The sequence below is a fragment of the Dermacentor albipictus genome, chromosome 2 (genome assembly GCF_038994185.2).
Source record: "Dermacentor albipictus isolate Rhodes 1998 colony chromosome 2, USDA_Dalb.pri_finalv2, whole genome shotgun sequence".
Lineage (NCBI taxonomy): Eukaryota > Metazoa > Arthropoda > Arachnida > Ixodida > Ixodidae > Dermacentor > Dermacentor albipictus.
In genome coordinates this window covers 65,647,785-65,787,500 of record NC_091822.1, presented here as the reverse complement: position 1 = coordinate 65,787,500, position 139,716 = coordinate 65,647,785, and the positions used below count along the sequence as shown (strand labels likewise).

At 48.0% G+C, this 139,716-nt stretch overlaps 1 protein-coding gene and 1 non-coding gene across 3 annotated transcripts; one reads left to right on the top strand and one right to left on the bottom strand.

Annotated features, from left to right (window-relative positions):
* Positions 1 to 18,246: 18,246 nt before the first annotated feature.
* On the bottom strand, positions 18,247 to 68,153 carry LOC135903266 (insulinoma-associated protein 1a-like). Of its 2 annotated transcripts, none has more exons than XR_010564774.1 (2): positions 26,589 to 26,689; positions 18,247 to 20,099 (listed from the first exon to the last, which is right to left on the bottom strand). XR_010564774.1 is itself a non-coding variant. In XM_065433681.1 (2 exons), exon 1 carries the CDS (start codon positions 67,856 to 67,858, stop codon positions 66,917 to 66,919), a length of 942 nt encoding a protein of 313 aa, XP_065289753.1. In that variant the 5' UTR covers positions 67,859 to 68,153; the 3' UTR covers positions 18,247 to 20,099; positions 66,896 to 66,916. The 2 variants fall into 2 exon arrangements, 1 of the variants encoding a protein (XP_065289753.1); XM_065433681.1 differs by lacking the exon at positions 26,589 to 26,689 and adding an exon at positions 66,896 to 68,153.
* A 65,529-nt stretch (positions 68,154 to 133,682) lies between these two features.
* On the top strand, positions 133,683 to 133,754 carry TRNAA-CGC (transfer RNA alanine (anticodon CGC)). Its single transcript has one exon. It is a non-coding gene; the product is annotated as a tRNA-Ala (tRNA).
* The last annotated feature ends 5,962 nt before the right edge of the window (positions 133,755 to 139,716 follow it).

Here is a 139,716-nt window from a genome sequence, read left to right as displayed (position 1 = left end):
CCCTTCGCGGTGCTCCCACTCCTTTAATGCCTTGCACTCCGAAGACCACGGCGGAGTGGGGTCGTGCCCGCAATGCTCCGCCTACTGAACATCACCACACCGCGCACTTAAAATTTTATTTTTGTTGTTCACATAAACGTCCCTATTTCCGATTTCGGCGCCTACTACCCCCGTGCGAACGACACGCCAAACGCGGTTGTCCTCAGCCAATCCCAGTGCATCCAGCGAGCGGGCTCGTCGCGGCACCGCTAGGCAGCCGTGGTATCTGCGCTATACATAGCAGGGGTGGGGAAAGGATCCTGCCCTGGATTTGCCTGTATATTGCTTGTTCGGCTCTGGTCAAGGAGTGGTGGGGGTGCGCGAATGTCTTCCTGCCGTCCCTGTAATATTTGACTATATCACTGCAATTTGTGATGGGTTGCCATCCCCTTGCCTCCTCCTCGTTGGCCCGGGAGTTTAGCGCTCGGGCCTGTTGATGAGCATATTCATTGCCCTCAACTGAGGAGTGAGCCGGGACCCAAACTAATTCGATTGCTTGTTTAGGAGGCGTAGCTTTACCAAGAATTTTTAGTGCCACAAGGGACACCAAGCCAGATCTGTAGTTCTCGTATGCATCTTGTGAGTCCGTGACGATCTTGGTGACGTTTGGTTGCAAGAGTGCGAGAGCTATCGCTACTACTTCTGCTTCCTCCGAAGACGGAGTGTAGATTGATGCGCAGGTGAACAGCTTTTCTAGCCCGGTGACCACGACTGTTGCCCTTGTGGAGCGTTTCGATAGAGAGGCGTCTGTATATAAAACAGTGTCGTCTTCCTCCGGGGTCCTGGAGATGGCTCTTGCCCGGGCGTCGCGTCGTCCGGCATGCCTTGTGGGGTTCATGTTGCGTGGTAGTGGTTTGCATTCCAACTTCTCACTCAACTTTTCGGGTAATTGGTCGTGGCGGGTGTAGTGCGATTCTTGCCATCCTAGCTTGCGGAGGACGCTTCTGCCCGCCTTGGTCTGGCTAAGGCGTACCCTTTGATTGGATAGGTGGGCTTCTACGAGCTCGGCTACTGTGTTGTGGACTCCCATTTGAAGTAATTTTGTCGTGGATGAATTTTTGGGAATACCCAGGGCCTGCTTCGTGGCTTTCCTGATTATTGTGTCAAGTTGTAAGACGTCCTTCTTGAGAAGCTGCAGGTACGGCGCTGCGTAGACGATTCGTGAGATAACAAAGGCCTCAACGAGGCGCAAGGTGTCCGATTCCTTCAGACCCCTCCGCCTTTTGGCCACTCGTCTGATCATGTTGAAGATTTGGTCTGACGTGAGCTTCATTTTTCTAATCATGGCTGTTGCCTTGCCGTCTGCCTGGATCAGGAGGCCCAGGATCCTGAGTTGAGGTACCGGGAGAATCCGGTTCTCTTCCAAAGTGATTTCTATGTTTTCTGCTTGTGTCCTTGATGCACGTGGTCTGACAATGGTCAGCTCCGATTTTTGAGGCGAACAGCAAAGGCCACAAGTCTTCACATAGCTGTTGATCGTGTCAGCCGCTTTTTGGAGCGTGTTTTCCATCCAGCCATCCGACCCTGCCCTCGCAGTCCAGAGGGTGATGTCGTCGGCATTTAATGCGTGGCCCAGACCATCTATTGATTCGAGAAGCTTGGGCAACGGCAGGAGAGCGATGTTAAATAGGAGGGGGGAAAGGACCGAATCTTGCGGCGTTCCTCGATCCCCCAGGGAGATCGGTTGGGATGTCTCCTCTCCTATTCTGATCCTTGCCGTTCGGTTACGAAGAAAGTCTCGGATGTAGTTGTAAGTTTTCACTCCACAACCCGTGTTGCGCAGGTTGCGGAGGACACTTTCATGTGTGACGTTATCAAAGGCATCTGTGAGGTCTAGCGCTAGTATCGCTCGCGGCGCCTCCTTCGTTGCTCGCTTAATTACCAGTTCGTTGAGTTGTACGAGAACATCCTGGGTGCCCAGGTGTTGCCTAAAGCCATACATTGTCTCTGGCATCTGATCGGTGGCATCAAGATGTCGCTGCAACCTCTTAAGTACCATACGTTCCATGACCTTCCCCACGCAGGACGTGAGGGATATCGGTCGCATGTTGTCGATGTGAGGTGTCTTCCCAGGCTTGGGTATGAAGCGGACTTCTGCCTCTTTCCATTCGTGTGGAAGATTGCCAGATTCCCAGACACGGTTCATATACTCGAGAAGCTGTCTGCTGGCCTTGTGCTCGAGGTTGTTAAGTAACTTGTAGGTAATGGTAACGGGTCCCGGCGCGCTGCCCCTGTTGCTCTCGGAGATTGCCGAGATCAACTCGGTGTCAGTGAATGGCTTGTCTAACGCTTCATTGGTAGGTCCTGCGTAGTCGGGAGGTGCGATATCACCCTTCTTTGTTTTCAGGTACTTGGCCTTCAGATCGTTGATGAGTTTGTCGGCACCCCCAGTATAGTTGTTGAGGGTGCGCGTGAGGCTTCGATTAGTGGCGCTCTTGCTGCCAAGAGGATCGATCAGGTGACGAAGGAGGCACCACGTCTTCCTGGTAGAAAGGGTGCCCTGCAGTCCATCACATACGCACAGCCAGTTCTCTGTGCACAGCTTGGACGCGTATTCAGCTGCTTGCTTGTTGAGAGCATGGATGCGTTTGCGAAGTTTCTTGTTGTGTCGTTGTTTCTTCCAGCGTCTGGTGAGGCTGTGTCGTGCTTCCCAAAGGTGGGCAAGCTTTGCGTGCACACAGGGTGTCTGCAGTGTGGTCGCAATTTTCTGGGTGTATTTTTCTACCAGCTCGAGTTGTTCCTTAGCCCATTCCCCATACGATTTGGTAGTGTTCGTGTCCTCGTCTTCATCGGCTGCTTGCCTTTTTCGAAGTTTGTCCCAGTCAGTTATCTTTGTTGTTCCCATTCGGGCCTTGAACGTGGGGCCCCTGATCGTAATATTGAGGAAATCGTGGTCCGACCCCAGGTTCGCGCTTGTGTTCTGCCACGACACGTCCAAGGTTCCACTCAGCAGGGTAAGGTCTGGAGTGGTGTACGTGGTCATACTTGTGCCCATGCGGGTGGGAGTGTCTGGTTCGTTGAGTAGGGCTAATGTGTGCTGATCCATGAGGTTCGCCTCCAGAACAAAATATGCCAGAGAGATATAAGAACACATGTCCTCACTGCAATGCATTAGGCACCCTTCGGCACGTCATAGCAGAGTGCAATTCTTCCATAGACCACCCCCCACCTATACCCATAGCTAACCCCCCCTGCTATCCCCACCCTTTACGAGCGACGGGAGATCATGCTGTCCAGCCCCGCCCTGGAAGACCAGCTCCGAGTGATCCACAGGGGCCAGGCGGCCCTGGAAGCTTATGGAGCCTGCGAAGAGGGAGTCACCCCATCAGACGCTTAACGCGTTTCATTTCATAATGGACCAGTAAAGTTATTTCTCCCTCTTCTCTCTATACAGAGCAGATGGCGCGCGCTGGCAGGTTTTGCTCAGCCCGTGCCATTAGCACGGAGAGAGCGTAAGTTCAGTGGTGGGCGTGGCCGGCTCCCTCTGCATATGGCGGCGGCCGAATCCGAGGGCTTTTCATGCGTCGGGGAGGTTTTCGCGTGCTTGGGTACCGTTGGTGCACCTTCGATGGGGCGAGAGATAAGATGCCTTTGCGCTGTTATGTGATCCATCACTGATATGAAAATGATGGCTGACAGTCTACGAGGCGCAGAGTACATATTGGCTCCTATTTAATCTCAAATGCATTTATTTTAGAGCGCAGCTCTTAGGCTCCCGTTCCTGCGTTGAGCGTCGGCATGCTTCAGCGTCGTACCTCATAACCAAGAGAACGATCACAGCGAAAGATGGAAGCGAACGCGGAGCGCAGCGGGAAGGGAAAGAAGAGAGCGCGAGGAGGAAAGTGGAGGAGGGGGCTACAGCGAAAGCGTAGGTTGGAAAGCGTAAGAGGAGTGGTGGGGAGACGGCCTGCGCATGCTCTTCGTTGTCGGCGGACACGGCATCTGCACCGCAGCCGCGTGGGCGATCTCATGTGCGCTTTCGGGGGAGGGGGGGGGAGGCAGGGTGGCGTGAGGTGAGAAAGGCTAGGCTCGTCCGTAGCGTCAGCTGCTGTAGTCAGTCCGCAGTACCAGCATGTGTGACGGAGGTCACTGCTCCCGCAATGGGCGATGGCGAGCGGCTACAAGTAAATCTCGCTGTTACACTCCCTTGTGCGTTGTCGCCGCCGACACTGGTAGCACGATTTCCCCGCAATTAAGGGCCGCTCTCGTCGTTGGTGGAACGAAAGCGTGGGAAAAGGGCTTAGTGCCGCGCAAGACGGGCTGTACGTCGACGATGGTTACGCTATGGCGCCACAGTAACGTGCGTCGTCTGTGTGGAAACAAAGCGCTGTATGAACGGATGTCTGTCTGCAGCGGCTACTGTGTATTGCGCCCACACGTCACCCACGCGCTATGCATATGAAGGTTTCTCGCGGAGGGCGGAAGGTAAGAAATGTTTGAAAGGGTGTTTAAAGAAAACTTCGCACATGTGTGGTGGACAATTACGTGAGCACATTTTGCCTGCCGAAACCACACGAATAATGATCGTGGCGAAGAAAACTGTCGTGCCTGCAGCTATGCCAGTTACCGTTAACCGTGACCGTCATTCATCCCTAACCCTCATTCACAGCTGCTGCACGTTTTCGATATATGCGGTACAGACACGTATATCTAAACGCATTTCAAATATTCACATGCTCACATTTTATGCAGAGCTTACTTTTACGATTCACCGAAAACTTAACAGCTGCTTCGTAGCAACAAATTTGCGAGTAGAAAAAGGTTCAAGATGTACGAGCTTCTAGATCCAATTTATTTCGTACAATGGAATGGATGAGCAATGGCTGGTGGCAGCAGGCGATGAGCGCTAGTTCTTGGAGCCTTGGGGGCAGAATTCAAAGTCACTGGAAAAGTAAGAAGTTATTAATAGTAACAACAGGTTATTTTTGTTGCACTATAATCACATGAGATGGCAAAGTTGCAAAGTAATTATTCACACATTGCAGATTGTAGTCTGACAACAAATTTTGTTTATCTATTCATACTACTCAGGTCAATTTACTATAACACAGCACTTATTAAACGTACAAAAATAATTTCACATTCCTCACGTCGACTAAGGTTGATCGAACAAACAACATATTGCGGGCGGTAAATGCTGAAGCTATCACAGCTGTCTCATCAGCGGGAACGCACGATGTTTTCGCATACTACAAAACAATGAACGTGAGTGCATTAATCGACCTTACATAAAAAATGAGAACGCCGACAAAAAATAAACAGTAAGAAAAAGCCAGGATACAGCGGGCAAGTCGTATCTGCTAGTATTGAACATACTGTGTTTCTACTCTGTTTTGAACATACTGTTATAGAGCTGCATAGTCAGAACAATCGTACAAGCTACACAGCAAATTGGGCTAGTTGGTAAGTTAACATTGTTGACGTATATGTGCAGCACGACACAGACGTGTCGTCCATTCGTTGTTCCGCGTCTTTGTCTTGCTGCACATATACTCCAAAAATTGCACAAGTGAACAACCTCTCATGCCAGACGTACGCATTTCAGCGTGTACAGGAGTGTTACTTAAGATAAATGCTGCTTTAGTGTAAACAAGCAGAACTCACCTCGCAGATCCTGGTCCCTTTCGGAGCTGGCCGGTCTCGTCCGTCCGCACGGCACCACGCAAAAAGCTTTGCCACTTTCCGTGCGATTTGTGCAGTTTGGTGCGCTGCGCCCCGTCATAGTGCAATAGAAGTTTCAAAATGATGTGTTTCTTACCACTTCACCAAAGTTATTAATTTAATACCGTCGCACACCGTACCTGCAACCCGGAGCCAATCGGTGCAACGCACACTGATTGCAATTTCGGTGGCACTGACATTAAAGAACCGGCGCCGTGCCCATGAAGTTGGCTTCGCAGCGGCACAGTTGATCATTTGACGTCATTTTTATACCACAGGATAGCGCTCGGCGAATAGCGGTGCGAGCGGCGCCGGAAAAGTTATGCGCAACACGGATCCCTGCGGGAGCATATACAGGAACACTATGCATCCTAGGGTGCCTCGATGAGCGCGCCCCCTACGCATTCAGGCCGGCGCCGCAGCGTCAGCATTTCGTAATTTGCGCGTTTGCAACGCGCTGTGTTTGCTTTCCTATGCGACAAAAATGTAGGGGCTGGCCCGTGGACTTCGCGCGCTGGGCTGTGATAGTGTATCTATTTACGATCGTCCGTAGCCTGAAGAGAGCGCTTGGAGCTGGCGTCTCAACAGCGTACTGGCCACGTATGCAGAAGGAACACGTGAACACGCGCTAGCAAAATGGCTCGAAAGGGTGCTTGTCAGCGTCGAGGACACCCAGGGCCGAAAGAAGCGTCACGCGGGACAGGAGCGTCTTCGCTACGCAGTGAAACCTGGTGCGGACCGCGAATGTATGTAAAGAACGTATACATACAATTATAAAATTTACTGAATAACGTAAAACCCCATAATTCGATTAAATGTTGACACTTCTGCCACGTCAATTAAAGCAAACAGCATACAAAGCTTCGCTTACATCGATTCCCACAGTGTGTGGGATCCGCCAATGTTTTTCATGTTAAGTATTGTTACGCGAAGGACGAGTCAGTAAGACGAGCAACTATTTACAGGTTATATTTACAACAGCGGTTGCAGCGCTGACCGGTTAGATTCACCGCGCGAGCCCAGTTTGTTCATCCTTCTCTTTTCTCGAGTGATGGCGCCCACGCGCCTCGTTCAAACAGTCAAATACCACACGCGTGTAGCTGTATCAAAAACTGCTATTTCTGCGAACTTGTCGTGGGGCTCGTATTTCCAACGTCAAATTTTGCACGGTGGACTCCGCTATACATTATCTTAAGCTAGGCTTCTTAGGCGGGAAAAAATTTCGTTGCAATTGCCTTTTAATGCGAAGCATTCTTGACGAATTCAACCCAGTTTTCTGTAACGTCTATGTGGCAATTATCTCGCCATTGTCGTGGTACGATTCCGTAGATAATACAGTCCAAAAATGTTGATTGACTTGCCACTGGAACCACTGGGTGTGCATCCCTGGGTATGGGCCACTGAGTATGCCCCGCTGGACATGTGCTCCAGCTTCCTCTGATTATGCGCCGCTATTCAATGATACTCTTGTCGCCAACTTGGGTATGTGCTATGGGGCTACTGGGCAGTCGCCACTGGGGCCACTAGGCTGTGACACTGGGGAACCATGTAGGTGTCACTGCTGGTATGGTCCACTGCATGCGTGCAGCTATTCCATGAACCTCCTTGGCGGTAACTTGGATCGCTGAATATCACGCTGCCAACAGACATCTGCGGTGTGACATCTAGTAATCCTTTGCATTACGTAGACGTCAGGTGAAGTTGACTGCGCCAGTTCATCCTGATCTGGGCCACTTTTGAACTATATGGCGTCTGTTTACTCACACTTAACAAGATTCTTGTCACTCACTCAGGGTGAGACCTTCAACTGTACACACTGAACGAGATGACAACGTGGTTGTCTACTTGCAGGGTGAAAATGCGGCTCGTACCAATGAGAGCGACTGGCCACACATAGAGATGAAAACTACAGACATCTAGAGCGAACTAAATAAACAAACAAAACAAAACGATCAAAGAAGGAACAGCGTTAGCGTTGTTGCTGTTGAGCGGTTATTGACCTCGCTGTGGTTGCTGTCCTTGTCACTTCTGTGGCTATTGTACTGGGTATTAGATGTTCTTGCTATAACAGCCATTGCCACTAAGCAATAGCACTTGCCCACAGCGTGTGACTGGAAGCAAAAGCAGCCGTAAATAGATATAAAGTGATATTAAGGTTAATCCTCACGCAAATTGTCAACTTGAACGCAACGCCGGATATGAATAAAATTACGTTTAAAGAAATTCTCAGAAGGTAAAAGCAGCTTCAAGCACGTTTTCTTTAACATTAAATAATTTTGAGGAGTAGTAATATGAAAAAAGTCGTCAACACAGACTTTCTTAAATTGCGCACAGAAGTCGTTTTGTGTAGCGGTAAAAACTGCGTAAAACTAGTAGCACGCCATTTCCTGTGGCTGATACCCGGCGGATGCGCCCCAATTAATGGATCGGGTTATTGCTGCTGCCGTTTCCGCAGTTGTAGCTGCTGTTGCCTTTGCCTGGGAGGATTTACTGGCTGTCCATTCAACGCGAAGCGGTGACATTGGCCGTGTAGCCTGCATAGCTAGCTTTTTCACTTGAAGTATTCTAACGTGTTACGCAGTCGCATAACATCGATCACACACACACAAAATAAGACATGACGCAGTTGGACCGTTAGATTGGTCTTCATTTATTTTTCATTCAGAGAAAAGAAAATATGAAATCAAAATATTTGCTGTGTAAATGCACACATTTGTTGAAGGACAACAGTGAAGTGCAAAAATATTGGAGCCACTATTGCAAAAGACTAACCGAAAAGTGACTAGACCTTACCGACGCCTGCGGCTTGCACAGAAAGATACACGCCACGCACAATGCCACAAAACGAAAATGAAATGATCGAAACTTGTATCAAGCAAGTTACTTTACCAGAGGCCCACCATATGGTTTATCGATACATACGTTGGCCTTCGTGAATGATAGGGCAATATATCTGCATGACATCTACATGATAAAACACGCCATCAACGTGAAACACATCGGGAACCGGTGATGACTAGAGATAATGACATTACCAAAGCTCGCGTACAGGGTGATAACAGATACATTTTTATCAGTGTCAAGGGGTGCGGAGGTGTTCATATATTATACAACGCTCAGCAATGCCCCTATTCTCATTTTAAGGCCATGTGGTGTAGGTTTGTTCTGAACATTGATTTGGAATGGAAGAACCATGCTCTACAGAAAAGAAAATATAGTAACGGCGTGTTTTTTTTTTCTATTGCAAACTAAAAGAGGATCTCCGCCGGGTGTTTTTACACAAAGAGTCCGCTTTCTCGTCCGATATGAACAAAATATGGGCGCATGCAGATTGCGTGAAATGTGAATGAGCTTTACTAGTTCTTTTCTCTGGTAGAAGATAACGAACTGCCAAAGACGGAATATCGACTGTTCTCGCTTTTAACGAACCGTTCTCGCAAACAGTGACACAGCTACGAGCAAGGTGTGTTTTGCACGAGGTCAAAAACAGCGCTGCGCGCATGCAGTGCCTATAGACCGACTAGTTTCGTATATAAGAGCACTCGGATTTTCGCCTCGCTCAGCCGTACAGTTAAGTGAAAGACTGCAGTAGCTCTCATCGCAACTTACAATGGCGCAGTTGAAAACTTCCGACACAGACCGAGCAATCACAACGTCGAAGCGCTGTGATGGCAAGAGCTCACGCGTCGTGGAAACATCGAACACAGGCAGTGCACAGCTACACTGATGTGTGGTGTTCTCGCGAATATCCCAATACCTTTTCTCTCAACATATCACGACATATATATACATGTATAATTCAGCTGTGCAGAGGTTATCCCTCGGGCGATTTCACTTGCCCGAAATGAGAGGCAACGACGTCACGTTGTCACGTGCCTCTCTCCACAGCTCCCGGCAAATCAGAGGGCGCGGCCGTTGGAAACAGGAAACAAGACAAGAGCGCACCGACTCCAGAGAAAATAAAATGAAACAAACCAATAAACCTACCCAATATGCCACGCTTTGTCCAAAACAAGGCTCGATCGTCGCAGGGCACACCAGTAGTGCTAAAATAAGCTTGTCTGCAAAAAAATAAAATAAAATAAAATATTGCAGGGAGAGAGGGATGGAGGAAGGAAGGGAGGGAGGCAGTCTGGAGGTGCCTATACTTTTTGTTCATACATACGGGCTTGCGCAGTCCTCAATGTGCCTTTGAAGTTTGCTAAACCTCAGAAAAGCCTCACGGTAATGTAAACCGCCCTAATGACTTTATGCTTAGTGCTCAACATCGTCACAGAAGCTCGGTACACCTTGCCGTACGCCAGACTGTCGTTCGCGCAAGGTACCCTGCAACATTTGCTGGGCGACCTGTGGACGGATCGGCAATGAGGGGGTGTGGCTCCCAGCGCCGCGATCTTCCATTCGACCACACTGTCTAATGGCGCGCATCCGGAGAGCCCCGGTAAAGCACGGCATTACCGCCTACCGCCGAACATACCCGAAAACGTTCGCCACGTAGTTATACACACACGCACACACACACTCGCGGGCCAATAGGCGGACTTGCGCGTGTCTTAACTGCCGGCAGCACGAGCGCTAAAATGGGACGCGCACTGTTGGTACACACACAAGGACGATGACAGGCTGGCAGCGATGAAGACGACGATGTGGGCGTGATTTTCTCTTAACGAGCCTTCCGGACCCGGCCGCTGGAGTTTCGATCTCAAACGCCGGATGTAACTCTGCGGGGACTCAGTTGTCGTGGGGCATCGTGGACGCGATTAAGGGGAAAGGAGGTCAGACGCAGAAATAGGGTGAGTTAATGGAGGGCTGGCACTTGTGGTGTTTGACGATGGAGTCGATAGAAACACGCCCACTCGTCGAACACGCGATCAGCTTTGCCTGCGAACGACAACTGCAAGGTCTGTGTACACGTTCGGTTGGGGGAGGGTGGGGTTGGAAGTGGTTTTGGACAGCGTTCCCAGTCGCAACCTCCGCTAGCCAGAAAAAAAATAAATAAAAGAGAACGGTCACCGCTCCATCGCGGGCGCAGTTTCCTTTTGCAAAGTACGCCTGCCCCCGCTATGGAACATTGTGTGGTCGAGGTACTGCGGCCATTTCGGCGGTCATTAGTTCAGTTTGAGATAAGTAAGTCTCCGACCTCGTCACCGTCCTGCTGTAGGGGCACACGCGAGTAGTTGTGCGCGAATGTAGTTTTTCAGGAACACGTGCGCATGTTGGCACAGGCGTCGATCAATTTTCCGCGGCAGCGGGCGCCTTTATGGCCGGCCAACGTGCGCAAGAATGCCCGATAGACCACCAGGAAAGAGATCCGTTCTTTTGGTGGTGCTTTTATGCTTCTGCTTGGAAAGGGAAGCGAGTATGTCCCTCCCTCGCATGGCGTATGCGTCGCCTGCTCTCATCCTGGAAGCAGTAAGGGCGAAATTTATATGCTGTGTACCAAACGGACACTTAACGCCAGCCTCTGTAAGGAAAATGCTACAAACTGCCGAAATCGGTCGGTTGCGGCCTACTCCCGCGCAGAGCTCGATACATGCAGCTTCGCCATAAGAACTATGGTCCGATATTTTGCTAGTTTTCGGGCATTTTTCTTCTCGGGACATACTCTACGAAAAAATGCCCACTTTACTAGCACATTATTCAATTAATCGAACTCGTAGTACACTATGGAACTCTCTAGAACTTACATTTAGAATAACACAAAAAATAAGTAATCTGTGACGGCGTCATCCGAATGCCCGTCAAGTGTGCATTTACTGTGGCAATTCCCGACAGCCGTCGCCCCGCGGCTGTGTGTAAGCTCCTCTCAAGAAGGCACGCTGTGAACAACGATCGAAACAGGGACATCAGCTAAATTTGACTGGCGAGCAATAAATACACTTTCGCGTCGCAGAAGAACGAATTATGAGGACGAGAACACCTGTCAGCGAGTGGCGCAACGTGCAGTTAAAGCTTCTTGCTGCGCGATAGTCGTGTCACCCGTGCTTTTAAATGCCATTATTTGTTCGCGAATCGTCGAATAAATGCAACGTCTGGTGCTCGCGCCCGCGTGTGAACGAAGAACCAGTTAGGAGCACAAAACGCCCCTTGGGTCAGAAATATCTGAAGACCCGGAAAGCGTCGAGAACGACGATGAAAGGCGAGAACTATGAGACGGCCCCTAGCGATCGTAATGTAATCTATAAGTTCACGTTCTTTTGTTGGTCATGCAAGCGCGGCCACGATAAGGTACGTCACACTGACTCCACGGGACAGTTGGGTTTAAGTTAGGAAATGGCTTTAAGCATATCCCGAGGAGCACTGGAAGATGGGTCCAATGTTGATCCAACGTAGGTATAATGCAGGCACTATGGAGGTGCAAGAACGCCTTGTTGTGAGTACAATGTAGTCATATGTAGTCTATCGTTCGGCCATTGTATGTGTGTAATGGTGTCATGTAAGCTTGAAGTTGTTTCATTGTAGTTGTAATGTCAAGGATAGCCAATTTTTATGCCCGCTTTAGTTCCAATGTGTGGTCAACGTGCCCAATGGGGGGGGGGGGGGGGGGGGGGAATATGATCGCACGTTGTTCCTCCATTAACACTGCTCTAGTGCTACTAGGCGCACCATGTCAAGGTTGCGATTGCTACTTGTAAGTAGTATTGTGGTATGTCGTCTAATAAGAATTCTATAGGACAAACGGAACGGCACAAAAAGAGCATGTGAACAAACAATACAAACGGCGCTAAAAAATTTTGAGGACGCTTAAGCTTCACCTTTAAGAGTGGAACGCGATAACATTCATAGAGATCCCTGACTGCTTCTAACGCTTGCCGGCAACTGCGGCGTACGCAACCTTAATGTTTACCAGGAAACGCTCGCGGCGAACGCTGTGCACTAAGGCAGGCTTTCAGGTAGAAACGCGGCCTCTTGCATGGGCCGCGATGCGCAGGAGGCGAGCGCCATCTGGAAGTGTTTCAAGGAAGCAGGCATGCGTGGTTCGAGAATCGTTTTACCGTAACGACGTCCGAAGCCGGACGCCGACAGCGAAGCCGACGCCGGATTTTCCGCGACACAGGTTCCTCAACGCTATCGCGCTAAAATAGTTAGACTTGGTGACTGCGTTTAGTGGTTAAGAATACTTCATCTTTTCACGGTTTATATCCCATCTATTATTTACTTGTTCACGGTTGTGCACTTCCGTTTTATGTGTTACTGATCCCAATTTTTGAGATGGCGTTAGTTACCTATGTGTTCATTCTCTAATGCATACATCTGCTGTTATATACATATATCACTGCTCAAATTTTACACGCCTTTTTATACATTCTTAAAAAGAACATCCTTGTAACAGTCGCACTATGGGACCGCTTGCTGAGCTTACAAAATGGGTGCTTATATGACCTTTCTTGCAATATTGCTTAACAAACCAAACCGAAACAACACCAAATAGATCGCCATGCGTTTCTGTCAATGTGCACGCGCATGTTCTTTGCTCTACGCTAGTATTCGGGACGGCATGCGACGGTCTTCGAGTTGCCCAGAGGCCTTGTGACACTACCAGGATGCCCGTTGGGGAACGAATGTTGCCACATTTTTCACGGACCACGCTTCTTTGTACATGTGTAGACTTCTTTTACGCGCACGCAAGATCATTTAAGTGATATTGCAGACCTATGAAAGGTGTCTTAAAAAACGTGCAGAAATGCACGCGAGTATTATTGGTGAGGGAGAAACAGGGAAGTTGCTTGGGGCAGACTGAAGCCTTGATACAGCTGGTGCGGCGAAGCGTTCTCGATATATGCATTATAAAAATGTATATCAATGTGCAGGCTTGCACCTGTACGCTGGTACTCGTAATCTCAGCCTAAAGTCATACGTGACGACCTGACAAAACTGGTCAATAGTTAAAATTGTAAAAAAAATAGATGTGTGGTAAGACATGCGTCATTACTTGTTTATATGCTTAAGCGTACTGAAGCTTAAAACGTTTTTTTCTGTTTCCTTGGGTATGTGTTACCTCCCCTCTCCCCTTCCTTAATATACTAATCGTCCGCTGCATCTTTATATTATGTGCGTATCGTGCAGCGGCCTCATTTCTGCTTCCATAGCCTTTAAAAACTCCATAAAACTGCATTTGTCTTATCCTAAATCCACTAGACTTTAAAAATCCGTTCTTGGCTTCGACCGGAGAAGTAGGGCGTCCTTTAAGATATTGCGTGATAGACAAAAATGTTGATGTATCTCGATGTGTAATCTCCTTCTTGGACAAAAAAAAAAAAAGCCTGTGAACTTGGTGCCTTGACGTAACGCGCAATGGCAGTGCCAACATGTTTCGATTGGTAGACATGGTGAACGCCTTGGCGCCATCGTGTAAAAAAATTGCTTTCAATGGACTCTCGCACTTGTCACGTTAAGTCACGGTTACTTACCGGACAAGCCCTGGTAATAACGAGAGTTAGACCGTGCTCTGTGGCGGTCTCTTTGGAGAGAGTGACTATGTTGGGAGCTTTTTCTGTGAAAGTGCATGCGCGCAGTTTGACTTGCCTGCAGTGACAAGTCCGGATCAGCTGCAGACAGTTGTTAGTCTTCAGCTATGCATTCCTGAACCTTTATTTTGCCTCCCGGCTGGCCTGCAGTCACTATATGAAAGCTTTTTCAGCGTGGCACCGGAGACCGCGCTACTTAGCGGCTCCTTCAGTGTATTCCACACATCTAAATATCACTCTGAGATTACTGCGCAATCAATGCCTTTTCTAAGTAGCTTTCTCGCACGTCTCGAAGTTCGTAATGCCTCACTACGATGGTCCTAGTAACGAGAGAATCGTTTTAGCCTGAAGCACTCGCTTAGGCGCGATGTTCCTCGGCCCGAGCATAACTGCGCTTTTGCTCGGTACGCTTTGTACTTCCGTCCTTAGTATGACCGCAGCTGCAAAGGCGTAAAAGCAAATAAATTTCGGTCCTTGCAAGTACTGCAGCCAGACGTTCATGGTGGCACAAAGAGCGAGAGCTGGTCGAGTGTGATGACTCAGCCATGCCAACGAGCTTCTGCCACTTTCGCTTATCAGTGAGTTAGTTGCGTCTGTTCACGCAGCAAATCCAATCAGCTTCTGTAACTTTCGTTAGTCCCGTAGTCGGTTAGATTCTCAGCAGGCCAGTTAGTCGGTTAGCCGTTTAATTATCTGGTTAGTTTAATTGCATCTGATTGTTCAGCCAAGCCAACCACCTCTTGCAGCCTTCGCTAGTCGGCTATCTGGCTCGTTTCCTAGCCAGTCGATTAGTTGGTGAACTCTTGGCTGTCGTTTAGTTAGTTGCATTTGATTATGCTGCCAAGCCGACCAGCTTTTGTAAATTCTTTAGTCGGGTGCTTACTTAATTTTTTAGCTGGTCAGTAAGTTGGATAGTCATTTAGTTGAGTATGATTATACAGCCAGGCCAACCAGTCTGTAACCTTCTTTAGTCAGGTATCTGGCTGGCTTCCTAACTTTTCAGTTAGTTGGTTAGTACACTAATTAGTTCGTTAGCCGTTTGTTAGTTGTACCTGATTAAACAGCCAAGTCAGTGGCCTTCTGTAACTTTCTTTGGTCAGGTAGTTGGTTCGTTTCTCGGCTGCTCACTCAGTTGGTTAGTCATTCAGTTGCATTTGATAGTAAAGTCAATCCAAGTAGTGTCTCTAAAGATGGTTACCTAAACCACTGAATTGTTAACCTTTTTGTTACATGTAGCTCGATCGCGTCGAGTAGAACATGAGCATTTGCGCAATATCTGAAGCACATGTGAAGGAGCTGCAGCACTTATGCGTGCGTGCTATTCCGTAAGCTCGGGTTACTTCTATTAAACTTGCTACTTGATTGGCGAGCCAGTGACGGCTATCTACTTATCGCATTAGTCAGGTCATTGATTAGTTAATATTTAGCCTGCGAGTTATTTGCTTATAGTTATGGTCTGTCGGGTCATTGTTCAATGAATTCGTTCGTTAACCAGCCGGTATCTCGTTTGGTCAGCTGCTAGGTTAGTTCATCAGGTAATGTCATCACGACATCTGCCTGACTAAGCAGTTTTATTACCTGGTAAGTTGCTTATCCTTTTAGTTAGTTGCTTAGCTGGTTAGGTCATCACTTAATTTTGATTGATTGATTGATTGATTGATTGATTGATTGATTGATTGATTGATTGATTGATTGATTGATTGATTGATTGATTGATTGATTGATTGATTGATTGATCGATCGATCGATCGATTGAGTTCAGGTGGGAAAAGAATGCCTGAGCTATCTGTGATCCCGCACTGGGGAGCTTCACACCATGCGGATATTCTAACGTCACAGAAAGCGGGTAAGAGAGGGTTCTGTATTCCGCCGTTACCGGGAATTGAAGCTGCGACCTCTCACCAGCAGCACAGCACCATAGACACTAAGTCCACTACGGCAACTAGTTGATCATTCAGTTAGTCAGTTCGTTAGTTAAATAGTTAGTAATACCTGCACCACACAGGCGAGATTATTGTAGTTAGGTATCAGGATCTTAAGTTTGTTAATGCATTATATATAAGATTGTTGCTATACTCGCACATTTTAGTTACATTAAACGTCACGATGGTGGCAGCGGCATTTATTGCAATAAGATTATCTGCCTATTGCAATATAAAAATTATTTGACATGGAAAACGGCAAGAGATGGCATCACAAGTCCTAATGGGCATACTTTATGCAGAATAATTTCATTTATGTCAGCAGGATACTGGGGCGAAGCCGCCACTGTGAACATTGGGCCCAAAAGCACACATTCGAAGGCTGAATCAGCTTAAGACTGCATTACGCCTGAAATGGCATTAAGTTTTATTTCCTTCAAATAAGTATGTCAGTGGGCCACCGCGCGATGGCATCAGACTATAATGTATCAAGCAGTGAACGTTGTTCTTTTTTTTCATTTGGCACGAGCTTCGGGTATAAGTTAGTTAGTTAATTAGTTGATAAGTAAATTGCTTTGTCACTGTGTTGGTTGGTTAGCTAATAAATTTGTTGGTTATTCAGTAAGTTAGTTTAGTTGGATGGTTGATTTGTTGGTGGGTTGGTTAGTTGTGAGTGAGTTTTGTAGTTAGTTAGTCAGTTAGTTAGTCAGTCAGTTAGTTGGTCACTTCGTTAGTTAGTTAGTTGGTTAGGTAGTTAGGTAGTTAGTAAGTGAGTTAGTGAGTGAGTTAGTTAGTGAGTTAGTTAGTCAGTCAATTAGTTAGTTAGTTAGTGAGTTAATCAGCGAGTGAGTTAGTGAATTAGTTAGTTAGCTGGTTAGTTAGTTAGTTAGTTAGTGAGTGAGTCAGTCAATGAGTTAGTCAGTTAGTTAGTCAATGAGTTAGTTAGTTAGTTAATTAGTCAGTCAGTTAGTCAGTTAGTTAGTCAATGAGTTAGTTAATTAGTCAGTGAGTTAGTCAGTGAGTGAGTGAATTAGTTAGTTAGTTCGTTAATTAGTTTGTTAGTCAGTGAGTTAGTCAGTGAGTGAGTTAGTCAGTTAGTTAGTCAATTAGTTAGTTAATTAGCCAGTGAGTGAGTGAATCAGTTGGTTAGTTAGTTATTGGTTAGTTAGTCAGTGAGTTAGTCAGTGAGTTAGTCAGTGAGTGAGTGAGTTAGTCAGTTAGTTAGTCAATGAGTTAGTTAGTTAGTTAATCAGTCAGTGAGTTAGTCAGTCAGTGAGTGAATTAGTTATTTAGTTAGTTAGTTACTTAGTTAGTTAGCTAGTTACTTAGCTAGTTAGTTAGTTAGTTAGTTAGTTAGTTAGTTAGTTAGTTAGTTAGTTAGTTAGTTAGTTAGTTAGTTAGTTAGTTAGTTAGTTAGTTAGTTAGTTAGTTAGTTTTGCGACGAGATGCATAAGAGAGAGCTGCTGCTTCGCGTCTAAGATGCAACTTTCTGGGGAAAAAATTGAGTTATCTTGAGCTGTGACGCTGCCTGGCAGAAGAGGAAGCAATGAGTGAGAAGACACAGACTTAGCGGCGTTTGGTCCAACCTGACTGAAGCTGGAGTTCGGTTGCAAAACGAGGGAAGTTCGTTAATTTATTCAAGAAGGATGCGCTTTTGCGTAAATGCATGCCAGCACAGAAATAGTCTTGTTTCAGTTGGCGACTGTAGAACCTTTAGGAACACAACTCGTCGCGTCAGTCACTAAGTTTATTTCTCACATCTAATAACGAGTTTATTATTGGCCATGGACTTTAGTATATTGTTGCAAAGATAACATAAACAGATTTACGAAGAGACCGTATAAGCGCTCACTATTGCAAACAAAGACATGAATAACCGAACAAGCAGTTAATTTTGAAGCACTTATACAGTGCGGTTAAAATGGTCGTAGAGATGATGTTTCGGGAATTGCTATACTTGTCATATTTACGACGCTGCTGCGTTGCAAACAAGCCTATACTTGAAAGTTTCGTGACCTGATGGACACGAGCTTTCGACCGGAAACTGAAAAAGAAAAAAGAGTTACTTTGTGACTTCCTTATTACTCAGCTGATTCTGGTAAATTGATGCAGTCGGTGCTCAAGAGGTGCGTTTTGGGGTTCCTGTGTGAGTCGGTTGCGAGGTCAAACTTTCACTTACGTTTCGTGGGATTTTAGACAGACGTGAGTCCCTCTGCTTGCTTTTGTTGTCGTAATTTTTTGCAATTAAGATCTTCTTTCTTTCTTTCTTTCTTTCTTTCTTTCTTTCTTTCTTTCTTTCTTTCTTTCTTTCTTTCTTTCTTTCTTTCTTTCTTTCTTTCTTTCTTTCCTTCTTTCTTTCTTTCTTTCTTTCTTATCAGGAAGAGAGATGGGGAAGGAGTGTTGGGGTTGAAATGCAATCATCGAAACACAGCGTCTGCTGTGATTCGCGGTGTTAATTTGCCTTACTACAACATGCGAGCAACAACGTCAGCAAGTGCAGTCCCGATACTTGCCTGCTGGAAATGCGAGAGAGTGGGAAGGAAAAAAGAACCGAGAGAGAGATACAATTTATACTAGCTTTTTCTCTCTGGTAACATTTCACTAGCGGGAAGGAACCTCCTCCGGAACGCGATACAATCGGTGACAGTGCAAGGTGTCGGGAGAGCCCAAAGAGAAGAATTGAGTGATTCGGAGAACACACGTGTGACAGCAACAACGGACGACGCATAATCAGCGACAACGAAATTAAAATAGCAGCATATTACGTTAAATGCCTTTTAAGGAATGTTGCACTCTGTTTATATAGCACATTTGGATCGACTAGCCATCACTCTGTATGTAGACAAAGAATGCCACCTCACTATCCCTCTATCTATCTATATCTCTGAGCGCGCCGCTCAGCAATGCACACTATAGATGCAGTGCGAGTGTATATAAATATGTGAAAATGCAACCAACGCCGCTCTGCGGTATAGCTGAGGTGCCAGGACGGTGCCGAGGATGGCCGGTGCCCCGCGAAACAGCCCGGCTCTCTTGGCGAAGCTCCAAGTCCAGCCTCGCTATTCCGCTTAAACATCAACGCTTTCAGCAAGGAAGTCATAAAACGAATATCTGGAGTGATGAAAGCGCCAGTGTGAAGCCGGATCGATATACTATCCAACTCCGGCTGTCCCCCGCAAAAGTCGCAAAGTTTTAGCTTGAAAGCTTGCATCGCGTCACGCCTCGAAACTCGCACGGTATGAACAATGCTCGCATTTTTTTTTACCGTGGCCTTCCGAGCAATAGTTAATTATACACGAGGACGCAAGGGAGATATAATGCAGGAGACACGAGGTGTGAATGAGCTTCCGATTCCAGTACTAACGTGCGCACCGAACGAGTTCCCACGGTTTCCTCCAGGTACTGCCAGGTTCCAAAACGTGGCAACCACCGGAGAGCAGGCCGTCTTTTAAACGCATCACACCTCATATTGGATGCCACGCCGTACAATCTCTATCCCGCTTAACAAGGCAAAATCAACGTGAGACCAAGAGGGGCGTTTTCGTTAACACTGGCCAGTCCATGATGTTATAGTTTAATTAAGATTATTTCGGAAGAACTAGAGGATTCGCGCTCTGCGTAATGTGCAGCATGGCGCTGCGTGCTTTTTTTCCTGCTTGTTTTTTTCACCTTTGCTGTCTTTAACTTGTAAGGATAAGCTTCTCCCTATAACACGTGTGCTAGTTCGAGGCTTCGGGAACAGCCGTTCTAAAATTACGTTTTAGAACGCCTTGCGAACAAGACCCTCGGCTCACAGATGCAGGAACGTTCTCAACAACGCAGAGCCGTACACGGTTCCGACAGCACAAGTCTGGGCTTTTGAATGACTCCGCCGAAGCACAAGTGCAGCACCAGGGTAGCACCGGTGTCGTCTCGGGACCACACCGCAACGATTGCGACGGAGCCGCACTACACCGGCTTGCTCCCGGCTTGCCTTGGACGGTGACTGATGAGGCAGGGTGACGAGGCACTGGAAAGAAAATTAACAATAAAGCACTTTTCATAAATGACGCGCGCAGAGTGTCAACCACTGACGTTACGGTTTGAACGACTGCACAGTCTGTTTCCATACGTACTTCGTGAATATCGTTTCATGAACTCGGAAATAGCGCACCATTTTTATACCCTGTGCAAACTAACGTTCGCGAACCACAAGCTCAACCAATGTAACGAGAGGAAGGACTAGAATGAACGGTGGAAGTATTGTAGCGACGTTTATGTGTTTATTTACGTACTTATCTAATTTCTTTCATTTCGCTATCACATTTCACAACAATGCAGACAGATGCACTTCTGAGGCTAATATCTCAAACATAGCACTGCAAAGTACAGAACTAAATGCAAAAGATATGCATGTGTGGGGTCTGATTAATTCCACGTAACGCTTCGACAATTGCAACTATATTTCCGATGTTTTCGACGCACCTTTCACTTCTGTCTCTATGGTATGCTCTAACGCTATGCTAAATCGGTCCGATACCACGAATTTGACAAACATGACGACCATGGTGTTGCATCCTGGATGCCGGAGTAAAACGAATGTCGCGTCGTCGCTCGTCCGACCACCACTGCCACAGAAAACGAGGGAAAAGAAAAGGAAAACGATGAGCAAAAGAAAGAAAACGAACAGAATCGTGGGCTTTTCGCGGAAGACGCCAAAGGCGTGAGTCAGCTCGGCGACTCGGAGAGCGTTTTGCGCACACGTGCACAGGGTAGAGAAGCGCCAAGTGAGCGTACGTTCCTAAGCGAGCTCGCTGGAACACGCGACAACGAATCCGTCCAATCGGCCGCGTCGATGCAGTAAGTAGGCACAGGCGACGTTCCTACTCCGACCGACGCCAGCCGTTTGGCGTGTTGTACGCTCTTTCGTGACACAATAAAAACCAACAAAAATAAGAGAGAAAGAAAACAAGGGCTTGGAAGTGAAAGAAGTGTAGAAGAGAGAAGCAGAAGAGAAGAGAGAGAGAAAGCGAACACGCGGTCACGCGACCGGAGAGCAGACGAACAGTGGGTGCAGACGACAGCCATCGCGCGATCGCACGCAATCGTGGCCCGTAGCGCAAAAACAGCTCGGCGTGTAGCGCGCGTGCGCCCAGCCAGGGTCTCTCTCCCTCTCTCTCTCTACCCGTTAATTGCTCCTCGCTACACGCCAGAAGAAAGAATGATTCACTCGCCACCACACCGGCTCTCCCTTTTTTCTCTTTCGCGTGATTGCGTGATCGCGTCGCAAAACGGTGCAGAAGGCTCGCACACCTATAGACCAGCTCCGCCGTATGTGCAGGTGTGTGCACTGTATCCGCGCCTTCATGAACGCTTAAGTATAGCGCGTCGCGTGATCCTTCAAGATCGCAGTTACGCTAAAAACTGAGATACGGCCTTATGCGCGGTACGCAGTTGCACCCGGTAGCGAGAAACCCTGAAGAGCGTATAGACAGCTTCGAAGTTGCATACATACATACATACATACATACATACATACATACATACATACATACATACATACATACATACATACATACATACATACATACATACATACATACATACATACATACATACATACATACATACATACATACATACATACATACATACATACATACATACATACATACATACGTACGTACGACAGCCTGAGAATTACAGGAGGAATTTGAGCCCTGAAGCACACCTAACCCTTACACCGCACTGATACCCCACTCTCGTCGCAGGTGGGAAGGTGTTGCGGCGAAATAATGACACAGGCACCACCCATCTCATGCATCACTCATGACTTTCACCGAAAGTCATCTAGGCAGCCGTAAGTTAAGTACTTCCGAGTCGCCTGTTATGACGTCAGGTTGCGCTAACGCGTCATATGGAGGCCGGTCAATCAGGAAAACGTGCTGAGAACAGCAAGCTGGGCAAGCTAATAGATTACCACCTTTGAGATGAAACAGCGCGAAACGGACGATGCTCACCAAGTCTTTGTCCGTCGTCAATTTCGCAATGTTTCATTTCGAAGACGGGATAAGTTATTTCAAATTTTGAATAGCCATTTCATAGGAAGCCTACAAATAATGGCACCAAGGAGAGCATAGGGGAAATTATCCTATTTTAATATTTGAATTACAGAAATGATAAATAATTGGAAATGAAAGCCAATGAAGAAACCAGCAGATCCCACGCTCTGTGGGAATAGATGTTATGCGAAGCAGTGTGCGGGGAGCCTACCAAGTTAACGAAGCGACCATGAGTGTACCAAGACGTAGGCGTCTGTTTTATGACCTACGGGACAGGCATTGCATGACATTCATGTCATGAACGATCATTTATGTTCGCCACAAACTCTTGTCATACTATGTCAATTTTAGTACATACCAAAACGTAGGCGGCTGTTTCACGACCTACATGTCAAGCATATCATGATATTAATGTCATGACCTATAATTTGTGTACCCGCCGTGGTTGCTCAGTGGCTATGGTGTTAGGCTGCTGAGCACGAAGTCACGGGATCGAATCCCGGCCACGGCGGCCGCATTCGATGGGGGCTAAATGCGAAAACACCCTTGTACTTAGATTTAGGTGCACGTTAAAGAACCCCAGGTGGTCGAAATTTCCGGAGCCCTCCACTACGGCGTGCCTCATAATCAGAAAGTGGTTTTGGCACGTAAAACCCCATAATTTAATTTAATTTTTAACAATTTGTGTACGTCATACACTCTTGTCATACTAAGCCAATTTTGGTACATAGCAAGTTAAGGAAACCACAATGAGAGCACCAAGACGTAGGCGGCTGGCTAGATAGATAGATAGATAAATAGATAGATAGATAGATAGATAGATAGATAGATAGATAGATAGATAGATAGATAGATAGATAGATAGATAGATAGATAGATAGATAGATAGATAGATAGATAGATAGATAGATAGATAGATAGATAGATAGATAGATAGATAGATAGATAGATAGATAGATAGATAGATAGATAGATAGATCGGTCTATAACTCATATCCCTTACACCCCCAGATGGTGTAGGAATGTGTACGTTATAGATAGAAACCCTCTTCAATGATGCAAATTTGTTTCCAGTGTAGGCAGAATAAGGTAAAGGGAATTGACAGTGGACGAAAAGATAACTTGCCGCAGGTCGAAACCGAAGCGACTCTTCCCCATTACGCCGTCGCTGGTTTGCCAATTAGGCTACCATGGCGGCTTTCTTCCCGGCCGCTTTCTAGGGTATTTGTGTGTATGTACGATAGTAGCAATGATGATGATGATGATGATTTAATGGCATCCCCTTTGAAACGGAACGGTGACAAATAGTCACCTAGCCTGCTTGATTTGATCAGGTATACTATACATGTTTTTTTTATCTAGGATTTTTGTACCTTCAAAATCTACCTTGTACCGCTAGCTACGACTGTAAGAGATCCGGTCGTGTCAATATCTTCCCTGCTTTTTTCCACCAATGCTCTACAGGTTACATACTTATCTCGACTGCTGACCGGTTATCGCTTCCGTCCACTTTAAGCCCAAGCGCTACTGGATGGGGTACGTTACCTACGGTTCTCACCGGGTGAATCCCTTCGCATTCCATTAGGATGCGCTGAGTGGTCTTCAGATTTTTTCTGCCGCATACACATGCCTCATCTAGTTCCCAATATTTGCTCCGGTACGTTTTTGTCATTGGGCAACCAGCTCGAGCCTAAAATAGCAAAGCACTGCTCTTTGTGTTATCGCAGAGATTTTCCCTTCCAATTTCTTCTCATTCTTGTAAAACACCATGGTCCTTTTTCTTTACATTCTTTGCATCCAATTAACTGTCTCTGCTTCTGTCCCTCTCTTTCTGATGACTCCTGGTTGTCTATTTACACTTTCGATTACCCTGTGCTTGGTCGCCAACTTTCTTGAGCACTTCCTCGATAGGTACTTGTGCACTTTAGCTGCCCATTTATTTTCATCAATGTTCTTCAGTCTTTCTTCAAAACTAATTTTGCTCTGCGATTCTCTGACTCCGAAAGAGGCCCAACCCACGTCATGCTGCACAACCTCATTTGTGGTTTTACCCTGGGCTGCCAAAGCCAACCGGCCAACCGATCTTGGTTAAATTCCGACCCCGACACGATATCTCATTTCAAGCATAAAAAGGCATTTGCGAACGTTGTTAGCGCTGACACCATTGCTCCTTTCCAGATTCCACGCGCCACCTCATACTTGTTGTGGCCCCACGGTGGTCTGTGTTTCATTATTGCGGCACTCTGCTTCTCCCTTTATTTGCAGATTCTCTGGATGGGTGCTTGAGTCTTTCCTTCGCTTACGTATACACCGAGGCATTGACATGGGTTGACTGTGGGTGTGACTTGCTGTTAAATTGACACCACGTAATTACTCGTCTCTCCATTAAGGATCATTATTCGCGATTTCTCTCTGCTAAACTTGAGACCTAGATTTGTCGCTACGTTGCCACAGATATTCGCAAGTGTCTGTAACTTTCTTTTATCGTCTGATAGCAGCACGATGTCGTCCGCATACGTAAGTTCAAAGCTTCTGTTGCACGATTTGTCCATTACGCCTGTAGGATAAACCAAAAGCCTAATTCGCTCTTTTCCAGTCGTCTTTCTATGCCCTTAACATGAAGCGTGAACAACAATGGAGACAGAGGGCATACTTGCTTCAGTCCTTTGTGAATTCCCATCACTTCATTACCTTTCCGACCTTCCCATTCTACTTGTGCTCGGTTGTCTCGATATATCTCCCTCCGCAGCTCCACTAAATCGTCCCATGTGCCTTCGTGCTTAAGAATATCCCATAACAATACCCTATCTGCGTTGTCACAGGCTACTTTAATGTGTAGAAATGCTATCGATAAAGGTCTATTCGGAGCTGCTGAAACCTTTATGTAATGAGTTACTACAAACATATCCTCTAATCGTCTGGCTTATGTGAACCCATTCTCTTCTTCCCTCGGTACATCCATTTTTCCACCCGTTCCGACAGTTCCAATTTTATGGCTTCCATTGCCATTCTGTATATCACCGACGTTATTGTAACCGACCTTTACGAGGTAGCGATGTTCTTATCACCTTTGCCTTTGTAGATGAGGTTCATCTTGCTTTAACGCCATCGAACCGGAATTGGTTTTAATCACTTGCTCTATTATGTTAGTCAGCAGTGCCTTGCTCTCTGGACCGATGTTTTTGATTAACTGTATTGCGACTTCATCGGGTCCTGCTGGCCCGGGAGTGTCAGCCAGCGCCCCTCACGGCAAAGGCGGCGAACGCGGAACGTCTGTTCTGTCTGCTTACCAGCAGGCATTCGTCTGCGGAAGGACATCGGGAGCATCAGTCTGTACCGAACTTGAGTGCACTTTACTGTGCGTGCATCTGGCATTTGTACGAAGCACCATTATGCAAATTAACGCGCTGCTGCTTGCACGATTAAGTTACAATAAAGAAATAATAACGAAATGTCACAATCGCCTAACAAGTGTGTGTTCTTCTATAAAAATAATTCCGCGCCGGACATAACCGACCGCGTATGTCCGCTCAGCATTGTCAGATTTATGACATCGTCCAGTTGCGGCAGCCTTTAAATTGCCGTAGAAGTCTTTTCCTTTTTTTTTTCTTATTTCGCTTCCTGGTAATTGAACAATGCCGATCGTTCTCTTTACGGAAGACAGCAGCTATATAATGCTGCAATTCCAGTGCGTGCGCCGGCATACACGCGTATCTTTTTAGCTCACTGGCAAAAAAAAAATGAAAGAGAAAAAACAGAAAAACGCCGCCCGACGCCGCGTAACGGCAGGCGAACACGAAAGGGGCGGAAATGAAAGCACACATACGCACACAAAAGAGGCGCCCTAGAACGCAGCCTGGCTGCATACATGATTGGAGCTCGATCACGGTCCGCCATTTTATGCTCGTCCTCCTCCTCGCTGGACCGGAGCCCCCACATCGCGGCGTCCAACAAACTTGCCGCAGGTGGAGATAGATCCAGCTGGGGGACATGCGACCGCCAGCTTTCACCCGCGCGGGTTCGTTGCGGTCCGTTGAACCCCACAAAACCCCCCTCCCGGGTTTCGAATCGTTTCAGCTAGCTCCTGACAGCCCTCTGTTTTTCGGCTCTGTCGCGCTCACTCGTTGCTCTTTTTTTTTTATAGCTGTCTTTCCTTCTTTCGCGTGGCAAGACCTTCCGACTCAGCACGCGTGCCTGTGCGTGCGCGCGCAGCTGGCACGGTGATGATGATGAAGATGAGAAGATCCAAGCTTTTTAAAACATGCCGATAGCGGCTGTATTTGTAAAGGAAGTACTCGAACTGTTGCAAGCAAAAAAATAACGACCCGCACTTGTACGCATGTCTACATAGAGCGAACCGTTGTGCATCCATTCGTGCGGGGCCAGCATGCATGTTTGCATTCAGAGCAACAGCGAGAAAGAAGAGCCACACAAAGAGTAGAGCAGAATGAACGCACGTTGCAGCTTCGGCGCAGCAGCCGCCCAAGTGACATGGCGGAAGAGAAATGCCGAGAGAGGAACGCGCTCGACGAGGTGCATCGACTCCCGGTGACCCCTGTTATTCCGTTCACCGCGTGTAGGTGCGCTCGCGAAGGTCTGCGTCGTCTGCTAGCATGTGTGTCGTCTGCCACACAGCATGCCATGCACAGTTCGTCGTCTGCACGCACGCTCGCCTTCCGTTTCGTCTGCTCGCACCGGAGGCGCGGTTGCCGTCTGCTGTCGAGCATGGTGGCACGCGAGTGGTCGGATTCTTATGCGCGGTCGCGCGGAGAAATGTTCAGCCCGTTTGCTTTCGGTTGCTCGTATATGACAGTGGATCGACCATTACGTCGACCTGAATGACTAAACTCTGCGCGTGGTTGTATGAGGGTACCTGAGAGCCAACGCTTGTCTCGCAAACGCAAACACAGGTGCACGCACACCAAGACACGATGGTTGCAAGTCCAATGAGAATCGATTGCAGTTGCTTCCTCTTCGGTCCCCTCAGTGGGGCTTTCTTCTCTCCCGCTCGCGAATCGGCTGCAAAATGTCTTCTTCATTTTCTTATTAATTTCTTTGTTTTGGGGCTATCGGGGGTGCGCTACTGCGCACGCGCCACACCATTTCGCGCGCTCGAAACGGACCAATCAAAGAGCGAGCTGCAGCGTCACGGCCCAGCGATTAAAGACGACGCGGTTCGACCCTCCCCGTAGAACAACAAACCGCACATGGGAACGCTGTATTCCCGCGAGCTGATTAATGACCGCGCGCGGTGCATCCGAGTCGATCATATCACCTGGACGCATCAGCGTCGCTTTTTCCGAGCGGCCAAGAGAGAAAACAGCCCGAGCCAGTAACGGTGCCGACCGCCGATAGAAATTGATTTTCTATTCCCCCGCTCCGTTCCCGCGTACTCATCGATTCCTTTATTATATCTCCACATTCCTGCAACCCCCCCACCCCTTTCAGTTAGCCTCCACAAGAACCCCTAGCGTTGTGACTCGTCGCTGCTCATTGCGATGCACTGCGTAACGGCTCTAAAGTCGAGGTCTACCCGACTTTTTCATCGAGTCGCTTCTTTCATTGGATAGCGTATTAAAGCGTCGTGGCTCTTGTAAATTCGAGCGCTTTGGTCTAGCATACGCCCAGTCGAATTTACTCCCGTGCAGCCTTTTTCTTGAAGCTTCAACTTGTTATTTAGTTAAATGAAGACATGACTATGGAAAGAGGCTGTCCGAAGAGGCAGTTGTCTCGATGATAAAAAAATATCCTCCGGCGAAGAAATGTAAAGGAAGAAAAATAACAAAGGGAAAAATAATGAGGTCATAAAGAAAAAAAAACATAGTCCAGGAGTAACATACCGCATAACTCAGGCCTGCCATAGTGTATGTATAGTAAAAGCACGATGTATCGGCAGCGAGCCAGAGTCCAGCTTATAAGCGCGCTATACCATAGTGAGTATCTGTATATTGCCACTACACGAAAAACTAAACAAAAGAGAACCTCAGCGAAGAATAAAGCGAAGAACTGCAAGTGCTACACGTAATGCACTGGCAGTACGTTCCACAAAAAAAAAAAACAGAAAATTATAGTTCGAGTTCGCATAACCGTGCAGGAAGTCAAGTTGTGAACGCAATCACGAAGCTAGAGCTGGTTTCGGTCAATAAGGCAGCGAATATTCGCAAGATGTTCTCGCTTATAAAAAGACCGCAGCGAGGAAGGAAAGGTGGAGAGGATCATGAGGACTGACCCATGTCCGCTACCCTGAACTAGGAAAAGGGGTAAAATTCGGGTGTATGCCGCAGTCCTGTACCCCGTGAAGGCGAAGGCCTGCTGCACACTTGGCAGTGCGCCGTTCGGAGTCGTCGCGTTGCTGCTTTCGCAGTTCGTCTTCTTCGACTCGCGCCAACGGCGACGTTCTTTTCGACTTTGCGTTGCACCCTCTCAGCAGGGGATTGAAACGTACGCTGTTCTGTGTGTCCTATACGGGTGATTTCATTGAATATCTGCACTGTTCGCTTCCCTTTTCTGAGCACTTGCAGCCTCAGGCTTACGGGGGTATGAACCATTGCATTTTTCGCTTGCTTACTGGGGTATGCGCCCCTGAAGGTTGCGTGTTTTTTTCTCTTTTTTTTTTACCACTCGACTAAACGCCGCGTTTCTGTACGCTGTAAGCGTGATTCCACTGAATGTATACACTGTGCGCTTCACTTTGATGAGCGGTTGTAGCCTCTGCATTATTAGTGGGATGAGCCATTCCGTTTTTCGCTTGCTTAGGGGGTTTGAGCCCTTACTGACGGTGGTAGTTTTTGCGCCATTGGACCGGACGACGCATTTTCTTCAAGGCCATCGGTGGTATGAGCCACTTAAGGCTTGCGCTGTAAAAGAAGATCTGTGCGTGTGCGTGTGCGTGTGCGTGCGTGTGTGTGTGTGTGTGTGTGTGTGTGTGTGTGTGTGTGTGTGTGTGTGTGTGTGTGTGTGTGTGTGTGTGTGTGTGTGTGTGTGTGTGTGTGTGTGTGTGTGTGTGTGTGTGTGTGTGTGTGTGTGTGTGTGTGTGTGTGTGTGTGTGTGTGTGTGTGTGTGTGTGATGACTGAGGGAGTGCGATGACTGAGCATGACATTACGGCATATATCTTCTGCTGTGCTGCGCTTTTTTGTGTATGTCCTGCCTATGGACAACCTACACACCTTACTTGACTGAAAGTTCAAGGCACAAATTTGTGGGGTCTTTACGGATGGCGTGACCTTATGCACCTTAACCACCGGAACGTGCTGTACAATAAAAACTGTGCCAACATTGTCGCGGAGTAGTCTGCAGTGTTTATAGAAGCATGTTTAGGAGTGCAAGCAGCTTAGGAGTGCAAGCAGCTTTAACACATTCGGCTCCGGTTGACTATAGCCGCGGCTACAGCTTCTGTACAGTGTTGTAAGTGCCTGTACAGTGCCTGAGTGCAGTATAAAAGAATAGCAGTGGGCTTCCCTATGTCTGGACTCCTTTTTCTTTTCTTTTTTTCCTTCCCGCGTCCTTATCTGTAGCGGGCACTTACGTGCTCGAAGGGGTGCTTCGGTATTCCTGTATCTCGCTAATGGAAGGAGCCTCGTTTGTCGGCGCATATCGCGCAAGGCACGCCGCTCGATTCTCGCAAGATGCAAAACGAATGTGTGCTTTAAACCACCACTCGCGGTCTTGCAGCGGGCGCCGTTTCTCCTTAGATAACTGGGCGGACTACTGCTGAAGTAGTGCTCGGAGGACGGTCTGTGCTGTGTGTGGACAAAGACAGAAAGAAATAATAAAAAAAAGTAACAGCGTCGTTAACTCCGCATGTTGAGCAGAGTTGTGGCCCAGCACACACGCATGCGATTGCCCGAAACGGCCATTTTGATCTATTGTTTTTCGTGCGCGTTCTTCGTACACGGTATAAGCGAGGAAGTGGGTCGAACGTACGCGTGCTCGTGGCTGCGGCTAATGTTTTGATTTATCTGCTACGCATGCTTATTTATGCGGCGTGCGGCTCTCCTTCCAGCTGTAGGTGGGTGTCCTAAACGCCACGTCGTATGTTCCAAACTGGATGTATATCGCATAAAGCTGTAGCTTCGCCGTAGTAAGGGCATCTATTATTTGTATACTTAAATACAATCCCTCCGTTTTACTTGAAAGCGATGACTTGGAACCCTATTGGCATTTGCGTTCTATGTCCTGAGAAATGTCTGTATTCGCCAATAATTTCAGTTTGAATTCCGAGCTCGTGAGCTGTTTGGGACGGCTTTTTCCTGCAACTCATCTGTCTGTTTTAAAACGCATGACAATAAACAGTTTCATTTTATTTTACGCGCAGTCGTAGCAGAGAGTTACGAAAGGATTGTGACAATTCTTAAACCACCCCTCACGTATTTTGGCCATTGCAAACTGAAAAGCGCGGGGGGCAGATCACTCAGCGGTAATCGCGTCTGCGATGTGTCAAACGGTACAAAAAGCTGATGATATTTCAAACAGGAGCTCAAGTTCTCTTCCCTTCGAAAGAGCCCACCCTTCCTGCCAGATAATCACGGTTGAGCACGCAAATGCCTCTTCGTAACACTCACTGCTTGCAACGTGCCGATTATGGTACGTGACCTCGGTGCAATCTCGGTTTACACTGTGCAGGGTTTACGTACGCTGTGTACAGAGTTTAAAACCGAAATTTGCGCACGAGTGTTGGACATGTGCAATTTTTCGCACGAGCGCACGCGTGTGGGGCGGCTTGCGGCGCTGGGCGCCTCAAGCGTGAATCGGCCTTTCCCTTATACCGGCGCGTTATTGCCCGGAGTTGCGTGCGGTCCCTCACCCAGTGCGGCAAGGGCATCGCCAAACCAGCACCAATTGCTGTTTTGCGGCTGTGGGAGGAAGGATGAGCAACGTTGACGAGTACTTCAAACAGGAAAGTCTGGTTGGCGGTGTTGACTTATACGCCGATAATTATGCATATTGCGCGAGGGAAGAGATCCGCAGTGCCATCGCTTTGTCCGAAATCTTCTGAAAAGTCCGCGGCGCAAGTAAAAAAAAAACAAAAAAATGGAGTTCGACTTGCGCTTACACGTCAGTAGACGGTTTAATCGCTAGGCATTCCGGTTATCATCGTGTAACAGCCGTTTTGTTGCGCTTCCACTTTAGAAAAGCTGTACGTATGATCGCCAGCTTGACGCGAACGTTTGGCTCACGCAAGGACAAGCACGCGGTTGTCGGGTTACAAAGTTGCGCACGTCGCAGTTTCGCAGCCCAGCCCCAACTTCACGCTAGCAGAAAGAAAGGCCCCTGGCCCGTCGATGATGCCAGGAAAGGGCAACCCAGGTCTGGCACGAATCCGCAAATATCCTCGTTTCTAAATGCTCTTTGCCATAGACCGGGCGACTTCGCTAATAATGCGACAAGCATCAGGATCGGTTCTAATTTTTTTTCTTAAGAACAATTTTAGCATAAGGAGATTTCGTCCGTTACGCCCAGCTTAAACATAAGCTCGTGGCGTAAGACAAGGCCGCTAGTGAAGGCTGGCCTAGATCTCCGGTCTTTGCTAGATGCACGTGCGTGTAGTGGCTCGAGTTTCCATACGCCACTCGTTCACTAACAATAATAAAAGAAAAACAAGGGACACGACTAAACCCTAAGATATATTAGATAACAACGAGCAGAATAAGCGTGCGAAGAAGCGTTTGTTTACTTTGCGCTTTATTCTATGTGCCTAAAAGGAAGCCCCCCTCGAAAAAAAAATATAAAAAGGAGCTTCGTATGATTTCCAAGGAAATCGATAAAATTCCACCTTCACCAACTTCCATGCGGTGTTAATTTAACCGTTGCGAAATCTTACGCACAAGAGTAAAGAGAAACTGATCTTCTTTCTTTTTTTTTCACCGCGTTTACAGGTTCTCGTAGCCAGTAGCCATTCTCCTCCCCCCTGCGTGACAGCAAGCAGTGAACGCAGGTTTTTCGCCGGCAGTGGCACTGCATGTCCGATTCGAAACAACAAGCACACGAGGCCTATAACAGAAATTTGCAATGACGCCTAGCGATATGTGCCCTTTACAGGACAGCGAACCCGCACAAATGATTATAGCACTGACTATAGTGTTAACTCTTTTGCTGGGATGTGATCGTGTGTGTGTGTGTGTGTGTGTGTGTGTGTGCGTGTGTGTGTGTGTGTGTGTGCGTGCGTGTGTGTGTGTGCATGCGTGCGTGCGTGTGTGTGCGTGTGTGTGTGTGTTTGCGTGTGTGTGCGTGCGTGTGTGTGTGTGCGTGCGTGTGTGTGCCGCTATTTCTATCTTAATTATCTGTCTACGTCCGCCACTTGAATTTCTTAATGTAGGGCAGCAAACTGGATTTTTTTTGTTCTGGTTAACCACCTTACTTTTTCATTTCTTTTGCATATTTCTCTCTGCATGGTTACACTACAGCGTGCAAATATGTTGTAGGACTTCGCGGGCCAGGTTCATTCAGCTTCTGGCTCACATTTCTCCCAACGAAGTTATATATATAAGTTTTTTTTAGTTAAACTTCCAGAACGAAATTTCATCGCGTCAATTGGGCGACCTTTCATAGCTGCCTTTGTCAAGATTTACACAGTCTGCGCGAAATCAAAATACATGTAATGCTAAAATAAATGAAATCACCATGGTCGAAGAAGTGTGCTTTGTAAGGCCGGCATCACGCTAAGGCTTTTTTTTTTAACCAGTTCCAGCAGGAACGATATTGAAGGGCGTAGAGCTCTATACATAAAACGGCCCGGCGCCCATCGTCAAGCCCGAAGCTCTCATTATGCAGCGGCAAGCAAACATGGGGCTCAGCAGCTTTACGCAATCTTCTCTAAACGTGCCCGCAAGCTCTTCGAACAAATGGCGCAAGCTTCTAATCGAAAAACCTCGCTCCCTTATGAAAAAGATGAGAAGGCGTTGTGTTACTAGCACTGCGTGACGCGGTTATCAAAACATACGTCGGGCCTGGTTTTCCCCGTAATTGATCCCACCGGCTCCGTTCCAGAGGCAGACGTTGCCCGCTTGGCAATTTGGGAGGCATACAAAACAGGTAGTAAGCAAATTGAAAAACAAAACACGCATTGCCAGTTGCGCGGGGCATGAGAGCAGATGACACGCCCACTTTAGGATGGGATTAGGCGGCCAAATCGGAACTGGCAACCCCTGTAATCACTCCCGATCCGGCCTTCCCCCACCCTCACCCGGGTCGTCTATCCAGCCATCTATATGCACACCCCGGTCACGGGCGCGCTTTCCCGACCTCCTTCAAACCATCCTCCTTTCTAACTGTCCTCCTCTTTGCCGCAGGCAGCTTTCCATGGTAACGCAAAAGGATCCTGGGATGAAAATGCGACAAGAAAAAAGCACGAAACTAATGCTTACTCCGTATAGTTCCCACATAAGGCCCACACGCGCTCGAAGGAAAAGAATGCGCTCTCCCTCACCGTAGAATGCGAATACCGGGAAAAAAAGGCGACCACGATGAAGCCGATGCTGATTAAGCTTGCATGGTAAGTGACAGCTCGCAATCAAAGATGAAAAAGATAAAGCGACAGTGACGCGAGTAGTCGCAAAGGAAAAAAAAACAAAGTGAAAAGAAAACATCAAACAAAACGAGAGGTGGTTCGACCCTCAAGCCCCCGCTCCCGTAGCGAGAAAACCATCGTTCTCTCCCCTCGTCCCTGTATTTCCCTTCATACAATTTCCTCACCTTCGCCTCTTCGCTATGTTGCCTTTTTTTTCTTTGCTCTGCAGAGCTTTCCGTGCGTAGGGACGCTATAGGGAAAGGGTGCGGCGAAGTGCGGGCGCCACTGGTTCGCGCGTGTCCACACGACAGGCGTCTGTCTCGCCGTGTCAGAACGCGTTAACCGACCTGCCGAGGGAAGGCCGTCCCCGAGCGATGCTGCCACTCCAGTGCAAGCATTTTATCCCCGTCGCTTCCAGCAGCTTCTGTTCATTTGCGCGCGTCGGCGTGGGCCGTGGGCGTCGATGGACTGGATGTGGTCGCGCGCGCGACAGTGCTCCCCACTCGCCTTTTATACTGAGCGGCGTGTGTGCGGCAGTGCCATATATTGCACTAAGATGCTCCCTATTTTCCTTGTACGCGCGTTCCCTTTTTAGAATACAGAACTTATAACATCGCGACATGACACAGACCACAGGAAAAAAAAAGGAATCGCGGGACAGGACACCAATCGAGAACCCGCGGTTTCTTTGAAAGCGAATCATCATCATCACCATCATCATAATCATCATCACCATCATCACCATCATCATCATCATCATCATCAGCCTGGTTACGCCCACTGCAGGGCAAAGGCCTCTCCCATATTTCTCCAACAACCCCGGTCATGTACTAATTGTGGCCATGCCATCCCTGCAAACTTCTTAATCTCATCCACCCACCTAACTTTCTGCCGCCCCCTGCTGCGCTTCCCTTCCCTTGGAATCCAGTCCGTAACCCTTAATGACCATCGCTTATCTTCCCTCCTCATTACATGTCCTGCCCATGCCCATTTCTTCTTCTTGATTTCAACTAAGATGTCATTACCTCGCGTTTGCTCCCTCACCCAATCTGCTCTTTTCTTATCCCTTAACGTTACACCTATCATTCTTCTTCCCATAGTTCGTTGCGTCGTCCTCAATTTGAGTAGAACCCTTTTCGTAAGCCTCCAGGTTTCTGCCCCGTAGGTGAGTACTGGTAAGACACACTGTTATACACTTTTCTCTTGAGGGATAGTGGAAACCTGCTGTTAATGATTTGAGAATGCCTGCCAAACGCACCCTAGCCCATTCTTATTCTTCTGGTTATTTCGGTCTCATGATCCGGATCCGTGGTCACTACCTGCCCTAAGTAGATGTATTCCCTTACCACTTCCAGTGCCTCACTACCTATCGTAAACTGCTGTTCTCTTCCGAGACTGTTAAACATTACTTTAGTTTTCTGCAGATTACTTTTCAGACCCACCCTTCTGCTTTGCCTCTCCAGGTCAGTGAGCATGCATTGCAATTGGTCTCCTGAGTTACTAAGCAAGGCAATATCATCAGCGAATCGCAAGTTGCTAAGGTATTCTCCACCAACTTTTATCCCCAATTCTCCTCAATCAAGGTCTCCGAATACCTCCTGTAAACACGCTGTGAATAGCATTGGAGAGATCGTATCTCCCTGACTGACGCCTTTCTTTATTGGGATTTTGTTGCTTTCTTTATGGAGGACTACGGTGGCTGTGGAGCCGCTAACGCATTTGTTTGCATTCCCCTCACCCGCGTTGCTAAATCTGTCTTTTATGCGAAGCATATTACGAGAGCTCAACCCAGCTCCTCAGGCGCGGCGGTGTCGCCTTCAATACCACGTGACACCGTGACGTCACGACAGAGGAGAAATGGGGCTCCAACTCGCGCCGTCGCTCGCGGCGTCGCGGCGGTATATAAGCAGCTGCGCTTGCCTCTGCTTGACGCTCAGGAGGTGAGATGCCTCCTGGAGACAGAGCTGCTCGTTGGAATGAGAAGCGAAGGTTGCAGCGTGCTACAGAGACTGATTTTCTAGGTGGCTTTGGCTCAACTCTTGCAAGATGGGCTGGGTGGGAATCGAACCAGGTCAGTGTGAGACGGAGACGCTACCACTGAGCCACGAGTACGATGCTTCAAAGCGGTACAAAAGCGCCTCTAGTGAATGCGGTGTTGCCTTAGAAACGAGCTGTTTCTAAGGCTCAGGCGTGCGTCGCTTGCTCAGGCGCACATTTCGTTGCCGCGCCGAACGCTGCGTTGCTCGACGCTCACCGCGTCCAATGCGGGGCGCGTAGTCGCTGCGCCGTAGCACACTGTCTTACACCCCTTGGCGGGTCGACGGGAACGTTGTCGCGTTCCACTCTTGAAGGCGAAGCAGAGTAACGCATGAGTTGTTTCTTCGTCTAGCCGAACCAAATATAGCCAAGCAACAGCAGTTCACCAGGCTAAACAGTGGTTCAACAACTAAAATAAAGGCTAGTATGCTTCGCATCCTGGGCTTAACCTTACCTAAGCCACAGCCATTTTTTGGCATCTGTGCGTTCCTACGGCCCCACAGATGGCGCCCCGTTTGGTGTAGAGAGATTAACCAGACGGCGTTGGGCCTTCTGGCTTTGGGGGCCCGCGGTATAAGCACAAATGAGGCAGTGCAAGGCGACACGTGTTGAGCTTCTTATCAAGGCATAGACGCATAGAAGGCATTAGTGCTGAAGAAAGATAAAGAAACATGGATGAAAAGAAATGGCCGGCTAAAATGCAGAAATATCTATATTTCAGGAGCGTGGACATGCAGTGGAGGAAGAGGTGAAGAAAGCGGGTAACCTAGTACAGGGTAATTGAAAGTGTAAAGGGACGACCAAGACTCATAAAAAAGAAAGTGAGGGAAACAGAGATGGCAACTTGGATGAAAAGGATGCGAACAAGATAGACCACGGAGATTTAAAAAAAATAGCTAGCAAGAAATCGGAAAGGAAAATACGTATGAGAACGCAAAGGGGAGTGCCTTGCTGTTTGAGTCCCGAACAGTGGCTGCCTGAAGACAAAAACACACCAGAGCAACTGTTCGCCACAGAATGAGGCAGGCGTGTGTTGCGAAAAATAAAAAGAAGTCCGAATACGGCTCTGCACATCGTAATGAAATTGCAAGATATTGACCCAGGGAGACCCGTAGGGAGTGTCCACCTTCCAGAGGCGTTGGAATTCAAAGAAGATGGAAGGATGGTCAGTGGTCGCGATAAGTAAGAGATGATTAGAGTATTAGGGGAAGAAAAACAGGCAAGATATTGATAGAACAGCAGTCGTTGCAAGTGTAGATAATGCTGCACTATAATGATAGAGGTTTTAAATACGAAATTTAAGATCCAGATCAGATAGACAGAAGGGCAGATAGCAACGGATGTAGTAAAACCTGATTAAATTGAGCAGGCTCGTGGGCTATTTCTACGCGCCCAGATTCAATGGGGATGCTAATAAACATCATCATCATCAAGGAGCATGTATAGGCTTTCTAGATGTGTAGCCTGATGTACACACATTGCCTGTCTCGGAGCCCCCAGATTGCATAGCGGCGCTCCGATATGATGAGCGAAGGATGATCATGATGCTATATGTTCATGAAAATGATCACGACGACAACGATGGTGATAACCATGATGACGATAACATGCTCTCACATTGACAAAGTGTCATCGACGGACTCCACCGAAAAAATTTTCTTGGTATTTTTAAATCAAGTTTCTAGCCGTGTTTATACAGTCTTGAAACCAGATACTCGTTTGTTGAAAGAACAAGAAAAAAAACTAGATTGAAGTTATCGTCATACGTTCAAGCGAGGAACACGAGGACCAAGAAAGAAGTCGGCCATTACAATTTATACTCAAAATTGAATAAAAGAGAGAGAGAGAGAGGAGGAAGAGAAACACGCTCTGATCACTTGCAATGATATCGTACTGATCGTCCGCAGAGGCTCTTATATTGCTAATGTGAGAAAGCTATTCGTACGTTCGATGCCTAGAGGGAGTTTTAAAACGATACGTTTAAAAAAGTTAAAAAGAAAAGAGAATTAACGATCCAGCTCGTCAACTCGGAACTATGCGCAAAATGAACTACTTGTAAATCGTGCCCAATGTTGGCCTTACTGTTCAATAGTTTCGATTCGTATGAAAAACGCATTCACGGGAACGCTGCATGCAGTTTCGAAGTGGCTTTTTCCTGTCTTTCTTTTTTGTTTGTTCGCGTTCACGGATGACCGCTACTTGAAGCCCCTAAACGATGTGGGCGATGGGTCGCCCCATGCATTGGCAGCCGTTCGATAAAAGCCATGACGGGAACGCGCCACCGTGATAGGGAAGCGCCGTTTTTCTTTTAGAGATCGCGCGCTCTGTTGGCAAAGTCAAGCCAGGAAACGAAGAAGCGACGCAGCTGGTAATGTCGCTGTAGAAGAATCCATATATCCGGAAAAGCGATAGGGTATCGAGTGCGCTGATCATGAGTTTTAAAGACGCAAACTTGAGACGTTAAAAAAATGCGGGGCCAAGAAGGAATGACGTGGCGCGAGATTCGACGCAATATAGAACAGAAATGGCTAATCGAAGGCTGCTTGCTGGGTTCCCTATAGCTTTGGAGCGTGCGGGGAACTTGAAGCTAGCGGACGCGTCACACGTGCCGCGAAAGGAGCCAACTCACAAAACAGAAACAAAGCGTCAGAAGACAAAAAAAGGAACGGTCACTAAACACCAGAACGTGGCCCCTGAGAGAGACGACGAAGCGACGTATGTGGCGTCACCAGGAATAGCGACGTGGGACACTTCATATGCAGTACGGGGGTGCCGCGAGGCCGGCTTAATCCTAGCCACGCGATTCGAGACCGTGCTAGTCCCAGCAAGCTGTCCGAGCTTTGTGTGCTTATGCGATGCGCGCGATTGACGCCGGGACGCCACCGAGGTGGTTCGCGCCGTGGTCGAAGAGGCCGGCGCCTCCGGCCGAAGGGTTTTGAGTGATGGGCGCCGGCGATAAGAGAAGTGCGGTGGGAGGCGAGAAATGCAGAGAGAGAAGGGGGGGGGGGGGGTTGTATCCATCAGGGCGCCGTGGCCAAGCGGCTCCCTCGGACACGCAGCGCGCGGCCCCGTTTCCCACAGGCTGTATCTTCCCTATCTCCCGCGCTGTTGTCGTGACGCCGTTGGGAACCGTTGGGTGCGCTCGGGCCCTCACTCCCGCATTCTGAGTGGTGGCGAGAAGGCAGCGCAGGCTGTAACAGCTGAGGCGCTGGCTGGCGGTGCAGTTATTTCCCAGGCCATGGCGCACTCTTCAAACACCTACGTTGCATCGCTCCCGCCACCTCTCTCTCGCTCCCTCTCTCTCATCACATTTTTTTAAAGCTTTTCTTTTCATAGCCAACAGGCGTCTTGGGCGCAACAAACGGCGTTGAGCCGCGGATAGCGGCCTGCAGAACAAGGCGCCCGGTTAGTGCGCTGCCGCTAACCTAATATCGTGCAGCCTGACCTACCGGTGGCGAGCGTAGCAGCGACAAAATGTACGTAGAACAAATGGCGATCTTGGACTAGTATTTCTTGTCTCACTGTTCGCGTAGTGATTGCGCGGATGCGGAGGCGCTTATCCTGCCGTCTATTGCATGTGTCCATGTAATCCGTTCTCGAGCTCTTTCTATGTAGAAATTCCTCATTTCCGATGTGGGCCTCTGATCTGATAGTCAAATATGAATCTGGGAAAAAGTCACGTCCATCCACCATTAATTGTGACGTTACAGGAGAAAGACACGAATTTTCGACAGTCTCTAGAGAACGCGCCTTGTCGCACCACTCTGTTAGTGTTTATACCTGCATGGACACGGAAACGCGTTTATCTGTAAATGGCATTTGTTGGAGGTCTGGAGCGTGCGTGAGCATGCATGTTGGCGGGGCCTTTCGGTCGGGCCAGCACGAGCGTGTGGCGCTTAAAAGGAAACTCATTCCGGGTCGCGTTAGGCGAATCTTTGGTATAGGTGATGTTACCCCCCCCCCCGCCACGAGCGCACTTAGTCGAACTACGTTCGGTTTGGGTCAGCTATTGTGCAAACAGCTCACGTGACAGGTCAAAGATAGATGCAGACGACGTAAAAGCAGTCGCGAATCACGTGTCGGTGAGCCCATGGGCGACGCGAATGATTGACAGCATCGAGCGGCTCTACCGTGCGTATTCACTAGCGAGAAACTGGGTTGGCACGTGCATGTCTGCACTCTCTAAAATATTGCAAAACCGCCTAACGCTACTTGACGACTCCGTTCGAAATAAGCGAATGTGTCCGATATTGTGTTTATTATCACGGGAGCTTCTTGAAAACCTTTCAGCCATGCTGCCCACTAAATAAAAAGAAAAAAAAAGGTGTGTCATCGGTAACTATATTGTAGAGCGCTAGACGATACACTTCTCGTCAACCTACCAATCAACCAGCCCTGTTGCGAATAAAAGCAAAACAAAAAAACCGCTCAACGGAACAATGTTTCAATTTCACCTCGCGACAAGAAGTACATTTATTTACCACGAGTAAATAATTAATGGCGGTTCGCATGCCTTTTTTTCTTTTTTTTCATCTCATATATTTTGTAACCATTAGGAACAACAAACGACAAAGTGGCCTTACGTAGACTAGGCGTGTATTTACTCCACACAGCGCTTACACAATGGATGAGATGCTGATGTATGCGTGCCCGCACGCACACGTTCAGAGAGAGAGAGAGAGAAAAGAGAGAGACAGGAAGAGATTCCTCCTTGTTAGATTATCTTCCAAGAACCGATTTTTTATCCTCGATGACGGAGGCTGTTAAAAACGGCATGGTTTTAAATGGCTGCGGATTATTATTTGCAACCTGAGATTCTCCAGTGTGCAGCCAATTCTCCATCCTAAATAAAGCGTCCTTGCATTCCGCTCCCATCGAAATGCCGCTGCCGCCATCTTGCACTGTGCTCAGCATCAGGACGGCGTGCATTGCAGTGTAGTAGTGCGAAACATGGAATTGTAAGTGCAGCAACGCCGTTGTATATAGTACCTATAACGAAGTAGTGCTCTACTCTGAACAGAGACACACGGATGCACATTTCTGCTCTAGGCGATCAGCTAACCTTAGGGTCGACATAAAAAAAATACGATGTGCGACCCATCACATGGATTACCCGCAAGATTACTGACCTTGGAGAGTGGGATATACCTCGGTACCTCTGCTACATTAATTAGCACCACGAGAATAATCGCGCACATTCGGGTCCGTAATATGCCCGTCATGATGCCCTTGCACCGACTTCGACCGAACACTGCTTAGTCGGCCGTTTTCGCTGAGAGACGCAACAGCAACACGTCTCGATCAACTGCCGCACGGAGATCTACAGAGTGTTCCGGCTCGTATGCTCAACGAGAGAATCCGCGCCACGAAATCGAATATATCTTCTTTTTCTTTCCCCCCGTAAGCCGAGCGTTCAACCGACATGGAGGCAAAAATTGGTCCTAACCACTCAACCAAGTTGGATTTGTGGGAGGAAGGAATGAAAAGACAAAATAAACGCGCAAAGGCAAACGAAAACAAGCGCTGCTCATTCGGCCCGCCTCATACTGCCACCGGTGCCCATCCTCGATCCACTTCTCCATTATCGCATCATCTGGATCGACCCTTCTGTTTCGTCCCTTTATTTTTGTGTCGCATCCACGAATCGCGTGTCGTACGCCATGGCGTGTATGCGTTTTTACATGCGCAGACTGTCAGGTAGGAGGCGCGGAGCAGGGCACCACCACGTATCATCATCCGCTGCGACCAACGCGCTCAGTCCACACCACGCAAGCAAGCGCGGCCCTACGCAGCGTAATCGCCTTCCTCCTCGCCACAGCCGAAGTAATGAGAGAGAGAGCGAGCGTTACGAAGCTTGCCACCCGCTCCCCCTGATCGCTATCCAAACCAAAAGACAAGCGCCGATGGCTGTCACGTGACGGCTGGACGCCACGCGACTCGATGCTGCTGGCAGATGGTGCAGCTGCCGACGCTTCAAGCCATTCAATGTGATCACCCCCTCCCCTCGTCCGCTCCCCCTCAAACCCCGCGGCGGCGGCGGCGCGGCGGTTGCGTGTATTAATGCGGCCGTTCCCCTGCCGCTTTTGAACTGAGAGTGGCCGGCTAACGGTTCCCTACGCGTGCACAAGCCCGTATAGCTGCGGCGGCTCGTGACACGAGTGCGATCTATGAGAACGCGAGCGTAGAAGCAAAACAAGAAAGTGTGGTAACGGGGATCCACGCGCTCTCTCTCCCTAGCTCGACGTTTTATTTCTTGTATTGTTCCCTCCTCTCTAGCTGTCCGCTAACAACGATGCCATAACCTGTACTTCTCTCTCTCTCTCTATCTCTCTCTCTCTCTCGTTTGCTGCCTACTCCTCGCGATAGGTAGCATCCTTGCGGCCATAGCGTTAGCTTTCTCCATTCTCCGGCCTCGCGTTTCCAGTTACAAAATCTAGCGTTCACGAACCTCTTTTGCTCCTTTCCTATGTACTCTTCCCCTCTCTTTCCGTCTGCCAGATCGGCTGCCTGCAACCTTCTCTCTCTCTCTCAAACTTTCACTACAGCCAGCACATACGATAGCTCTCACGACCCTTCCCTTCGGATTTTATGGGAATCCTCAGAACTATTTCACTTTCCATCTCAGCCTTCCCTTTGTCTTTCCTTCTCCTCCGTCTAGCACTTCTCGCGACTCAGCTTCGCCTTTTTTTTTTTTGCTTTCGCCTACCTCTTCATGCTTAATTCTTTCCTCTCCACAGTCCATCCGTTCGGATCTCCCTTTTATCCCGGGCCTACCTAAGCGCTCCGCTATGCCTTCCGCCCCGTTTGCTCGGCAGACAAAGAGAGACAGAGCAGGAAAGGGAAGGGAGTTGGGGGAGGGGGTCTGCTGCATCGGCGGTATGACATGTGGTTCGGTGGCGGCGTCTGCGAGCACCAAATCACCCCTCCCCCACCCCTCCCCCTCCACCTGCTGCAGCATGTAGGTATAGTACGGGACCGTTGTGCGGGGGAGACCGTATGGTTCGAGTTGGTCGCATAACGACGCACTGTTCTCTCTACGGGTCGCTATGACGCGTCCCTACTTAAACGAAAAAAAAAAAAAACGCCCGCGGGTGCAGTCAGCCGGGAGTACGCGTGCTGAGGAATAAAAACTGTCGACACGCCGCCTGCTGGCTCCGTTCGGCTGAGCCTCGTCTCGTTCTCAGGAGCACCAGATCACTGTTGTGCTTAGAGCAATAAACCGCAACATTATTACGCGCACTGTCGGTATAACGTCTAAAGACACATACTAGGCAGGCTGCGTTTAACGCTCTACGTTTTGAGCGCACATGCGGGTATTGGCAAAGGTCTCCTGCCGACTTACGTTCCGCGAAAACTCCGTCGTCGCCCGGCATGGCTCAACGCAGGACAACGCACCTAAAACGAGTCGTCGCTCACGTAAAGCAATCTCTGTAATTACCGCTAAAGACGCACCGACTGTTTTCTATACGGAATCACGCAACCAAACAACAAACGCTACGTAAATATCCTCACTGCTAGGAATGTGCGCCGTCAGACTCACCATTCTTTTAACAAACGAAATATGTTGACTTTCTATCCCGTTTTAAAACGAATAGCTTTCTTCAACTTTTTCGCCGTCCCGTTTTTGTACTGTGACTCTTTTCTGCTAAGGAACTTGCACAACCCCGTTGCGCAGTGCGTTGGTCGGCGAACGCTAACACTGTTTGAGCAGGGTCTTTCTATACTTTCCTTCAATGAAAAGTATTGAAGGGCCCCGGTTATAGCTCTTTATAGAGGCACGGAATGCTTTCGCGAGAGCTTTGTGGCTAGCGAAGGTTGATACCATCTCTTCTTTCTTTTTTTCAGATTGCCTGCGGCAGAGAGCACAGTTCCAGCCACTGAGCTTAATGACACGATGATGCGGCCGTTACTTCTACGAGAAATCAAAGCGCTTAAATGAATAACTGACATTAGCACGCCAATTAAGTTTCTAATTAATTACCTTACGGCACATATTTTCATCTGCGATTTATACAGCCGGTGAATTTACAAGGGTACACTGGGAACTAATTCTCAGGACTGCACCAGTTTGGAGATATTATTTGTCAAATTGTCCAACCGAATGTGTTCCAGTTACTTTTGGGCTTCAATGCATAAAAGAGCGTTTTCCTACAAAAGTAAGGCGAACGAAAGCGCATTTTTATCGCAAGTTTGACGGCGCATATCTCGATACCGGTGCCATCCTCAGAATTCGTTCCAAAGCCACCCCCCACCCCCGACATGCCTTTCCAACTCACCAGCTATTATTCGTAGATTGAAATGTGTGCCGTAAAGTAACAATATAATTAAAAAGTTAACTATTGCAGTTATGCTATTCATTCAATTAAGCATTTTAATGTCTCCTGCAAGCAATGGTCGTCTCATCGAGTAGCCTAGCCGAAGGGTAAGAAGTGCGCTATCCGCCACAGGCACACTTAACAAAAATAAGAAATCGGTGCATGCTAAGGTAAGAACACCCCATATATCTAAATGACGTGGTAGACGGCGGCGCCTGGTGGCGTTTCTCTGCCATCTCGGCGTACGGTTGCCGGTGCGTTTGTCGCGGAAGTCCACAGCGCGTCTCTCGTCGAGGTGTCACGAAAGGTATTCTTCTCCCATGGACAACGCACAAGTCCATTCCATATACTCGCAACTAGAGCTAGGGGAATATTAACTTGTTCGGGATATCGAATAGTCAGACGCAGACGCACGTATTTACAGCAGGAATATTTACTTCGATGTAATTTACCGACTTGTACTGAGTAGTGCAATCAAGACTGTTAACTATCAGGTGACAAATAAGGAGTTTTAAATACAAGGTAAATAATTGTCATTAAAAGTACTGCACGAGCCTCTCAAAATTGTTCGAGCCTGATTGCAAACTGCCTTTCCAGGAATGAATGGCTGCTGTATTACTAGCTTTTCATAAAACCCTGAATGAATAGTTGCTCGAAAAAGATGAGAATTTGTGGGAAAATAAAAAAAATCTACGAAAGAACTTGAATTTGGCCCGTTGAAAAGGAACATCATTGGTTGTAGCGTAAACGGTACCTTGATTAGACTGCCAAGAACACTAAACGACAGATTATAAGCAACAATCACAGGTTGTCATGTCGGCTACAACCGTAAAACCATAAACTAGCTAAACAGGAACACCATTACTTGCACCACTTATTTTGTTTCTGCATTGCTACGTACATTTCTGTCGTTGTATCCCTACTGATAATTTACGATACTTTATTTAGCAGACGGAGAACTGGAAGCCCACTTTAACAGTCGGTTATTGCTAACTATTTCTTTAATTTTTCGATATTCGAAAATACCCAATAGTTCATTCTCGAATACGAATAAAAATAGCGTGTGTGTAATAATCGATTCATATTCGAAACTTCCAATATTCGCCCACCCATACTTACAACCGTAATTATGACTACCTTCACTGTTCCACTTTGCTTGGCGCTGTTTGGCCATATCTGCCCCTTGTGCCAATGAAATCCATACATCATCATCTTTACTGTTCCCATATGACACTCAGCGCAGCCTCTGCGGTAATCGATTTGCGACTCGAACTACTCGCCCCCTATTGGTCGCGCCAAGAAACAGTCCATCCAGGTTCAATCTTGAAGCGAAAGAGGGCCTGCTGTCACGGCGTGCGCTGAGTGCCTTGTAGTTCTCAAATCGTCGTGATGGCACCGCGCACAAGCTTGAAAATGAGAAAAAAAAACGTTCACCTACGATTACAATACTCCCTAATGCGAAACTTTGAGCGCAGCTCTATACGTGTTTTCATTTCACGATATGTTGGCTGGCGCGGACAATCGCTCTCGTGCGGCACGCTGCAAACGGAGCGAAGTGTGGCGCGTCTGCCTCGTCAGTCGGGAGATCGCGAGAGGCAGCGCGTGGGTGACGCGTGGGTACGATTCACAGCAGCCACCGCAGACAGACCTTCACTCATGCAGCGCTTTGTTTCCATACAGACAACGCGCGCGCTACTCTGGCGGCGCCATATCGTAGCCATCGTCATCGCACAGCTCGTCTTGCGCGGCACTACGCTTGTCTTCTAACGCTTTCGTTCCATCAACGACGAGAGCGGCCCTTCGTCGCAGGGAAGTCAGACCACCAGTGTCAACGGCGTCCGCGCCCAAGGAAGCGTCACATCGAGCCTTACTCGTAGCCACTCGCCATCGCCCCTTGCAGAAGCAGTGATCCCGTCACACACACTGGTACCGTGGACTGGCCTCAGCAGCAGACGCCGTGGTCGATGGAATCACGGGCCCACACACATCACGGGCCCCGGACGCCACCTCGAAAACGCAGATGAGATAGCCCAGGCGGTTACGGATGCCGTGGCCGCCGGCAACTCAGCGCATGCGCGTGTCGTCTGCCCTCCGCTCCTCCTCCACTTTCCGCCTCATGGTTTCGCTGCACCCTAATCTTGCGCTTTCCTCCTCTTCTCTTCGCTATGGCCCTTTTTCATGTAGCCCTGAGCTCCGCGTTCGCTTTCATTCTTCGCGGTGCTCGTTCGCTCGGTTACGCCGACGCCGCGACGCTCGCCGTAGGAACAGGATATTAAGAGATGCGCTCCAGAAAATACGGATGTCGAAAGACTTGTCTACCATATGCGTGTCATTACGGTCAAAAGAAAGCAATGTATCATTTCATCTTTTCGCGAAAGAAGCTGACGACGTGCATCGGAGAACGACATGCAATGGATAAAAAGCTTCGCAATGGGAAACGGTGACGCCTGATACTACACCGGTTTGTTTCAAACCCTTCACTCGGGGCTTTCTTTCTTCACGGCGAGCAAAACATTGCATTCAATATCTTCCTGCCGTTTTAAATCGCGGAGAGAGAGAGAGAGAGAGCAAGGACAGGAAAGGCAGGGAGGTCAACCAGAGAAGCACACGGTTTGCTACCTTACACTGGGGATGGGGAAAGAGAATAGAAAGGGAAAAAAGGGAGAGAGTAAGCACTGAGTGCGTGAGGGAGGATACACACGGATACTACAGAAGGTCTCAAATCGCGGCAGGCACTTTAATAAACAATAGTGATGTACATTTAGGTTAATTTGATTTTGTCCGTTTATAGCTTTCTGCCGCAGCATCAGCGTTACCAATACCTTAAGCAGCAGGAGATGCTCTCGCTAATGTACTTTTGTCTGCAGGCACGGTAGCAGAAATGATAACTGCCTCGGAAGGTGTGTTGATGATGACACATGTTATGCCCACATAACGTTTTCACAGCATGCTTTAGTTTAGCGGCGCAAGCATAATGTGCTGTTTTCTCATTCAATGCGTTGAGTTGTCAGTTTATTTGCTCGCAAGAAATTTAGAAGCAAGAGCGAACAACGATCGTTCCAGCTTTGGAGCGTTCGACCTGCGCACAGCGCAGCTATAGTCGTCTTTCCGACACTGTTCGCGCACCTAAATTACAGACATAACTACAACTGGTTCAGCTAATTTTCAAGTCATGTATTTACACTAACACAAGTGACCTTGCCCAAAAGAAAACCTTCCCTAAATTTTGGAAACCCTTTGGAAGAAACTCAACTTGGTCCGATTGGTTGGTATTCACTTCTCGCGTTTCGGTAGAGTTTGAGAATGTCTACAGGCGGCAGGTGTCTGCTGTGTTCGCAAACCCGTGCCCTGCTTCGAACACTGTGTATTGCGAGCACGAACAAGCGCCAGTCATCGGACGCAGACGACGTTATCACACGTGTCAGCTAACTATTAAAAGAAAGATGCACCCCAACTCACAAATGGAACTCTCCTTTGTTTTTATACCAGGACACACTGACCAGGTAAAATTACAGTATTTAGCGTCGTTCTATCAGTGCAGAATATCCGTATTTAGCTTCTGAAAGCACGGCAGACGTTACTGCCCGTATATTGTGAGATGCTATATGGTATATACCCAAGCACGAGTAACAGTGCGTAGTTGCCTTTGAAGGTCGAAAACAGTCGAGCATCGTACCTGTACTAGTGGAACAACGTTGCCTACTAGTGCTTGCACTTTTCGAAGGCCCGCTAGTCACAAAAAAAATGTCCCTTTTTTAAGCTTCCGGCTCGCTCGAAAGGCTCTTTTTCTTTAAAAAAAACATCTTACGCGGCTCGATGGGCAGACCGGACGTTGGCGTGCACGGCGCAACAATTTCCACGGTTTCGTCGCTGAAGTCCTTGAGACCGATCAAAATAAGATAATCAGCATCAACGGCTCCTTCGACTTCGACAAGACACCTCGACTCGACGATAGACGCGTGAACGCAGCATCAAGCGAAAGAGCCGCCGTGAACCTGGATGTCATAGCCATCTTTGTTTATTGGGCAGTGTTTGCAGCACAAGTAACGGATTCTTGAGTTGCCAATAGTACGGTTCAGAAATCGAATAGTGCTAAATATTTTCACAATTATCTGACTTAGAATAAAATGTTATGTGTGATCTGCCTAAATGAAACAAAACTTGTGCCAGCCAATTAGATTCGCTTATTTACGTGGCGTCAAGAGGTTTTGCGTACCTACTGCTGCTTTTTCCGCGCAAGTATGACTTTATGTCCCTGGCTTTAAGATGAAACCTGAACGCCCTGGCAAAGTTTGTAGGTGATCTTCATATAAGTGCCCAGTTCGAGGTAATATTTTTTGCTTCAATTCGTAACCTTTTAATTGAGGATTAGCCTATTATCCATGACAAGTACGGCAAGCTGGGTGGGTGACTAAAGTAGCAATGTGAATGCAAAACAGCGGACGGGAAATACGAGGGCAAAGAAAAGGTAGACGGGACATGTTCTCTCGCGTCTACTTTTTCTTTGTCCTCGTATTTTTCGAGCTCTGTTTTATGCTGACTATAATTTATTTCAACGAAGAAAAACCCCTAAGCTGAGAGCGGGCTGCCAGCTTGCTTTGCTATCCTTCACAGATGAAGGGCACGTGCACTGAGTTTTTGCGGATGGTATACTTGTTCTGATCGCTTGGGTTGTCAACGACTATAGGGGTCAGCCACGAGACGTATACTCTGACGTTGACCACTGTGTTCATAGCTGAGTGGACGACGCTCTGTCGTAGAGGGACGCTAGGCGCAGTAGACTCGTGTAAATCTCCTTATCGGTATCCCGATCAGAGGTGCATCTCGCACCCTAGTCGCAAGTTTTATATGTGAGCAATCCCTCGTTGTTGCTGCGCTTCAACAACAACAACAACAACAAAGAATGGAGCCGCTCAAATGCCTTTACTCTTCTTCCACAATGCATAGCGAGGACATTAAGTTTGGCAGCTTTGATGTCATGAAGTAAGAGGGTACATCTGCCAGTCACCTTCTCCTAAGTTCACGCACGTACCTGCAGTTCACAGGACGTTCCATGTCTGCTGCTCTTTCCGTGAGTGGCGTTGCGAACCAGAACCTCTTCAGTTTAACATCCCTGCTTTCTCTTCCCCCCCCCCCCATTTCTCTCTCTCTCCATCAAACACCTATGAAAGTGGACGGAGGGACGACCACCGCGGAAGCCTAATTGGTAAGACACCGCAAGCGTATTGCGGAAGATACGGGTTCCGCTCCTACCGGCGGCATCGTTTGGTCCACTTTCATTCCGCCTAACCCTATTATTTCTGCATTACGAATAAACATAACAATTAACACACCCCATGCTTCCTCTTCCTTACAAAATTTGTTGACATACGGCTGTATTTCAGTCTACTTCTTTTGTTGCGTTCAATAAAAACACTCTTGAAATGGAAAAAGAATATCATGCATGCTTTTCGCAAGGGTGCGTGGCTTCATTGTCTGGTTTCTTATTCTGAAGGTGTACAAAGAGGCTCAATTCAGTGCTACAGTCGGGGAAATAACTCTGATGTCGTAGATGCGTGAAACAAGTACTTCATTTGTGTGCGTCTTTCCTCGATGAGGAACTTCACCGGGCAGACAAAATCTAATGCCGTAAATATCGGGTGTTTCAGCAAACACTTTCGATTTTTTTATTGATTTTTTTGTTAAATTTCCAGTAGCAGATAGCACAATCCTAATCCATGAGCTGGTCTCTTCGAAGATGCGAACAGTACTTGCACAACACATTAAAATGCATAATGAACTAATTACCAAAAATTACTAATTAACTTTTTAACAAATTAATTTATGCGACATATTGCAATTTACAAATCCTAACGGGTGAGACTGCAAGTCATGTCCACTTGAAAAGAACTGTGTTGATGACATCATTTACGAGATACATCTCTTCAAACTCGTGGTAAAAATGCAATGTCGTTCCACCCTTAGTTATTTAACAAAACGTTGTTTATGCACTGAAGCATAAAAGTAACTGGAACGCCAAAGCATTTATCCACAATGTTCGGGAATTAATATACCGAAACTGGTGTCATTCTGAGAACTCGTTCCAAGTGGATCCGCCTTGCGAACTCCCCGGTTAGAATTCGTAAATCGCAATATGTGCCATAAGGTAACCAGTTCAAAACTTAATTAGTGAATTTTTGTGAATTAGTAGATTATGCATTTCAACTTTTTGTGCAACTAATGTCCGCCTCTTCGAGTAGACCAGCTCATGAACTAGAATTGTGCTGTCTACCGCAGGCAACCTTTAAAAATCTTTGAAAGGGTTCGCTAAAACACCCGGTATACGGCACTTCCTGGACTCACTGCGAAGCTTCAAATGTGCGCCAAACTACGCTTTCTCGCTCTTTTCATCCCTACACCCTCTTAGCCCAGTGCAGGGTTGCAAACTAGACGTGCGTCTGGTTAACCGCCCTCTCTTTTCTCTCTCCTCGACTCTGCAATAAACTGTGAAGCGGTTTGAAGGCCATCACGATTGGCCTGGCAGAAACAGAGAAGAAAAAAAAAAAGAGATGTGGTAAAATAAACGCGCTTTGTGTTGCCCTACAAAATCAATTTTAAAATGAGGTAAGAACCTCTGCACCATCGTCATATACGACGCATCGTCGGGCACTCACAACGGGGACCGAGAGAAGAAAAGCACAGCTGTGGCTTCATCCGAACAACGCCAAATTGCCCAGCTTAACATTCTTATACGGTAAGCACTGTATGTACATGTCCCATGATCATATGCAATTTCATATGAGCTACTGTATAAAAGCTTTTATATGCTCATATAAAACCGCATCACGGCATGGTATCATGGTATCATATGGGATCACTGGCAAGCAGCAAATGAGCGTTTCTTTTTTAAAAGTAAGCTCTAATTATATAACTTCTAATTATCGTATATAGTGTTGCACCGCCATATTATTCTGTCCTGTTGAAAGGACTAATCATGCTTGTCACAAACTTAATTAACCATCTATGTACCTATAGAAAGCCATCTCATCATATCCATCATCAACAATCCTCGCATTTCTTTGAGACTTCTCAAACTTTCTTATTGAAGATTGAGATTACTGAATCTACCTTTTCCTTCCATAAGTCTGTCACTGAACCCAGTGACGAAGTGTTGCTTTATTAATTGTGGAAAACGTCACCTAATATCACTATATACCGTGCACTGTCAAAGTTTTTTTCTGACTTATACCGTGCTTCCATTCTCAATGTCCTTGTGATTACAGTAGCCTCATTATTGAGCGTGCAACTGCTTTCACTGTTAGAGTTTCCCCTGCTTCCACTGCTTTAGTACGCGGAAGGCGAGAACTCATTCAATCGTATTGCCATTTTTTCTTCGTGTCTCCTCCAACGAAATGTCTGTACCATGTGCACATTAATAATAAAGATTGTCACGGCGCTATTATTATATTATATATTAGTCCAGTTGTACATAGATAAAGCAGGATTTTGACTCTACAATGAAATCACGGAACGCTGTTCGTTTCACTGTGACAGAGTGCAAAGTCTGGTTGTACTTTAATACACCAGTTTGCACAATGAGAGCTAGTGGCGCTTAAGCGGCGTCTAAACCAAAGAGAGAGAGGGGGGGGGAAAAGGGGGGAAAGACAGGGAGGTTGGCCAGCGTAAGAGCCTGCTGGCTACCATGTCCTGGGAAAAGGTATCAAAAGGTAATAGAAGAAACAAAACAAAATAAAGTCTGAAAAATTCATACGATAACGGGATCCTACGCGCTACAGCGTTCAAAGTCAGTCACACAAGTCACAAGCCCTTAAAGGGCCCCTCACCAGGTCTGGCCATTTTGAGCTGACAAGCGCAGAGCATACATTGCGCGCCAACGACCGGGTTTGCAAAGAATTACAACGCTACGCGCCGTGGAAAGGCCTGAAATTTCAATCCGAACGCCATTTACCTCTTCACTCGCGGCGAATCCGCCCGGAGAGGGACGGTGACGTACTCGGGCTCCTGCGCCTACGTAATCGTGTCCGCAGTGTGACGTCGCTCGTGGTGACACGTGACTTCGAGAGTTATTCAAGGCAACATCTGTTATCTGTGCGATTTGTTGCTTCAATTGACGAGTTGAAGTTTAGAGAAATAATAAAACACACAAACGTAATGTCTGCGTGTTTTTTTGTTTCACTTCGCACCGAAGCAAGAGAGATGTACTTCCGCTTCGTCTGCTTGTTCCCACGGTCGTGCGGCCACGCGCGCAGTTACCGAAACTATGCCATTTTCTTCCGGGTTCCAGACCCACCGTGGTTGCCTAGTGGCTATGGTGTTGGGCTGCTAAGCACAACACCATTGCCACTATAGCCACGCCATACCATAGCCACAGCGTCCTTCGGCGCGGTTACGCCGAAGGACGCCGCCACTTAACACAGGAACGGGCACTGTAACTGCGCTCTAAAAGCGAGAACAAGGGCTAGTCGTCGTCTTTTTCGCGTCCTTCTGTCTTGTTTCGCGCTGCACTACTTATAAGAATAAAAAAAAACTAGCCCAGACCACCGCCCTTCGAATACAAAGAGGCAGTGAGTGCGCACTAAAGGCGCTCCGCTAATAAAACCACTGTAAAAAATTGCAGAAAAAAAACGGGGGCGCAGGAAGGGTGTTTCGGTAGCAAACACATCCAATAAGGTGCGGCTTCCTTAGTGCCGTACCGATGCTGCGCGTACATGAACTCTTAATCTCAATTCACATAGGTGCCGCCAAGCAAGCGGAACGTGTTTGCAAAGAATTGGGAGTGTACCTGCGCAACGGTAGTTTCGTTTTAGCAGTTTTAGCGCGAAACCCAACGGCCCCCGCAGTCCGACCGCGCGTCTGCAAACACATCTGCTCGCTGGCGTCAGCTGTCGCTTCATTCCGAGTCTATATTCATACCGCGCAGGGCAGGGCACGGTGACGGGAGGGGGGGCGCTCACCGGGGCAAACGAATATACAATGCATATTGCATACGGGTGCCACCGGGCGCCGGTCGTAATCGATGCCGGTCAGGGTGGCGGTGGAAGCGAGCGTGCGCCTCGCGCGGCGACTCGCAGATGCCATCGTCCGCGTGCATTTTTGAAAAGAACGCGAGCCGTTTACCCCGCTCGCTCGAGCCCCCCCTCCCGCATCGCTGTTCTTATTATACGAGCCCATAACGCTATATCGACGGCCAGCCCGCCGTGCCTATACGGCGAAATCCCGCGCGTTCTCCGCAATGCGTCCCGCGCAGCGCAGGCATCCGCGTTCGACTCGATTATTCATGTCCTTCGCCCTCCCGCGTGCTTCCGTCTCGTGCTTGGCGTTTGCGTGTGCCCGAAGGTCACGTGGAGCTGCGAGGCGGCAACCTGCGAGGGGAGGGCGAACTGTCGTATACACGCAGCGCCAGGGGTGCACCTATGTGTACGCGCCTGCAGGCGCAGAGAGGAGCGCGTCGTCACGACACCTTCAATTTGGTTGGGCCCGCCACGGGACGAAGGCGTTTCCCGAAGTGCGCGTTTGACGCTGTACACAAAAGGAACCGCGTGAGGACAGAGTACTGCCAACTGTGGCTGTCGGGGTTGTGTCGGCGCTTGTGGTCCTGTATATCGCGCTTGTACGAACCCAGCGCCCACTGAGCGGGTTGACGATTTTCCAAAGCACTCGAACGGTGTCTCTCACGTGCCGTGTAGCCCCTTATCGTAAAAAAGAAAAAAGAAAACTTGATCGTTCCGTCTGGTCCTCCGATGCTCCCCTCCCGCTTCCGCTTTTCCTTGCCTATTCGCTTCAGATCCGTCGCCATCTTCAATTTGAACAGCGAGGCAATGCACACTGCAAGATATGCATGCTGAGGGCATGGGCGTTAAATGCCAAGTGAAGCTTGATGAGACCCGTAATAGACACAGTGGCAGAGTCTTGCGCAGCAAGGAGAAACTGGTTTCAGTAGGTCTCCCCCAAAAAAGAAATGAAGATACGCAGAAAGTTATAACATAATCTGTCATTAGATAAACCATCGAAAAGACGTTCCTATTTGAAAAATAACCCAAGAAATAATCATGTGAACGTACATCGTACCTCAAAGCAGCAACACATACATGTAGAACATGCTTTCGACTTATTTTCGACGCTCGCAGCTGCACGCTGATTTCACAGAGCGCGATAACCACGGATCACCGGTTACAGGTTCTGTGTACTTCGGGGTCTGTCCATGGCTCCACATCTGCTACACTCTTAAGCTAAATTACACCCTTTTGCCACAACGATACTCGTCATCTGTCTTGTCCGCATTTCCTTTCTTTAACGCGGCAAGCTCTGTACTTTCAAGTCATGAACGGCATGCCCGTTGTCAGCATAACAGAGCATTCTCGACAGGAATGTATCGAGCGCAGCGTTTTCAAGGAAAGAAACAAAATCAGGACAGATGACGATTATTGTTGTGTGGCAAATACACACCCCAAAGGGTGTACATTTCCTGAAGAGTGTAGCAGCACGTTGCTACACTCTTAAAACGGTTGCACCCTTTGGGGTGTAAATTTGTCCCACAACAATAATCGTCATCTGCCTTGCTTGCGTTTCCTTTCCTGAAAACTTGGCGCTCGATACTTTCCTGCCGAGAATGCTGCGTCACACTGATAACGCGCATGCCGTTCGTGACTGGGAAATACCGGGCTCGCTGCGTTAAAGAAAGGATGCGCGGGCAACACGGATGACGATTATCGTTGTGGGACAAGATACGCCCCAAAGGGTGTAAATATTTCTAGGAGTGTAGGAACACGCCAAAAAAGAGTTTACACCCTATGCGGTTTATCTTGTCCCACAGCGATAATCGTCCTCTGCCTTGCTTGCGTTTCCTCTCTTGAAAACTCGGCACTCAACTACTTTCCTGTCGATAATGCTCTGTCATGCTGAAAACGCACAAGCCGTTCGTGAATAGGAAGTATCGGGCTGGAGCGTTAAAGGATTTGCGGGCAAGACAGATGACGATTATTCTTTGGGGACAAAATACAAACCAAAGGGTGTAAGTTTGTTTAGAGCGAACCTAGCAGCATGTGCGTGGTAGGGACGTACTGAGCTAATATTCGTACAATGCTTGGTGATTTCATATTTATTTTCGAGGGTGGTGAAGCATTCCAGAAGAGCTTTGACCACTTAGGGTTATGTAATTTGCATCGGACGTCCAGTGGAGGAAGGTTTGCGCAATCTGTCCTCATCGGGAGGATTGCGCCATCGCCAGGAATCGAACCCAACGCCTCGTGCCCAGCAGCACCATAGCCTCAGAGCCACCGACCAGGGTGCGTACTTGAACTGCCTAATAATGGTGCGGCTTCTTCAGTTGAGATACTATTTTCTTTCTTTCTTCCTTCCTTCCTTCCTTTCTTTCTTTCTTTCTTTCTTTCTTTCTTTCTTTCTTTCTTTCTTTCTTTCTTTCTTTCTTTCTTTCTTTCTTTCTTTTTTAGCATCAAAGTTAGCACTTGGTGTGTAAGAAAAAAAATTCGATGTTTCTGGCAGGGTAATCTACCATTCCATATTCCTTCGTTTCCATCCATTCCTACATTTGTAGCCCCTGAAGTTCTTGCTTTATCCTAGCGTTTCGGTTAATCGTTGCCAAACAAGTACTCGAAAAACTGCATGGGTCTCCGCTTTCGTAGCTTCTAAAAGCTAGGTCCGAAGTTCGTGCATGATCAAAAATCATCGCAAAGGCCCCTGTGTTGAAATAATTTATGCGCTTAAATCAAGGAACTACAGAGATAAGCGAATCACCACCAAATGAATTTTAATTAGATAAGAAACGTATGTAATAGAAGAAAGAAACGAGGGGCTCAAGAAGCAATATATTTAGTAGTCAGCACTTGTGTCTATAATTCTTGCATTAATTCTTTCGTTCCACATGTTGCTTTCCCACATTTCATGCTTTTGCGATGCCGTTCAATCTCGAGCCCCGACTAACTCGCCCAAATTGCTATGGTAGATCTGAGTCATAACGAACGCCGTGGTGCAGGGCAGCGGAATAATTTCGACCTCTTGGGGTAACTTTACGTGAGCCAACGCGTATTTTCGTATTCTAGCCCGTTCGTATAATACGGCCACCCCTTCCGTGGTCTCCAGGTTAGTAACAGAGCGCCTTAACTAGCGTGCAAATGCTTCTGGTACGGTACCCTTATCGACAGATTATGAGAAATAAGCCACAAGAAAGCCACCACCATAATGCGAGGAGCAGCATGGCCATATGAGTACATAAAGTAATATTGATATCAATGCGAACTGCCTAATGCGGAAGCAGAATGCGCATGGTTCTCCCAGTCTAGCTGCGTAAACCAGTTAATCGCACAAATAGCTAGCACTAATAGCCAGGACCATGCCTAGCAGGCTAACATCAATGTTATATGGCTGAAATCATGAGGACCAACCAAACAATATATAAACACCCAAAAACGCGACACAGAAAAAAAAATAAAACAAGGGCGCAGCTCTCACTGCGAACAATGAAGTTCGTTGCGCTCCCCGCGTGGAAAAGTCGAAGCAGTGGAAAAGTCGAAGGAAAAGGCAAAGAAAGCTTCGCTTTAAAATGAAAGTTCTGTTTAACTGAATACCCCTGAGAGCTGCGTTAAAAGGCGATAATTTCAGCGGTTTGCATTTTGTGCATTGTCCGTGGTGAAATGTGCGAGCGCAGCTTCGGCAGTGGTCAAAACATGCTAGGAGCTCATTTATGGTTATACCTCTCAGGTCGATCGATTATGCTCAAACAAAGGTTGTTTTCTTTTATTTTTTGTGTTCACAGCGTAGATGGCACTCAGATACATACGCTCACTAATCATTGCATCTCATTCATTCTAGACTGCTCAAGAATTACGGGTCCTGAAGTTGTAACCGTGCCTGATCACTACGACAGGCCTTATTACACGCAACACGCGTACACATGTCGCAAGCGAAATGCATTGCTAATCGCGTATCGTGCGCACACACACACACACACACACACACACACACACACACACATGCAAGTAAATAAATAAATAAATAAAACCGGGCAAACAAAACAGCAAAGTGCGCTTTGAACAGCTGATGACGATACTAGTGCCCTGAACGATAAATATCGTGCACGCGAGTAAGCTAATTTCCCTGTAACATTGTGCAAGTATCCTTGGTATAAACGGGAAATGGCTCCTTGATAGCTCTAGTTTGTTCACCCCTCTAACGGTCTCTTATATCTACCAAATATTCAAGTGCCGAAAAAAGAAAGCGAAAACAAAGAAGAAGGAGAAGAAGAGCACGGATGACACTCGCACAAGGCTCAGTGCATGGTCACGGCGCTGCCGTCATTCGCTCCCGTCGAGAATCGTTGCTGTAAGGTCCTTCCCGTGCAGCGTAAGCGCAAATGTGGGAAAGGCAGGCGTCACGTAAAACGCGTCGGTCTTTCAGGCAGAAAGTTGCGGTCGCTGTACATCTGTCGAAAAATAGTCGCGAGTGAGCTACAGCTTTTCAAGTATGATAGTAGCAGTGTGTAGAGTAATTTTTTTTCTGTTCCTCGAAACACATGTTCTGTACAGAAATACCTTGCAATATGACAATGCGCACAAACAGCAAGTCGTGTGTTTCTTTTTATATAACATAACCTCGTCGTGAAGCCTATTGTATTCTAACATCGCCACTGTAATGGGTTATGCGATTAGCGTACTGTGTATAAGCATTCTCAACGATAGCTGCCTGGACGCCCCCATAGTGCCCTCTGGTGTGTTGTGTACACGCATGAACCCACCTCCAAAGCACTGCAGCAACTGCAGCACGTAAATTTGTATCGACGCGCAACAGTCTATAGACCAGGCACTCTCTTCCACCATATGAAAAATCGATGAAGGAACAGTTTTGATTTGAATAAAGATTTGATTGAATGAATGAGTGGTCCCTTCTAATGGAGTAGGATGGTGCGCAGCAATATCTGCACGATTGAGTGAATGAACCCGATAAAGATCAGGTCACTCTCAAGTGTCCTCTTGCATGTCCTGATTCATCATCGCAGGTGTGCAGGAGGTCATATATACAAAACATAACCGCGAGTTGAACGTCGCGGGCGAGGCCAGCTTCCCGTTTTGGAAATGCCTTATCTTAGTACAACCTACGAGGGCGAATCAGAAAGCATCTGTCTCTATTTTTTATTAGCCAAGATAAGTTACATGCAGGTAATCACAAATATACGTACTATTCTACGTACCCTATACTATTTTTCCACATAATCCCCACACCGGTTCTGACATCTGTCTCATCGCAGCACTAAATTTGAGGTGCCACTGTAGTAGAATTCGTCCGGCCGACTCTGGAACCATTGTCGAACTGGTGTCCTGGCTTGATTGTTGCACGTGAATCGCTGTCCTGCCAGGAACTTCTTCAGCGGACCAAAAACGGGGAAATCACTGGGGACGAAGCCAGGACTTTATGGTGGGTGGTCCGCACTCTCCCAGTTAAATAACCAGAGCTTGTCGGCGGTTCTGATTGCTACATGTGCCCTCGCACTATCGTGAAGAATAACCGCATTGTCCCCATCAAAATTCCTCGCCGTTTTCGCCGATCCCAGAAGATCGTTAACATCACTTTTCCAACAGATGGCACTGACCGGAATTTCTTTGTCACAGGCGAACCCGAATGTTTCCACACCATGCTCTGCTGCTTCGATGCCGGCGTGAAAAGCCATACCCGCGTTTAATCTCCAGTAACGATGCGGCCCAGGAAACTTTAACCCTCCTCGGCATACCGTTGCAGATGAATCAGGGAAGCAATCACTCGCTTGCCAACTGTTTGTTATCCAACTGCTTAGGCACCCACCGGCATGAAACCTGCCGGTACTGTAAGGACCCATAAACGATGTCGTAAACACTCCCATACGAAAGGCCAAGCTCCCGGGAAATGTCCTTGAGGTGCACACGGATCCGCTTTCACCATTGCATCCATGCGGGAAATGTTGTCGTGAGTCAGCGGCGCACGCGGCCTTCCCGAACGCTCATTGTCATGCAAGTCTTCACAGTCTTTTGCGAACTCACAACACCACCGCCTCCCGCTTATCAAAGCGAGGCACCTTTCCCCATACGTAGGCTGCATTTCCCCATGAATTTCAATTGGCGTTCGTCCCTTGTTCCATAGGAAACGAATCGTACTTCGTTGCTCGTACGCGGTAGTCGTGTGAAGCTCAACCGCCATTTTCAACAACTGAAAGCAGCGCCCTGCCGCGGAGCTACCGGCAGATAAGGCGGAGCCGGTCCAAGAAAGGTCCACCGCTGAGAATGGTCGCGTGGACTTCGCATTTATAGCCGCAATTTGGCTAAAAAAAATAGGGGCAAATACTTTCTCGTTGGCCCTCATGCATATTTATTTTCACTCATTGTTTTTGTGTGCGACGACCTTGACATCGCATGATCAGACAGCGTAGAACTTCGAGCGACACGATAACTCGATGCCTCGTTGAACTTCTTTTCTGCTCTATTTTACAACGTTACAACGAAGCAAGCAAACTGGGCCGTAACAGTCCTAATTTTTTGTCCGTTGCTATCGTCTGACCCGTTTGTGTGAGTCATACAATGGACATCCTAATGCTTTCTCGCGTATTTTCCTGAGCAATTTACTTTAAGCAGAAAGGCGCGCAATGTACAGTCGGTGTCGAAACTTTTCGGACCGCGAACGCTTATTCACTCCTCATCAGAATGGCCGACAGCGCCACATGCAACTATTCCGCGTGTGATGAAAATACAGAGCACACTCTGCACAACTGTCCATCCTTCCACTCTCGACAAGATACTGCTTAGACGACAGACCGATCACGGAAGCACCGATCATGGGACCTCGGCCGAAGAAGTGCAGTTTGTAAAAGATCACCGAAGCATTAATGCGCTTCTCGAACCCAACTGCACTAGACGATCGTTTCTGACTACGCATATACGTGGGTCAACATTCATCTGCGGTTGTGACGGGGGCGGGACAATGACTGCACTTTTGTCTTCTTATGTTTCGCTTTCCCTAAGTTTGGGAATAACCAACCAGACGCGACCACGGTTAACCTTCCTGCATTTCTTATCTTTTTCTCTATTATGGTCCCCGGGGTGTGAGAAAGAACTGAACATCTTCGCAGCCTGGGCACGCCATCTGGTATTCGGATTTCGAGGCTTTGAGTATTATTACGCTGAATCAATGTAGTGTTATGTAGTGAGAGAGAGAGAGAGAGCAAATGATAAAGGGAAGGTAGGGAGGTTAACCAGGACTGAGCCCGGTTGGCTACCCTACACTGGGGAAAGGGAAAAGGGGACTGAAAGAGTAAAAGAAGAAGAGAAAGTCCACTGGGGATATCGTTCGGTCACTCAGTCCGGGTCATAGACGCTGACTCAGTCCAGTAGCCTTCAAATATCGCAGCAGAGCTTTTGTTGCCTTTCGTAGCTGCGATATGCGAGGCCATGGTCCCAAGATCTTCTTCAAGGTGAACGGTGTTCTGTCTAGCTGATTGAGAGCTGTGCAGAGGTCATGTCTTTCGTTTTGAAAAGATGGGCAGTAGCACAGTAGATGTTCTATAGTTTCCTCGGCACCGCAGGCATTACAGTCGGCGCTATCAGTCATTCCAATCAAAAACGTATACGCATTGGTGAATGCGACGCCCAAGCGTAAGCGGCACAGCATTGTTGCCTCATTGCGCTGAAGTCCTGGTAACAGCCGCAGTTGCATAGAGGGGTCGAGGGAATGCAATCGTTCTTGGGTGAATTCAGGTGTATGCCACTTCTCTAATGTCATACGGTGTGCTACCTTGCTTAGGTGTTGGGCTGCGTCGGTCCGCGATAAAGGTACAGAAACAAGGGTTGCTCCTTCGTGGGCTTTCCGAGCAGCTTCGTCAGCGAGGTCGTTGCCGGAGATACCGCAATGGCCGGGCAGCCACTGAAACACGACGTCGTGTCCTTTCGCTATCATACAATGGTGCATTTCTCGTATCTCCGACACTAGTTGTTCACATGACCCGCGACGAAGAGATGACAGAAGACATTGTAAGGCCGCCTTCGAATCGCAGAATATTGCCCACCGATTAGCGGGTTGGTTGTTAATGTAATCAACGGCACCTCGGAGGGCAACAAGCTCCGATCCGGTCGATGTTGTCATGTGAGAAATCTTGTATTGGATGCTAATTGATCGTGATGGTATAACCACTGCGCCGGTGGAGCTGGTCTGAGTGGAAGAGCCATCCGTATATATGTGGACTCGGTCAAAGTAGAAAGTATTCAAACAATCCAGAGCTGCTTGCTTCAGGGCCAAGGTAGGCAAATCGGTCTTCTTTCTTATTCCTGGTACCGTGAGACGCACTTGAGGTTGTTCTAAACACCACAAAGCTGAGGTTGAACGTGCTGAGGGTGTGAAGCCCGATGGTAGACAGGCACGATGGATGCTGACCTCGTTGGAGAAGGACGCCTGCGGTCGTCGTTCTGGCAGGCAGGCAAGAGAGCTTGATTGTATGCGTGAAGCATGACGAACAAGGGCCCTAAGCGTGTCGATGCTAATGTAAGTCGTGATCGGATGGTTTCGAGCCAATATAATGGTTCCTGCTGTTGAGGCGCTCCGCGGAAGTCCTAGGCAAACACGTAGTGCCTGGGCTTGCACGCTCTGTAGTTCTCGAAGGTTTGACTTGCATGTTTTAGAAAGCACGGGAGAACTGTAACGTAGCAATCCGATAAAAAGTGCTCGATATAACTGTAGCATGGAGCCCACTGACGATCCCCATGTTTTCCCGGCGACAAACTTGAAGACATGAACAATAGATGTGAGCTTGTTCTTCAAATGGGCAACGTGAGGGCTCCAAGAGAGGTCCCGGTCCACAATGACGCCCAAAAACCGATGATTTCTCTTGTAGGAGATAGGCTGGCCATTAATGCATACTGGATAACGAGACATTGGTTTTCGTGTAAAAGCGACTAACGCACATTTTTCTGTTGAGATGGTAAGGCCTTGTGTGTGAAGATAGTGAGATGCCTGTGTTGCTGCTTTCTGCAGCCTTGCGCGAACCTGCAGACGAGTGACCGTTGATGACCACATGCAGATGTCGTCGGCGTAGAGTGAGACACTCACTGTTTCCGGTAGGGATTCGGCCAGCCCAAGAAGCGCGAGGTTGAAAAGAATAGGGCTTAGAACCCCACCTTGGGGAACTCCTCGGCATATGTAGTGGTCGGTAGTTGGACCATCTTCTGTACGTACGAACAAGGACCTTTGTGTCAAGTAGTTTCTGATCCATCGATATACTCGCCCTCCTAGTTCAATTGTCAAAAGTGCGTCTAGAATGGGTTGATGGGAAACGTTGTCGTAAGCGCCTTTCACGTCCAGAAAGAGCGCTACTGATAATCGCTTCCATGATTTTTGCTGTTCTACAGATGACACTAAATCGATGACACTGTCAATCGATGAACGGCCTCGTCGAAATCCCGCCATAGAATCAGGGTAAATCTTGTGGTGTTCTAGGTACCATTCGAGACGCATGAGGATCATGCGTTCCATGAGTTTCCCGACGCAGCTAGCAAGTGCTATAGGCCGATACGATGCCAGTTCTAGCGGCGACTTTCCTGCTTTTAGTAGCGGTACCAGGCGGCTGCGTTTCCACTCCTGTGGGACGACACCATCTTGCCATGAACTATTAAAAAGGCTGAGGAGTTCTCTTCGTGCTTCTCGGCCTAGGTGGCGCAAAGCAGTATATGTTATGCCATCGGGCCCTGGTGAAGACGGACACCTACAGAGCGCCATAGCAGCTTCTAACTCTTCCATAGAGAAGGGAGCCTCCATACTGGTATCTCGTGGACCGGGGATGTCGCTTAAAGCCATCGCAGGGACTAAAACTGCGCCGCCGGTGATTTGCGCACAAAATTCCTCTGCGACGTCTATCTCACGGCGATTTTGATAGAGAGCAAGGGCGTTAAAAGGGTGTCGTTGCTGGGGTCTTGAGCAAAGACCCCGTAAGGTACGCCACACACGGGACAATGGCTTGCGGGGGTCTAGTGACTCGCAAAAGCATTTCCATCTTTGATCCGCTAGCGTATCCATTCGGCGTCTTATCTTCTTTTGCATTCGCCGAGCTTCTCTGAGGTCAAGAATTGACTTTGTGCGCCTGTACCTCCTTTCAGCACGGCGACGTATTGTACGAAGCCTCTCCAATTCAATGTCATTCTCTGTACGCTTTTTCGAATGTGTGAAGCAACGCGTGCAATCTTGCATTGCGTCTGCAATTATATCTTCTAATCTGCGTGCGATATGTTTCTTGCAGATGTCTTCTACTCGATCTTGAAAGATTGACCAATCGATTTGGCGAGATACATCCGGTAATGCGGCGTCTAGACCATTGATTCTCACATAGGTCGGAATGTGATCACTTCCATGGGTTTCAATATCAGTGAACCACTGCACGCTCGAAGTCAGGCAACGTGACACCAAAGTCAAGTCAAGGCAGCTACTGTACGTTGTTCCTCGCAGAAATGTCGGACTTCCGTCATTTAGAAGACACAGGTTGTGGCCTGATGCAAAGGATATTAGTGACCTGCCCCTCGAATTTATCCTGGAGCTTCCCCATATATGGTGGTGAGCGTTGAAGTCCCCAGTTATTATCCAAGGACCGGAAGTAGTAGCCATAATATCTTCTAGTCTTTTGCTGTCAAACTGACTTGTTGGGGATAGGTAGACGCCAATAATAGTAAAAGACAGTCTCTTCTTTTTCACACTAACACAGACGTATTGGTTACCGTCGTGTGGCGCTACGGGTTGCGAAAAATACGTTAGGTCCTTGCGAATGTAAACCAGAACCTTACTACTACGGACACACGTTGTTGAAACAAAAGGTTCATACCCTGATAGTCTTATGGAAGCTGATAAGTTCGGTTCACAGATCACCAGTATAGGAAAGTGGCAGTCAAACACGAACTGTCGAAAATCCAAAATACGTGACCTTAGGCCTCTCGCATTCCATTGGAATATGGAGGCACTTCTGACATCATCCCGGAACGATCGCTGTTGCTGTCGATGAGCCATGGTTCTGCTGTAGAAGTTCTCAAGCACTGGACTTCTGAAGGCTCGCTAGCACCGGATTAATGGCATCCAGCACTTGCAACGCACTTCGAGCTGTTGGTGTCTGTATCTTGTCCAGAAGAACACGAATGGCACTCACCAGAGAGCTGATCATGCCAACAATTTGTTGATCTTGGTCCGTCAGTTTATCAGGAACAGTCGAAGTGTCCCTTGCCGTAGAAGTTTGATTTCGCTCAGTAGCAGCATGTAGCCTCGGGAGTGCAGGCCACGCGTCAGCAGCAGGGCTGGTGGTTGCATCTTTGTCCTTTGATCCGACTGCGTTGGGCCTGGGCGGAAGAGTGGGTGGCAGTGCACGTGGCTGGCGCTCTGCAGAGGCTTTGGAGGTTCGTGATCGACGTCGGCGACGCGATCGTCGCCGCCTAATAGATATAGCTGCTTCTCGGTGAGACGAGTGGTCTCTAACCATTTTCTTCAATATTGCCATTTCCTTGCGAATAAAAGGGCATTCCTTCGAGGAGGCATCGTGAGGGCCGCTGCAGTTTGTGCACTTCAGCACACTGGCTTCGCACGTGTTGGTGGTGTGGGGCCCAGTGCAGCGAGAACAGACGGTAGTGTTCTTGCAGACACTACTCACATGCCCAAACTTCATGCACTTCCAGCACTGCAGTGGTTTTGGTATGAAGGGGCGAACTGCGTGTCGGAAATGACCCACTTTTACATGCGAAGGTAGGGATTCGCCTTTAAATATGATTTTGACACACCGCGACGTGCCGAGACGAAACGCGTTTGTGATGATGGTGTTTTCCGTAGCTGGCTTGATTAAGATTGACAGATCGGAATCGACGATGGTCTCATCAACATCGTAAATTACGCCACTACTGATTTGTTTGCCCAGCGGAATATGAGGGCGGACTTTCATCCCGTCAAGTTCCGTGTCATTGCGCAACGAATCCAACCCAGCCGCGTGTTCTACGTCAATCGCTAGGACGTTCTTACGGGTATTCACTCTGATGTCTTTGATTTCATTCGGAACCAGTGCCTCTAGATATGAAGACACGGCTTGCCTGTTGAGGCGTCTCAGGTTGTCTGTAGCGAGAACTGGCGTGAACAGGATGGTGAGCTCCTCGGTATTCCGCGAGGATCTCACGGTGGACTCACTCGAATTCGAGGATGCGCTGAGAAACCTTCGTTTTGCTTTACGGCTCCGCACCAGCTCGAAGGCGTCGTCACTAGAATCTTCACCGCTGACATAGTATTGCATGGTGTCGTCGCTGTCAGTGTCGCTCTCGGTGCCGTTGCGCTTCCTGGAGGCAGCCGCCGCGGGCGCTGCCGACTCCGGCAGACGCGCGTGAGACTCCATCTCCATCGCAGGTAAGGAGGAAATAGCAGTTCACTGGCAAAGTCTAAAAAATCCACAAAATAAGTAGAGCTGGAAGACTCGGCGTTCTGCCTGAAAGGCACTTCGTCTTCTGTAGTGTGTTAGTGTTCTGTAGTTAGTGTAGTGTCTTCTGTAGTGTGTGTCTTCTGTAGTAGTGTTATGTAGTTTTATTGACTATGGTCATAAGGTGCTTGGAAATTAAATGTTCTCTCGGATCGTGCGGTCGGTGACCTTCTGACGCCGACTCTACATCAACAGAGTCCCCCCCACTCTTTTGTTCACGAAAGCGACAGCGTTAAAAGCTGACATGAAAAGGCTGCAGTACTACGCTGGGGCTCTTGATTTTAATATCGGGTTTTAATACTGGATTTAGTAATAACGCGCTCTGGATTTTAATATTGCAAGTAGAACTTTTCTTCAGCGCAGCGCAGCACAAACTTCAATACGAGAAAGCCACCCATTCCAAAGTTGTCCAATCCTTGCTCAAATATCGAGGTCCAAAGTTTCGCACGCTGCAACTTCACCACGTTTAGGCTGGAGACACGCAAAGGGCCAATAATTCTATGACAACATAGTGGCATTTCTCCGCGACCAATAAAGCCATGCCGCAGGATATTCTTTTTTTCTCCCTTACTGTCCTCTATTTCACGCAGCTGATATCGAGGCATGTTATGGCTGGAGGGCCATGCCTTGCATTTTTCTCCCGCTCTCTGTTTACCGCGCAGGAGCTTGTAATACCAATCCTCTCGGATTAGGTTTTCTTTTTTTTCTTTCTTCTTTTTTACTTTCAATATGACCAACCAGACCATGAGAACGGGGTCATTGAAGCAGGTCTACGGCAAGAGAGAGGCTGTCAAAATGTTTTCCACATGCAGCACAAGCATTAACGTTCCTTTGCCTATATCTATACACAAATATATATATTCTACTGCATTCTGTGCCACCACCTACAACGTCGTTTCTTATCGCAATGTTTACCCCGTCACTTCAATGAAGGGCCATTTATTTCTGCTACACGACGCAGCATTTCCGACAGAGAACGACAGCACCTATGGGGATAAGCGCCAGTGATGGGATTGAAGCTGACATCACCAGAAAGAACGGGCCAAGTTCACAAAGGTATTTGCTCGAAAGTGCTCTTGACCATTGGCTGGTTACCTTCGCCAGTGATACGTTCAGCATTAGGAATGGCTAGAATTTGCTCTCAATGACAATTTCTGCTTAAGAACTTTTTGTGAATACGCACCGTGGAGCCAAATTTACGGAGATTTGCGTTCGCAATGGCTCTTTGCCGTTGGCCGGCCGCTTTCCCTAATGATATACCTAGCGTCAAGATTGGCTATAGAACGTTCTCTTACGAACAGTTCTGATGTACCCGCTTCTTGTGAGCACGGGCAGCGGTAGGTGCGTCAAAGATTTTAAGAAAAAAGACGGAGGACGCGTGCTCCGCAAAAGCGGTGACGCGAAAGCGAGCCAAACAAACAAAAAAAAAAACGTCGTGACTCACTCACCGTGAGAAAGTCGCCCCACTCTCACGTGGCCTCCGCCTGCGCGTGAACGTTGGCGTGCTTGCGGAGGTAGGCGAGCCTGCGGAACCTCTTGGGGCAGACGGGGCACGCGTACGGCCCTGCCGCCTCTTCGTCCGAGGTGGACGAGCCCTGCTGCTGCTTGCAGTCTGCCGAGGGCGACGCACTGCCGCCCGTCTCGTTCCTGGGCCGGTGCCAGCGGCGGTGCGACGCCAGGTTGGCCGGGCAGTTGAACAGCTTGGCGCAGTCCGGGCACCGGTACTCGAGGTGCACGATGCGCGAGCACCGGTGCTGGGCGAGCCCGAACGCGTCGCCGAACCGCTGGCGACAAAGACGGCACACGTAGGCGCCGATCTTGTTCTCGATTTTGGCGAGCTCGGCGCGCGCCTCCTCGCTCACCACCACGGGATTGAGCGCGGCCGGAATGTCGTAGTCGAGGTCTTCGTCCAGCTCCAGGTCGTCCTCGTCGCTGTAGGGCCGGATGAAGGTGCCGGAGACCGGAGACAGCGTGTCGTCGTCGAAGAGCAGACGGCGCACGGCCGACTTGGCGCCGCCGTTCGGGCTTGCCGTCCCGCCGGTGCTTCCTCCACCGGCTTTGTTGTTGTGCGGGGAAGGGGACGCATTGGAGGAGCTTTTGTGGGGAGCGCCCACGCTGGCGCTCTTCCGTGGAGGGCTTCCGTGTAAGAGGGGCGGTGGACCCGCGGGAGAGAGTTTTTTTCTCTTAGCCGCTTCCTGGGAAGACTGCGGCGGAGACGCATGGTCCGGCTGCAGTAGAGCGCTGGCCCGAAGTAGGAGCGACTCGCAACTCTTGACAACGGCTGCCGGCGGGGAGGAGGCGAACCGGACGACGTCGTCGTGGTCGTCCGAGGAAGACGACGAGTCCGAGCGGTTGTCCTCACCGTCCGAGTTGTGGCGAGTGTAGCGCTGCAGCAGGAAGCCCCTCGGCATGTTTCTTGTTCGTTTCGCTTCGCTGTCGTCTGTCTCGAATGTGCGTCGTCGGTCGTCTGCTTTTCAGTTGCTCGAAGCAACCCTCGAACTTGTTTTCTCTTCTATAAGACTAGTTGTCCGTTCGACACTCCTAACGCCTGCCACCAGGTATCACGTTCTATAAAGTACCTACACTTTGACCTCTTCTCCGTCGTATGCAAAGGAACAAACTCGACAGAAAGTTGTTCTTGTCGTCAATCTCTTTCGTCTGCAAGAACAGCGTCGTCTGTTGTTGCAGGCGCTCGCTGTCTTCCAGTGTCCGTCTTCCGTCCTCTCGACGGCGTCTTTCCGGGGAGTTCGAAAATTTCGAGCACTTCGCGCTGAAAGCGCTGGTCGCCGGTGTTTGAACCCTCGCGGTCGGCAGCACGGGCGCTGCTAGCGGCGGCCCGTCGCGGCTGACGCGCGTGAGTGAACGCAGAGACCGGCCGCCGGGCCTCTTTTTCGAAAAAGGGCGGCGCGGCGCCGCCAAGCGCCCGCCAGGCGTCGTCGCCGTCGATAGCGTCGCGCCGTCCCGCCCTCCTCTCCCAATCACGAAAGGACGGTAAAGGAGGGGGACTAACGGTGCTGAAGGCACGGGGGGAGACGGTTTGAACCCCAGCATCTCCCCGCTCCGCTGCAGCCAGCTGTTCGCCACCCGCTGGGTCTCGACCGGCGAGTATGACCCGGCGGTGCCAGTTGGACGACACGGGGCGAACATAGGAGGGGTCGTCGGGCAGTAGATGGAGCGCACTCGTGCCACCGTTTGCGTTCCATAATTTCACGGCCTGTCAAACGCGCTCTGCCCCTACTGAAGGCATTCATTAATCTACTTATTGTCTCACCATGGGCACGCATGCAAACGTGGTTGCTTACGCGTTTAGCGGTTCGGATTAACGCTCATAAGGGCGCGCATACGTGATTCCTAAGCACGCCCGCGCATACATGCGTACATGCACACGTCCACTCGCGAGCCGAAGTCTGGAGATCCCGTATTCAGCAAAGAAATTAAAATTTTCTTCTGGCACAGCATGGCAATGTGGAAATGCTTCGACGCGTTGCAATTGCCGAACACCCGCATGTTGGTTGTACCACTCAATTTCAGTATCCTATCAAGGCTGAGAAGGAAGAACAAAAAAAAAAAGAAATAGCGGCACCATTGATCTCCAAACTGCTTTTGCTCGATTGCATGTACGTACATGCACCCGAATGCATAGTCGACAGCAAAAGTTAACGGGAGCACGCATGCGCGTGTCAAACAGTCCCTCCGCGACTCTTTCGGTGCGTCAGCATCCGTGGGGAGGGTCGCATGGCCGCGCAATGCTCGAAATTTGTCCTTTGGTCTTCGCCAGTGTCAGTGTTCTTGCTTGGCGCTAGGTTTCTCCAATTTTGACTTCTTTTTCACAAGTTGCCGGCAGCCTCGTACTCCGGTATCGCTTTAGAATTGCTGAGCACTGAGCATGAATGGTCACGCGCATACATACGTACATTATTATTATTATTATTATTATTATTATTATTATTATTATTATTATTATTATTATTATTATTATTATTATGAAAGGAGGAGACAAACATAGAAATGAAAGATGGGAAGAAAGGGGAAAGGGAGGAAAGTGGGAAGAAAGCGAAAGATGGCAAAATCTGAAAGAATAAAGCAGAAAGCACACAGTATATAGGTCACGCACAGTAGGGCCGGTCATTGCAGGTAAGGCTACTAAAGAATGTTAAAATAGGAGAGATAGTGCCTGAGGTCTTCTAATTCAAAAATATCAAAAAAAGAAAGAAAGAATGCTACAAACATGAACCTAAGTTAGTTGCCTCTAGACAAGTAAGAAGAGCGCGATGTATCTGATCATGTCGAGACGCACAACCACTTGAGTACAAAGATTCGTCGAGTGTCGTACACCGCAGGCCAAGCCAATGATAATCTCTCACTATAGCGACGTGCGCTGCGCATTGAAAGCGGAACACTCCAATATCAGCTCGCGAAGCGCGTGGCACCAACCGCAAGACGTACGATGGGCTGGCCACACATCCTTGTCGGTAAACACGTTCGCACACGTTCACACAGCAAAACTTTAGCTTGAGTAGGTAGTGAACATACATACATACATACATACATACATACATACATACATACATACATACATACATACATACATACATACATACATACATACATACATACATACATACATACATACATACATACATACATACATACATACATACATACATACATACATACATACATACATACGCGCGCACACACGCGCGCACACACACACACGTATGCCCTATTTGCGGTCATAAATGTTAACAGCCTGCTTTACGCTTAAATTTAGGCAGCGCCACTCACTTTAGATAACCTGACAAGTTATACGAAGAATGAAGGAGGCATAAGAAAGCGCAGGTGTTTAAAATATTGTGGAAATTCGACTAATATCACTGATTAATGCAATTTCGTCATGAGAATGGTGATTTTTATGCTTGCATTAACGCGTAAGATTAGCTGGAATCGAGATCCAAGACTGACCAAGAAGCTCAGATCAAAATCTTGCAGAGTGAGGAACTCCTCGAACCATTTATTCCAGTGCTCTGGCCGCCGTCTACCCAGCGAACAGTGGGTTGTCTGGCATAACATTCGGCGCAACCGTACTCACAGGCACCTCCTGGTAACCTTGCGTTACTAATTACATCACTTTTGTATTTCGATACATACGTGGTTTTTCGATGAATATATAGCATCACATTCGTGAAGAAAGTCAACATCGATCTCTCTCGTTAATTCTGCTTCTTTTGCTGAGGACTTGAAAAGTTGGCTCTGTTTCACGACAGACAAAACGTACAGAAAAGACCACATCGACAGGGGCGGACGAGTCGGTGAGCAAGCGATAGAGTGAGCATTCACGGCAAAAACTTCTCTAACGTGGTAATCTACACTTCTAACGCCAATGTCAAACGGATGCGCTATTGTGACACCTTATCCGACCTTTGCATAGCCTTCTGCACGAACTAACTTTGTGATAGCCTTGTGATGATCTTGTGATTATTCTGTGCCAATGTTAGACCGGCTCCCTTCTGAAACAATCTGTGCCTTCTGTGGCTCATATAATTCACGAACGGCTAATACCACATCATTTTAAACCAGAAAATAGCTTACAAAGCTCTCGCTATTACATACTCATTGCTTTGTAAAAATTCTAGTTCACGCGCTCGGTTCACTAATGTCGAAATGGTCGTCATGAGGGGAGTAGGATATTGCCGGGAGGGCGTGACGGGCACAGTATTCTATTATTTCTAACTCCGCTCATAGAAGGAAAATCCAAAGCCGTTTGCTGAAAAACAATCCCTACCGATCGTATGCTATATAATCTATTGAAAGTGGCCAGTACATCTTTTCATCGATATGCAGAGGTGCATTTGACGTTAGGACAGACTGTTCCAGAAATACTTCGCAGCAAAAGGTACTTCAATGCTTTCAGCAGATGCGGAGTTATTGACAATCAAACATCTCCTATGATCCCCTTCGCGGTGCTCCCGCTCCTTCAATGCTTTGTACTGCGAAGGCTACGGCGGAGCAGGGCAGTGCCCACAACTATCCGCCTACTGGCGCGCTGTTCATATTTGATTTTGGATGTTGGCGTAGACGTCACTACTTCAGATTTTGGCGCCTACGACGCGCCAGACGTGGGTGCTGTCCCTCAACTTTCGGTTGAGTTCACGGTGTCTCCAGCCTTTGCTGTGCTACAGCGTGTTATACCCGTGTTCAAGATAGCTACGCGCGGCTCTGCGTTGTCGCACCGAGTGACAAGTAGATTTCCTCTCGCGCTTATCTCTATGGCAATCACACAATATCCGAGGGTCGAACGAAACATGGTCTTTACGTTCACTCATTCATGCCCATGCACCGGGTAAGCGATGGATGCCGCTCTGCGGATTCGCGTTGAAAGGCTTCCTAATGTAACAAGCTTCTGCCATGATGGCGACACACATGGGAGGCGTGCAACTCGGGAAGCAGACGACGTGTTCCATTCGTCACAGGTCGGCGCTTGGGCCGGCTCGCAACGGACCTGGAGCCACGTCACCCACAGAGAGAAAATATTTTTATTTAAAAAAAAATGGTAGTGAAAGTGTGAGAGGGACCCTTAGTCGGGAGTACCTGGCACGATCTCAACGACAGCACGGGTCCATTGAACTAGAGCCCGGCGGACCTCGGGAGGACCGTCGCAGACGGCATCTTCCCACACCTCTTTGGTGTGGAAGGGGCGCAGAATGACTGGCAGGAGAGGCAATTCACACACAAAGACCGTATTCATATTCTCTTACGTAATATATAACAAACCTATTGAATCAGTTAACTTCTTCAAATACCTAGGTGTCCCCATTTCTCACGAGTTTAACTGGTGTTTGCATGTGAATAACATGCATCTCTGCGCTATGGAACCCATAATATAACATCTAACATAGCAACATAGCATAACATCTGCTAAGAAAAACATTGCATTTTTTTTAATGTCGCTTACGAGAAGCTCGTGCCCACGTAAAACTATTAGCATACAAATCATGAATCAGACCTACACTGGAGTAAGCTTCTGCTGTGTAGTGCCCGCATGAAATTTACCTTACTTTAGGGCCTTGAAACCTACAGAATCGCACTACTAGGTCCATTCAATTACGAAGGGTTTCATAGAATAATTAATAGAGGGAACTCTGGCGCAGCCATCGTTCAGCCACCATGGGAATGATGGGAAGTACGTCGAAAAAGCACTAAGGAAGGAAGCAAGTGGACAGGAAGACGCTAAACCCCCAACTGATGGATTGAAGGTCAGTAACGTACGAAGCACAGAAAAAAAATATCTTGGAAAAACGAGGCCGTACCGATGCTTCTCTGTCATGCCGAATGATGGCACATTGACACATTTGTTTCCCTGCCTTCTCATGCAAAAGGCTCCATATAAAAGCCTACTTCTTTCTTCTTAATCTGCCCTAGAACATAAGCAGTATCGAAAAGGGGGTGGCAGTGGCATCAGCGGCCGTGATCTGCCAAATGTCCCGGACAGGCAATCAGGTCTGTGTTGCGTCTGTGCTCACTCAACCTATCGTTTATGCACCGAGCTTATGCACTTAGCCGTAGCTTTTTTTTCCACGTGAAAGTGAAATGCTATAAACCATGTAGTTGCCTACAGGAATTACTAGAGGGAACTCCGGCGCTGCAATAGTTAAGCCACCAGGGAAATGATGGGAAGTACATTGACTTGTCTGATATTCGTGCTAGTGGATTCATACGTTCTTCTGGATTCGTTTATTGCGCTTCGTGTGCCCTCATTGGCGTAAATTTAAGAGCAATCTATACTTTTCGAGGTGCGGAAGTCGCCGCGAACACACACAATCTTTGCGAATTGAAACGATTCAGCTTGTCGGTGTAGCCAAATCGGAGCGCGCCAAGCGTCTCAAGGCACTGGCTTGCCCGCGATCAATTCATCAGGGCGTTTCGTGTCCATTCTCAATGCAAGCGTCCGTGGCGTATTGGTTTCGACATTCGCCTTCTGTGCTAGGGGTCGGCAGCTCGAATCCTGCCATCCATCGGAGAATTTTAATAATGTTTACTTAACTATTCATTACACTGTACCTTGTTGAAAATGGATATACAAGGTCGCAGAGCCCTTTGGAGCCAGAAGGACCAAAGTTTTATCACAAATTCATGTGCTTCCCATAATTACCATGCTGGCTGAACCACCGAGATTGCATCTCCCGTTAGGCACTACCTCACTCCCATTCTCCCCCTGTGCGGCACGATTGAGGTGTCCTCTCTGGAGAGACAGTTACTGAGCTGCACTTCACCTCCATTTTTCTCCTTTCCTAACAAGAATCTCTTCTCCAGAGCCCCCTCTAGTAATTATTGCATGAAATGCTACGCTATAAACCGCTTAAGGTCTACAGGCGACGAAACGCGCTGCGTGCTTATTGGAGCAAGTGGTTTAGTGCGCACGTGTGCTGACACAGCACAGCAAGACCATTTGCCGAACAACAAAAAAGAGAAATAAGAGACAAAATGATGTTTATGCACAGTCGGTGTCAGAAGATTACCGATCGCGCGATCCTAGAAAACATTTAATATCCGAGCTTTTTTGTGACTGCAGCCAACAAAACTGGATAACACGACATTGTCCCAACGTACAAATACTCAAAGGCTCGAAATCCTAATACCAGATGGCGTACCCACGCTGCGGAAATATTCAGCTCTTTCTCATACCACGCGGCCCGTAAGAAAAGGAAATATAAGAAATAAAGGCAGGGAGGTTCACCGTGGTAGCACCTGGTTGGCTATCCCACATGTGGTGAGTGGGTAATATAGGAAGGAAACAGGAGAGTCGAATGAAAATGCATTTGGTGGTGATGCGCTTGTCTCTGTAGTTGTTTCACTCAACTCAACTTCTTTTTCTGCGCGTGCATTTGCGATGATTTTTGATAATGAACGAACCTGAGGTCTAGCTTTTGAGGCTACGAAAGTGGAGGTCCATGCAGTTTATCGACCACATGTTAGATGACGATTAAGCGGAACGTTAGGATAAACCAGGAATTTGTGGGGTTGTGGGAATCGATAGACACGAAGAAGGCTATGTAGAAGGCTAGATTACCCGGCCAGGAACATCGCAGCATCTTTCTTGCACGCCAAGCGATAACTTTCATGCTCAAATAAAAAAAAACTGGCTGTGGCTTAGCTAAGGTTAAGCCCAGGATGCGAAGCATACTAGCCTTTATTTTAACGCGACAGCGTTAAGGAGCTCATGTCGCAGAAAAGCCGGTGTCGTCGGCGTCGGCTCAGGCGTGCGGCGCTTGCTCAGGCGCACATTTCGTTGTCGCGCCGAACGCTGCGTTGCTCGACGCTCACCGCGTCCGATGCGGGGCGCGTAGTCGCTGCGCCGTAGCAACGCCACCTAGAAACAGTCTCTGTAGCACGCCGCAACCTTTGCTTCTCATTCCAACGAGCAGCTCTGTCTCCAGGAGGCATCTCACCTCGTGAGTGTCTAGCAGAGGCAAGCGCGGCTGCTTATATACCGCCGCGACGCCGCGAGTGACGGCGCGAGTTGGAGCCCCGTTTCTCCTCTGTCGTGACGTCACGGTGTCACGTGGTATTGAAGGCGACACCGCCGCGCCTGAGGAGCTGGGTTGAGCTCTAGTAATATGCTTCGCATAAAAAATGGCTGTGGCTTAGCTAAGGTTAAGCCCAGGATGCGAAGCATACTAGCCTTTATTTTAGTTGTTGAACCACTGTTTAGCCTGGTGAACTGCTGTTGCTTGGCTATTGGCGGCGAGGAGTTACGGAGTCGCCCTCTATCGGAAGCGCCTCGCTGGCGTAGTATGAGGGATCACGTGGCGCGCTCCTCATAGGTTTTGCTGTCAGCGCTCACTGAAAACACCGCGCGCGAGCTCTCCCGGACATTTCTGTAAGTACTTTCAAAACGAGAGAAGTTTCTTAGTGTCTAAATAATAATCTTGGGCAAACTGAAAGCACACAATCGTTTACAGCCGCTATCTCTTTACCGAATACGTACAGTGAACGCCACTGCGCGCGGTCGCCGCGATGGAGTCTCCCGAACCGGCTTCTTGCGTGAAAGGTAGGTAAACGCTGAGAGCAAACTATGTGAAATATGTTCTTATAGTGTTTGTATAACTAAATGGAGCGTAATAGAATGAAGCCTCAATGCAGCGATCGCGCAGATTCACAGCGACCGACTGCACGTCTGCATGCTTGTCCGCGCACTGTTTCGCTTACTCCAAGCGCGCATTTTCGCACCGTGCCATGAGCTTAAGGCCGCAGAATATGAGCATTTGACAGTATACAAGCAACCATTGTTGCGTGGGCGCTATCAGAGCTGTTCAAAAATAATTTCATTGTACAGACTTCGACGCCTACGGGACTGCGATGTGCCGTCGCGACGATTCAATCTTTTTTTTTCTAAATTCTTTGACCTTTCAATACTATTTCTCGAGTTGCCTCGCACTGTATGTTTATCGGCGTTCTCAGCGTGCAATTTCCCGCTGCTCCTTTTGTGTAATCCAGTGCATTAATTAATAACACAAACATGACCATATGCCATGCTTTCTTTAAATGTGCTTCTTACCGCTGCCTTTCCACTCCACTGAACTTGCCAGTATCTATAGTATCGACAAGTTCATAGACTAAACCGTCATGACATTAGTCGGGCAGCGGACTCGGGCGAGTGTCTCAGTGCGCGTTTTCAGAACATCGCAGACCGGGCGCCGTAGCAGAAATCTTCCTCGCGTCTTTGCTTGCTGCATACCCTAGTTGTAGCCGATGACTGTCTGCCGGTTTTATGTTTTGCGAGCCAAGCTTCACACAGCTTCGTGTCCTGCGGATACGTGCGAATAAGGCTGACACCGGCCTCCGTTACGTGCGTCCGGCCCTGCGGCACCGAGCAGTAGCCTACCATGTCGCGCGCCTTCAAAGGCAGCCATTACCTATTGTAGTGCTTTCAAGCGTTGTAAAGGAGACACTCGAAGCGGGAAAATTTCGCCTCTAAATGAAAACCGCAGTGTACAAGGGAATTTAAGCTCGTTTTCAGCTCGCTTCGGCGCGCCCGAAGCAGCCGACGCGGCCGCTATGTCCTCGTGATCCCTCCTAGCACGTCATGCCGACGGTGGCGCCAGCTTTTCAAGTGGTGGAGCTCGAGGCCAATATTTGGTTCGGCTAGACGAAGAAACAACTCATGCAGGCGAGCGCACGAGCTGAGACCCGGCTATGTAGCTACGCGGCCGCAAGCGAGCGCACGAGTTGAGCCTCCGCTTTTGCAGCTCTTATGACGTCATATGGTAGCTACGCGGCCGCGCGCGGCGCAGCAAGGAAGAGCGTGGTTGTGCGGCTAGTATGCTTCGCATAAAAAATTATCAGGCCTGTGCGGCCTACCCAGCACAGTCACAGCGTAAGCTGAAGGATTGGCTCTATAGGAGTTCCATTTTCGGCCCCACGCACCACAGGGTCTTCGCGGCGAAGTCTCTTCACGTCGTTTTCACGAGAACGATCTGAACTGTCCGCCCGTAGTTGACGGAGGGCTGCGACTTGTCCTGCTCTCTGCACAGCGGTCTGCTGAGCCCGCGATTGCCTGGTTGTAGCCGCTCGCGTAATTCTACGATTAGCTTCTTCGGCAGAGGTGCTCGCTTCTTCTTGCGAGGAGGCGCCATAAATTGTACCGAATAGTAAACACAGGCATCCAGAATACGTGGCGTACATCCCTACACCCGTGGCTCGGTACAATGCTGTTGTTGTTGTTGTCGTTGTTGTTGTTGTTGTTGTTGTCGTCGTCGTCGTCATCGTCGTCGTCGTTGTTGTTGTTGTTGTTAATGATTTATTGGCATCCCCTTTAATACAGGGCGGTGACAAATAGTCACCTAGCCTGCTTGAGTTAACCACGTCCTGCTACATGCAACTGCTACATGCTACATGTCGGGACACCTGGTGAAATAGAGCGTAACTGCAATGCAAAGTTTGCACCTATCGACGCTAGTTGGCGTGCATGTGACATCGCGTGACATGTGACTGGATTCGATGTTGATGACGCTGCTGACGATGGTGATTTATTGGCATCCCCTGTGAAACGGGGCGGTGACAGTCACCTAAGCGGCTTGATCTAATCAGGTATGCCATATATATTTCATTGCGATATCAAATATGTGGACACTCCAGGCGCATTTATGCCGTCGCCGTCGGCGTGATGTTCAGTATAAAGTCCAAGGGCGATAGGAATTGGGAGGACGCTTGAGGGTCGCCTTTAGAAGTAGAACGCGATAACATTCAAATACCCCTGACTGCTGCTCACGCTTCCCGGCAACTGCAGCATACGCAACCGTTATGTTTACCGAGAAACGCTCGCGGCGAACGCTATGCACGAAGGCTCTGGTAGAAACTCGGCCTCTCGCGTGGACTGCGATGCGGCAGACATGGCACGACATTCGTCATGTCATGCATGCCGTTCCTGTTACGTCATGCTATTCATGACATTACATGTCATTCATGTGATGTCTCGCGCGTTACATGATAGCGGATTGCGATGCTCATGGCACTGAAGGTAACCGCCGTGGTTGCTCAGGGGCTGTGGCGTTGGGCTGCTGAGCACGAGGTCGCGGGATCAAATCCCGGCCACGGCGGCCGCATTTCGATGGGGGCGAAATGCGAAAATACCCGTGGACTTCGATTTAGGTGCACGTTAAAGAACCGCAGGTGGTCGAAATTTCCGGAGTCCTCTACTACGGCGTGCCTCATAATAAGAAAGTGGTTTCGGCGCGTAAAACCCCATAATTTAGTTTGAACGGCACTGAAGGTAACAAAAACTCCGTGTGGCATCTGTAAAGTTGTCTTTTTAGAATAAGAATATTTGACGCAATCCGCCTCTTTCACGGCGCGACGGCGCATGCACCCTGCCCTAGCGGATTAGTCGCGAAACGTTTTGGAAGGCTCGAGCGCGTCGCCGCGCGCCGGGAAGTCCCCTGAAAAAAAAATCAAGATAAGCGTTCAGACGCACGCCATTGCAAACACTCGAGGCATGTACCGCGCTGAAGCTCCACTGGTAGCTCGACGTCGTTGCGGTGCCGAAAATGTGCGTAGCGTAAGACTGCACCTCCAGTTTAAAACATTAAAGCGGCCAGGGCTTCGTCCAAGTGGTTCAGACTGCACTGTAAGCCAGGTATTTGCCGCCTTTCATTGATGACTAGCAAATTTAACGAAAAACTCGTGCCTTACATCACGTTGCTGATGACGTCTTCATGCAGCGTCGACCCTCACTTGCTGGTGGTGGCAGCGCGTGCCTGACTTCACGTACTCGTTTAAGGCGCGGTAACACTGGGTCGATACGACACCGACATGACGCTCACGTCAACGATTGACCGACTATTCAGTAAAGTGCGTCACTGCAAGCTTTTTGTCATACCGGGCCGACAACGACTCAACCGACGGGCGCGAGTTGTTGCACTGCGACGTCCTTTCTTGTCGACGGCGCCGATACAGTCAGTGTGCCGACCATCGTTCGACCGAACCCTGCACAGTCGACCATCGAACTGACAACGCGATATAGCGACAGCGCCTTTGCTTGCATATATAATTATTCCCACTCAAAGTGAGTCCAAACATGCCTACGAAGTTGAAATACACAAGCTTCAACTCTCTAAAGCCGTGCACACGAAGTTTTAGCCAATGTTGATCCTGTTCAACGAAGGTCAAGCCTGGCGCCACCGTGTTCGTGCACCCGCTAACGAAGGACTTGAACTGAAATGTAAGCAGTTAAGACGAAGGAAACTGATTTTATAGTTCGGTTCTGTTCTTAGCGATTATAAATCAGCTGCACTTCACGTTGCGCGGCGCGTATACACAGTAAGCGGCAAGCGGCGACGCAGCGCTGCGCCAACATCTGTACGTTATCGTACCCGGCTGTCGGTCGCATTCGCGACGCAGATGGGTGGGTCTGTACGTGTTGTTATGCCGCCACATTTCTCAATTCCAGAGAGGTGCTGTTTACCTCTGCGTCAAGCAGGAAACAATAGAAGGCGCATACGGCACACAGCATCATTATACCAAGGGTGTCAGTGATGGTATCCGCGTGATCGCGGAAGAACAAGACGGCCTGTATTTGAGCACTTAATTTATGCGAGCACAGTTTCCTCTGATAATGTTTTGTGGCAAAGTTAAAGAAAAGCCAGAATCAGAAATTAGTTGACAGCCCATGATATGATATCTGGATCACAGTTGCCGTATTTAAGTGGTTCGGCCGCTCATATTGACTCGTCTCGGCGTGGAACAACACGGCACATAACCGCAAATATGTATGTTTTGCTACGTTTTGACATTATTCATATCAGCGATGCACCTTTCCCGCACTATCTGGCGGTAACAGCGTTCTGCGTCTGTAAATGTCGATGTAAACAAATGCACCGCTTTCATAAATCCGGCGTGGAAGGCTGCGCTCGAAGACTTCTTGAATACGCGAAATGTGAAAATAACGTTTAAGAAGAATACAAAACTTGAGCTCCAAGTGGAGAAATCTACGACAACAAACTCCAAGGCAGCCATGTTGGCAAAGGGAACTCAGCGTGCCTTTATCGACCGCACTGTTTGCAGAACAGCGCACTCAGGCTGGCTCATCCAGTAGTCACTGAGTACTTTATGGTTTCCAGGAATGACATTCTGCCCCGGAGAAGCCATTAATAATGATTCGCGGTCCACGAAACGCACAACTGACGCGCACTCAACGTGGGCGCCGTTACACAAATCAGCCGGCCAAAGCACCGGCATTCTTCCAAAACGATTCCAGCGGCGTGCGGCAGAGGGCAGCACAGGAAAATGAAAGAAAGGCGGATTTTAGGCCACGTGATGGCACCCGCCGAGTAGCGGCGCCCGCGCTTACGTTGGCAAATGCCGTTCTGTGTATCAAATCGGTTGCCTTGTCGGGGTTTAAAGTTAACCAACGATCTGTGGGGCGGTTGGCTTTGGGAGCCCACTGTAAAACCACAAATGAGGCAGGGCAGGGCGACATGGGTTGGGCCTCTTTTGAAGTGAAGTGCATAGCGCAATTGGTTTTGAAGAAAAACTCACAATGACGGAAATAAAAATAAAATAAAATAAATGGGTTGGCTTAAGTGCACGGAAAAGCGTGCACACGGGATGAAGCAATGGGTCAAGAAAGCTGGCCGCCAAATACAGGGTAACTGAAAGTGTGAATTGATAATGAGGAGCCATCAGAAAGAATGTGAGAATGGGAAAAAATTAACGCAGTGAAATCCGTATGTAACATATACCTTCCAGAAGCATTTGGATGGAAAGTGGACGGAAGCATCAATAACTCAGCAGTCAAGAAAAGCAAGAGACGTTTAGAGTACGCCTGAAAAATGAAGTAGTGAAGAGATGGCTACGATCTGATCTGTTAAAAGCACAGGTAGCGATGAAAGGCAGATAAAGAAGTGTTGAGAAATAAAGAAAGAAGATTATGAAGATTTATACAAAAATGCTAGAATGGAAAGATGTACATCACACTTCATTAAATCAAGCAGGCTAGGTGACTATTGTCACCGACCCGTTTCAAAGGGTGTGCCAATAAAGAGTCATAATCATCATTGCGAGTGGCTAGAGGAAAAGGTAGGCGCAACTCTGGTCCCTTTGGAAGCATATAGAGTCACACAGCTTTGCTTGTCAACAAGAAAACTAGAAAATTACCTATCAAGAAAGTGGTCAGGTAAGGAGACACAATCTCTCATTTGCTATTCACTGCAGGCTTAGAAGCATTCAAGATTCAAGATTCAAGACTGGGAAGGGTTAGAAGTGAGGATCAACGGCGAATATCTCATTTCTCAATAGCCTTCGGCTTGCAGATGACATTGCTCCGTTCGCCAACACTGGGGTTGAATTGCAACTAATTACTGAGGACCTTAACCGAAATAGCGTAAGATTAGGATTGAAGCTTATTATGCAGGAGACAAAGGTAACCTTCAATAGACTGGCAAGGTAACAAGAATTCATGATCGCCGGTCAGCATCTAGAGTCTATGCACACTTCGTTTATCCAGGTCAATTACTTACAGGGGAGCCTCAACATGGGAAGGAAATTTATAGAATATTACATATGGGGTGGAGTGTATACGGCATGCATTACCAAATCCTGACTGGGAGCCTACCGCTGCCGTTGAAAAGGAAAGTGTGCGATCATCGCATTCTAACCATGCTAACACATGGGGCAGAAACTTGAAGGTCAACAAAAACGCTCGCGAAAGCCTTAGGAGGAAGCTTTAACTCTGGACCTCCTATCTAAATACATGAGAAAGGAGAAATTGTTTTTTCGCAACCGCTGCACCAAGTTTGATGAGGTTTGTTCTATATATATGTAAAAAGTTAAAATCTAGTGACAGTCGGTTGTCAATTTTTTATTAAGGTCGTCGATTTTTATTGAATATCGATAAAAATAGTTTTCAAATCAAATTAACAACTCTGTAACTCAGCAATGAAAAATAATATCACAATTCCGTACATTGCACCGAATAGTACTTCTAAAGTGCGCACTATATATATATTATACATGACTCTCAAAGAAACGACTAACTTGTAAGTAGAAATTTTGCAATACCCTTGTAAATAATGTAACAAATTCACGTAAGATATATATCACCATATAAAATTCGTCCGCTTTAAATGCTCTAATGGATGACAGAACTGCCATATCTGTTCCCGGTGCAGAGCTACGAAGTTGTAAACTTCGGGCTTCTATCTTGTTCAAATGTACAAATTTTTGAAAGTTTCATAAAAGAAATTCAATCCTTACGTCGAAATTTAGCTTCCAATGGTCACTAGAATTTATCCTTTTCTCTTATTAAACAAATTTCATTAAAATCGGCCCAGTGGTTATCTCAGAAAAGCGTTTCTACGTTTTGCATGCATTTGAATAGGCGGCATCATAGTTGGGCTACAGCTAAAGCTTCGCAAAGAGCGATGGAACGAAAAAGTTTAGTGCGTAACGTTAAAAGACAGGAATAGAGCGGTATGGATCAGACAGCAAACTGGGATAGCCGATATTCTAATTGAGATTCAGAGTGAAAAAGTGGACCTGGGTAGGCCATGTAATTCGTAGGGTAGATAACTGGTGTACCGTTATAGTTACAGAATGGGCGCCAAGGGAAGGGAAGCCCAGTCGAGGACAGCAGAAAATTAGGTGGTGTGATGAAATGTGGAAATTTGCGTGCGCAAGTTGGAAAAATGGACAATTAGAGATCGCTGCGATATATGCCTTCGTCCTGCAATGGACATAAATATACGACGACGACGACGATGATGATGATGATGGATGAAAGAAGGGAAAATTATACATCCACCCGTTCGTAGCAATTGCTACAAAGGAAACCCATACGGATTCCTCGAAAGAAAGGCCTCATAGTTGAAGAAAAATTCGTCCTGGTCCGGGACGAATTGATGATGATGATGACACACTAACGCGAACGGGCTTGTCGCGGCACCCCGCGGCAGCCACTGTATCTACGTGACGTAGCGAGCACTGCTACATGCAACTGTAGTGTGTATGCATAGCGATTGCTCTACGCACGACAGGGCTGCAGAGCGCGCTCGCGCTCATGTTCTCCAGTCTTGCCGTGCTACAGCTGTGCAGACCGGGAATACGAAAATTCTAAAAATAGGAAAAAAACTATGGAACCGTTTGTAGAGGCTTAAAAAAATAATCATCGCCAATTTTCCTGAAAATTGTATAGAATAGCCACCCTGGTATGGTAAATCTATTATTTCAAAAACGTAATGCCCTATTTTAAAGAAAATTTAGAATATATTTTGAGAACCGTACCAACGATGTGTGTTGTTCTAGTAATAAAAGAAAGATTGATCGCACTCATATTGCATTCTGAACTCATCCTTTTTGTTGTAGTAAATATTAGCGCCTCGGATTGTTTCTCTTATTTTTGCTCCTCTTTCTAGCCATGAAATGGGGTTGTCCGATGAAAATCGTACAAAGCGGGTGAGCTCCAGGGATGCGTACCACCGGGGCCATGCTTAATTGTTCTGTTGTCTGTGACGATTGTTCAAATGAAGTTTCGCTTAGTTTCATCCTACAAGGACACAATAAAAAGAAGGGACACAAAGTCTTTGTATAACCCAAGCCCCCTCCAGAGCTTTTCGGGGGGGGGGGGGGGGGGGGTAGGCAGAGCGATGCCGAAGCGTACACCTCCCCTTCCCCTACACACACACATCTACAATGTCATTACCAGAGCTTTGTCACCTCCGTCATTTGAGGTTTCTTTTGACTTGCCTCGACCTTTTCACTTATTTTATTGTAGCTAATAACTGACTGCATCATTGTTGGCGCGGACGTGCACGGCTTTTAATTCATACTTTGCTTTATTTCTGCAAATCCTGACAATAGGAGGACAAGCGCATTAGAAGCACCTGCGGTGGCTGCCTCATTCATATTTTCTCACTTCAACATTGTTTTAAATTTCCACTGTAAACACCTTGCACATACTCAATACATTTTAAATAAACACACAGGACAAAGCCTATTATGTTTTTGAAAGAGAAGGAGGTAGCTAATGAAAAATTATTTCTAAAGGTATGGATAAGCTATACCAAAAAAATTAATATGTTCTGTATATTCATTTTGCTTCAAGTTTCTTTGCGTGCTTTTTTTACCCTGACGAAAACCTGCTGACTTCAGTAAACCCTTCGGCAGAGTCTTTTATCAACAGCGTTTGAAATGCAGGGCATTGATGAGTCTGAGTATTGCTTCTTTTTCCAGTAAGCCGTGCTAATAACGACTCATGAAGAAAAAAACGCTCTTCTAATAATTTACAACATTTATTAGGGATGGAAACATCGCCAATTCAGTGTAGAGCTCATAAATATATACTGGGTGTCCCAATTAACTATCATGTATCCAGATTAAAAAAAAAGAACAATTGCGTTTCTCGAATAAAACCTAGTGCATATTGTTTCCAGTACAGTGGAGTAGCTACCCGTAATTTTTTCAATACTGTGATTTAATTAGGTAATTATATTTAATTGTCTAACTGGAAACGTACTATCCTAATTATAGAATGCTAATGAGGCATGTGTAGCCACACCCAAAGAAATCTAAGTGCCTACTATTTTTTCCCGACTGATAAATACGCCCCGCGAAATATGAATATACCACGTGACTGCGCTCACCCGCATCATAAAGCAGCGCCCTCTGAGTTAGCCAGACCGAACTAAAGGAATTAAAGAAAACATCCTGATCGAGTTAGTTCCTTATTTGCCGCACCCTGACTGAAGTAACACGTCTCGTTTGGTAGGAGTCGGAAACAAGCTGTGATAGCTGTTGTCCTAGCGTATATATATTGCACGGATGGCATTTTTTCTTTTCTTTTTGCGACAAAACCTATCACCACAAAAGCTAATTGGCAACATCAGTGGAAAGGTCTAAAGATGGGTTTTGTTTCGTCCCAGTAGCCATGTCTTTCTCTAATGAGCAGAAGGAAAACATGATCGTTGTCTTGGGAACAAGAGCAACGGCAACAAGAGGAAGGTCGCAAATATATATATCAGTCATGGAAGTGTGGCGGTACACCAAACGCATCGACTGTCATCCGAAATTATGAAAACCTGAGACAAACCGGTAACTTCCAGAAACAGCGGTGGAGGACTCCATCTTCAAGTCCTAACCTACGCACGGATGTCCTAGCGTTTATGGCTTCAAACCCTCATGCTAGGGTGCGAGACGTGGCCGCCGAGGTACGAATTTCTAAGTGATACGCTTGGAGCATGCTTGGAAGATAGGGACCTGCAGAATCGTCTAGATTTCTCGAGTTGGGTCTGCAGAAAAGCCGATGAGTGATTGGACTTTTTCAGCAACATCGTGTGCGCAGATAAAGCCGATTTTCACAGAAACGCCCAGATAAATTTGCATAATTCACACGACTGGAGTGACTACAATCCACGCTGGGTAAAGCGCAATCCGCACAAGTACCAACGGTCGTTCAATGTGTGGTTCGGAATTTACGATGGTGCTATAATCGGTCCCAACTTCTTCGATCACGCACTGACTGGACAGCGTTACGTGAACGAAATTCTTGAAGGTGTGGTGGATGAGTTTCTCAGCGAAGTCCCGCTGTCACATCTTCCCAGTGAGTGATATCAGCAAGATGAGGCGCCAGCACACCGTAGCAGCCAAACACGAAACTCGCTAGATGCGACTTTTCATGCACAATAGATTAGAAGGCACGGGCCTGTAAATTGGCCGGCTAGGTCACCTGACCTCTCTCCACTCGATTTCGTTCTTTCGGGTTATGTGAAAGATCGCGTTTACATGATCGAGACGGACGCCAGATGAGCTCGAGGCAAGAATAACGGATGTCTGCCGTAGAATTCAAGCGTCGGTCATCATGAAAGCCACAAAATATGGGATAAAGCGGACTCAGCAATGCGTAGCTGCAAAAGGACACCTATTCCAACAGTTCCATAGACAGCAGCTGGTGTTCAACGGCTCCTACGAGCTCACAGATAATAACAGCACACTGAAATCTGATAGTTTTAAATGCGCAAGCATTTCTATCCTTACCCAACGGAAAAAGCGTCCCTCTGTCCGCCCCGTAAGACGATCTCTTTCAACATAGCGCCCGTAGCAGCCAGCGAATTAACCTAAAAAAATAAATCATGGGGTTTTACGTGCCAAAACCACTTCCTGATTATGAGGCACGCCGTAGCGGAGAACTCCGGAAACTTTGACCACCTTGGGTTCCTTAACGTGCACCTAAATCTAAGCACACGGGTGTTTTCGCCCCCATCGGAATGCGGAGGCCGTAGCCGGGATTCGATCCCGCGACTTCGTGCTCAGCAGCCCAACACCATAGCCACTGCGCAACCACGGCGGGTAATTAACCTGCGTGCTGCTTCTCGCTTCAACGCCAACGAAGAGGCGAGAACGCAGCTCTCAGCACATGCCGCACTCTGCTGCTTTTGCAAATCGCTTTCAAGATACGGGCCGCGCCAGACGTAGCTGCTGCCGGGGCACGGTTGATCAAGGTCCATAATGGTTCAGTGTGTATACCTAATAAATGTGTCATACATTTCCTTCATTTGCTACATTCCTCTGGTCATTTCATCCCACGTCCACATCCGCTGCGGGATATCTATAACACCAGTGAACATTGCTTCTACTCGCCGCTTCTACGTCGTCTAGTGCAGGTCTCACTTAACAGCTTGGTGTGGCAACCTGGCAACGCGCTTCTCCGTTTCACGATTCTCTCGCGGTCGTTCCCGCAGTTACAGGAAACACACCAGCACACTACCGCAACAAAACCACGTCATTACGACAGAATGCTTACGCATCGTTTAAATAAATCCCAGAAAAAATTCTGCGTGGATTCTATTTTGTTTTGCAGATGTCTCAATTGCCTATTCGGCTCATTTAGAAGTGGTGCACTTAATTTCTTGAACGCACCGGTGTAGCCATCTCTGTACACGTGAGTCGCTTCCCGGTCTGTTTATTTAGCTTTTATTTTTTTCCACGAACTCCTTTATGCAGCACGTATACAAACTTCCATGAAACACAATACCATCACTTCAATTTGGCTTTGGTCCGAAGCAAGTTTCTGGCATGAAATATAGCAGCGCGTGCAGTCGTTCGATGCGGTGCGAGCAGAGCTCGGAATATTTAGACATTCCATGCCTATTCCATTGGTTTTCTCGTTTAAAAAAACTACCGGGTTTTACGTGCCAAAACCACTTGCTGATTATGAGGCACGCCGTATAGTGGAGTACTCCGGAAATTTCGACCACTTGGGGTTCTTCAACGTGCACCTACATCTAAGTACACGGGTGTTTTTGCATTTCATTTTGCACCCAAACGCACTGAGCTTCTCTCGAGACCTAACTCTCCACGCCGCTGCGCATGCGCGTAGAAGCCGTGGTAGCCTGGCAGCAGTGGTGCTCCTCGGCTCTGCTGTCGCACGCATTATCCCGCGTGCCATCTCAACTGTTCGCGCAGCGCCGATGACAGGAACTCGCTTACGTTCCAGGCCCGGGTTCGATTCCTTATCGCAGGGGCTAGACCTTCTTAATTATCTTACGTGGTCATCTGCGTCGCGGGCCATTCGAACAGCTCGTATTCGATATTAGATGCCTACTCCATACATCACAGGAGAAAGGACACCACGTGACGTTTCAGTGGCTGCCAAGTCACTGCGGCGTCAGTGGAAATGAAGACGCCGATAAGGCCGCTCGGGCAGCTCTTGAAGACGCACAAGAAGAGGCCATACCGCTTTCACAATCCGACGCAGCTAGCAGACTTCGAGTGCTTGCACAGGAGATCACGCTATCTCTATGGTGCACACCAAACAGCCAGACCACCCAGAGCAACCCTCAATACCACCTGCCCTTTTTGATGCATCTCTATATGCCAAATGGACTCCGTCGAAGAGAGGCGACTCTGCTTTATCGCTTATGGCTAGGGGTGGCTTTCACTAAATCTTACTCCTTCCGCATTGGAATGGCCGACAACGCTCTCTGTAATGCCTGTCTTTGCGAGGAGACGCTGGAACATATTCTGTGCGACTGTCCTGAATATAATGTTCAGCAACAGTCCCTGGCATCTGTTCTAGCGCGCCTTGACAGTAGACCATTGTCCCTCGACACGATTTTCACATGCCGCCGACAGAAGACGTCGCAGGTGAAGGCGACAAAGGGACTACTTCGGTTTTTGAAAGAGACGGGATTGGACAAGCGGCTGTGAGAGTGATGTCGCGTACCATGCCAGATTGATGGACTCCAACGGACGATGTGTGCTGTGCTATGTGCTCTCTCTCCCTCTCCCCCTTCCCCATCTTTAATCTTCCCCATCCCTCTCCCATGTGTAGGTTAGCAAACCGGTTAAGCTAAACTGGTTAACCTCCCTACCTTTCCTTCTCCACTTTTTCCTTCCTTCCTTCCTTACGTGGTCATCGTATACAGACGAGACAGACGACCAAAGTGGGGGTCAGGGTAGCCGGGAAAAGAAATAGTTGCACATTTAAAAGGAGGAAATTGAATTTTGAGGTTTTACGTGCCAAAACCACGATACGAATATGAGGCGCCCGCCGAAGTCGGCGACTCCCGATTAAATTTGACCACCAGGGGTGGTCAAATTTAATCGTGAGCGTGACCCTAACAACGTGACCCTAACACACGGGACAGGCGCGTTTTTGCATATCGTCCCCATCCAAAAGCGGCCGCCGCTGCCGGGATTTGATCCCACGACCTCGTGCTTATTTGCAGCGCAACACCATAGCCGCTGGCGAAATGCGAAAACACCCGTGTACTTAGATTTAGGCGTACGTTAAGGAACCCCAGGTTGTCGAAATTTCCGGAGTCCTCCACTACGGCGTGCCTCATAATCAGAAAGTTGTTTCGGGACGTAAAACCCCATAATTTAATTTAATTTAACCATAGCCGCTAAGCCAACGCGGCCGGTATAAAAGAAGGGACGTGTAGCCGTTAGCCACGGATGAAGTTAGCAGAGAGAAGGGAACTAGGCGTCGGATTCCTGATTAATAAGAATATAGCTGGTAACATACAGGAATTCTATAGCATTAACGAGAGGGTGGCAGGTCTTGTTGTGAAACTTAATAAGAGGTACAAAATGAAGATTGTACAGGTCTACGCCCCTACATCCAGTCATGATGACCAGGAAGTCGAAAGCTTCTATGAAGACGTGGAATCGGCGATGGGTAGAGTGAAAACTAAATACACTATACTAATGGGTGACTTTAATGCCAAGGTAGGCAAAAAGCAGGCTGGAGACAAGGCAGTGGGGGAATATGGCATAGGCACTAGGAATATCAGGGGGGAGTTATTGGTAGAGTTTGCGGAACAGCATAATATGAGGATAATGAATACCTTCTTCCGCAAACGGGATAGCCGAAAGTGGACGTGGAGGGGCCCGAACGGCGAGACTAGAAATGAAATAGACTTCATACTCTGCGCTAACCCTGGCATCATAAAAGATGTGGACGTGCTCGGCAAGGTGCGCTGCAGTGACCACAGGATGGTAAGAACTCGAATTAGCCTAGACCTGAGAAGGGAACGGAAGAAACTGGTACATAAGAAGCCGATCAATGAGTTAGCGGTTAGGGGGAAAATAGAGCAATTCCAGATCAAGCTACAGAACAGATATTCGGCTTTAACTCAGGAAGAGGACCTTAGTGTTGAAGCAATGAACGACAATCTTGTGGACATCATTAAGGAGTGTGCAATGGAAGTCGGTGGTAACTCCGTTAGGCAGGATACCAGTAAACTATCGCAGGAGACGAAAGATCTGATCAAGAAACGCCAATGTATGAAAGCCTCTAACCCTACGGCTAGAATAGAACTGGCAGAACTTTCGAAGTTAATCAACAAGCGTAAGACAGCTGACATAAGGAAGTATAATATGGATAGAATTGAACATGCTCTCAGGAACGGAGGAAGCCTAAAAGCAGTGAAGAAGAAACTAGGAATTCGCAAGAATCAGATGTATGCGTTAAGAGACAAAGCCGGCAATATCATTACTAATATGGATGAGATAGTACAAGTGGCTGAGGAGTTCTATAGAGATTTGTACAGTACCAGTGCCACCCACGACGATAATGGAAGAGAAAATAGTCTAGAGGAATTCGAAATCCCACGGGTAACGCCGGAAGAAGTAAAGAAAGCCTTGGGAGATATGCAAAGGGGGAAGGCAGCTGGGGAGGATCAGGTAACAGCAGATTTGTTGAAGGATGGTGGGCAGATTGTTCTAGAGAAACTGGCCACCCTGTATACGCAATGCCTCATAACGTCGAGCGTACCGGAATCTTGGAAAAATGCTAACATAATCCTAATTCATAAGAAAGGGGACGCCAAAGACTTGAAAAATTATAGACCAATCAGCTTACTGTCCGTTGCCTACAAACTATTTACTAAGGTAATCGCAAATAGAATCAGGAACACCCTAGACTTCTGTCAAGCAAAGGACCAGGCAGGATTCCGTAAAGGCTACTCAACAATAGATCATATTCACACTATCAATCAGGTGATAGAGAAATGTGCGGAATATAACCAACCATTATATATAGCTTTCATTGATTACGAGAAAGCATTTGATTCTGTCGAAACCTCAGCAGTCATGGAGGCATTACGGAATCAGGGTGTAGACGAGCCATATGTAAAAATACTGAAAAATATCTATAGCGGCTCCACAGCCACCATAGTACTCCATAAAGAAAGCAACAAAATCCCAATAAAGAAAGGCGTCAGGCAGGGAGATACGATCTCTCCAATGCTATTCACAGCGTGTTTACAGGAGGTATTCAGAGACCTGGATTGGGAAGAGATGGGGATAAAAGTTAATGGAGAATATCTTAGTAACTTGCGATTCGCTGATGATATTGCCTTGCTTAGTAACTCAGGAGACCAACTGCAATGCATGCTCACTGACCTGGAGAGGCAAAGCAGAAGAGTGGGTCTAAAAATTAATCTGCAGAAAACTAAAGTAATGTTTAACAGTCTCGGAAGAGAACAGCAGCTTACAATAGGCAGCGAGGCACTGGAAGTCGTAAGGGAATACATCTACTTAGGGCAGGTAGTGACTGCGGATCCGGATCATGAGACAGAAATAATCAGAAGAATAAGAATGGGCTGGGGTGCGTTTGGCAGGCATTCTCAGATCATGAACAGCAGGTTGCCATTATCCCTCAAGAGAAAAGTGTATAATAGCTGTGTCTTACCAGTACTCACCTACGGGGCAGAAACCTGGAGGCTTAAGAAAAGGGTTCTACTCAAATTGAGGACGACGCAACGAGCTATGGAAAGAAGAATGATAGGTGTAACGTTAAGGGATAAGAAAAGAGCAGATTGGGTGAGGGAACAAACGCGAGTTAATGACATCTTAGTTGAAATCAAGAAAAAGAAATGGGCATGGGCAGGACATGTAATGAGGAGGGAAGATAACCGATGGTCATTAAGGGTTACGGACTGGATTCCAAGGGAAGGGAAGCGTAGCAGGGGACGGCAGAAAGTTAGGTGGGCGGATGAGATTAAGAAGTTTGCAGGGACGGCATGGCCACAATTAGTACATGACCGGGGTTCTTGGAGAAATATGGGAGAGGCCTTTGCCCTGCAGTGGCCGTAACCAGGCTGATGATGATGATGATGAAGTTATCTATGTCTTACCACTGTTCAAATCGATCCTGAGCTCAGTAATAAGGCATCTTAAGGAAGCGTCGTGCTCATAATCGCGCATGACGTAGAGACCATGCAGCGTTGTCTAAACCGCTCCGCTGCCCAGCGAGGTCAGCCACAGAGCACCGGCTGAGCCGCTCTTAGCTGCGTTGCCGGGCGTCCGAGCGGACGCAGGCGGCTGCAGTCCCACGGCTCGAAGCACGGAGTCCCGAACGCTGTTCACATTGCATCACGTGCCGCTTATCCTACGGTACCTATGCACACACACGCACACGCACACACACGCACACACACCGCGGTGCCTGTGAGAAAAACGGTCGCCGGCGCGTCGTCCAGTCCCCCCCCCCCCCAACGCGCTCTCCTCCCCGCCGGCCCGGACGGAAGCGACGGGACCCCGAGGCTGTTTGAGCAGGCTGATTGAGAGTGCGTTCGCTGCGCAGGCAGGGCGCCGGTCGGACGGGGCGTACAAATAGAGATTAATAAGGGCACCCCGACCGTGTGCCGTAATGTCGGGCCAAAGCTTGCGCTTCTTTTACTCTTTCCCTGGACCAACCGCTCGTTCGCTCGTTTTTTTTTTACCCTCTCGCTACGATATAACGAAGTAGGCATATCTCGCGCCTAATTACTAAACTGTAATTGCTTTTAGCTCTCACTTCCCGCGAAGACCTGCTCTTCTGCCTCCTCTCTCTCTCCCTCTCTCTCTTTATTTTATTTCGCTTCTCTTCCTCGTTCTCCTTCCCGTTCTCTACGTAGCTGTCTTTACCTTTCTCTCTCTCTCTCTCTCTTTTTTTTTTACGTATCTCTGTAATGGGGTTCGATAGCCGTTCCCTTCGGTTACCCAGCGACAGCTGCACGTGATGGCGCTGGCGCGTTCCATAGCTCGGCTGCGGGTGCCGACACCACATGCCGCCGCCGCCTCCGAACCGACAAAGTGAACATCTGCGGGGACGGCATATATTTGCAGGGCAACCCGTTGACGACCAGAGGTCGTCTACCGCTATGGCTGTGCTTATAAAAAAAAAAAGAACGAAATTAATAAATTGAAAGAAAAACTAACGGCAAATGAGCATCGTTGTTTTTTTTATTTTTTAAGGTTCCACCAGCAGAAAGATGCAATTTTCTTGGTTTTGTCGTTGAAACTCTACTTAGCTGCGTACGCAGTGGGGGGCTCCAAAATGAGCCGCGAACCGTGAAGCTCCGACGTCTCTTGCAGCGTTTGTTTCGTGCACATTCGGTCATACTTCAGGCAGGACGACGGGCCGGCATGCGACGCCTTCTCCAACTTAAAGACGTCGAGGTTTTGCCCTGAATAATCTTAAAGAGGGAGATACGCTTAGGACCGAGGCGAGGAAGTGAGCACCCGAGCGCCGTTTATTTATTAAGTGACCGTCATTCGAAGTTGAATGTTGGAACAATAAGGGCAGCGAAGGTGTGTGTAGCTGATGTGGAACACAATGTGCTAGACATAAATCGCCGCTTTCCTGGTTAGAATAACCTCGACCGCTATGACCACCACCACCATCATTATCCCCCTTCTAATGACCAAAAAAAAAACAAGAGACACAAAAATGACTGTGTTCTAATACTCGCCGTTGACGGCAAATTAGACTGCTAAGCGGATAAGGGCCATCTTAAGCCTTGTTCCAATTCTCACGAATACGTCAAAGTAGACAGCCATTCTTATTCGTAAAGATATGGCGGCAAATGTTGTCCACAGCACGGAGCAGAGTCTCACTGCACGCATCCGTCCAACTAAAATTGTCAAGAGCAACGCGCAGCCCCACTTATTCTTCACGAATGTTTATAGCCCGCCATAACAGAAAATAGACATCTTTAAGGAGGTTGCGAACCTGCGGCCAACGATCTATTTTGATCATCTAATAGCAGGCGACTTCAACGCGCCACACACTTCATGGGGATACACAAAAAACTCCTCCAAAGGATCCACACTATTACACCATATGCAACAGTCCCAGCTAACTCTCCTTAACGAGACCGATTCCCTGACACGGCACGGAAACTCCGTAGAAAGAGATACCAGGCCCAATCTGGCCTTCATTAAAGGACGACTGTCACCGCAATGGGTTAACACGCACGATACCTTAAATAGTGACCACACTGTCATACAGACATTTCTGCGAATCAAAGGATTCCCATAGCGACAGCGCAAGCATCGCCTCACGGATTGCAATGAGTTCCGCAAGACACATGTAGGAGAGTTCCAAAACATGCACCTGAAAGATTGGGTAGAGATGGTCAGGCAGCGAATACAGACACACACGAAGGAGATAATAGAGAAGTGGGAGCAACCAAGCACGGACAAGCATCTTCTTCGTCTCTGGGAGGCACGATATGCACTCATCAAGAGATGGAAAAGAAGTAAGCTCAATCGAAAACTACGCTCACGCATCAACACGCTCAACGAGCAGATCGTCCACTACACTGAACATCTCACTAGTGAGCAGTGGTACGATACGGGCAACAAGCTCAATGACACATTGAATATGAGATTCACGTGGAATCTCATCCGATTACGCATTGACTCAACAAAGACAAAGACGGAGACGTCCCATAAGCTCCGAAAGCTGCTAGAAACATTTGAGCACACCGACGATCTATTCAACGAGCCTAGAACAACACACATTGTGGATCCAGCACAACCAAAGTATACAGACTAGAAAAGCGCCGATCCAGAAAATGAGGGTCCCATCGGCCCAATCGTATTAGCGGAACTAAAGCGTGCCTTAGCAGAAGCAAAGCCGAATAAAGCGCCAGGACCAGGCCAAATTACGACAACACAGCTCCGCAACCTTACAGAAGCCGATCATGCATTCTTACTTCAGCAAATTAACAATGTGTGGGACACGGGCAGCTTGCCCGAAGAGTGGAAGACAGCCAGCATCATTTGCATTCCGAAGCCTGGCATGCCCCAAGCCATAGCGAATCTGCACCCAATATCGCTAACATCATGCGTCGGTAAGCTAATGGAGCGCTTCGTGCTTAACACACTTCTTAGTCACCTGGAAAAAATCCCAACACCTACCCATAATTTGATTGGATACAGACATCACTTATCTACTCAAGACGTTCTGCTGCAGCTACACAAAGAAATCACGAAGGAAACAAGCAGCGCGCAGCTTAAAGCTATTCTTGCCATCAACCTCAAGAAAGCTTTTGACTATGTTAACCACGATGCTATGCCGCAAGAGCTCGAATCTACTGGCTGCGGAACCAATATTTATATCTATATCAGGGACTTCTGACGGAGTCGCACGTACACGCTAAGAGTAGGCGACATCACCTCACAGCAGTGTCCGCATCCGCAGAGAGGTATTCCGCAGGGTTCCGTGATCTCGCCCACACTCTTTAATCTTACCACGTGCGTAGTGCATTGAGCGCTACGAGACATCTGTGACATGAAATATGCGATATACGCAGATTATATCACCATCTGGATCACCACGGGTTCGCCAGGGCATATCCAAGAAACTCTCCAACAGGCTATGAACAGGGTGCATGAGGCTGTTCAAACTACTGGCCTTGGATATGCTCCGGAAAAATCTGAGTTGCTACTGGTCCATCACAAAAGATGGCGACCGCCCACCATACAAATTGTAAACGAAGGCGTGCCGACTTCCCAACCAAAATGTATTAAGATACTGAGCCGCCATATCCAGAAAGATGGAGGTCCCGCTGCGGCGGTGCAGCACCTGCTCAGGCAAGAACAGGTGCTGCACGTGATGCGTCGGGTCTCCAACCGAGCCAATGGAGTGAAAGAGGCGGATATGCTCCAACTAAGAAACGCACTAATTACGTAGCGCCTGCGATATCACCTGCCCTATACCAATCTCCGTCAGCAAGATATCAAACGCCTTGACGCGCTCATCGGAAGGCGACAAAGCTGACCATCGGCATCCCGTTTAGTGCCAGCACTAAGCTCCTCCTTGACATCGGTTGCCATAACACAGTGGCGGAATTAGTATTCATCGTTGTCGCCAAGAACTGCGTTTGCAGTGCACGTGTCAAGGCACGCATATCCTGCATAGCATCGGTCATCATTAAGAACCTGTGCCCCTTGTGAACACGTGCCCACTACCCCCGAAACAACGCGAACTCCTAACCATAGCTCCACTGCCACGCCACATGAATCCAGAACGAGTCAAGGAGAGGCGACTCCATCGACTTGCCTACTTCAAGAGGTACACGGCAAAGCACCCTGACGGCATATATTTCTACGCTGATGCTAGCGTTGGTGCACGGATCTCCGCTTAGCAGTCGTGAATAACGACCTCCAAACTGTACATACGGAGTTACTCTCAGAGACAGATCCGACCTTAGCGGAACTGACAGCCATCGCAATCGCGATCAAACACATGCCCCCTTGTAAGTCAGCCTACCCAAGAATCATATTTACCGACTCCATGGTGGCTTGCAGGAAATTGTTGTACAATGATCTCCCAGCCCACATTTCGACATTTATTCAAGAGCACCTTCAGGGTCCTTTGGAAATCATCTGGATACCTGGTCATGACGGGCAGCCGGGAAATGAAAGATCTAATCAGCTCGCCTGCGAGACTTTGAACCAGGCACGCTGCGTTCCGCGACCAGCCCAGACGAAAAGTTGGGCTCCCCTGCTTCTGCGGCCATATCAAGAAGCAAGGCGCAAGTTCCCCAAGCTCAGCAAAGTGCTCACCCGTGCACAGGGTGTACTGATTCGTCAGGCCGAGACTGAAACAATCCCTACACTAGAGCGAATGCATTCCTCCACGGCCTCTTGCCTGAAGATTCCTCACCGTGCCGATACTGTGGCGGAACACCCGAACACATCCCATATCCTCTTGTCCTATGGACCATCCCCACCTACCCTGCCTGCCCCTACAAATGTTTCCCCTAAACGACATGCCGGGTGGCTGATAGAAGCAGCCAGCGCCGACGACCAACGGTATCTTGCAGCGTTTATCAGTGCTGCTCTGAAGAATGCCGCAAGCGAGGCTCTGGACTGACGGCCTTTCCACTACACCACCCAACATGAAAATAAAGTATTTTCTCTCGCTCTCTTTCAAAGTAGACAGCTTCGCGAAGACAGAATCGAAGTCAAAAACTATGCACGCAACTTTCATGTCGAAACAAGATGGCGGCTGGGCAGGACGCTCAGAAAGCCGAAAGGAAGGTGGTCTGCGTACAAGAAAACGTAGACACGCTTTCCTACGCCCTTAACGTAAGTCACATAATGTTTTTTATAGGTTCGCAGGCGCAAAGACTTCAAATAGTGAAACAATGTCTGCTTTTGTCAACTCTTTCTTTTCGCCACGAGGTGGCGTCACGTCGCAGTATCGCAGTTCCAGGACTTACTTTTGGAAATGCGGTTGTTTGCTTGAACTCGGGGGTACAATCGGGACTCGACGGGAACTTCAGGTCAGTGGGGCACCTCGCACTGGGCGCTCACGGCTAGGCTACAAATGAAGCTGTGCAGGGTGATATGGGCAGGACTAGTTTTGAAGTGAGGGAAGCTCGCAATAAAATTGAATATGAAGAACGACAGAGGAATATGGAAGAAAGTAAATGGGCTGGGAGAGTGTTGAGGTACCTCTACAGGAAAAACATTGATTCACAGTGGAGGAAAAGAACTAGGAAGCTCACCAGCAAGTATGCGGCCTGTAGGGTGGGCAACACAGCAACAAAGAACGTTAAGCGGAAAGTCAGAGGGGCTGAAGTAATCCCATGGGTGGCGGAAATGGAAAGGAAACCTGCAAAGAGTAACTACTTAAGAATAAAAACGAAATCAGGAAAGAAATAATATGATAACTCAAAGGGAAGCTCATTACTTTTCGAAACGAGATCCGGATGCCTTAGAACGCGCACCTATAAAGCGAGATATAAGAAGGAAGAAGAAGCATGTGCTTGCTGCGGTAAAGCTAGGGAAACTATGGAGCATGTTTTATTAGAATGTGAAGACGTCTACCCAGCGCTCGATTTAGGCACCACTGGCCTCCTTGAAGCCATTGGGTTCAGCGAGAGCAGTGGAAAAGTAAACATGTCCGCAATAGAGATTAGTAAGAGGCGATTGGAAGATTGGTGGAAGTAAAGTAGGGAACCGACAAAAAAACGGAGACGTACATAAGGAAAGTTCGCAATAGGGGATCAGAAAATTTGAGTGTGGGAGTTCATAGGCTTTTTTTTCTTTTTCCTTTTGTAACCTAGGTAGGAAATTAGGCAGTATAATAGCAAAAGCTTGGTGGCGCAACCCACCGTCCCATTCCTAAAGGGACGCTCATAAAATCCATCCATCCATCCATCCATCCCGTCTTCCACACGTCTTCCAAATGGTTCGAAACGCGTTCCATTACATGACCCCAAAGCTGTCTCGGCTGTATCCTTAGCTCTCTACTCAGACTGTCCCCTACGCTGGCCAGAACGGGTAAAATACCCAATAAGTGGCAGTCTCGCGTATTCGTGTGTTCCATAAAGAGAATTTCTTACACGCCAGCTGCGAGGTATTTTTTTATGTGGTACTGTTGTGGATCGTCGAAGTATTGCATTGGTGATTCGCATTTGTGTGTAATTTTGTATTTCTAGTTTGAACTTCCGTTGCTAATGCCCACCTTCCTGAACGACGTCACACTAGTCTGCGTGCTGATAAGGTGTCGTGTGAAGCGAGCTAAAAGAGTATAAGGTGGCAGTTGCCAGCCTGCCACCACCCTTGTCTCTTCTTATGCCCACTGTTTGTCGCGTTGTAATAATAATAATAATAATAATAATAATAATAATAATAATAATAATAATAATAATAATAATAATAATAATAATAATAATAATAATAAAAAATAATAGTAATTGCAGCGGCACAAATACGTGATAACCTATAGAAATACGAATGACTGCGTAACAATACATAAGTGCGCGCTAAACATATCTTTTGTCTATTGTGCATTAGTTTTTTTCGGTTCTCTCGCTGTTAAGTGTATCGAAAAAAAAAGCCATCTGGCCTGCATGTTACCTTCTTTGACCACTTCACTCGACAGTATTCAAACCTTTCACTAATAGGGTATCGGCATGGCAGGCAATATCCCTCATATGTTGTCTGTAAACCCTAACAGGCTTTCTTCTATTCAAGGATGGCGACGCCTACACGGAAAACAAAACGGCAACAAGCTAGTGCAGTCTATGTTCCGTGACTTGCGTCTCGGTTGCTTGTATGCGCAACACCTCAGCAATGCGTCACACGCGTGTATATGCCCGAGCAACGGTATACGGCCGCTACATTGTGTAGCACGTACGGCGGCAGGCGAAGGCGGGCACCCAGCCCGTATACTGCATGCGCACGTAACAACGCGAAGCCCGCGTACAATACATGAGGGGGGAGGGGGAGGGAGCAGACGGGTGTAAGTGCATGTCGATTGTTCCTGCAGTCCCCAACGCTCCCAACTCCCCCCCTACGGCCTTCCCCTCCTATCCCCAACGACGCCGTGCTATCCATAATACCTAAGCTGAAATATCGCCGCACGATGCTCGAGTCAGCGTTGGCCTCGTGTGGAGCACGGGCGGGTCTTCGGGTGCCCAGGCGAACGTCACGCTGAAGTTGCACGCAGCGAAGCAAAGGACATCGGCTCCGTACAGTTCCCAGCAGAAGTCCGTAAAGGGAACTCTGGCGCTAAGATCGCTCAACTACAGAGAGAATATTGCACGCTAAAGGGATTTCTTTAATATCTATGTTTGCGTCTAATTTGGGCGTTGTTCCGGCATCGTATATTACACTAGAGACATATTCAGGCAATAATTTCCTACGCGCGTGCATAATAGTTTCTAGTAATTGCATCTGTAACGCAATATTGCGTCGAAAATGATCAATTTGTAAAGCTGCCAAGCTGTTTGAAGTTAGAAGGATAAAAATCTAGCAAATCCTTATGCTGTACACCATTCCAGTGCCGAATGAACCACCACTTTTGACGCTGCTGCAGACGCCAGCGTAGAGTTCCGTCTAGTAACCCCTGTGATGAGGCCCTAATTAGCTGCCTAATATATACGCCGGCAGGCATGCCTCACACTCTTGCTGGTCCCAATTACACCCCGAGACATCACGTGCTGCGACGCGGTGTCTGATACGACAAGCGACCCGTCAGAGATTGGTCCAATTGTAGGAACGTGTTGGAACCTGGGACTGCATTGTGTACGTCAATGACCTTTGCGGATACACTCCTTTTTCAAGTGGTGTGACGTCTCACGCGGATTCTCATCGGAGTGACGGCTAGTCACTCGCGACCAGAAATGCTGGAATTACAGTGCCGCAAAACGGGCCATGAGAAAGAGATACTTAGGTAGCTTTTCTTCCTTGTTTTCTTTTTACCTCTAAGAGACGTGCACGTATAGGCAAACATGACGAAAAAAAAAGAAAAGAGAAGACTATGAACATACACACACTCTGCGTTCTTGCGCTTTAGTAGCCTTCAATGCTGTCTGTCGTTGAATTTTCGCCTTGAAGGAAGTATATTCTGCGCTTGTACGAAGACCACTGACGTGGCTTCTCGTTGCCTTCGGCGCGCTGTCGCGCTGAACGCAACTACCGAAGCCAGGCCGAGTTCCGACGCGTGTCCCTGAATAGACAAGGACAAGGCAGAATGCGAGCGGAAAAAGAGGTACCGTAGAGAACGGCGCTCGGCGGGCAATCACAAAAGGAGGCAGGTTTGGTGAGAGCGAAAGTTTTTGGGCCCGCGGGGCTGGAACAACAGGGGCGGCGGAGTATGCGGACGCGGCAGCAGACAGAGGGCTGCCACGCGCGCGGTCAGGGCTTAGAAAAGATTACTCCCCCCCCCCCCCTTGCCCCTCATCGCCCACCCTCCCACCTCTGGCCGTGATCGGCTGGTCCGCTGGCTGACTGGTCGGATGGGCCCCCACCGGCGGCCCGCTAACCTCCATCGTTCCCACAGATGCTGGGGATCCTTTGGCTCGTGCCGACCCAATCCATATATATGTAGCGGAGCGCCCCTATGTGAGCGTGAATGGGAACGAGAGGTAATAGGGAGTGCGCGAGGGCGCACCGATGGGATCCATTCCCTCTGGCGTGTTGACTCGGCTCGTATACACGAGATCGTGCCTTGCGGTGCAATAGAGCTTTCGCCTAGCCTAACTGGTGAACTTTGTTTCATGGACTGCTGGTTGTAGCTGTGGACTTCACCATCCTCTTCCTATATACATAAAACAGGGCGCGCTCTAGCATCATCGTGTACTTGTGGTGGCGAAGCAGATCAGGGCATATCACACACGCTGTTGTTCGTTTTACGCTCAGCGGAGAGCGAGAAGTGTTCTTCAAGCTTAGCGAAATGAAGAATCTCGTTGTTATCTTTATGGACATTTCTGGAAACGTGGCCTCCTTCAGATGCTGCAAGGAGGCCATTCTATGCTGCGCAGAACTTCTTTATTTTGTGAAATATAGGCTCGTAGATATACTGGCACTGTGCGCACTGTAAGCTTTTACTGCGACGAAAATTAGGAACTCGAAGCTGACTTCGTTTTGCGTGCGTCTCGCTGAAACGTGCATTCCGTTACGCAGACGGCTCTCACTGTCGTCTTCAACGTTGTTATTTAGGTCTTCATCAGTCGGCTTCCCCATCCTCCTCTTCCCCGTTTCCTCGGGTAAGGCGAAGCGAAAGGAAGGTTTGTCCACCACAGCCACTATATTTGCCACCCAGCAGACAACCCGAACCCCAGCAAACTGGCCTGTGTGGAGCGTAATTCCTACTCCAACAGTTGTACCTGTCAGCGCATGTTTGTACTGCGCAATGAAACACAAAAATATCGCGACGAGATACCGGCATATTTTATAACTGACTCGCACGTCTTACTAAAAGCAGGTAAGCGTACTAATGTAACAGTGCGTGATATTCAACAGTGTCGAGGCAGAACCCCTAAGTTGTTGAAGCGCATCAGGCACTGCATACCAACGAGGGCAAAACGCGTGGAGGGTAGCGAAACGAGTGCCTAGGCGAAATGCACCAATGGACATTTTTTTCATGGTGCCGCCATTTTTTTTTCTGACCCCGGACATAATCTTCACATGCTCACCGTCCTCACACAATAATTCGCGATAGTGTACAGTGACCGACGTGAAGACTATGAACGATAGATTATTGACGACACCTTCTACAAGTCACTGTAGCAGTATCTCAATGAAACGGGCATGTATGCTCATATCTTTTTGTACACTGAACTTAAACCATGTCGCAACCCAAGGCAATAAGAGAAACTCGAGAATTCTTTTATTATACAATTTCTGACAGCAAATTGCACTCATATAGACAGGTTTCTTTTGAAGCAATCTTCAATGAGAACATTATTGTTTCAGTTTAGTGAAAAGCCCTTGCTCGCTCTAATTAATATTTAACAGCATTTTCATCGGTCTAATAGCATTAGCCTTTTTCGAAATGTAAACGTCACACATATGGGTACATAAAAGCTTACATTTCGACCACTTCCAAATAGTTTTCAATAAAGTTTGGTGTGGATAATGGAGAACGTAACTGCGAAGCATGTGCGAATTGGAAACGTTTTTTTCGCTGAGAAATACATAAGAACATCTCAAGCATTTTTGTCGTACCATATGTGACTAACCCTTAGGTGCCTCCTCAACGTTAAGCCCATGGGCGAAGCCAGTCCTCAAAAGATGTCACCTCCTTGGGCCGGTAACACCTCCTTTTTTCTAAGGATGATATACATTCCATGACTCCTCAGATTGAAACATAGCTCTGACATAAGCCACAAATGAAACAGAGGGCTCTTCTTTGGGTAGCTTCCCGTTTTGTAATGTCTTTTCTTTTTAAGAAGGAGTCCAAAACAACGCTTGCACATTCAAGCTGCGGTATTACAACTGAGTTAGAGGCCAGCAGTTTCACATGAGGTGGTGTCTGCTTTAGCTTGTGGCGAAGAAACCCAAGCTAGCGGGATAGAGCGGAAGAAATTTTGGTGGTGTGGTTAGACCACTTGAGACGATTAGTAATAGTTGGATCTAAATAGTTTAATTCGTTAACGCACGCAAAAGCGGTATCGTAGTCTATAAGTGAAGCGCAACATATTTTCTTTATTAGTTATCTGCAGGAATACGGATTTATGGGGATTTCTCACACCATTCGCCGCACTACTCTGCAATACGGCAGAGATCAGCCTGTTAACATGTTTGATCATTACAATGTGCAGTATCCTTGGAAAGCAAAAGGATAGACAGTTGGGCGAGTTGGTACGGTAACATGATTTTGGCTTCTAGCGCGAAGTGAAACACGGACACAGAAATAGCGCCCGTCCTGTCTGCTCCTTTCTGTGTCCGTGTTTCACTTCGCGCTAGAAGCCAAAATCATGTCCTTGGAAAGGATGCTGTCATCAGCAAATAATCTTAAGGGAAAAGCAGAAGTATCTGCGCCCGCGATAATATCATTAATGTAGGTTATTGCATCACCGCAGCTCTGGTCCAGTGAGCACAACTCCTGGATCGACTGTACGAAGTGCGTGGTTCGATGCCCACCGCATCTCCGTGTAGACTGCAAATTCGCTCTATTTTTTTAGGGTACTCATCTGGCTCGGTCAGTCACCGACAGCGGCCAAAGTGCCTGCGCAGTCAAGAACCAATATCCTTTACTCGGATTTCTTACAGTAAATTAATGTATAAGATCCGCAATATTGGCCTTCCTGAAAACCTAATTAACTGGATCTGTTCACACCTTTCTAATCGCAAACAATTTGTGCCGGCTTATAAGTCGGACACAAGCAGCCAACCAGCCAGGCGTCCGGCTTTCAATCTTTCCAAGGGGGCGTTGTTCAAGAGGGGCTCGCATACAGAACACTATGCTTGCTGTGCAAGAACGAATACAAACAGAACACACACACACACAAAACAAGACGGGACAAGGGCGCTCCTCTGAGGCACTCTGAAAGCAACGGGAACAACTCCAGAGCGGCGATCTTTAACTTGAACAAATTGTTTGCGATTAGGAAGGTATGAACAGATCCACTTAATTCGGTTAATCCACTTAATTCGGAAGGCCAACATTGCGGATCTTATACATTAATTTACTGCAAGAAACGTTGTCCGAGTAAAGGATATTGGTTCTTGACTGCACAGGCACTTTGGCCGCTGTCGATGACTGACCGAGCCAGATGAGTACCCTAAAAAAATAGAGCAAACTTCCAGTCTACACGGAGATTTTCGTCTATGGGGAACAACCACACGTGACGTTTTTCCCCTGCTACTACAGCGTCCCTCACAGAGGCACGTATGGTGTATGTCTTGAGTGCCTCGAACGTAGTCGCTAAAGGCTGCCTTTACGACAAACATTGCCGCCGAGGTACGGATTGTGGAGGCAATTAATTTATACGCCCTTTCGTCGATCCTTTCCAATTTTCGTGCTTCTACCCATTCCGTGCCCAACACTTCCTTCCTTCTGAGCATGACGCAAGCGGCTCTTAAAAGTGGACGTCCCTGCACTTTGACGTCGATGGTATGTCGATGGTGTAACCTTTCCGAAACGCGTCGCCGCCGAGGCGTGCGATCAACAGCGCTTACACGCACGTCGTGCTGAAAGCCGCGTCACGGCGGCACGAATGGGACGGTTTCGGCGCGTGGCCGCCCCACGGGTCGGGCAAGTTTGTTCCGGTCGCTGTACGGGCACCCGCGAACCACGGCGCCGTTGCGTCTGCACGGGACCTTGCTTGCTTGCCTCTGCGTGTGTACTCATTTATTGATCCCCTAGCGATAAGGGACGTGCCGGGACCCAGATTGAACGGGCACCCGCCCTCCTCTCCCTCTTCGCACACACCGAGATTCGCCACATCGATCAGATCGGCGAACGCGACTTGCGCAAAACGCCCCGACTGGCACGTGCCTCCGGAGCGTCACTGGTTCGTGGGAACAATTTGCGAGCGTTGCAATGCCGGTTCTTCATTGGCGCGACCCTGGCGTATTGAAGACTGCAGGCAAGCACTGATGTGTTGCCGCCTTGGAACGATAAAGTGTGTGTGTGTGCGTGTGCGTGTGTGTGTGTGTGTGTCTGTGTGTGTGTGTGTGTGTGTGTGCGTGCGTGTGTGTGTGTGTGTGTGTGTGTGTGTGTGTGTGTGTGTGTGTGTGTGTTTACACGGTCGGGGAGCATCCAGAATAGAGGGGAGAGGAAGCCCCACTGCCATCAGTTTAGATATGCAAACTCTAGTCTGGCAAACCACACACCCCTACCGTAAAAGAGCCACAGATGTTCGACTCGCCGCCTCTCGCATACAATAAAGTTACGGTCAAGGCGAAAATGCCATCAGACTTTTAGTACACCGGTAAATGGTAAGTTTAAAAGGCCCCTGAAACGGTTAGCACAAATTTTGTAGACGCGTTAATAATTCGCACCACGATTTGGGTGAAACGTCTCATATTAAGAGAGCTACGGAGGATTACAGGTTACCTTGCTCCATGGTCATGCATTTTCTCCTAATCTCTTTCGCCGAGTGAGCGGGTGCGCCTTCACTGGCTCCGCGTCATGATGGCACGTGATGTCGTCGACTTCCGGTTCTCCAGGAGCGAGGGCGCGAAGCCTCTCCAAACTCTCCGCCAGCTGCTTGGCAGTCGACCCCAAGCGAGAGCTATCGAAGCAGCGTGCGTTGCGAGCATTCTGTCACAGCACCGAACGTGTCTGGTATCCCGGTAACCACAGGAGAGCTGGGCGTTTCGACGGAACGGTGGAGGCATAAACTCAAGCTGATGAAGAACTTTAGCGTAGATATACGTGGGTTGCCTGATCGGTCTCCGCGGTCCAACCAGCCGTTGGCGCAGAGCTTAACCAGCCAAACAAAGAGCTAATATTGCTCTAACCAAGTGTCAAACATTTTAAACCTTCACAAAAACAACGTGTTAACGATTACACTCCTGCGAAAAATTTACACCAGAAGTTCCCCCCCCCCCCCTACCTGCGTGTAGGATAAGAGACGGGCGCCCCAGTTCCGTGGAATAATAAAGTTTTCAATCAATCAATCAATCAATTTACGTCATATGGATAGGGGCGGCTGAAAATTTCGTCGCGTAGTGTGCTGCGATCGGCAGCCATGTACATTTTTTAAAACCTTATAATAAATTACGCGCTTTCCGCGGAGCACTTAGATGCGTCAATTATTGATCAGAAGGACCTACTCTAACGACTCAGTTCGTTTGTACAAAATCGCCAAAATCGTTTCAGGGTCCCCTTAATAGATAAAACAGAATATATCAAATTCATCAGAGCTAAGAGATTCGCGACAGTGAAATGACAGGAACATGAAAAGCCACTACTAGAAAGTAATATACCATAGAGTAATATAGTAAACGGTAAGAGTGGAATGGACCCTCCCGCAGGCCCCTGCGCACCACTTTGGCTCTCAGCGCATCTAGCAAACTCGGCGAGACAAATCAGCCTCCGAGATGGCTTCCGCGTACTGCCAACTCTCGGAAGTCATGACTTCATTTTCGGTTTTGGTTTGGGACCAGTAACGTTGCATGCGGAATAGAGTGGCATACGATGCAGGCCCTTTACATGTTGCAACAACGAGCGCACGAAAGTACTGTTTCACCTTATGTCAGTGTTTACTTAAATTCGTATTCTTTACTTTCCAAGCTGTAACTTAGCGCAGCAATTACCCTTGACTACGTTGCGCTGAGTTTTGCGCTGGTAAAAAGATGACGACGAAGAAAACAAAGACGCAAGCGGTCTTGCTTGCTTGATGGCTCCTCACTTGTGGCGTTTGCCTAATATGGGGCTGGCCAAGAAGCCGAAGGTTCCATTTTAAAGTTTAAAAGGATAAGGGAGATAAGAAAACCTTAACAGGAAATGAAATCAAGGTGAAATATAACGCTTATGTTAATTAAGAAATAGATTTACGTGGCAGATATAGAAAAAAAAAACATGCGGTTCCTCTATCCGCGTCCTTGTTTTCTTTTTCGTCGTCTTTTTTTTTTTTGCCACTGTAAAACTCAACGCAACGTCATCGTGAACGTGCGTCAACTAGCCCCTTTTATTGATCGCAGCAATCTTGCCTACTGTTAATGAGGGAGTGGAAGTCTGTCGTTTGTGCGATTATACTTCCACTGATTCACAGAAAAGAAGTATCATGAATAAATCTTGTGTCATGTTGCTTCGATGTCAATCAGCATGAGGGACAGCGAAGAACAAGAAAACAGCAGACAAGAATTTATTTAGCAACATTGTGATCAAAGTGGCCGAGAGATGATAGTAGACACACAAGTACACATGAAAACTTGGACTCAGAAAAAAAAAAGACGTTCGGAAATGAATGGCGAGCTGGCATTAAGGTTTTAAAGAAGCTGCTCTGTAAAATGTGTCCGAGGGTTGTTCTTGGGTTCTTCTGTCAGCGTCTGGCACTACTGCTTCGTCGCCGCTCCATGGTGAGGCCGCAGGCGGTTCTTTTGCACGTTCCCGCTAAGGGTGTCCCAGCTAACGTTAGCCAAGGGAGGAGGAGGAAATAACTTGATTGTGTGCCCTGCGAGCTGGTGGGGATTACCAAAGGTTCGTGGGTCCTGGCGGCATCCTTGGCCCGCTGGACGGCCCACAGTCGACCCTCGAGAGCGGGGCTGAGCAGCGCGGCCTTCCAGCGCGTGCGAAGGCTGTTGCTGGAGGCCGCGTTCTCGTTATTCTTACATATCCCTCGGCATTCCCATAATGTATGCTCCAGAGTTGCTCTGGATTCACATTTATTGCATTCGTCCGTTTGGTATACATCCGGATATATAATGTGCGAGAGCGCAGGATTCGGATACGTCCTTCTTTGTAACTGCCGCCATGCGACAGACAGCTTTTTTGTCAATTTTGCGTTGGGTCGCGGGAATACGCGCCTCTGTAACCTATAGTGTTTTGTGATGTCATTATATGTGGTCATTCTGTCCTACCACTCCCACTCATCTACCACATCATCACGTCCGGAGGGTGCCGGGGCGTCATTTGCGACAGCGGCTCGGTCCGTAAGCCGTCCAGCCGCGTCGTGTGCCGCCTCGTTGTTGCCGTCCTCAGCGAGGGAGTGAGCGGGTGTCCATGTCATGCATATCTTTCTTTTGCAATCTTGACCTCCTGCAAGAAAAGTGCGTAGTGCCTTCGGGGAGATTCGACCGTTGGCAAAGTTTCTTGAGAGTCGCTGACTATCACGGTTGCGTTAGTCTGAGCTACTGCGAGCGCTATGGCTACTTCTTCCGATGTCTCGTTACTTGTAGTGCGTGTCGTCGCACACGTCATACCCTGTTTCTCGCTATCGATTACGGCTGCCGTGAACCCCCCGTCTTTGACTGAATCGAGCCGCGTCTACGAAGACTGCGTCCTTGTCGCTGCCGTATTCTGTATGTGCTTCGCTCTGTTCTTTCGCCTGTTCTTATTCTGTTCTGGGTGCATATTATTTGGTACGGGGGGTATTACCATTGTTTCCTTCGTCTCTCTCAAGATGTCCACATTGACACTGTTCTGTGTGTGGTAATCTATGCCTCTAGCCTCTCTAGGATGTGTCTGCTTGCTCTAGTCTTGTAGAAAGGCGTTCGTATTGTGCCGTACATTGCGCTTCAAAGAGCTCGTAATGCGCGTTTGCGCGCGAACTTTTGAGCTGTTCGAGCCACGGGCGTAGTCAGGATTTTATTTCGAGGGATCGAGGGGTGTCCTATCCTCGATATGTACGTTCGTGCGTGTGTTTGTATATGTACGTACATACAAACTAAAAATTTCGGGGTGTTAGCACCCCTCCGGCTACGCCAATCGTTCGAGCGTAGCCTTCATTAAGAAGTGTCACCTTGCTCAGCGCTTGCGAACTGCCGCATATACCTGGCGATCAGCAGACAAAAAAGCAAATGGAACAACGCGAGGCATTTGCCTCCTGCGCGCGTGAGGAGTGGTTTCACTGTAGAGCTGGAACATAACGGTGGATCTATGCGCAACTCTGCTCCCTACGGGAGCATATACAGGGGCCCTATGGGGGCAGTTAGTGGAAGCCCGAGCGGCGGCGTTGGCGTCGGATTGCTTGGGACGTTGGAGCGGCGACGCAGCTGCCCGAGCTACACCCAAGCATATTAGCCGAAGTTGCTGAGCTGCGTTGGTTTGCGGCGGACGTTGTCGCGTGGGTTTTAAATGCGTAAGCATTTCTGTGCCTACCCAATGAGAAACTCGTCCGTCACGTAACACAATGAATGGCTCATACCCCCGTAAGCAAGCAAAAGATGCAATGGCTCATACCCACGTAAAGCAGAGGCTACAAGCGCTCAGCAAATTGAAGCAAACATTGCATACATTCATTGAAATGACCCATACAACACACGGAACAGCATACGTTTCAATAAGGAACAAGCTCAAAACAAGCATCCGAACCATCAATGTAGCATAGCATGCCCTCCTTAGCAAATGTAATGCTGGTTTTGCATCAGCTTCGCTAAATTAACCTTAATTCAACTTAACGCCAAAGGTCGTGGGTTCGACTCTCACGAAATGTCGAGGGTTCGAGTGCATATTAATTAACTATATCTTAATTAAATGTGGCTAAGAGTCTTCGCCTTAATTTACACCAATGGTCGTGGGTTCCAGTGCCGTATTGAACTATCTCTTAATTAAGCCTGCCTTATCACGTTCGCTATCGAACATGATCAGCGAACGAGCGATGAGGGTTGATAAGGGTTTATACTGGTCGGATCAGGTTCCATAACCTTGATAATGACACCGGGATGCGTGGAGATGAGCAAGTGGTGGAACGCTTACGCATACTTAGACAACTACCAGAGAAGTTTCACAGTTAATTTTTTTTTCCTGCAGTGCTTTTGTCGCACGCAGCATGCAAGAGATAAGTATGTTTTGCAATGACTGAGCCGTGCCGCGACATCGACAGAACCCTTGCATTGCTGTAGAAAAGTAAAACAAAAGTGTAACTGCATATGGATAGTTCATAATAAATGCAGAAGTCTACTGTCACACGTGAAACAACTAAAGTGAAAGATAGAAATATTTAAGCCGTACAATATTATTTTATCTAAGCAGATCGAGGCAGAAACCTGGCTAGCGTACCTGTATTTTTTTCCGCTCTGCTAGGAAGTACGCGCGCCCTGTTTCCTAATTCACTGGTGGACTACCGGACTTAATCTTGATACAGAATCATTTTAGGTTAGGTTACGCATGAAACCATATATTTGGTCACCGACCCTCTAATTCAGCGAGACTCTTTTTTGAATTAACAATTTTGCGATTGCCTGATAATTCGGCAAACTATAAAGCCCCTTCCGCATAAGCAAAATCCGTCGGTGATGACTTATTTGCATAAAAAGGCTAGCGGTTAGAATAGGCAGCAAATAGCCGAAGGATTGGCGCCGTCCTTTTCCACAAGGTAATGTTGTGGCAAATACCACGTGGCCTAAACAAATATAGTCTCAAGCGTGCCGAAATTAAAAAAAAAAACAAATAAGAGCGAGAACTGCTTCGAACTGAAACCATGCAGCAGCGCAAGGAAAATGAAACCTTCTACTAGGGTGAGTCTGCTTCTGCAAGCAAAGCTTTCGGTGAAGTTACGCTGGAAGTTGTCTGTGGCGCCACTTTTCGGATGCGACGCTAACTGCGTCGCATCCGAAGTGTGGAAACATCCCTTCTGCAGCAGACAGCACGTCGTACGTGAACTTGGGGGAAGGCAACTGCCCCATAAACCCTCGTCAAGGTTGCCGGAGTCGAGACCCTCGCTGAGTTTATCATTGTTTTTTTTTTCTTGCATGTGTTACAAGGATTGTGTATCACATACGTGTGCTTCAACTAGCTTTTACCTTTCTGTAATGTGCATTTGATTTTGTGTTTCCTGTACTTGTATTAGTTGCATGACACGTTTTTGTTTTACTATGTATTTTATTGCTTCTACATCCCACCCCTTGGAATCTTTGAGGTGCGTAGGTGTGCGAGCGTGAGGGTGTGAAGGCACTCACGTGTCCGTATAGTATGCATTCAAACATGGATCCGCACATTCACCTGGTGTGCCTGGTTCTGCGGTGAGCTGCCACGTGTCTCGGCCAACAATGATTAGCTCGTGTTAAGTGACCCAGTAAACGAGAAGAAAGGGGGTAGAAAGGAACCACAACCTTCGCGAAATGCGGAGGTTGTTGATTCGCTTCCCACCTGCGGCAAGTTGCTTTTTCATCCACTTTAATTTCAATTAATTTACCGTTTTTTATTTCATTTATTAAGCACAAGTCATTTCCCCTATGTTGTCCTTAGTGTCAGTGTTTGTTGGCTTCTCATGATATGACTACTTTTAGGTAGGTCACTTAGGGCAGTGTATACCTACTTAAGGTAGGTATACTATCCTACCTACTAAGTATACCCACTTTTCAATGACCGGCGACAGTCATCGCTCGAACCCCTTTCATGTTGCTAAGGATTGATTTCTATTGACCAAGAGCCGGCCTATCAAGTTTGCAAAGACGATGATCACGACGGCGTTACAACCTTGCACAGGCTGTTTTATCTGGACGATGCTATAGATACATATGCGTTTGTTAATCTAGTTGTATATAGTCGTTGTCGTGCCCCTTTATACAGGTCTTATTTACTTGTGTCACTCTCTCACTCAGGGCTATGTTTCGAGTATCTCGAGCTGGTAAGCTAAATCAAAGGAAAAAGCGCTGGATAAATGAGCACCTTATTACAGTAATCAAGATACGTAAGAGGGCCTACTCACAATATTGCCGAAGGAAGTCTGTGTGTGCTTTTAGCAAATCAGTGTGGTCTAACGCGCATTATACATGTCTAACCTGAGAGAGGCTAGGAAAAAGAAATACTGTGGAGGCTTTAATTAATACTTTCACAGGGATAAGAAGGGGCCCTGGAAGCAAATGAAACGCTGTGGTAAACAGAAGATAAGCCCACCGAATTTAATTCATGATGGTTTGACAAATACTGAAGATCGCGATAAAGCTACCACCTTTGAGAACTTCCTTCAATCAGTTCTTATGTCTGAGGTTATGTCTCCATGCACAACGAAGCTAATTGAATTCTATGACAACTTAGCTATCCGTTTAAATAACGAACTGCGTGTTTTTACATTTCCAAAACGCTTTCCACACAGTATATTCTGCAAGTTTACTACAGAAATGAAAAAAATTAAGCTTTCACGACACTGCAAATCCATGGATAAGCGACTTTTTGACTAACTGTAAGCAGATGGTCGTTCTGAATGGTTATTGTTCATGTTTGGTTCCTATTTTTACCGGTGTGACCCAGGGGTCTAAATTGGGCACGCTTATTTTTCTTGTTTTCCTAAATGATATTGAAGATGCAATTAAGAGGAAGCTTTAACTCGGGTCCAACTCCAACGCGGCTCATTCAAATACATATAAAACACAGAAACGCTTTTCTGAGACAACCGCTGGACAGATTTTATTGAAATTCGTTGCATTTGAAAGATAAATGTAAATTGTAGTGTCTGTTTCTCGCGGAGTTTCAATTTAGGGCATGAATTTTGTTAAAAGAATTTTCAAAAATTCGAAAGATCGAAAAAAGTAGTACGAATTTTACAGATTACTAATAGCTCTGCATCAATAACAGATGTCGCGGTTCTGTAAACGGCCCCCATTAGATCATTCAACGCGGACAAATTCGATGTGTCAATTTATGCCTTGCGTGAATTTGTTACGTTGTGTGCAAGGGTTCTGCAAGGGCTGTATTTCCATATTGCAATTTTCTTTAGATTCATGTGTACCATATCAATTTTGTCCGCTTTATATATACTATTAGATGCAATTCACATCGAGCACGGACTGCTACCCGAGGCCGGCGAACTGCTCCGCCCGCAGGTAGAGTCGAGCAGTCGGGTTACGGGCCCGAGTTTGCGCCTAGCTGGCTGGCCACATCGCCACCTTCATCTGCCAGGCGGCTTAGCGGCACGCCAAGGGGCCTGCGTCCGCTTTCCAAGCCAGAGCTGCTACGCTTTGGTCGTCCGTTCGTCGGTCAACCACATATACCTTTCGGTGAGACCCAGCGCCGAGGGGCGGAGACTAGGCGACGAAGGAAGCTTCGTCGCCCAGTCTCCGCCCCTAGGCGTCGAACTATTACGCGCGCACACGCACGCAATATTCCCCAAACTCGAGTACTGTTACAGTTCTGACTGTATTTTGTTTCTTAATTGTTGCCGTGATCGTTGTCCAAACGTCGCGATCAGCACGGGCAGAGAGATAGATAGTGATCTAAAGGAAGGAAGGACGCTTGCTTCTGCAACCCGTGAGGGAGCACGGCGAAGCGTCGTCAGGGGAGAGGGAGTCCGGGCCGCGACGCGCCTCGCACCGGTCCCTGCACAGCCCCAACGCGCGCGTGGCGCGCCACCTGTCGGGGCAGTGCCGTACATTCAGAGGAGGGCGTGTTCTGTGTTTGCCGCAAGATGGCTCTGCGTGTGCAAAAAGCGCAGAAGAAATGTAGCGGAAACGTACTTCGCTACGCGTTTAACTGCGACTTCTGTGATTTACATGCTCATAATTACCGATATACAAAGCAGTATATCTTTCTACGGCACGTTTGTAAGGCAACATCGCATTCACTAGAGGCGTTTTTGTCCCACTTTGAACGATCGAACGCAAGAAACCAGAAACTATAGAACACGTTTTTCTGGACTGTTCGAGTGCGGTTTTCTTTTGGGATATTATGCAAAGAACTATTAAAAAAGAATTGCCGTTAACAGCGTATCGTATCCGTTACCTATCCACAGTGCAAGACAGTATACCTTATAACATGTTCTTTCTTCTCGGCCTTCACAGTATCTGGAGAAACCGCATGGCTGTAAGGAATTGTGATATAAATGTGAGAACAGTAAACTCATATTTTGCTGAAAATATCAGTAAACTACGGGAAGTGTTTCAGAAGTTAGCGTATGACGATGACCTGTTGTTATGGATGGATGCCCTTGACAAAATGAAAGTTTTGTAATCTCATCCGCAAGCTCCAAGCGCAGCGGTGGGAAAGTGAATATTCTCAGATGGTGGTAGCAGTGTGTATTGATGTATTTGTTGATTGTCTGGAAATAAAGAAAAAAAAGAACTCATGGCTGAGTGGTAGCATCTCCGCCTCACACTCCGGAGACCCTGGTTCGATTCCCACGCAGCCCATCTTGCAAGTTGTTTTTATTTATGAATTGCCATCCATAGGATCTGCTCTTCAGAAGTGCTATGGTGAGGATCGCTAGTACGAGACTGCTCCTCCTCACTTAGAACTGTAATGGAGCTGTAAGTAATATCGTCGAATTCAGCGAGCTTCATATCACGCGGAAGAACAGCAGGGACGCAAGAACAATTGAAAGCCCACAAATTTGAGACGCCATTCACTACTCTCACGACAGAGCGTGGTACGAGTACATCTTTCTTTGCGCAGCTCGACGTAAGTGGCTGGACTTGCGCGTCAAACGATGAAAGGTCGGCAGCAGCAAAGTTGACAGGGATACGTGACAGCGACCAAGGCGGTACCAGCAAATCCTTCGAAACAACACAATAGTTTTTCACTGGTAAGGATGTGTCGGCAAGGGTGGCGAGAAGCGCGCTATGCAAAGTAATTTCGCCTGTGCCACAGTTAACGGATGCACCACAATCCTGAAGAAAGTCAATCCCGAGAATCACGTCATGAGTGCACCGCGGTAGTACGAGAAATTCTGTTTTAAGATCTTCTCCTCCGAACAAAACACTTGCAACACAAATACCAAGGGGAACTAGGCACTCTCCACTGACACCACGAAACGTCACATCACCATTCCACGGGAACGTAACTTTCCGACCCAGCCTCTCCTTGAAAGTCACACTCATGACGGAAACGGTAGCACCAGTATCCACTAATGCTGTTGCAGGTATACTATCAATTAATCACGCACTTTGTTCTTCACCATCATAATAGGCAGAGGAGTATTTCTCAGAGACGCAAGCCGCGTTTACATGGATGCGACACTGTCGCATCGCATCGCATTTCTAGCGCATCACATTCATGTAAACAGCAGTAATGCGCTAGGAAGGCGCATCGCATTAATGCGCCAGGCGAGGGTAGATTTACGGGCCCGAGTCGACTCTCGCGGAGCATGTAAACGCAGGATCGTCGCATTAGGAATGATGGGAAGGAATTCGCCATCAACATGGCGGCGTTCCCTGCTGCCCGCTTCGAATTGAATTTGGCGTTGCTTTTGTAAAATGCACTTCGTTCGCAGCAAATGATTGTGTAAACGGCTTTCGCTTAGTTTCAGGCCGCTTCGACGACAGAGTATTATGGATACCCTTGTGGTGTTTTCGAGATCGTTTCTCATTTCGAACGAGTCGAAGCCTAACGAAAGAAACATTCGAGATGTCAGCGCTACCTATCGCTAGAGTCGGAAAATAGCCACAGCATCGGCATATGGCCTCTGATATCCAAAGACCTCGCTGGCCAACTAAAGCTGCAAAAGACGTGCGCGGCTTTGCGTCCGCTACACTATAGCGTATAGCGTACGCTATAGGTTGCGTACACTTAACTAAAACTGTCTATTTCTCGGCACTGAACCACCAACGTGCACTCGGCCTACTACTGGAAACCGGTTACACCGGAAGTCGGTTGCACTTCCCTTCTACGACACCATGTGGCGCTACGTTCTCGCGAGAGTTAAGGCGCTACATGTAAACGGCGTCGCATCGCCTTGCCCAAATGCGCTTGGAAATGCGATGCGCCACTGTCGCATTCATGTAAATGGGGCTGCAGACTGTCCGGCGACCTTACCTCCATCGGTCGCGCCGGCTAGTTTCCCGACGGCGGTGGTGACGCAGCACGTCGCCGTGGTGACGGTGAACGGCGGTGGCGACTGGTTGGGGGCGTCAGCCTGCGGTCTGAAGCTGTGGGATTTGTCGCTCACGGCCAACGCTGCCGACACCGACGACGTCGGCGTCGTCGGTGTCGGCGAGGGAACTTTATTACGGCTATCGGCTTTCCTGCGACATGAGCTCCTTAACGCTGTCGCGTTAACATTAGATGGTTTGTTTGCGTTTTGCAACAAACGGCTTAGTTCTCAATTGAGTTCTTCGAGGCTCCGCCTCAGGGAACCATCTGCAACAATTAAAGAACCTGCATCACACCCTACGAGATGGCGCCAGAGTAGTGCGTCGTCGTCTGTTCACCGATGGCGTGCGGAGAGCTCGTCGACCGATACCATATTGGGGGTGAGCTCCACCACTGGAAAAGCTGGCGCCATCGTCGGCGTGACGTGGCATGAGGGATCACGTGAATGCAGCGGCCGCGTCGTCTGCTTCGGAAGCGCCGTAGCGAGCTGAAAACGAAAGCTTAAAGTCGTACCTGCGCTGCGGTTCTGGTTAAGTGGTGAGGATTTCCCGCCTTGGGTGTCTGCTTGACAACATTTGAAATCACTATAATAGGTAGTGGCTGCCTTTGTAGGCGTGCAGCATGGTAGGCTACTGCTCGGTGCCGCAGTGCCGGACGTACGCAACGGAGCCCAGTGTCAGCCATATTCACACGTAGCCGCAGGACGAGAAGCTCTGTGAAGCTTGGCTCGCAAAAATTAGAACCGGCAAACAGCCATCGGCTACAACTCGGGTATGCAGCAAGCACAGACGCGAAGAACATTTCTGCTACGGCGCCGGGACTGCGATGTTCGGTGAGTAGCAGAAAACGCGCACTGAGACGTTCGCCCGCGCTCCCTGCCCGGCTAATGTCACGACGGTTTGGTCTAGGAACTTGTTGATGCTAGACACTGGCAAGTTTACTGGAATGGAAAGGGAGTGGTAAGAAGCACATAATAAAGGCATGACATGTGGTCATGTTTGTGTTATGAATTAACACACTGGATTAAAAAAAAGAAGCAGTGAGGAGTCCCCCGCTGATTGCATACAGTGCGACGCAACTTTAGAAATAATATTGAAACGTCCAAGAACTTAGCAGAAAAAAAATATTGAATCGTCGCGACGGCTCATCACAGTCGCTGTAGGCGTCGAAGTCCCTTGTCAAAATGAAATTGTGCTCGCACGGCTCTGATAACGTACACGCAACAATGGTTGCTTGCGGACTGTTAAATGCTCATATGATGCGGCCTAAAGCTCACAGCATGGTGCGAAAACGCTCCCAGTGAAAGCGAAACATTGTGCGCGGACATGCATGCAGACGCGCAATCGGTCGCCGCAAAACCCTGTGATCGCTGCATGCATTGAGCGTTCGTTCTGTTATGCGCCATTTGGTTATGCAGACCGCCCACTGTAAGAACATATTTCTCATAGTTTGCGCTCAGCGATTGCTGACCTTTCAGGCAAGAAGCCGGTTCGGGAAACTCCATCGCGGCGACCGCACGCAGTGGCTTTCACTGTACGTATTGGTTAAAGAGACAGTGTCTGTAAACGATTCTGTGCTTTCAGTCTGCCCAGATTATTATTTCGGCAGTAATAAAGTTCCCTCGTTTTGAGAGTACTTACAGAAATGGACAGGAGGGCTGCCACGTGGTGTTATTATTAAGCACCGTAAGCCAAACCTATGAGGAGCGCGCGCGTGATCCCTCATACATGCAAGAGAGGCGATTCCGACAGACGGCGACTCCGTAAGTCCACGCCGCCGATATGGAAACAAAGCGCTGCATGAGTGGAGGTCGGACAGCGGCGACTACTGTGAATGGTGGTGGTGGTAACAACTTTATTGAGATTCTGCTCAGTTATCATCTGGCAGGGCCGAGTCCTAGGATGGCCCCTCACGAGGAGGGACCCTTTCGGCCCAGGCAACGAGTGCTTTTTGTAGTTTTTGATCCGGCGTTCTGAGCCAAAACAAGGTCTTGAGCGGTCTCTCAGAGTTTAGTGCCCTTCTTTTGACATTTTTGATAGCCCCAGGTCGAACGCTTCGTCAGGCTAATAGTGATACTAAGCTTCTTGCATATACCACCGTACTTCGTTCAAAGATTGAGTATGCCTCATTTATATGGAACCCGCACCAAACGCATCTTATTAACAAATTAGAATCTTTTCAGAACAAGGCAGCGCGATTTATTACAGGTAACTATTCACAACATTCAAGTATCACCAAAATAAAACATGACCCAGGACTCATCCCATTGCAGACTATAAGAAAGATATCTCGGCTAACTTTTATCCATCAGCTTTTTCATAACCCAAATATATTCTCTCAGGCACACATCTTACCAGCCAAAAGAAAATTATCCCGTATTGATCACGAATTTAAGGTCGAACAAGCATTTGCACGTACTAAACTATTGCAGTTTTCGTGTCTGCGCTTAGCCATTTCGGAATGGAATCATCTCCCAAGTAAAGTAGCTGAAATAACTGACCATATTATATTCAAACAAGCACTTCATGAAACATTCGTAAAGTAATAACATTAACATTTCTTCCTGCCTTTCTTCAGATGTCCTATTATTGTTTTTATTATTTAATAATTATTGGCGTATGATGTCGAATTAGAAGTGACGTAAAGGTTGCATAGCATGTACCACTTCATATAAGGATATTCGACTTACAATGTATATTGTATATCATTGTATATGGTATATCAATTGTACTCCCCCCCCCCTATGTAAGGCCCAAGCTGGGCCTTTAGGGTAAATAAATGAAAAAAAAAATTCTGCGCGTTAAGATCTCCCAGCAGTACGAGTTGTGCATGCTTTGTAGCCTTATATGCTTTGCCTATTAGGGTAGCTACTGCTAGGCGTATAAACGTTCAGAATGTAGAGCGTTTGGTCCGATCGTCATTTTGGCAGGATTTCAACGAAGGTGTATGACACCGCCGTGAATTCTAGATTTAATTGGTTGGCAGTCAGGTTTCTGTTCACCATGCTCGCCGTGGCCGGAGAGATATCTGGAGCAGTAATGTCGTTGTGAGCCGCAAAACTTGATAGTTCTTCCGCTATCCCAGTTTCCTGGAGGGCAACTATGTCACGTTTGGTTTGGTGATAATGAAGCGTGCATTCCAGAGACCGGCGTTTATGGCGGAAGCCCCTGCAATTCGACTGCCAGATTACGATTGGTGCTTTGGCCATCACGTTTGTTTGTGCGGTTCCATGCGCGGTAAAATCGTGCTACGTGTTTTTGTGAGCACTCCGGAAGCGCGTTGAGCCACAGAATTGCGCAGCATGTTTGGTTCTGGCGTTGGTGCAGGCGCAGTTACCACATGAGGCTGAAGGTGAGGCTGAGGTTGGGATTGGGGTTGTGTCGCAGTTAATTCAATGTGGGACATAATAGCAGTCATGGCGGAGCTAAGAGCGGCAACGCTCTCTACCAGCTGTTTGTTTTGGGCGGCTTGCTCAGCAACCATGCTCTCGATCACGCGTTCCAGTTTTGAAATTCGGGGGTCCGGCGCGGCGGCGCTCTCCACGGGTACTGCGGCGGGACCTTCCACCTTCCGTTTAGTTCGGCGCGCAGCATCTACTTCCATGTCGCATTCTGCATCCGCTCCACGCCTAACACAAGCCACGATATCGCTCGCGCTTTTGTGCTGGGGGAATTAGTAGGAGTATGTCCGTTTTCTAATTGTCGAATTTTGTTATTAGCCGCAGCTAATTGTTGTTGGAGTAATTTCATTTGGTCCACTAGCTCCCTTGCCTGCGGATTTTGGGGCAGCTTCTTCCGGGGCTTCGGCTGAGGCTTGGTTGTTCCCAAGGCGACTTGTGTGCTCTTGGAGCTCCAGCGGTCTCCACGTGGCCGGGACGCCGACCGGTCCCTCTCGCTCGTGCTCCGACCGCGAAGAGGTGGAAAGGACTCGGCTCGGCTCTGGTCGCTCACCTGACCCCGCTCCCGTGGTGTGGACGTTCTCGTCGACGCCTTCGTGCCGCTTTCGGCTCCACCACATGACGACAGCGTGGTGTTAGCGTTGGCTGGCTTGGCGGGCTGCTTTTTTCGGATGAACCGATATTTGCAACTCCTGCTGCCGGTCGGGTGGCCTCCACCGCTTACTACGCAGGAGGGAGAGCAGGTTGGCTTTTCTCCGTTGGGTGCCGAAGGGTGTTCTTCGCCACACCGCCGGCATGTCTGTTCTGTCGGTCGGGGTTGAGGACACACGTCTGCTCGGTGCCCCAGCTTTCAGCAGTTGAAGCAGGCCTCCGGTCGTTCTCGGAACGGGAAGACTTCAAACGTGAAAGCCAGGTAACGTGCGAATTTCGGGAGCTTAACTCCGGCGAAGGTGATCACGAAGTGGCGAGTCGTGCCCGTTCTCCGCGCGTTCACAATTGGCAGGCCGGGATTTCTGTTGCAAAGCTCGGCGTAGATGGTTGGGTCCGTTTTGTAGCTGTACGCCCTGTACACCACCCCTCGCACCGAGTTGTCGAGCGCAGTAATGTACGTTGTCACCGGCGTATCAAGCTTCTGCTGCTCGTGCTGCAGCTTTGTGATATTTCAGTAGGCCGCGGCCCGTTGCCGGTCCGGGGTACTGACCGTGATCGTGTTGTTGGTGGGGTGGATCCTCACCTGGTCAATAGGGAGGGCTTGGCGAACGTCGACGTTGGCGGCGGCGAATATTGCGTCCGCGAGTACAGCTGGCCCAACCTCGGTCAGGTTGACAGCACCTTTCGGTCGAAAGACCACCTTGTAATCATCCACTGTTAAGCGTGGCATGTGTTGACGGTGCACGATCGGAGGCGGGCGGGCCCGTTGTCGCGGCGTCGGTGTTGGCTCACCTTTCGGCGAGGCTTCTCCGTTGGCGGGCCTCGACGCGGCTCCGCTCCGGCGTCGATATCTCTGCTGCATGTCCAGGGCCGTCTTCCACGTCCCATCGGACAGCTCGGCTGGGTCAATGTCTTCGCCTTCTACGGCGTACTCCATGGCTGGGCTCGGGACAGGCTCGGCGAGGCAGGCAAACGCCGCACAACGCGGCCGCGGCGGAGTCGACAGGCCGGTTGCCCTTAGGCAAGCGCGGCGTCCCGGATTGGTCAGGATAAAAGGGGCTAACTGCCGAACAACTGTTACTTGCAGGGGTCTTCCGCTGGTAAAATCGGGTGCCGGATGAGTTGAGGAAGATCCTCAGCAACTCTCGTGGTCATAGGTGGCCCGGTTGCGGTCGCGTGGGCTCCGCAAAATATGCGGAGCCCACGTGACGTGCGTCCGCACTCCTCGAGATTTCCTCAGACCCACTGCGAATCGCGCCCACGCTTCACCCACGCGCTGCCTCTCGCGATCTCTCGATTAACGAGGCAGTCGCGCCAAACTTTGCTGCGTTTGCAAAGGGCCAATACATTGCGAAATGAAAAGGCGCATAGATTTCGCATTGGGGAGTATCGCAGTCGTCGGCGAATTTTTTTGCTCCATAAAGAAACGATACGACCTGGGCCAAACCCCTAGGCTGTACAATGCCACGCAGCATCTCGCAGCATTGAGCTTTGAGGAAAGGACTGGGGAAGAAGAGCCAACCCCGAAGGCAAGGGAGCAGTTTAACACTGCGTCCGAAAGCGTTAGCGGCCACGAGACGAGAATAAGACAAACTGACACGCTCCCGATCGTGACGCAAGGAAGAGAGTCATTAATTCCAGTCGCCGAATGGAAGCTAGAGCGCGCACAAGTGCTCGCGCTATGCGGGACGCGATGTATACGTGTTCGCCGTGTCAAAGAAGTGCAACACAGTCGAACGCCTCTTTAACGAAGTCCTTGGGGATTCTGGAATCCTTCCCTATGCCGGTCATTTCATTGTAAATGTCGCGACGCGCACAGCTCACTCAAGAACAGGTGATTCCGTTCAAGCGATGCTCGCCGGCAGTTGGCGTCAGCATGAGAGAAACGTGCGTACGGCTTCAACATCACACTGCTGTGTCTGTTGTGTCGAACTGATACTCTTCAACGCACAGTCATTCGAGCCAGATAATGCACGCAGAAGTGTATGTGTTATCGCTCATAACCACGGCAGTCACCCTGCTAATCCTCATAGTTTTCTGACAAATACTTCGTCATTGTTCGACTAACAAGAAAATCACAACTGTCCTCGTGCACCACTTCGGTAGCAGCGAAAGCCTCTTCGCTCAATGTCACCCATTCAAGGCCCTTAAAGAGCACAAACGCGATGTGGAAGGTCGTATTTGGCAAGAACGCGCGCTTTTTGAGAGTCGAAAAAAAAAAAGCCAGGTTGGCGCTGATCCTCATTTGCCAGAAAAATGGCATTACGTGAACGTCACCGTGTAGGTTTGATGTTGGGATACCTGCAGTGACCCAAGTTGACGTCAAAAAAAGGTTCATTGAATAGCCGCAGATGTCCGTTGGCTCCTGGGGCACATCACACGCCCTGCGGCGCGTGATACATATCCGACGGTATCTTAAGAAGGCATTCTATACATGCTACATACATCGTCGGTGAATTTTTTTATGTGCGCTCTTCCCCTTTTACATGATTAGGCACGCGACAAAAGTAACGTCCACAGCTAACCAACATCCGGAATATAAATGCTGCAGCTCTACGTCTTAGCTTAACGCGTTGAGCTCTGATGGCGAGGTGCATTTGCATCGCAATTTGCAGTAGTTTTCTACTTTATATGGTACGTTGTGTCATGAACGTGGCCTGCCTCGTACAAGCGGCAACCTTTCGCAAAAGCAGACACACTAAAATGCGTTTTCCGGTACGTCAGGCCTTAAAACCCGGAGCTCGAAATCACTGGAAACACCGTGAGCGCCTTCGTCCCGTCGTCTGCTACACTTTTGACTTCTGCCGTTCGCGGAGCTCTTCGCCGGCACGTCACTGATGCGACGCTGGCGCCTTGCGACGGCCGCCCGGTGTCGATTAGATAAGAAAGTACTTAAAAGTATATTTGCTGAGGACAGGAGGTGGGCCGTACAGGTAAACAGTGTCCTTAATAGGGCAGAAAAAGCTATCGGCTAAGGGAGGCCGTGCATTTAGCTTATATTAGGCCCATACTCGATTATGCTTGCCCCGTGAGGAACCCGTTTCACGGGGTACATGCTGACGCCCTTTAGCGTATTCAATTTCTTGCGGCAAGATTTGTTGGAAACGCATGACCGATTTCCAAGTACCCGAGAGACGGAGCGAGATCTTAAATGGCGCTCGCTGAGGTAAACAAGGCAAAATTGACTATTCTGTATTATTCAGTTTATAGCAGAGAAACAGCAATTCATGCTTCCAGTTATCGCTAGCCTGCGCACTACCTGTCTTCGAGGATGGGCCTTAAATTTAAGGTCCGGCCGCACACCTCCAGGTCCGATCTGTCCGGGCGTTCGTTTCTTCGAAGAACCATAGACCAGTGGAACAAGTCGCAAACAAAGGTTGGTGGCCGCAACGCTGTTGATTACTGCCCACCGCAATAATGCCAAGAATGTCGCTGCGGCTAATGTTAGATAAAATAAAACCAAAAGTAAATAAAGTTCGGCAGCGACATTTAACACTGCTTACGTGTGGGAATCCGAAAACACTATATCGTTTGTAGACCTCGGAAGGTCACGAACGCGCTCATGTTTAACACTCGCAACGTGGAGCCACCTCCTCCCCATTGAGTGGGCCGTCACGTGCCCGATGACTCACGCACTAGGCCAAACGCTTAACCAATCAGATGGCTGCAGCGTGACACGCACAATGACGCATGCACTATGGGCACACCTTTTAAGTCCAGCCAGAACCGTGGAGACAACGTGGCGTCGGGTAAGCGTGCTCGTCTCACGCCTCAGTGGCCCGTGTTCGCTTCCCACCCAGACCGAAATTTTATTTTCAAAGCCATTCATTTACTTTGTTTACAGGATCGTCTCTTAAGAATTCAACGCCTATCCGATCATTCTTTAGGTGTTTTTTACGCTTTGCGCAGACGGCTATTTGTGGCACCATCTTCACGTAACGGCGCATATGAGGCACATTTGGCGGAGGTTTGCAGTACTTGTTTTCGGCACTAGAGCCCTGAAAAGCTTACGTCCCGCTACACAGGACCGTGCCATGTACTACGCCAGGTGACACCTGGTGCCTACGAGACTGCCGCTGTCAGTCCCACGTCTTCATCTACGGTTGCGTCCGGTGACCTCGTTCGCGTACCAAGGCTCAAGATCTACCTCGGTGCTTTAGCCGACTCCCTTTAGAGCTCCGGGACGGTGTTTCTGCCACAGGGGGTAACGCCATACGGAGCAGCTATCTATGTTGACCAAGAGCAGGTCTACCGCGTTCAAAAATGCGACGATCACGACGACCTTATAAATACTTGCGCAGGCTGTTCCTTTTGGACAGTGCCCGACCGCATATACGATTGCAAGTATACCTATGTATAGTCGTTCCCGCACTTCCTTCTACGTAGCAATGTCCTTTTACCCCGTACACCGCCACGTGTGCCTGACACCACGTGGTGAATGGAACAGAATTCTCGAAAAGAGGGGCGAGAACCAAAACAAAAAGGAACGAGCAGAAAAAAAGCTTCCCTCGAGGAGGTTGTTCAAGAGGATTAAGACGGTGGCCGAGCGACACGGAAGGACATTGCTTTACGAGGATGGATCGACGGAGTACTGCGGGTGTGGGCAAGGGAGGGGGGTGAAAAGCAGAAGAGGTGGGGCCGTAAGGGCAGGGCAAACACAGCGGGAGGAAGTGAGGTCACGAAAAGTGGGACGCGCGTATAATCGACAACAGAAAAACGAAAAAAGTGGCGGGTTCCGGAAAGTCGCTCGAGCGGAACTATATATACGAAGCGGAAGTTATCGGTGTACGACGTACTCGAGAAGCAGTCATAGCGCACGGGTAACGCGACTCCGTATAGAGCGAGAAAGAGCGCATGACCCGCTGTTAACTCTTTCGTTTCCAAACCCGACCCGTATTTTTCGCATCCAGAGAGTTTCTGGCTAATATATTCAGGAATCTAATGCTGGAGTCACTCAATTAGTGCTAGGATTGTGCGTGGTAGACGGATTTGAGGCGACTTGATCGAAAAGGCGCTTTACCCCTTCTTTATTTTTCTGACTATCGTCGGTGCTGTGTAGCCGCTTCGTAACGCCTTTAGAGATAGGTAAATGCCGTGTATTCGCAGCTAACCCATTTAATTTCCAAATCTCCGATGACTAATGAAAACGTGAAACTTTAGTGCATGATTGCCGCTATATCCAAATAGATATTTAGGCAGCAGAACTCATAATCATGCAGTGAAAACTCATTATAACGATGTGACATCCGACACTAAAATACATTCGTTTTCTTCACACATCTTATAATGCATCATCCTCGTTAAGCCGCTCATCTCTCAAACATGCAGAATAGGCGGCGTGACGCACCAAGTATACAAGCAATTTCTTCTCTCTCTCTCTCTTTCTCTTTCTCTACGGTGATCGACTGTGTGTGAAGCGCTCAGGTGCAACCAATGAATGGGGGAGCGTTGACACCATCACCAATGGTGGCGCGGATGTTGTCGCACGCGCTTTTTTCAGGTATAAATACCTACGACAAAGGACCCACTATATGACAAGCACCTTTCACGCGGTCTGTGACCTGCGCGGAGACGAATGCCAAGAATTCCACAATTGAAGAACAGCCCAGCCGTCGAAAGCTCAGCGCGTAATTAGAGAAAAACGCTGCTTTGACAGAGTGCATGTTAATTGCCGGTGCGTGTGTCGCTTGAAGATGCTACATTATATTGTTAATCATCATCATCAGCCTGGTTACGCCCACTGCAGGGCAAAGGCCTCTCCCATATTTCTCCAACAACCCCGGTCATGTACTAATTGTGGCCATGCCGTCCCTGCAAATTTCTTAATCTCATCCGCCCACCTAACTTTCTGCCGTCCCCTGCTACGCTTCCCTTCCCTTGGAATCCAGTCCGTAACCCTTAATGACCATCGGTTATCTTCCCTCCTCACATGTCCTGCCCATGCCCATTTCTTTTTCTTGATTTCAACTCAGATGTCATTAACTCGCGTTTGTTCCCTCACCCAATCTGCTCTTTTCTTATCCCTTAACGTTACACCTATCATTCTTCTTTCCATAGCTCGTTGCGTCGTCCTCAATTTGAGTAGAACCCTTTTCGTAAGCCTCCAGGTTTCTGCCTCGTAGGTGAGTACTGGTAGGACACAGCTATTATGCACTTTTCTCTTGAGGGATAATGGCAACCTGCTGTTCATGATCTGAGAATGCCTGCCAAACGCACCCCAGCCCATTCTTATTCTTCTGATTATTTCCGTCTCATGATCCGGATCCGCCGTCACTACCTGCCCTAAGTAGATGTATTCCCTTACGACTTCCAGTGCCTCACTGCCTATTGTAAATTGCTGTTCTCTGCCGAGACTGTTAAGCATTACTTTAGTTTTCTGCAGATTAATTTTTAGACCCACTCTTCTGCTTTGCCTCTCCAGGTCAGTGAGCATGCATTGCAGTTGGTCCCCTGAGTTACTAAGCAAGGCAATATCATCAGCGAATCGCAAATTACTAAGGTATTCTCCATTAACTTTTATCCCCATTTCTTCCCAATCCAGGTCTCTGAATACCTCCTGTAAACACGCTGTGAATAGCATTGGAGAGATCGTATCTCCCTGCCTGACGCCTTTCTTTATAGAGATTTTGTTGCTTTCTTTATGGAGGACTACGGTGGCTGTGGAGCCGCTATAGATATTTTTCAGTATTTTTACATATGGCTCGTCTACACCCTGATTCACATTGTTCATTTCACATTAAAGACGCGCATTTACCTTACCCGTCATACAGATATTTGGAGCGTGCCATATTCCCGTACATATCATGGTACGCAGATGCTGCGACACACTGTTCCTGTTCTTCTGAATTATCTGCATGAGAACGAGATTGCAATAGAAAATGTAAATAAAAAAAAGCTTTACGCGCAGTTTTTGTTGTGCAACTGTAGGACACCTTGTATTGATATTGTGTATGCTTTGTATGATTCTCTCAAGTTACAATCATTCATATTGTTCTATGCTTTATATTCTCTTTTGCATCCCTTTATGTTACTGATACATGTGCTTGCATCACACTTGTATAATCATTGCGACTGAATTGTATTAGTAAGTGAATTTTTTTTCCCCTGGTCACCACCGCTGTCAGTCATGTAAACGGGGGGCCTGAACCTTTGTCAAGTGAACTAGTTTTCGCTTTTTGTTCAGGCCTCCTTCCATTTCTTTATGGAAAAATAAACTTGATTTGATTTGATTTGACTTCTGGTATACTATGAGGGTGGGCCTGAGGACTAATTCCGCAGAAACGTGTCGACAGAAATTAGAAGCACCCATGCAGCGAGGAATCGCTAAGAGCGGGGTAATAAGAGAGAGAGAGAGAGCGCCATGAATGGGAAAGAGTGTCGAATGCTTTCCTAAAGTTGAACAACTATGCGGATGAGATTTGGCACAATCCAGTAGGTGGCCTCAATTCAGTGCTAACCGTATTGGTTAGGGGAATGTTTAGGCGGACCAGCAATTGTCACCTCCCTTTTTTATTGTTTACTGGAGTGGACTTAAAGACTGTCTGGAACCCATTCCTTTAAGTCTAGGCTGTAATCACTAAATTGGTAGATCAGTAAGAGTCCGCACGATGCAACGCTAGTCTGGGCAGTAACCATTTGGTAGTCGAAGAGTGAGACACGGTTGGTCATGCGTAGAGACAGTTGTCATAAGGAGAAAGTAGAAGGGTAAGACGCTGTTTACTTGCGTGCTTTTTAACCAGTGTTCTGCAAAGTCTGCCTTTGACTGTGTAAATAGTTTCGCTGCGATGTATCTCCAAGTTTTGTTACCTCCAACCTGCCTCTTGCTTCATCAGCGCCGATTATCACCTTGAAGTGACTTGATCAACTTCACTGAGAAAGAATAAACTTTACTATCCTCTCTCAGGTTACTACTCTTCAAAACAATAATACGACGAAAATTAGAGTATGCATCTGCCGAATGGGATCCCAACCATGCTAACCTTACTACTTCACTAGAATTTGTCCAAAACTATTCCGCTCGTTTCAGCTGTTCGGTTTATGATCCAACTACTATTTTAACCACAATTAAAATTAACTATGAAGTTCCACCTCGTGCTTTTGAAAGCTTATTTCGAAATAATATTTTAAGCATTTCGACATATTTTGAAATAAAATTTAACATAGTATTTTATTTAGGTTTACGAGACACCTTGCCACGCGTCTGATAGTAGGATTGTTCCGAAAATTCGAAAATAATTTTAAACAAGCAAAAAAGCGCAAAAACAAAACCGAAACTTAACTAAGCAGCCGAGCGAACCTCTTCGTGTGACATGACGGGTGTCCCCAGCGAGGAAAGTGCGCAAGGCATGCCGGTCTTGCCCGCTAGTCGAACGAGACCAGCGAAGAGCAGACGCTCAGCGGATTTGTGACCGCGCCGACCTTTAGTTGACTATGTCAGCTGCACCAGCTTTTTGTACCTGTCAAATATGGGCAGTTATGATTCTGACGTATTCTATGGCCACGAATAGCCTTTCTCATTCGACCCGCCTGCATGAGCGCCAGCGCCCGTGCCCTACATATGGTACTGCAACGTGAAGACCAAGGGAAGCCCTGACCACTGATTTTATACGTGCTGCTTGCTATTTAGTTTAAGTGTTCTACCCCTTCTCAGCGAAGCGCTTCGCATGCTCACTGTAAGATGTGGAGCACGACTTTCCGCATTTGTGTCCCGCAAGAATGTCGCTTTCAGTCCAAAGCACTGGCCGGTGCATTTGCTTACGCCCGCAGGCAGAGCGTCCCCGCTCGTCGTTCGCTAGAGATATAATGCTGGCCGGTCAGCATTGACATAAATAATGTCAGAACATATCAAAACAGGCAGATTTTGTGCTTTTTTTTTTCGAGCTAATATGAGCGACCACATAACTTGGAAAACAGCGAGCGGGATACCGTAGTACGTGAGCATTGTTATACTGCTTCCTTATCATTCTTCGTATTCTCTTCGCGTACACAATATGTTCCGTAAAGTAGACACAGATGAGGACTTTGTGCGCATGATCGTTCACTTAGAGGACCCGTAGTTTTCTCGCGTAAACATCGATGCCAGTATTGATATCGTTAAAAGCTGAACTAGGCTGTTGTTTGCGCTGCTGTATGGAAGGGGTCTACACTTTGCTGCCCACTTCTTCCACTCTCTTTATGTTTTTATCCCCGTTAACTCTTCCCCCCGTGCAGGGTAGCCAACCGGAACTACCGCTGATTAACCTCCCTGCCTTTCTAAGCATCATTTCCCTCTGGGGATACGAAACAAGCAGTGCACATCGAAAGCTAAATAATGAATCTGCATGACAATACGTAAAAATGCTCCACGTTCCTAGTCACATTTAATTTGTGGAAGAGCCGGTGAATGCAGCTGGCAGCTTTTCCACGAAAACGGCAACGTACCGATGTCGATACTGCTCCGTGTCTTCGCTTCTCCTTTTTCTATTTGTGTGTGTGTGTGCGCGTGTGTGCGTGCGTGCGTCTGTGTGTGTGTGTGCGTCTCTCTCTCTCTCTCTCTCTGTGTGTGTGTGTGCGTCTGTGTGTGTGCGTGCGTCTGTGTGTGCGTGCGTGCGTGCGTGCGTCTGTGTGTGTGCGTCTGTATGTGTGTGTGTGATCGTGTGTGCGTGTGTGTGTATGTGTGTGCGTGTGTTTGTGTGGGGGGGCAACAACTCAACACTACTTGCGTCCCATCTCTTGCCCATCTACAGGGAACGCAACGTCGCGCAACAGCAACTTCTCACGCCATGCACTATCACGATCATCGCTACTAGATACTTCGCTACTAGATACTAGAAACTAATCTAGTAACGTTGATCACGATCGTCGACTCCGCGACGCTGTCGTCTGCATGATCCCGTCATGCTCTGCATGGAATGCTCCTGACGTCACGCAGAAGGTGGCCTCTAACTGAGGAGGAGGTGCGGTACGGCGTTCGAGGCAAATAATTAAATTAGTTTGTAATCTGTGTGCAGCTCTCAAGCCTGCTTTCTTGAGGACATGACGGAAGTGCCCAGAGGAACGTGCCCAGCGAATTTTTGTCGACATCCGTCGACATCGAAAAAGCGAACGCAGACGTCGTTGACACGCGTGGGGTGAATCGCTCCAGCGGCGACACTTTCCCTAACGAAACGCATTCTTTTTTGATGAGCACCACGGCTTGCGAAGCCTCTACGTTTGTCGTTTTCTCGTGACCATTTCGCGGTGCGAGCTAGAAACCCCTGGGTTCCTCAAACTCGCAACGGACACTTTCTTTTTGTTCAAACTGGTGAAGGACACACACGAGACAGAACTCACGTGCGTCATGGGTGTCGTCCAACATCTTACTTAGCCGCGGCGAAGTAGAGAGAACATACTTGTATCAGCTATGTAGTTGGTTTGAGGAAGGTAGGCGCGTTTAAAGAAAGGACAAGGACACAAGTCCCTCTTCTCCTGTTTTCGTATCATGCTCGGTTTCTTAGCTACGGACACGAAGAAGGATAGACATAGTCATGGGCCGCCGCTGCTGCTGTAGGGGTGCGTGGCACCCTACAGATAATTAATTATGTTGACGGCAGCTGGCTCGCGTATACGACAATCTCGGCTCCACGTTTACCGTGCGTGATACGCGCACTATACTTGTGGATGGGACCGCAGGATGCGTGCACGAATTCAGCTCGCTGCGTTTTGATCAATTTTATATACTTTTTTTAAATTATTGGGTTTTACGTGCCAAAACCACTTTCTGATTATGAGGCACGCCGTAGCGGAGGACTCCGGAAATTAGGACCACCGGGAGTTCTTTAGCGTGCGCCTAAATCTAAGTACACGGGTGTTTTCGCATTTCGCCCCCATCGAAATGCGGCCGCCGTGGCCGGGATTCGATCCCGCGACCTCGTGCTCAGCAGCCCGTCACCATATCCACTAGGCGACCACGGCGGGTTTTTATACATTTCATGGGTAGCTCTCGTTTCTCACTTTCTCCGTGTTCCAGGTAGCGCAGCGCTTCATCGGCAGACACATGCATAAGGAAGGACCGTTACGGACGGTACGCGACAGGCGCAGCTAAGGCACAAAGCAAGCGTTCATCCATTAAATATATATATATATATATATATATATATATATATATATATATATATATATATATATATATATATATATATATATATATATATATATATATATATATAGCTTTGGCACATTTTATATATAGCTCTGGTTACCCGATTAAATGCAATCGTACGCCCGCAAGACTGGCAAGCGTGCTTCGAGATCGACCTTCTAACAAGAGTGCGTCAGACCAAGATTTTACATACCGTAATTGCGTAGCGCGCTTTTACTCAGTGTCTGTATACATATATGACTATTCCATTTAAACAGCTGGCTCGTCCGATCTCAAATTTTGCGTTCATAACATTTTGCAGTGAGTTTATTTGATTATCACGCTTTTGGGGCATCGCTTACCCACCTAGCTTTGCCCAAAATAAACAAGATTGTATGTCATCTGCAGTGGCGCCACTCCACAATTTCTGTTCCTTTTGATAGGATGAAGGCTTGGCCCGTCGGAAAGAATATGCATGTGTCAGGGCCCCAGTCGTAAGCGAAATTGAGAAGGAAGGAACACGTGCGCCATCGACGTCATTGGAAACGCCGCGTTCACTGTAGGAGTGAGAGATGGCCCATCGTTGCAGGTAAATATATTGAGTGGCGCTGCCGCAGACGACATCCACTTTGATTTATGCTTAACAAACTTGCAATAAACGCCCACAATCTTTGCATTAAACTAAACTCCCTGCAAAATACTAACCACCCGCAACGTTTGGCCTCAAACAAGCCATCGGTGTAGCAGGATTACATGGCACTCCTATTTATGTGACACTTAGTACATCAGTGGATACGGCGAAAAACGATAGGCATCGCCAGTGATGATTATGCTGTCTAATGACATCCTCTTCAAATCGGGTGCTGACAAGCAGACACTTCACAGAGTTAATATGTACAACTTTAGAGGGAAAACTCACCACAGCGCCCATGTATTGACATCGGCGACCGCAAGGACGCTGCTATTGTGCACCAGAATTCTAGCACACTATAGACGCTGCCATGTTGCTAGTCTTCCGCAGGCGCGCAGGCGCAGGCGACCCTGAGCTCCCGAACGTAATCCCGAGCCTCCCTCTCCGTATGGTGGCGCCTTCTGTCATGCCTGTTATGCCTCTGTCATGCCTCTGTCAACGGCTCTATCATGTCTTATTCTTTCCTTGCAATGATTACTTGGTTAATGATTGTACCATTTTTTATGGTTCGCAATGTTTTTTACATTGCATTTCTGTTTGCTGGCATAATGTCTAAGCCAACTTGTCATTTTTTTGCTCATGTATTGTTTTTGTCGGTCCTGAATCAGTGCCTGTGCCTTCAGCTGCTGCCCTCAGACCGGGTTTAAGGTCCATCAAGTTGTTGCGAGCCACTTTTTCCTTAAATCCCCCATAAGTTGTATGTTTATGGATATAAAGGCATATTGTATTGTATTGTATTGTATTGTATCCAGTTCAGGCTCCTGCACACGCATACTTTTTCCATTTTCCAAATAGTTATCCGATCTTTCTGAAAAACATACGGAATGAACGTTACACGTTGTCCATATGCACGTGCTACGTGTTAATGCTTATTGCATACTATTTTGAATATTTTAGCTTTAGAAAAATGAGACGTAGCAACACGGCTGTTGTCACTTTTTGTTCAGCATTTCCTCCACAATTAACGTACTGACTCCATGAGTCACCAAGCTTATGTAGCGATCTGGTAGGTAGTAACCAAACATTTTCGCGGCCTAATGGCCTCGTCTCCAGTTAATCTCAATGAAATTGACGGCCACGTAAGTATCCTAACGTAGTTTGAATGCAAAAGCATCATTAATTCTCTAATTAATTGGTTATGTTCATGACACGTGACTTCATACGTTGTCACGCCTCCTTCACAATTTTACCGTGATCCACCTCGATTTAATTTCTACCAACGCACATTGCCCTAATTTGTACCAACCTCAATTCACTTAATCTACCTTGCTCTAATTTGTACCAGCCTTAATCCACCTTGATCCACTTTAATCTACCTTAATCCGCTTAATTTACCTTCATTCACTTTACTCCACCTTAAGTCACTTCACTTCAACTTGTTCTAACTTTAATTCACTTTGTTTCACTCTAATTCACCTTAATTCACTTTATTCGCGTTAATTACTTGTAATTACTACTAAATAACGTTTTTATACTAATTAGTATCTTCAGTATTACTACTCATGGCATACAAGACGCTGATGACGTCGCACTGACTTTTGGTACCACACGTAGCTAACAAGAACATCGGCTTTAACTGCTTTCGCATTTAAAATTGAGTCACTTAAGCATCCTTACGTCATTTGAATGTTAAAGAGTTAACTTCTCTGGTTAACTGGTTACGTCATACAGTGTCATTTGTCCTTCACAACTCTACCTTAATCACAGTGTAATTCTTACACTTTGCCCTTAATCCACCTCGCTCAAATTAGCACCAACCTTGATCACATTTATACCACCGTAATCCACTTTAATCCACCACTCTGTATTGCTACTGATGTCGTACAATATGATAATGACGTCACATTATTTTTTGGTACCACTCGTTGCGTGCAACTCTGGCTTTTCTGCCTCACGGGACATATGCTTTCGCATCAATAGCGACAAACACAACACGAATATTTTGCTCTCACCGTGAGATGAGATGATCAGTAGGCTGACTTAGCCATTTATTTCTTGTTTTCACGATGGAGAGCAACTAGCCAGGGTGACTAAATCGAAGCGGTTGGCATGGTCGCTGCCAAGTTGTTGGGCAACCACGGCAACTGGCGAAAGCCGGCGCGAGGACTTACGGTGACAAGCGAAAATTTCTAGGCAGCAAAAAACCGCTGACGTGACAGGTGACTGCGACATATCACTGTGCGCAGCGCTGAAAGTGCGCAATATATGTCACAGCACCGATAACGATGTTCAAGTGCGTAGGAAAGCGAGACGGTTCGCTGGCACTCATTCTGGATACAAACACAAAGGAAACGCAAACTAGCATTGTTATCTGATAGTGACGAAAGACAGGTAATCTACTTCACATCTCAGGGCGAAAATAATAGTTTGTGCATGCGTTGTGTGTAATCTTGAACTAAACCACAAAACTTTGAACAATGCAGTGCACGCTGCCTTGACCTTTACAACTTGACGTATGTTGCACCAAGCGTACCGGGGGTGTAGCTCAGTGGTAGAGCGCTCGCTTCGCATGTGAGAAGTCCCGGGTTCAAACCCCGGCACCTCCACACTATTTTTTTTTAGTTTATTTTTTTTCTTTTCTTTTCTTAAAGGCTCAGCAACACTTTCCTCTGCAAATACACTCCACATACGTTTGCGTGCTCCAATCAAGACGCCATAGTACCGCCAGCCTTTTCATCCGCAATGGTGTTGGTATAACTGTGCAGTCGCTCTTTCCGTGCCAAAGTGGCTGCCTAATGGTTGTTGATTGTTTGCACTGTCTGAACTTCCGTATCATTTGTGCGTATGTTCCAAATGTAGAGGCAGAGAGAAAACAGTTTTTTGAGCGTTTTCTGATGTTTCTCGGTTGTGCAAAAGTGCTAGTTTTGTTGGGAGAGTTCAATTGTGTTTGTCGTGCGGTAGACCGTGTAAGAGGTTTGCCAGTGCGAGATAAGAGTGCGGAGGTCTTGAATGTAGTGGTTCACGACCACAACTTAGAAGATATCGGAAGTGTTGCCAGAAATGGTACGCGTCCGCAATTCTCACATCTTCAAGGTGATAGCCACGCACGATTGGACAGGCTGTACGTATCGCTTGAACTTGTGCCACTATGCACATCGTACGATGTTGAGCCAGTGTCTTTCAGCGACCACTATCTAGTTATTGCAACTTTGGTAAAAAAGAAAAAAAAATGGCTGTGGCTTAGCTAAGGTTAAGCCCAGGATGCGAAGCATACTAGCCTTTATTTTAGTTGTTGAACCACTGTTCAGCCTGGTGAACTGCTGTTGCTTGGCTATATTTGGTTCGGCTAGACGAAGAAACAACTCATGCGTTACTCTGCTTCGCCTTCAAGAGTGGAACCTCTATGGTGGAACGCGACAGCGTTCCCGTCGACCCGCCAAGGGGTGTAAGACAATGGGCTACGGCGCAGCGACTACGCGCCCCGCATTGGACGCGGTGATCGTCGAGCAACGCAGCGTTCGGCGCGGCAACGAAATGTGCGCCTGAGCAAGCGACGCACGCCTGAGCCTTAGAAACAGCTCGTTTCTAAGGCAACACCGCATTCACTAGAGGCGCTTTTGTACCGCTTTGAAGCATCGTACTTGTGGCTCAGTGGTAGCGTCTCCGTCTCACACTCCGGAGACCCTGGTTCGATTCCCACCCAGCCCATCTTGCAAGAGTTGAGCCAAAGCCACCTAGAAACAAGCGCAGCTGCTTATATACCGCCGCGACGCCGCGAACGACGGCGCGAGTTGGAGCCCCGTTTCTCCTCTGTCGTGACGTCACGGTGTCACGTGGTATGGCATGGGGTCAAAGGTCATTGAAGGCGACACCGCCGCGCCTGAGGAGCTGGGTTGAGTGAGCTCTAGTAATATGCGTCGCATAAAAGTACTTCAATTGGGAACTTTGGAAACTTGATGCGAAATTGATGGAGGATGAGGGTTTTGTTAAGGATGCAGACGAGAAGCTACTCACAGTGCAATCTTTAAGTGTCGGTGTAGAGTGGGAGAATCTTAATGAAGTAGTGAAAATGAAAGCCATCGAAATAAGTAACACATTGCGGTATGAAGACAAACGAAACGAAACATTGCTTCGTGAGAAAGTTGAATTTCTTACGGGCATAGAATGTCCCCAACCAGGTACTTAGACCAACGAATTAGGAAGCACAAAAATTTAGTTGGAAAGAACCGATGCAGACAAGTACAGAGCAGCGGTTATCCGTGCACGGGCCTAGTAGCTGTGGGCCGGAGAGACGCCCGCAAAACGTGCGTTATCGGAGGAAAAACGTTGCGCTTGCAATAAGGAAATACGGCAGATAAGAAGCAGAAATGACGTTTCGGCGGACGGCAATGTTATCAAACGCGACGTCGCTGATAATTTCAAAGAATTGCTCAGTCAACAACGTACCGTTAAAGGGGGTTTTAAAGCAGAATCTCTGTCGTTAGTGCCAAAGTTGGATGAAAAAGAAATAACCGATTTCCGTGAAAGAAATAGAGGACGCAATAGATTCACTACCTGTTGGCAAGGCACCCGGCCCTGACGGCCTAGTAGTAGCCTTTTATAAAACATCCAAACAATGATAGCCCAGATTCTGCTCAATGTTATCACCGAATCGTATCAGCAAAAACATATACCACTGTCCTTCACAACTTCGCACATTGTTCTCATCCCAAAAACTGAGGCACCTGAAAAACGTCAGTTGTTGGGGTCTTATCGCTCGACAAGTCTTACCAAAGTCGCCTATAATATATTTATGAAGGTATTGGCCAAACGATTGCAGGGTGTGATAACGAGGCTTGTTGGCACGCATCAGACAGGTGGTATAAGGGGTAGAATCATCATAACGAACATACATGTAGCTCGAAGTGTGCGAGAATGTTGTGATGGTATTTGGTGAGCGAGTTGCTACGATGCAATTACATCTCGCTAAAGCCTTGTACCGTGTTTCCCACGATGTTCTCTTCGCCATATTAGCGCATTCCAACTTGAGGGGCGTAATAACAGACGGTGTCAGGATGGCGTATGCTAACTGCTCAACTCGGGTCATTGTAAACGGGGACCTGACTGACAGCGTGCAAGTGCGGTCTTCTGTGAGGCAGGGATGTCCGCTGTCGCCCCTGCTATTCGCGGCCTATCTTGAGCCTTTGTGCAAAGCCATCCAAAACAATGAACGGATAACTGGCTTCAGGTTACAGTCAACACATGGGAAAATATTGGCGTATGCCGATGACATCGCCATATTCTGTTCAAATAGGGATAGTATTTGTGTGGCCATGGCGGTAGTTGAAACCTTCTTCAAGTGCACCGGGGCACAAATAAACTGGGAGAATAGTTATGGGATTTCGCATGGTGAAGGGGAAGAAACGCCAGACTACTTCGCTCGACTTCGGTGGTCAACCACTGCAACAACGTATCTAGGCGTGCCTCTCGACTCTTATCGCGACCCTGGGCCGTGCTGGAATGAATAAGTGGTGAGAGCAAAGGAAAGGCTAAGGCGTGGCAAGGGCGACAGCTGTCAATGTTCTCGCATGCCACAGTCCGTAACCTATTTCTTAACTCCAAGATATGGTATGTCATGAATGTGCTAGGTGCTTCATGGATCAACAACCAAAAAATCTACCGTGTCTTCGCCATTCTCATATGAACATCAACATAGGAAAGAACCAGCCGCACAAACTTGTTCTTGCCTGTGAAGAATGGAGAGGAAATCTTGGGGGCCTTGGTTTGGCACAATTAATGGTACAAAATGTCTCGCGCTTTATGTACCTTCGCGATCAGAATGATGTGTTCCTTCGCGAAGTCACGCAAGTGCTTTTATGTCGTCCCCTTCCAGGATTTGTTGTAAGCTAGGACCTAATTGATACTATGCTTCCCGTACCGATTTACCGTATGTGAAACAGTGGAGGCCCAGAAGATGTCCTCAAAAGGGTCAAAAGAATGCCAGCACACCCTTCGGTAAAAGCTTTTTTCTCTCAACTAAACACTAATACATTATCAGTTAAAACATGGATGCATAACAAAGGTATTTTTGTTCTGTGGTTTATTAACTGCTTCTTATGCAAGAAACCTGAATTGATAGAGCATGCGTTTCTGGATTGCTGGGATCCCATCTTTTTCTGGGGTGTGCTATATGTGACTTTAAAGAAAAAGCTACCTTTAAATCCACATGGGATAACATTCTTACCGGCAGAAACAGGGTTTTCCGTATAACGCTGTAATGCTCCCGGGCCTCCACAGTTTGTGGAAAGCTAGAACGTAGTTAAACGCTGCTGATGTCGAATTGCGACCTATATGCGATCACTTCATTGAAGCTGTAGTACGGTTCAGGGATGTCCATCGGGCACTCCCTGAACCGCCAACATGGATTGACATGCTAGACAAATTGGCAGCATTAAAAAAAATTTATAAGTAGTGCCAGCAAAATCCTTGTTGACATGTTTTATCTTTTGTGTATTGCTTGTGTATAATGTCAAAGCCGGCAATAAAGAAAAAAAGGCGGTGGTGTAGTTCAGTGGTAGAGCACTCGCTTCGCATGTGAGAAGTGCTGGGTTTGAACCCCGCCACCTCCACGCTTATTTTGGTAGATTATTTTTCTTCCTTTCTTTTATTAAAGGTTCAGCAACACTTTCTTGTGAAAGTACACTCTACGTACGTTTGCCTACTGCGATCAACTCACCCTAGTACCGCCAGCCTTTTTAAAGACGATAAGAACAACTTCTTATATTACCTCAATGTCATGTCTTCATGTTGCATAACGTTACATTAGCCATGATAGCCAAAGATGCTGCTGTAAAGTAAGCTTTAGGAGATGTATGTCAGAATCGCCGGCTTTCAGCTTTGAATGTATGGGCTGCCGGCCTTCTAGATGTTATATCACGGGATGTGCCCGTATTGCTAGCTATCTAGCTTGTCTCTGCTGCTCTTTTTAAAGTCGCGTTGAAGAAGAAGAGTAAGTGCGGGAAACACAAGGAGTATAGCCTGTGTATAGACCTAAAGCCCCTCCATACACGTTTTCGCCGACTAAGCGGCGCTGGCGCGCTGAATGAGGGGCGTTATATAGACCGGGTGCCCTTAGGCTTTATAGCAGGTTTCCTCTCAGACGCTGGTCTGGCCAGACGATAGATAGCACCGCTTTCGTAATATGGTGGCACCCTCCCGAAAACGGCGGTGGCGGTCCGTGAGTTTTGAACTCCCTTCTTTGAAGTCTGCCTCAGTCGTGAAAGTGTTATCTTTCTTCCCGCGTGTATGAGCGTAATATCGCCCACTTTCCTCAAGGTGAAATTTTAGGCCCCACTACCAGTAGTGAGACGTGTCCGCGTCGGCTTCCGCTTCATGGGCATTTTTGACCGGATTTTTCTCTCTTTGGTGCCTAATTCTGTGCTAAACGGATCCGCGGAGTTACACCCTACGTGCACCGGGATATGGGACTTTTTTCAGTGAGTGGACTGTACGTAAGTTTACGGCCTTTCTCGTCTAGATTACGCCGCCGGAGGTGTTAACCCTTATCGCCAAACCCGCCGTACTCGTGGGCCGCGCCGGCTTCCCGGCCGCCTGACGCTTTTGTCATGATGGAATACGCTGTGGAAGGCGAAGATATTGCTCCGGAAGACGTTTCGGAGGATGCTAGCTGATGAGTTAACACCCTGAGGAATTCTACGACCAAGGCAAGGCTATCATACAGCGGCAACGCTGTTAGCACTAATGGCGGACCGGGACCCAAGAACGGCAAAGCGAGTACAAGCTCGCCTGATAGCGTCAAGAAGGGTATCATCCGGCGCGGCAAAATGCCTCCGCTGCCGAAAAATTATATCAAGATTATCATCAGGATCAGGGGAGGTCTGAATATTGCTAAAATTGGTGCGGCCGCGGTTGCTGATGCAATCACGGCTGCTGCTTGCGTAGACGAGGTGAAGCGAGAAGCGGACACGATCTGCCCCAATTATCAACAGAATATTGTGGTGGTTAGCACGCCGAAAGAAGAAAATGCTACGAAATACGGGAGCATCAAGGATTTACGCATTTCTAGGCACATGCATGAAGCTGCGGTATATCGTGCGGCGCCGCATGAAACCTGCAAGGGAATGTTCCTCTCAGCGAGGGGCCCGAAACGCTTTGTCGCAAGATTGTTAACCCGCGTAATCCCCTGGCCCTGGCGGCAAAACGCATCAAGGAGTCGGGTACGGTCATCATCGCCTTCGATGGGTACAAGGTGCCCAACTACGTTCGGTATGGTAACGCGCTGGTTAGGTGCACGCTTTATCGCAAGCAGAATGATGTTTGCTATGCTTGTGGAAAGCTGGGGCATCGTGCTGACGTCTGCTCCTCGCCGGAAGAAGTGGTTTGCAGGGGCTGCGGTTCAACCATTCCCGGTGAGGCCAACCGGTGTACGTCCAAGTGTGAACTGTGTGGAGAGCATATCACGGCTGCCAAGGAGTGCCAGCAGCGGTTCCGTACCCCATATGTGTTCGGCGCCATCGTTTTGAGCGGGCTATGGCGGATATCAAGGCGTAGGAAGAAGAGAAGGGAGGC

Bases quoted from the DNA above. Each gene is read 5' to 3' on its own strand.
- LOC135903266 (XM_065433681.1), bottom strand. From the start codon at position 67,858: ATGCCGAGGGGCTTCCTGCTGCAGCGCTACACTCGCCACAACTCGGAC.